Below are 144179 nucleotides of genomic sequence, written 5' to 3'. Positions count from 1 at the left end.
CTCTACATGAGTCCTCGAGTTGAGTCCCGAGTCCACGAGTTGACTGATACTCCTCGTGCCGACTCTACATGTCTCCTCGAGATGAGTTCATCCCTCGAGTCGAGTTCGAGTCCACGAGTCGACTGATACTCCTCGTGTCCGCTCTTCACGTAACTCCTCGTGCAGGCTCTACATGAGTCCTCGAGTTGAGTCCCGAGTCCACGAGTTGACTGATACTCCTCTTGCCGAATCTACATGTCTCCTCGAGATGAGTTCATCCCTCGAGTCGAGTTCGAGTCCACGAGTCGACTGATACTCCTCGTGCCGGCTCTTCACAAACTACTCGTGTAGGCTCTGCTCTACATGAGTCCTCGAGTTGAGTCCCGAGTCCACGAGTTGACTGATACTCCTCGTGCCGACTCTACATGTCCCCTCGAGATGAGTTCATTCCTCGAGTCGAGTTCGAGTCCACGAGTCGACAGATACTCCTCGTGCCGACTCTTCACGTAACTCCTCGTGCAGGCTCTACATGAGTCCTCAAGTTGAGTCCCGAGTCCACGAGTTGACTGATACTCCTCTTGCCGACTCTACATGTCTTCTCGAGATGAGTTCATCCCTCGAGTCGAGTTCGAGTCCACGAGTCCACTGATACTCCTCGTGTCGGCTCTTCACGTAACCCCTCGTGTAGGATCTACATGAGTCCTCGAGTTGAGTCCCGAGTCCACGAGTCGACTGATACTCCTCGTGCCGACTCTACATGTCTCCTTAAGATGAGTTCATTCCTCGACTCGAGTTCGACTCCACGAGTCGACTGATACTCCTCTTGCCGACTTTTCACGTAACTCCTCGTGCAGGCTCTACATGAGTCCTCGAGTCGAGTTCGAGTTCACGAGTCGACTGATACTCCTCGTGCCGACTCTACATGTCTCCTCGAGATGAGTTCATTCCTCGAGTCAAGTTCGAGTCCACAAGTCGACAAATACTCCTCGTGCCGACTCTTCATGTAACTCCTCGTGCAGGCTCTACATGAGTCCTCGAGTTGAGTCCCGAGTCCACGAGTTGACTGATACTCCTCGTGCCGACTCTACAGGTCTCCTCGAGATGAGTTCATCCCTCGAGTCGAGTTCGAGTCCACGAGACGACTGATACTCCTCGTGTCGGCTCTTCATGTAACTCCTCGTGCAGGCTCTCCATGAGTCCTCGAGTTGAGTCCCGAGTCCAGGAGTTGACTGATACTCCTCTTGCCGAATCTACATGTCTCCTAGAGATGAGTTCATCCCTCGAGTCGAGTTCGAGTCCACGAGTCGATTGATACTCCTCGTGCCAGCTCTTCACAAACTCCTAGTGTAGGCTCTGCTCTACATGCGTCCTCGAGTTGAGTCCCGAGTCCACGAGTTGACTGATACTCCTCGTGCCGACTCTACATGTCTCCTCGAGATGAGTTCATTCCTCGAGTCGAGTTCGAGTCCACGAGTCGACTGATACTCCTCGTGCCGACTCTTCACGTAACTCCTCGTGTAGGCTCTGCTCTACATGAGTCCTCGAGTTGAGTCCCGAATCCACGAGTTGACTGATACTCCTCGTGCCGACTCTACATGTCCCCTCGAGATGAGTTCATTCCTCGAGTCGAGTTCGAGTCCACGAGTCGACTGATACTCCTCGTGCCGACTCTTCACGTAACTCCTCGTGCAGGCTCTACATGAGTCCTCAAGTTGAGTCCCGAGTCCACGAGTTGACTGATACTCCTCTTGCCGACTCTACATGTCTTCTCGAGATGAGTTCATCCCTCGAGTCGAGTTCGAGTCCACGAGTCCACTGATACTCCTCGTGTCGGCTCTTCACGTAACCCCTCGTGTAAGCTCTACATGAGTCCTCGAGTTGAGTCCCGAGTCCACGAGTTGACTAATACTCCTCGTGCCGACTCTACATGTCTCCTCGAGACGAGTTCATTCCTCGAGTCGAGTTCGAGTCCACGAGTCGACTGATACTCCTCATGCCGACTCTTCACGTAACTCCTCGTGCAGGCTCTACATGAGTCCTCGAGTCGAGTTCGAGTCCACGAGTCGACTGATACTCCTCGTGCCGACTCTACATGTCTCCTCGAGATTAGTTCATCCCTCGAGTCGAGTTCGAGTCCACGAGTCGACTGATACTCCTCGTGCCGACTCTTCACATAACTCCTCGTGCAGGCTCTACATGAGTCCTCGAGTTGAGTCCCGAGTCCACGAGTTGACTGATACTCCTCTTGCCGACTCTACATGTCTTCTCGAGATGAGTTCATCCCTCGAGTCGAGTTCGAGTCCACGAGTCCACTGATACTCCTCGTGTCGGCTCTTCACGTAACTCCTCGTGTAGGCTCTACATGAGTCCTCGAGTTGAGTCCCGAGTCCACGGGTCGACTGATACTCCCGTGCCGACTCTACATGTCTCCTTAAGATGAGTTAATTCCTCGAGTCGAGTTCGACTCCACGTGTCGACTGATACTCCTCTTGCCGACTTTTCACGTAACTCCTCGTGCAAGCTCTACATGAGTCCTCGAGTCGAGTTCGAGTCCACGAGTCGACTGATACTCCTCGTGCCGACTCTACATGTCTCCTTGAGATGAGTTCATTCCTCGAGTCGAGTTCGAGTCCACAAGTCGACAAATACTCCTCGTGCCGACTCTACATGTCACCTCGAGACGAGTTCATTCCTCGAGTCGAGTTCGAGTCCACGAGTCGACTGATACTCCTCGTGCCGACTCTTCACGTAACTCCTCGTGCAGGCTCTACATGAGTCCTCGAGTTGAGTCCCGAGTCCACGAGTTGACTGATACTCCTCGTGCCGACTCTACATGTCTCCTCGAGATGAGTTCATCCCTCGAGTCGAGTTCGAGTCCACGAGTCGACTGATACTCCTCGTGTCCGCTCTTCACGTAACTCCTCGTGCAGGCTCTACATGAGTCCTCGAGTTGAGTCCCGAGTCCACGAGTTGACTGATACTCCTCTTGCCGAATCTACATGTCTCCTCGAGATGAGTTCATCCCTCGAGTCGAGTTCGAGTCCACGAGTCGACTGATACTCCTCGTGCCGGCTCTTCACAAACTACTCGTGTAGGCTCTGCTCTACATGAGTCCTCGAGTTGAGTCCCGAGTCCACGAGTTGACTGATACTCCTCGTGCCGACTCTACATGTCCCCTCGAGATGAGTTCATTCCTCGAGTCGAGTTCGAGTCCACGAGTCGACAGATACTCCTCGTGCCGACTCTTCACGTAACTCCTCGTGCAGGCTCTACATGAGTCATCAAGTTGAGTCCCGAGTCCACGAGTTGACTGATACTCCTCTTGCCGACTCTACATGTCTTCTCGAGATGAGTTCATCCCTCGAGTCGAGTTCGAGTCCACGAGTCCACTGATACTCCTCGTGTCGGCTCTTCACGTAACCCCTCGTGTAGGATCTACATGAGTCCTCGAGTTGAGTCCCGAGTCCACGAGTCGACTGATACTCTTCGTGCCGACTCTACATGTCTCCTTAAGATGAGTTCATTCCTCGAGTCGAGTTCGACTCCACGAGTCGACTGATACTCCTCTTGCCGACTTTTCACGTAACTCCTCGTGCAGGCTCTACATGAGTCCTCGAGTCGAGTTCGAGTCCACGAGTCGACTGATACTCCTCGTGCCGACTCTACATGTCTCCTCGAGATGAGTTCATTCCTCGAGTCGAGTTCGAGTCCACAAGTCGACAAATACTCCTCGTGCCGACTCTTCATGTAACTCCTCGTGCAGGCTCTACATGAGTCCTCGAGTTGAGTCCCGAGTCCCCGAGTTGACTGATACTCCTCGTGCCGACTCTATATGTCTCCTCGAGATGAGTTCATCCCTCGAGTCGAGTTCGAGTCCACGAGTCGACTGATACTCCTCGTGCCGGCTCTTCACAAACTACTCGTGTAGGCTCTGCTCTACATGAGTCCTCGAGTTGAGTCCCGAATCCACGAGTTGACTGATACTCCTCGTGCCGACTCTACATGTCCCCTCGAGATGAGTTCATTCCTCGAGTCGAGTTCGAGTCCACGAGTCGACTGATACTCCTCGTGCCGACTCTTCACGTAACTCCTCGTGCAGGCTCTACATGAGTCCTCAAGTTGAGTCCCGAGTCCACGAGTTGACTGATACTCCTCTTGCCGACTCTACATGTCTTCTCGAGATGAGTTCATCCCTCGAGTCGAGTTCGAGTCCACGAGTCCACTGATACTCCTCGTGTCGGCTCTTCACGTAACCCCTCGTGTAGGATCTACATGAGTCCTCGAGTTGAGTCCACGAGTCGACTGATACTCCTCGTGCCGACTCTACATGTCTCCTTAAGATGAGTTCATTCCTCGAGTCGAGTTCGACTCCACGAGTCGACTGATACTCCTCTTGCCGACTTTTCACGTAACTCCTCGTGCAAGCTCTACATGAGTCCTCGAGTCGAGTTCGAGTCCACGAGTCGACTGATACTCCTCGTGCCGACTCTACATGTCTCCTCGAGATGAGTTCATTCCTCGACTCGAGTTCGAGTCCACAAGTCGACAAATACTCCTCGTGCCGACTCTTCATGTAACTCCTCGTGCAGGCTCTACATGAGTCCTCGAGTTGAGTCCCGAGTCCACGAGTTGACTGATACTCCTCGTGCCGACTCTACATGTCTCCTCGAGATGAGTTCATCCCTCGAGTCGAGTTTGAGTCCACGAGTCGACTGATACTCCTCGTGCCGACTCTTCACGTAACTCCTCGTGTAGGCTCTACATGAGTCCTCGAGTTGAGTCCCGAGTCCACCAGTCGACTGATACTCCTCGTGTCGACTCTACATGTCTCCTTAAGATGAGTTCATTCCTTGAGTCGAGTTCGAGTCCACGAGTCGACTGATACTACTCGTGCCGACTTTTCACGTAACTCCTCGTGTAAGCTCTACATGAGTCCTCGAGTTGAGTCCCGAGTCCACGAGTTGACTAATACTCCTCGTGCCGACTCTACATGTCTCCTCGAGACGAGTTCATTCCTCGAGTCGAGTTCGAGTCCACGAGTCGACTGATACTCCTCATGCCGACTCTTCACGTAACTCCTCGTGCAGGCTCTACATGAGTCCTCGAGTCGAGTTCGAGTCCACGAGTCGACTGATACTCCTCGTGCCGAGTCTACATGTCTCCTCGAGATGAGTTCATCCCTCGAGTCGAGTTCGAGTCCACGAGTCGACTGATACTCCTCGTGCCGACTCTTCACGTAACTCCTCGTGCAGGCTCTACATGAGTCCTCGAGTTGAGTCCCGAGTCCACGAGTCGACTGATACTCCTCGTGCCGACTCTACATGTCTCCTTAAGATGAGTTCATTCCTCGAGTCGAGTTCGACTCCACGAGTCGACTGATACTCCTCTTGCCGAATTTTCACGTAACTCCTCGTGCAGGCTCTACATGAGTCCTCGAGTCGAGTTCGAGTCCACGAGTGGACTGATACTCCTCGTGCCGACTCTACATGTCTCCTCGAGATGAGTTCATTCCTCGAGTCGAGTTCGAGTCCACAAGTCGACAAATACTCCTCGTGCCGACTCTTCATGTAACTCCTTGTGCAGGCTCTACATGAGTCCTCGAGTTGAGTCCCGAGTCCACGAGTTGACTGATACTCCTCGTGCCGACTCTACATGTCTCCTCGAGATGAGTTCATCCCTCGAGTCGAGTTCGAGTCCACGAGTCGACTGATACTCCTCGTGCCGGCTCTTCACAAACTACTCGTGTAGGCTCTGCTCTACATGAGTCCTCGAGTTGAGTCCCGAGTCCACGAGTTGACTGATACTCCTCGTGCCGACTCTACATGTCCCCTCGAGATGAGTTCATTCCTCGAGTCGAGTTCGAGTCCACGAGTCGACTGATACTCCTCGTGCCGACTCTTCACGTAACTCCTCGTGCAGGCTCTACATGAGTCCTCAAGTTGAGTCCCGAGTCCACGAGTTGACTGATACTCCTCTTGCCGACTCTACATGTCTTCTCGAGATGAGTTCATCCCTCGAGTCGAGTTCGAGTCCACAAGTCGACAAATACTCCTCGTGCCGACTCTTCACGTAACCCCTCGTGACGGATCTACATGAGTCCTCGAGTTGAGTCCCGAGTCCACGAGTCGACTGATACTCCTTGTGCCGACTCTACATGTCTCCTTAAGATGAGTTCATTCCTCGAGTCGAGTTCGACTCCACGAGTCGACTGATACTCCTCTTGCCGACTTTTCACGTAACTCCTCGTGCAGGCTCTACATGAGTCCTCGAGTCGAGTTCGAGTCCACGAGTCGACTGATACTCCTCGTGCCGACTCTACATGTCTCCTCGAGATGAGTTCATTCCTCGAGTCGAGTTCGAGTCCACAAGTCGACAAATACTCCTCGTGCGGACTCTTCATGTAACTCCTCGTGCAGGCTCTACATGAGTCCTCGAGTTGAGTCCCGAGTCCACGAGTTGACTGATACTCCTCGTGCCGACTCTACATGTCTCCTCGAGATGAGTTCATCCCTCGAGTCGAGTTCGAGTCCACGAGTCGACTGATTCTCCTCATGCCAACTCTTCACGTAACTCCTCGTGTAGGCTCTACATGAGTCCTCGAGTTGAGTCCCGAGTCCACCAGTCGAGTGATACTCCTCGTGTCGACTCTACATGTCTCCTTAAGATGAGTTCATTCCTCGAGTCGAGTTCGAGTCCACGAGTCGACTGATACTACTCGTGCCGACTTTTCACGTAACTCCTCGTGTAAGCTCTACATGAGTCCTCGAGTTGAGTCCCGAGTCCACGAGTTGACTAATACTCCTCGTGCCGACTCTACATGTCTCCTCGAGACGAGTTCATTCCTCGAGTCGAGTTCGAGTCCACGAGTCGACTGATACTCCTCATGCCGACTCTTCACGTAACTCCTCGTGCAGGCTCTACATGAGTCCTCGAGTCGAGTTCGAGTCCACGAGTCGACTGATACTCCTCGTGCCGAGTCTACATGTCTCCTCGAGATGAGTTCATCCCTCGAGTCGAGTTCGAGTCCACGAGTCGACTGATACTCCTCGTGCCGACTCTTCACGTAACTCCTCGTGCAGGCTCTACATGAGTCCTCGAGTTGAGTCCCGAGGCCACGAGTCGACTGATACTCCTCGTGCCGACTCTACATGTCTCCTTAAGATGAGTTCATTCCTCGAGTCGAGTTCGACTCCACGAGTCGACTGATACTCCTCTTGCCGACTTTTCACGTAACTCCTCGTGCAGGCTCTACATGAGTCCTCGAGTCGAGTTCGAGTCCACGAGTCGACTGATACTCCTCGTGCCGACTCTACATGTCTCCTCGAGATGAGTTCATTCCTCGAGTCGAGTTCGAGTCCACAAGTCGCCAAATACTCGAGTTGCCGACTCTTCATGTAACTCCTCGTGCAGGCTCTACATGAGTCCTCGAGTTGAGTCCCGAGTCCACGAGTTGACTGATACTCCTCGTGCCGACTCTACATGTCTCCTCGAGATGAGTTCATCCCTCGAGTCGAGTTCGAGTCCACGAGTCGACTGATACTCCTCGTGCCGGCTCTTCACAAACTACTCGTGTAGGCTCTGCTCTACATGAGTCCTCGAGTTGAGTCCCGAGTCCACGAGTTGACTGATACTCCTCGTGCCGACTCTACATGTCCCCTCGAGATGAGTTCATTCCTCGAGTCGAGTTCGAGTCCACGAGTCGACTGATACTCGTGCCGACTCTTCACGTAACTCCTCGTGCAGGCTCTACATGAGTCCTCAAGTTGAGTCCCGAGTCAACGAGTTGACTGATACTCCTCTTGCCGACTCTACATGTCTTCTTGAGATGAGTTCATCCCTCGAGTCGAGTTCGAGTCCACGAGTCCACTGATACTCCTCGTGTCGGCTCTTCACGTAACCCCTCGTGTAGGATCTACATGAGTCCTCGAGTTGAGTCCCGAGTCCACGAGTCGACTGATACTCCTCGTGCCGACTCTACATGTCTCCTTAAGATGAGTTCATTCCTCGAGTCGAGTTCGACTCCACGAGTCGACTGATACTCCTCTTGCCGACTTTTCACGTAACTCCTCGTGCAGGCTCTACATGAGTCCTCGAGTCGAGTTCGAGTCCACGAGTCGACTGATACTCCTCGTGCCGACTCTACATGTCTCCTCGAGATGAGTTCATTCCTCGAGTCGAGTTCGAGTCCACAAGTCGACAAATACTCCTCGTGCCGACTCTTCATGTAACTCCTCGTGCAGGCTCTACATGAGTCCTCGAGTTGAGTCCCGAGTCCACGAGTTGACTGATACTCCTCGTGCCGACTCTACATGTCTCCTCGAGATGAGTTCATCCCTCGAGTCGAGTTCGAGTCCACGAGTCGACTGATACTCCTCGTGCCAACTCTTCACGTAACTCCTCGTGTAGGCTCTACATGAGTCCTCGAGTTGAGTCCCGAGTCCACCAGTCGAGTGATACTCCTCGTGTCGACTCTACATGTCTCCTTAAGATGAGTTCATTCCTCGAGTCGAGTTCGAGTCCACGAGTCGACTGATACTACTCGTGCCGACTTTTCACGTAACTCCTCGTGTAAGCTCTACATGAGTCCTCGAGTTGAGTCCCGAGTCCACGAGTTGACTAATACTCCTCGTGCCGACTCTACATGTCTCCTCGAGACGAGTTCATTCCTCGAGTCGAGTTCGAGTCCACGAGTCGACTGATACTCCTCATGCCGACTCTTCACGTAACTCCTCGTGCAGGCTCTACATGAGTCCTCGAGTCGAGTTCGAGTCCACGAGTCGACTGATACTCCTCGTGCCGAGTCTACATGTCTCCTCGAGATGAGTTCATCCCTCGAGTCGAGTTCGAGTCCACGAGTCGACTGATACTCCTCGTGCCGACTCTTCACGTAACTCCTCGTGCAGGCTCTACATGAGTCCTCGAGTTGAGTCCCGAGGCCACGAGTCGACTGATACTCCTCGTGCCGACTCTACATGTCTCCTTAAGATGAGTTCATTCCTCGAGTCGAGTTCGACTCCACGAGTCGACTGATACTCCTCTTGCCGACTTTTCACGTAACTCCTCGTGCAGGCTCTACATGAGTCCTCGAGTCGAGTTCGAGTCCACGAGTCGACTGATACTCCTCGTGCCGACTCTACATGTCTCCTCGAGATGAGTACATTCCTCGAGTCGAGTTCGAGTCCACAAGTCGCCAAATACTCGAGTTGCCGACTCTTCATGTAACTCCTCGTGCAGGCTCTACATGAGTCCTCGAGTTGAGTCCCGAGTCCACGAGTTGACTGATACTCCTCGTGCCGACTCTACATGTCTCCTCGAGATGAGTTCATCCCTCGAGTCGAGTTCGAGTCCACGAGTCGACTGATACTCCTCGTGCCGGCTCTTCACAAACTACTCGTGTAGGCTCTGCTCTACATGAGTCCTCGAGTTGAGTCCCGAGTCCACGAGTTGACTGATACTCCTCGTGCCGACTCTACATGTCCCCTCGAGATGAGTTCATTCCTCGAGTCGAGTTCGAGTCCACGAGTCGACTGATACTCGTGCCGACTCTTCACGTAACTCCTCGTGCAGGCTCTACATGAGTCCTCAAGTTGAGTCCCGAGTCAACGAGTTGACTGATACTCCTCTTGCCGACTCTACATGTCTTCTTGAGATGAGTTCATCCCTCGAGTCGAGTTCGAGTCCACGAGTCCACTGATACTCCTCGTGTCGGCTCTTCACGTAACCCCTCGTGTAGGATCTACATGAGTCCTCGAGTTGAGTCCCGAGTCCACGAGTCGACTGATACTCCTCGTGCCGACTCTACATGTCTCCTTAAGATGAGTTCATTCCTCGAGTCGAGTTCGACTCCACGAGTCGACTGATACTCCTCTTGCCGACTTTTCACGTAACTCCTCGTGCAGGCTCTACATGAGTCCTCGAGTCGAGTTCGAGTCCACGAGTCGACTGATACTCCTCGTGCCGACTCTACATGTCTCCTCGAGATGAGTTCATTCCTCGAGTCGAGTTCGAGTCCACAAGTCGACAAATACTCCTCGTGCCGACTCTTCATGTAACTCCTCGTGCAGGCTCTACATGAGTCCTCGAGTTGAGTCCCGAGTCCACGAGTTGACTGATACTCCTCGTGCCGACTCTACATGTCTCCTCGAGATGAGTTCATCCCTCGAGTCGAGTTCGAGTCCACGAGTCGACTGATACTCCTCGTGCCAACTCTTCACGTAACTCCTCGTGTAGGCTCTACATGAGTCCTCGAGTTGAGTCCCGAGTCCACCAGTCGAGTGATACTCCTCGTGTCGACTCTACATGTCTCCTTAAGATGAGTTCATTCCTCGAGTCGAGTTCGAGTCCACGAGTCGACTGATACTACTCGTGCCGACTTTTCACGTAACTCCTCGTGTAAGCTCTACATGAGTCCTCGAGTTGAGTCCCGAGTCCACGAGTTGACTAATACTCCTCGTGCCGACTCTACATGTCTCCTCGAGACGAGTTCATTCCTCGAGTCGAGTTCGAGTCCACGAGTCGACTGATACTCCTCATGCCGACTCTTCACGTAACTCCTCGTGCAGGCTCTACATGAGTCCTCGAGTCGAGTTCGAGTCCACGAGTCGACTGATACTCCTCGTGCCGAGTCTACATGTCTCCTCGAGATGAGTTCATCCCTCGAGTCGAGTTCGAGTCCACGAGTCGACTGATACTCCTCGTGCCGACTCTTCACGTAACTCCTCGTGCAGGCTCTACATGAGTCCTCGAGTTGAGTCCCGAGGCCACGAGTCGACTGATACTCCTCGTGCCGACTCTACATGTCTCCTTAAGATGAGTTCATTCCTCGAGTCGAGTTCGACTCCACGAGTCGACTGATACTCCTCTTGCCGACTTTTCACGTAACTCCTCGTGCAGGCTCTACATGAGTCCTCGAGTCGAGTTCGAGTCCACGAGTCGACTGATACTCCTCGTGCCGACTCTACATGTCTCCTCGAGATGAGTTCATTCCTCGAGTCGAGTTCGAGTCCACAAGTCGCCAAATACTCGAGTTGCCGACTCTTCATGTAACTCCTCGTGCAGGCTCTACATGAGTCCTCGAGTTGAGTCCCGAGTCCACGAGTTGACTGATACTCCTCGTGCCGACTCTACATGTCTCCTCGAGATGAGTTCATCCCTCGAGTCGAGTTCGAGTCCACGAGTCGACTGATACTCCTCGTGCCGGCTCTTCACAAACTACTCGTGTAGGCTCTGCTCTACATGAGTCCTCGAGTTGAGTCCCGAGTCCACGAGTTGACTGATACTCCTCGTGCCGACTCTACATGTCCCCTCGAGATGAGTTCATTCCTCGAGTCGAGTTCGAGTCCACGAGTCGACTGATACTCGTGCCGACTCTTCACGTAACTCCTCGTGCAGGCTCTACATGAGTCCTCAAGTTGAGTCCCGAGTCAACGAGTTGACTGATACTCCTCTTGCCGACTCTACATGTCTTCTTGAGATGAGTTCATCCCTCGAGTCGAGTTCGAGTCCACGAGTCCACTGATACTCCTCGTGTCGGCTCTTCACGTAACCCCTCGTGTAGGATCTACATGAGTCCTCGAGTTGAGTCCCGAGTCCACGAGTCGACTGATACTCCTCGTGCCGACTCTACATGTCTCCTTAAGATGAGTTCATTCCTCGAGTCGAGTTCGACTCCACGAGTCGACTGATACTCCTCTTGCCGACTTTTCACGTAACTCCTCGTGCAGGCTCTACATGAGTCCTCGAGTCGAGTTCGAGTCCACGAGTCGACTGATACTCCTCGTGCCGACTCTACATGTCTCCTCGAGATGAGTTCATTCCTCGAGTCGAGTTCGAGTCCACAAGTCGACAAATACTCCTCGTGCCGACTCTTCATGTAACTCCTCGTGCAGGCTCTACATGAGTCCTCGAGTTGAGTCCCGAGTCCACGAGTTGACTGATACTCCTCGTGCCGACTCTACATGTCTCCTCGAGATGAGTTCATCCCTCGAGTCGAGTTCGAGTCCACGAGTCGACTGATACTCCTCGTGCCAACTCTTCACGTAACTCCTCGTGTAGGCTCTACATGAGTCCTCGAGTTGAGTCCCGAGTCCACCAGTCGAGTGATACTCCTCGTGTCGACTCTACATGTCTCCTTAAGATGAGTTCATTCCTCGAGTCGAGTTCGAGTCCACGAGTCGACTGATACTACTCGTGCCGACTTTTCACGTAACTCCTCGTGTAAGCTCTACATGAGTCCTCGAGTTGAGTCCCGAGTCCACGAGTTGACTAATACTCCTCGTGCCGACTCTACATGTCTCCTCGAGACGAGTTCATTCCTCGAGTCGAGTTCGAGTCCACGAGTCGACTGATACTCCTCATGCCGACTCTTCACGTAACTCCTCGTGCAGGCTCTACATGAGTCCTCGAGTCGAGTTCGAGTCCACGAGTCGACTGATACTCCTCGTGCCGAGTCTACATGTCTCCTCGAGATGAGTTCATCCCTCGAGTCGAGTTCGAGTCCACGAGTCGACTGATACTCCTCGTGCCGACTCTTCACGTAACTCCTCGTGCAGGCTCTACATGAGTCCTCGAGTTGAGTCCCGAGGCCACGAGTCGACTGATACTCCTCGTGCCGACTCTACATGTCTCCTTAAGATGAGTTCATTCCTCGAGTCGAGTTCGACTCCACGAGTCGACTGATACTCCTCTTGCCGACTTTTCACGTAACTCCTCGTGCAGGCTCTACATGAGTCCTCGAGTCGAGTTCGAGTCCACGAGTCGACTGATACTCCTCGTGCCGACTCTACAAGTCTCCTCGAGATGAGTTCATTCCTCGAGTCGAGTTCGAGTCCACAAGTCGGCAAATACTCCTCGTGCCGACTCTTCATGTAACTCCTCGTGCAGGCTCTACATGAGTCCTCGAGTTGAGTCCCGAGTCCACGAGTTGATTGATACTCCTCGTGCCGACTCTACATGTCTCCTCGAGATGAGTTCATCCCTCGAGTCGAGTTCGAGTCCACGAGTCGACTGATACTCCTCGTGCCGGCTCTTCACAAACTACTCGTGTAGGCTCTGCTCTACATGAGTCCTCGAGTTGAGTCCCGAGTCCACGAGTTGACTGATACTCCTCGTGCCGACTCTACATGTCCCCTCGAGATGAGTTCATTCCTCGAGTCGAGTTCGAGTCCACGAGTCGACTGATACTCCTCGTGCCGACTCTTCACGTAACTCCTCGTGCAGGCTCTACATGAGTCCTCAAGTTGAGTCCCGAGTCCACGAGTTGACTGATACTCCTCTTGCCGACTCTACATGTCTTCTCGAGATGAGTTCATCCCTCGAGTCGAGTTCGAGTCCACGAGTCCACTGATACTCCTCGTGTCGGCTCTTCACGTAACCCCTCGTGTAGGATCTACATGAGTCCTCGAGTTGAGTCCCGAGTCCACGAGTCGACTGATACTCCTCGTGCCGACTCTACATGTCTCCTTAAGATGAGTTCATTCCTCGAGTCGACTGATACTCCTCTTGCCGACTTTTCACGTAACTCCTCGTGCAGGCTCTACATGAGTCCTCGAGTCGAGTTCGAGTCCACGAGTCGACTGATACTCCTCGTGCCGACTCTACATGTCTCCTCGAGATGAGTTCATTCCTCGAGTCGAGTTCGAGTCCACAAGTCGACAAATACTCCTCGTGCCGACTCTTCATGTAACTCCTCGTGCAGGCTCTACATGAGTCCTCGAGTTGAGTCCTGAGTCCACGAGTTGACTGATACTCCTCGTGCCGACTCTACATGTCTCCTCAAGATGAGTTCATCCCTCGAGTCGAGTTCGAGTCCACGAGTCGACTGATACTCCTCGTGCCAACTCTTCACGTAACTCCTCGTGTAGGCTCTACATGAGTCCTCGAGTTGAGTCCCGAGTCCACCAGTCGAGTGATACTCCTCGTGTCGACTCTACATGTCTCCTTAAGATGAGTTCATTCCTCGAGTCGAGTTCGAGTCCACGAGTCGACTGATACTACTCGTGCCGACTTTTCACGTAACTCCTCGTGTAAGCTCTACATGAGTCCTCGAGTTGAGTCCCGAGTCCACGAGTTGACTAATACTCCTCGTGCCGACTCTACATGTCTCCTCGAGACGAGTTCATTCCTCGAGTCGAGTTCGAGTCCACGAGTCGACTGATACTCCTCATGCCGACTCTTCACGTAACTCCTCGTGCAGGCTCTACATGAGTCCTCGAGTCGAGTTCGAGTCCACGAGTCGACTGATACTCCTCGTGCCGAGTCTACATGTCTCCTCGAGATGAGTTCATCCCTCGAGTCGAGTTCGAGTCCACGAGTCGACTGATACTCCTCGTGCCGACTCTTCACGTAACTCCTCGTGCAGGCTCTACATGAGTCCTCGAGTTGAGTCCCGAGTCCACGAGTCGACTGATACTCCTCGTGCCGACTCTACATGTCTCCTTAAGATGAGTTCATTCCTCGAGTCGAGTTCGACTCCACGAGTCGACTGATACTCCTCTTGCCGACTTTTCACGTAACTCCTCGTGCAGGCTCTACATGAGTCCTCGAGTCGAGTTCGAGTCCACGAGTGGACTGATACTCCTCGTGCCGACTCTACATGTCTCCTCGAGATGAGTTCATTCCTCGAGTCGAGTTCGAGTCCACAAGTCGACAAATACTCCTCGTGCCGACTCTTCATGTAACTCCTCGTGCAGGCTCTACATGAGTCCTCGAGTTGAGTCCCGAGTCCACGAGTTGACTGATACTCCTCGTGCCGACTCTACATGTCTCCTCGAGATGAGTTCATCCCTCGAGTCGAGTTCGAGTCCACGAGTCGACTGATACTCCTCGTGCCGGCTCTTCACAAACTACTCGTGTAGGCTCTGCTCTACATGAGTCCTCGAGTTGAGTCCCGAGTCCAAGAGTTGACTGATACTCCTCGTGCCGACTCTACATGTCCCCTCGAGATGAGTTCATTCCTCGAGTCGAGTTCGAGTCCACGAGTCGACTGATACTCCTCGTGCCGACTCTTCACGTAACTCCTCGTGCAGGCTCTACATGAGTCCTCAAGTTGAGTCCCGAGTCCACGAGTTGACTGATACTCCTCTTGCCGACTCTACATGTCTTCTCGAGATGAGTTCATCCCTCGAGTCGAGTTCGAGTCCACGAGTCCACTGATACTCCTCGTGTCGGCTCTTCACGTAACCCCTCGTGTAGGATCTACATGAGTCCTCGAGTTGAGTCCCGAGTCCACGAGTCGACTGATACTCCTCGTGCCGACTCTACATGTCTCCTTAAGATGAGTTCATTCCTCGAGTCGAGTTCGACTCCACGAGTCGACTGATACTCCTCTTGCCGACTTTTCACGTAACTCCTCGTGCAGGCTCTACATGAGTCCTCGAGTCGAGTTCGAGTCCACGAGTCGACTGATACTCCTCGTGCCGACTCTACATGTCTCCTCGAGATGAGTTCATTCCTCGAGTCGAGTTCGAGTCCACAAGTCGACAAATACTCCTCGTGCCGACTCTTCATGTAACTCCTCGTGCAGGCTCTACATGAGTCCTCGAGTTGAGTCCTGAGTCCACGAGTTGACTGATACTCCTCGTGCCGACTCTACATGTCTCCTCAAGATGAGTTCATCCCTCGAGTCGAGTTCGAGTCCACGAGTCGACTGATACTCCTCGTGCCAACTCTTCACGTAACTCCTCGTGTAGGCTCTACATGAGTCCTCGAGTTGAGTCCCGAGTCCACCAGTCGAGTGATACTCCTCGTGTCGACTCTACATGTCTCCTTAAGATGAGTTCATTCCTCGAGTCGAGTTCGAGTCCACGAGTCGACTGATACTACTCGTGCCGACTTTTCACGTAACTCCTCGTGTAAGCTCTACATGAGTCCTCGAGTTGAGTCCCGAGTCCACGAGTTGACTAATACTCCTCGTGCCGACTCTACATGTCTCCTCGAGACGAGTTCATTCCTCGAGTCGAGTTCGAGTCCACGAGTCGACTGATACTCCTCATGCCGACTCTTCACGTAACTCCTCGTGCAGGCTCTACATGAGTCCTCGAGTCGAGTTCGAGTCCACGAGTCGACTGATACTCCTCGTGCCGAGTCTACATGTCTCCTCGAGATGAGTTCATCCCTCGAGTCGAGTTCGAGTCCACGAGTCGACTGATACTCCTCGTGCCGACTCTTCACGTAACTCCTCGTGCAGGCTCTACATGAGTCCTCGAGTTGAGTCCCGAGTCCACGAGTCGAGTGATACTCCTCGTGCCGACTCTACATGTCTCCTTAAGATGAGTTCATTCCTCGAGTCGAGTTCGACTCCACGAGTCGACTGATACTCCTCTTGCCGACTTTTCACGTAACTCCTCGTGCAGGCTCTACATGAGTCCTCGAGTCGAGTTCGAGTCCACGAGTGGACTGATACTCCTCGTGCCGACTCTACATGTCTCCTCGAGATGAGTTCATTCCTCGAGTCGAGTTCGAGTCCACAAGTCGACAAATACTCCTCGTGCCGACTCTTCATGTAACTCCTCGTGCAGGCTCTACATGAGTCCTCGAGTTGAGTCCCGAGTCCACGAGTTGACTGATACTCCTCGTGCCGACTCTACATGTCTCCTCGAGATGAGTTCATCCCTCGAGTCGAGTTCGAGTCCACGAGTCGACTGATACTCCTCGTGCCGGCTCTTCACAAACTACTCGTGTAGGCTCTGCTCTACATGAGTCCTCGAGTTGAGTCCCGAGTCCACGAGTTGACTGATACTCCTCGTGCCGACTCTACATGTCCCCTCGAGATGAGTTCATTCCTCGAGTCGAGTTCGAGTCCACGAGTCGACTGATACTCCTCGTGCCGACTCTTCACGTAACTCCTCGTGCAGGCTCTACATGAGTCCTCAAGTTGAGTCCCGAGTCCACGAGTTGACTGATACTCCTCTTGCCGACTCTACATGTCTTCTCGAGATGAGTTCATCCCTCGAGTCGAGTTCGAGTCCACGAGTCCACTGATACTCCTCGTGTCGGCTCTTCACGTAACCCCTCGTGTAGGATCTACATGAGTCCTCGAGTTGAGTCCCGAGTCCACGAGTCGACTGATACTCCTCGTGCCGACTCTACATGTCTCCTTAAGATGAGTTCATTCCTCGAGTCGAGTTCGACTCCACGAGTCGACTGATACTCCTCTTGCCGACTTTTCACGTAACTCCTCGTGCAGGCTCTACATGAGTCCTCGAGTCGAGTTCGAGTCCACGAGTCGACTGATACTCCTCGTGCCGACTCTACATGTCTCCTCGAGATGAGTTCATTCCTCGAGTCGAGTTCGAGTCCACAAGTCGACAAATACTCCTCGTGCCGACTCTTCATGTAACTCCTCGTGCAGGCTCTACATGAGTCCTCGAGTTGAGTCCTGAGTCCACGAGTTGACTGATACTCCTCGTGCCGACTCTACATGTCTCCTCGAGATGAGTTCATCCCTCGAGTCGAGTTCGAGTCCACGAGTCGACTGATACTCCTCGTGCCAACTCTTCACGTAACTCCTCGTGTAGGCTCTACATGAGTCCTCGAGTTGAGTCCCGAGTCCACCAGTCGAGTGATACTCCTCGTGTCGACTCTACATGTCTCCTTAAGATGAGTTCATTCCTCGAGTCGAGTTCGAGTCCACGAGTCGACTGATACTACTCGTGCTGACTTTTCACGTAACTCCTCGTGTAAGCTCTACATGAGTCCTCGAGTTGAGTCCCGAGTCCACGAGTTGACTAATACTCCTCGTGCCGACTCTACATGTCTCCTCGAGACGAGTTCATTCCTCGAGTCGAGTTCGAGTCCACGAGTCGACTGATACTCCTCATGCCGACTCTTCACGTAACTCCTCGTGCAGGCTCTACATGAGTCCTCTAGTCGAGTTCGAGTCCACGAGTCGACTGATACTCCTCGTGCCGACTCTACATGTCTCCTCGAGATGAGTTCATTCCTCGAGTCGAGTTCGAGTCCACAAGTCGGCAAATACTCCTCGTGCCGACTCTTCATGTAACTCCTCGTGCAGGCTCTACATGAGTCCTCGAGTTGAGTCCCGAGTCCACGAGTTGACTGATACTCCTCGTGCCGACTCTACATGTCTCCTCGAGATGAGTTCATCCCTCGAGTCGAGTTCGAGTCCACGAGTCGACTGATACTCCTCGTGCCGGATCTTCACAAACTACTCGTGTAGGCTCTGCTCTACATGAGTCCTCGAGTTGAGTCCCGAGTCCACGAGTTGACTGATACTCCTCGTGCCGACTCTACATGTCCCCTCGAGATGAGTTCATTCCTCGAGTCGAGTTCGAGTCCACGAGTCGACTGATACTCCTCGTGCCGACTCTTCACGTAACTCCTCGTGCAGGCTCTACATGAGTCCTCAAGTTGAGTCCCGAGTCCACGAGTTGACTGATACTCCTCTTGCCGACTCTACATGTCTTCTCGAGATGAGTTCATCCCTCGAGTCGAGTTCGAGTCCACGAGTCCACTGATACTCCTCGTGTCGGCTCTTCACGTAACCCCTCGTGTAGGATCTACATGAGTCCTCGAGTTGAGTCCCGAGTCCACGAGTCGACTGATACTCCTCGTGCCGACTCTACATGTCTCCTTAAGATGAGTTCATTCCTCGAGTCGAGTTCGACTCCACGAGTCGACTGATACTCCTCTTGCCGACTTTTCACGTAACTCCTCGTGCAGGCTCTACATGAGTCCTCGAGTCGAGTTCGAGTCCACGAGTCGACTGATACTCCTCGTGCCGACTCTACATGTCTCCTCGAGATGAGTTCATTCCTCGAGTCGAGTTCGAGTCCACAAGTCGACAAATACTCCTCGTGCCGACTCTTCATGTAACTCCTCGTGCAGGCTCTACATGAGTCCTCGAGTTGAGTCCTGAGTCCACGAGTTGACTGATACTCCTCGTGCCGACTCTACATGTCTCCTCAAGATGAGTTCATCCCTCGAGTCGAGTTCGAGTCCACGAGTCGACTGATACTCCTCGTGCCAACTCTTCACGTAACTCCTCGTGTAGGCTCTACATGAGTCCTCGAGTTGAGTCACGAGTCCACCAGTCGAGTGATACTCCTCGTGTCGACTCTACATGTCTCCTTAAGATGAGTTCATTCCTCGAGTCGAGTTCGAGTCCACGAGTCGACTGATACTACTCGTGCCGACTTTTCACGTAACTCCTCGTGTAAGCTCTACATGAGTCCTCGAGTTGAGTCCCGAGTCCACGAGTTGACTAATACTCCTCGTGCCGACTCTACATGTCTCCTCGAGACGAGTTCATTCCTCGAGTCGAGTTCGAGTCCACGAGTCGACTGATACTCCTCATGCCGACTCTTCACGTAACTCCTCGTGCAGGCTCTACATGAGTCCTCGAGTCGAGTTCGAGTCCACGAGTCGACTGATACTCCTCGTGCCGACTCTACATGTCTCCTCGAGATGAGTTCATTCCTCGAGTCGAGTTCGAGTCCACAAGTCGGCAAATACTCCTCGTGCCGACTCTTCATGTAACTCCTCGTGCAGGCTCTACATGAGTCCTCGAGTTGAGTCCCGAGTCCACGAGTTGACTGATACTCCTCGTGCCGACTCTACATGTCTCCTCGAGATGAGTTCATCCCTCGAGTCGAGTTCGAGTCCACGAGTCGACTGATACTCCTCGTGCCGGATCTTCACAAACTACTCGTGTAGGCTCTGCTCTACATGAGTCCTCGAGTTGAGTCCCGAGTCCACGAGTTGACTGATACTCCTCGTGCCGACTCTACATGTCCCCTCGAGATGAGTTCATTCCTCGAGTCGAGTTCGAGTCCACGAGTCGACTGATACTCCTCGTGCCGACTCTTCACGTAACTCCTCGTGCAGGCTCTACATGAGTCCTCAAGTTGAGTCCCGAGTCCACGAGTTGACTGATACTCCTCTTGCCGACTCTACATGTCTTCTCGAGATGAGTTCATCCCTCGAGTCGAGTTCGAGTCCACGAGTCCACTGATACTCCTCGTGTCGGCTCTTCACGTAACCCCTCGTGTAGGATCTACATGAGTCCTCGAGTTGAGTCCCGAGTCCACGAGTCGACTGATACTCCTCGTGCCGACTCTACATGTCTCCTTAAGATGAGTTCATTCCTCGAGTCGAGTTCGACTCCACGAGTCGACTGATACTCCTCTTGCCGACTTTTCACGTAACTCCTCGTGCAGGCTCTACATGAGTCCTCGAGTCGAGTTCGAGTCCACGAGTCGACTGATACTCCTCGTGCCGACTCTACATGTCTCCTCGAGATGAGTTCATTCCTCGAGTCGAGTTCGAGTCCACAAGTCGACAAATACTCCTCGTGCCGACTCTTCATGTAACTCCTCGTGCAGGCTCTACATGAGTCCTCGAGTTGAGTCCTGAGTCCACGAGTTGACTGATACTCCTCGTGCCGACTCTACATGTCTCCTCAAGATGAGTTCATCCCTCGAGTCGAGTTCGAGTCCACGAGTCGACTGATACTCCTCGTGCCAACTCTTCACGTAACTCCTCGTGTAGGCTCTACATGAGTCCTCGAGTTGAGTCACGAGTCCACCAGTCGAGTGATACTCCTCGTGTCGACTCTACATGTCTCCTTAAGATGAGTTCATTCCTCGAGTCGAGTTCGAGTCCACGAGTCGACTGATACTACTCGTGCCGACTTTTCACGTAACTCCTCGTGTAAGCTCTACATGAGTCCTCGAGTTGAGTCCCGAGTCCACGAGTTGACTAATACTCCTCGTGCCGACTCTACATGTCTCCTCGAGACGAGTTCATTCCTCGAGTCGAGTTCGAGTCCACGAGTCGACTGATACTCCTCATGCCGACTCTTCACGTAACTCCTCGTGCAGGCTCTACATGAGTCCTCGAGTCGAGTTCGAGTCCACGAGTCGACTGATACTCCTCGTGCCGACTCTACATGTCTCCTCGAGATGAGTTCATCCCTCGAGTCGAGTTCGAGTCCACGAGTCGACTGATACTCCTCATGCCGACTCTTCACGTAACTCCTCGTGCAGGCTCTACATGAGTCCTCGAGTTGAGTCCCGAGTCCACGAGTTGACTGATACTCCTCTTGCCGACTCTACATGTCGTCTCGAGATGAGTTCATCCCTCGAGTCGAGTTCGAGTCCACGAGTCCACTGATACTCCTCGTGTCGGCTCTTCACGTAACTCCTCATGTAGGCTCTACATGAGTCCTCGAGTTGAGTCCCGAGTCCACGGGTCGACTGATACTCCCGTGCCGACTCTACATGTCTCCTTAAGATGAGTTCATTCCTCGAGTCGAGTTCGACTCCACGTGTCGACTGATACTCCTCTTGCCGACTTTTCACGTAACTCCTCGTGCAGGCTCTACACGAGTCCTCGAGTCGAGTTCGAGTCCACGAGTCGACTGATACTCCTCGTGCCGACTCTACATGTCTCCTTGAGATGAGTTCATTCCTCGAGTCGAGTTCGAGTCCACAAGCCGACAAATACTCCTCGTGCCGACTCTACATGTCACCTCGAGACGAGTTCATTCCTCGAGTCGAGTTCGAGTCCACGAGTCGACTGATACTCCTCGTGCCGACTCTACATGTCTCCTCGAGATGAGTTCATCCCTCGATTCGAGTTCGAGTCCACGAGTCGACTGATACTCCTCGTGTCCGCTCTTCACGTAACTCCTCGTGCAGGCTCTACATGAGTCCTCGAGTTGAGTCCCGAGTCCACGAGTTGACTGATACTCCTCTTGCCGAATCTACATGTCTCCTCGAGATGAGTTCATCCCTCGAGTCGAGTTCGAGTCCACGAGTCGACTGATACTCCTCGTGCCGGCTCTTCACAAACTACTCGTGTAGGCTCTGCTCTACATGAGTCCTCGAGTTGAGTCCGGAGTCCACGAGTTGACTGATACTCCTTGTGCCGACTCTACATGTCCCCTCGAGATGAGTTCATTCCTCGAGTCGAGTTCGAGTCCACGAGTCGACTGATACTCCTCGTGCCGACTCTTCACGTAACTCCTCGTGCAGGCTCTACATGAGTCCTCAAGTTGAGTCCCGAGTCCACGAGTTGACTGATACTCCTCTTGCCGACTCTACATGTCTTCTCGAGATGAGTTCATCCCTCGAGTCGAGTTCGAGTCCACGAGTCCACTGATACTCCTCGTGTCGGCTCTTCACGTAACCCCTCGTGTAGGCTCTACATGAGTCCTCGAGTTGAGTCCCGAGTCCACGAGTCGACTGATACTCCTCGTGCCGACTCTACATGTCTCCTTAAGATGAGTTCATTCCTCGAGTCGAGTTCGACTCCACGAGTCGACTGATACTCCTCTTGCCGACTTTTCACGTAACTCCTCGTGCAGGCTCTACATGAGTCCTCGAGTCGAGTTCGAGTCCACGAGTCGACTGATACTCCTCGTGCCGACTCTACATGTCTCCTCGAGATGAGTTCATTCCTCGAGTCGAGTTCGAGTCCACAAGTCGACAAATACTCCTCGTGCCGACTCTTCATGTAACTCCTCGTGCAGGCTCTACATGAGTCCTCGAGTTGAGTCCCGAGTCCACGAGTTGACTGATACTCCTCGTGCCGACTCTACATGTCTCCTCGAGATGAGTTCATCCCTCGAGTCTAGTTCGAGTCCACGAGTCGACTGATACTCCTCGTGTCGGCTCTTCATGTAACTCCTCGTGCAGGCTCTCCATGAGTCCTCGAGTTGAGTCCCGAGTCCAGGAGTTGACTGATACTCCTCTTGCCGAATCTACATGTCTCCTCGAGATGAGTTCATCCCTCGAGTCGAGTTCGAGTCCACGAGTCGATTGATACTCGTCGTGCCAGCTCTTCACAAACTCCTAGTGTAGGCTCTGCTCTACATGAGTCCTCGAGTTGAGTCCCGAGTCCACGAGTTGACTGATACTCCTCGTGCCGACTCTACATGTCTCCTCGAGATGAGTTCATTCCTCGAGTCGAGTTCGAGTCCACGAGTCGACTGATACTCCTCGTGCCGACTCTTCACGTAACTCCTCGTGCAGGCTCTACATGAGTCCTCGAGTTGAGTCCCGAGTCCACGAGTTGACTGATACTCCTCTTGCCGACTCTACATGTCTCCTCAAGATGAGATCATCCCTCGAGTCGAGTTCGAGTCCACGAGGCCACTGATACTCCTCGTGCCGACTCTTCACGTAACTCCTCGTGTAGGCTCTACATGAGTCCTCGAGTTGAGTCCCGAGTCCACCAGTCGACTGATACTCCTCGTGTCGACTCTACATGTCTCCTTAAGATGAGTTCATTCCTCGAGTCGAGTTCGAGTCCACGAGTCGATTGATACTACTCGTGCCGACTTTTCACGTAACTCCTCGTGTAAGCTCTACATGAGTCCTCGAGTTGAGTCCCGAGTCCACGAGTTGACTAATACTCCTCGTGCCGACTCTACATGTCTCCTCGAGATGAGTTCATTCCTCGAGTCGAGTTCGAGTCCACGAGTCGACTGATACTCCTCATGCCGACTCATCACGTAACTCCTCGTGCAGGCTCTACATGAGTCCTCGAGTCGAGTTCGAGTCCACGAGTCGACTGATACTCCTCGTGCCGACTCTACATGTCTCCTCGAGATGAGTTCATCCCTCGAGTCGAGTTCGAGTCCACGAGTCGACTGATACTCCTCGTGCCGACTCTTCCCGTAACTCCACGTGCAGGCTCTACATGAGTCCTCGAGTTGAGTCCCGAGTCCACGAGTTGACTGATACTCCTCTTGCCGACTCTACATGACTTCTCGAGATGAGTTCATCCCTCGAGTCGAGTTCGAGTCCACGAGTCCACTGATACTCCTCGTGTCGGCTCTTCACGTAACTCCTCGTGTAGGCTCTACATGAGTCCTCGAGTTGAGTCCCGAGTCCACGAGTCGACTGATACTCCCGTGCCGACTCTACATGTCTCCTTAAGATGAGTTCATTCCTCGAGTCGAGTTCGACTCCACGTGTCGACTGATACTCCTCTTGCCGACTTTTCACGTAACTCCTCGTGCAGGCTCTACATGAGTCCTCGAGTCGAGTTCGAGTCCACGAGTCGACTGATACTCCTCGTGCCGACTCTACATGTCTCCTTGAGAAGAGTTCATTCCTCGAGTCGAGTTCGAGTCCACAAGTCGACAAATACTCCTCGTGCCGACTCTACATGTCACCTCGAGACGAGTTCATTCCTCGAGTTGAGTTCGAGTCCACGAGTCGACTGATACTCCACGTGCCGACTCTTCACGTAACTCCTCGTGCAGGCTCTACATGAGTCCTCGAGTTGAGTCCCGAGTCCACGAGTTGACTGATACTCCTCGTGCCGACTCTACATGTCTCCTTGAGATGAGTTCATCCCTCGAGTCGAGTTCGAGTCCACGAGTCGACTGATACTCCTCGTGTCCGCTCTTCACGTAACTCCTCGTGCAGGCTCTACATGAGTCCTCGAGTTGAGTCCCGAGTCCATGAGTTGACTGATACTCCTCTTGCCGACTCTACATGTCTCCTCGAGATGAGTTCATCCCTCGAGTCGAGTTCGAGTCCACAAGTCGACAAATACTTCTCGTGCCGACTCTACATGTCACCTCGAGATGAGTTCATTCCTCGAGTCGAGTTCGAGTCCACGAGTCGACTGATACTCGTCGTGCCGACTCTTCACGTAACTCCTCGTGCAGGCTCTACATGAGTCCTCGAGTTGAGTCCCGAGTCCACGAGTTGACTGATACTCCTCATGCCGACTCTACATGTCTCCTCGAGATGAGTTCATCCCTCGAGTCGAGTTCGAGTCCACGAGTCGACTGATACTCCTCGTGTCCGCTCTTCACGTAACTCCTCGTGCAGGCTCTACATGAGTCCTCGAGTTGAGTCCCGAGTCCACGAGTTGACTGATACTCCTCTTGCCGAATCTACATGTCTCCTCGAGATGAGTTCATCCCTCGAGTCGAGTTCGAGTCCACGAGTCGACTGATACTCCTCGTGCCGGCTCTTCACAAACTACTCGTGTAGGCTCAGCTCTACATGAGTCCTCGAGTTGAGTCCCGAGTCCACGAGTTGACTGATACTCCTCGTGCCGACTCTACATGTCCCCTCGAGATGAGTTCATTCCTCGAGTCGAGTTCGAGTCCACGAGTCGACTGATACTCCTCGTGCCGACTCTTCACGTAACTCCTCGTGCAGGCTCTACATGAGTCCTCAAGTTGAGTCCCGAGTCCACGAGTTGACTGATACTCCTCTTGCCGACTCTACATGTCTTCTCGAGATGTGTTCATCCCTCGAGTCGAGTTCGAGTCCAGGAGTCCACTGATACTCCTCGTGTCGGCTCTTCACGTAACCCCTCGTGTAGGCTCTACATGAGTCCTCGAGTTGAGTCCCGAGTCCACGAGTCGACTGATACTCCTCGTGCCGACTCTACATGTCTCCTTAAGATGAGTTCATTCCTCGAGTCGAGTTCGACTCCACGAGACGACTGATACTCCTCTTGCCGACTTTTCACGTAACTCCTCGTGCAGGCTCTACATGAGTCCTCGAGTCGAGTTCGAGTCCACGAGTCGACTGATACTCCTCGTGCCGACTCTACATGTCTCCTCGAGATGAGTTCATTCCTCGAGTCGAGTTCGAGTCCACAAGTCGACAAATACTCCTCGTGCCGAATCTTCATGTAACTCCTCGTGCAGGCTCTACATGAGTCCTCGAGTTGAGTCCCGAGTCCACGAGTTGACTGATACTCCTCGTGCCGACTCTACATGTCTCCTCAAGATGAGTTCATCCCTCGAGTCGAGTTTGAGTCCACGAGTCGACTGATACTCCTCGTGTCGGCTCTTCATGTAACTCCTCGTGCAGGCTCTACATGAGTCCTCGAGTTGAGTCCCGAGTCCAGGAGTTAACTGATACTCCTCTTGTCGAATCTACATGTCTCCTAGAGATGAGTTCATCCCTCGAGTCGAGTTCGAGTCCACGAGAAGATTGATACTCCTCGTGCCGGCTCTTCACAAACTCCTAGTGTAGGCTCTGCTCTACATGAGTCCTCGAGTTGAGTCCCGAGTCCACGAGTTGACTGATACTCCTCGTGCCGACTCTACATGTCTCGTCGAGATGAGTTCATTCCTCGAGTCGAGTTCGAGTCCACGAGTCGACTGATACTCGTCGTGCCTACTCTTCACGTAACTCCTCGTGCAGGCTCTACATGAGTCCTCGAGTTGAGTTCCGAGTCCACGAGTTGACTGATACTCCTCTTGCCGACTCTACATGTCACCTCGAGATGAGTTCATCCCTCGAGTCGAGTTCGAGTCCACGAGTCGACTGATACTCCTCGTGCCGACTCTTCACGTAACTCCTCGTGCAGGCTCTACATGAGTCCTCGTGTCGAGTTCGAGTCCACGAGTCGACTGATACTCCTCGTGCCGACTCTTCACGTAACTCCTCGTGCAGGCTCTACATGAGTCCTCAAGTTGAGTCCCGAGTCCACGAGTTGACTGATACTCCTCTTGCCGACTCTACATGTCTTCTCGAGATGAGTTCATCCCTCGAGCCGAGTTCGAGTCCACGAGTCCACTGATACTCCTCGTGTCGGCTCTTCACGTAACTCCCGTGTAGGCTCTACATGAGTCCTCGAGTTGAGTCCCGAGTCCACGAGTCGACTGATACTCCTCGTGCCGACTCTACATGTCTCCTTAAGATGAGTTCATTCCTCGAGTCGAGTTCGACTCCACGAGTCGACCGATACTCCTCTTGCCGACTTTTCACGTAACTCCTCGTGCAGGCTCTACATGAGTCCTCGAGTCGAGTTCGAGTCCACGAGTCGACTGATACTCCTCGTGCCGACTCTACATGTCTCCTCGAGATGAGTTCATCCCTCGAGTCGAGTTCGAGTCCACAAGTCGACAAATACTCCTCGTGCCGACTCTACATGTCACCTCGAGACGAGTTCATTCCTCGAGTCGAGTTCGAGTCCACGAGTCGACTGATACTCCTCGTGCCGACTCTTCACGTAACTCCTCGTGCAGGCTCTACATGAGTCCTCGAGTTGAGTCCCGAGTCCACGAGTTGACTGATACTCCTCATGCCGACTCTACATGTCATCTCGAGATGAGTTCATCCCTCGAGTCGAGTTCGAGTCCACGAGTCGACTGATACTCCTCGTGTCCGCTCTTCACGTAACTCCTCGTGCAGGCTCTACATGAGTCCTCGAGTTGAGTCCCGAGTCCACGAGTTGACTGATACTCCTCTTGCCGAATCTACATGTCTCCTCGAGATGAGTTCATCCCTCGAGTCGAGTTCGAGTCCACGAGTCGACTGATACTCCTCATGCCGGCTCTTCACAAACTACTCGTGTAGGCTCTGCTCTACATGAGTCCTCGAGTTGAGTCCCGAGTCCACGAGTTGACTGATACTCCTCGTGCCGACTCTACATGTCCCCTCGAGATGAGTTCATTCCTCGAGTCGAGTTCGAGTCCACGAGTCGACTGATACTCCTCGTGCCGACTCTTCACGTAACTCCTCGTGCAGGCTCTACATGAGTCCTCAAGTTGAGTCCCGAGTCCACTAGTTGACTGATACTCCTCTTGCCGACTCTACATGTCTTCTCGAGATGAGTTCATCCCTCGAGTCGAGTTCGAGTCCACGAGTCCACTGATACTCCTCGTGTCGGCTCTTCACGTAACCCCCGCGTGTAGGCTCTACATGAGTCCTCGAGTTGAGTCCCGAGTCCACGAGTTGACTGATACTCCTCTTGCCGAATCTACATGTCTCCTCGAGATGAGTTCATCCCTCGAGTCGAGTTCGAGTCCACGAGTCGACTGATACTCCTCATGCCGGCTCTTCACAAACTACTCGTGTAGGCTCTGCTCTACATGAGTCCTCGAGTTGAGTCCCGAGTCCACGAGTTGACTGATACTCCTCGTGCCGACTCTACATGTCCCCTCGAGATGAGTTCATTCCTCGAGTCGAGTTCGAGTCCACGAGTCGACTGATACTCCTCGTGCCGACTCTTCACGTAACTCCTCGTGCAGGCTCTACATGAGTCCTCAAGTTGAGTCCCGAGTCCACTAGTTGACTGATACTCCTCTTGCCGACTCTACATGTCTTCTCGAGATGAGTTCATCCCTCGAGTCGAGTTCGAGTCCACGAGTCCAATGATACTCCTCGTGTCGGCTCTTCACGTAACCCCTCGTGTAGGCTCTACATGAGTCCTCGAGTTGAATCCCGAGTCCACGAGTCGACTGATACTCCTCGTGCCGACTCTACATGTCTCCTTAAGATGAGTTCATTCCTCGAGTCGAGTTCGACTCCACGAGTCGACCGATACTCCTCTTGCCGACTTTTCACGTAACTCCTCGTGCAGGCTCTACATGAGTCCTCGAGTCGAGTTCGAGTCCACGAGTCGACTGATACTCCTCGTGCCGACTCTACATGTCTCCTCGAGATGAGTTCATTCCTCGAGTCGAGTTCGAGTCCACAAGTCGACAAATACTACTCGTGCCGACTCTTCATGTAACTCCTCGTGCAGGCTCTACATGAGTCCTCGAGTTGAGTCCCGAGTCCACGAGTTGACTGATACTCCTCGTGCCGACTCTACATGTCTCCTCGAGATGAGTTCATCCCTCGAGTCGAGTTCGAGTCCACGAGTCGACTGATACTCCTCGTGTCGGCTCTTCATGTAACTCCTCGTGCAGGCTCTACATGAGTCCTCGAGTTGAGTCCCGAGTCCAGGAGTTGACTGATACTCCTCTTGCCGAATCTACATGTCTCCTAGAGATGAGTTCATCCCTCGAGTCGAGTTCGAGTCCACGATTCGATTGATACTCCTCGTGCCAGCTCTTCACAAACTCCTAGTGTAGGCTCTGCTCTACATGAGTCCTCGAGTTAAGTCTCGAGTCCACGAGTTGACTGATACTCCTCGTGCCGACTCTACATGTCTCCTCGAGATGAGTTCATTCCTCGAGTCGAGTTCGAGTCCATGAGTCGACTGATACTCCTCGTGCCGACTCTTCACGTAACTCCTCATGCAGGCTCTACATGAGTCCTCGAGTTGAGTCCCGAGTCCACGAGTTGACTGATACTCCTCTTGCCGACTCTACATGTCTCCTCGAGATGAGTTCATCCCTCGAGTCGAGTTCGAGTCCACGAGTCGACTGATACTCCTCGTGCCGACTCTTCACGTAACTCCTCGTGTAGGCTCTACATGAGTCCTCGAGTTGAGTCCCGAGTCCACCAGTCGACTGATACTCCTCGTGTCGACTCTACATGTCTCCTTAAGATGAGTTCATTCCTCGAGTCGAGTTCGAGTCCACGAGTCGACTGATACTCCTCGTGCCGACTCTTCACGTAACTCCTCGTGCAGGCTCTACATGAGTCCTCGAGTTGAGTCCCGAGTCCACGAGTTGACTGATACTCCTCATGCCGACTCTACATGTCTCCTCGAGACGAGTTCATTCCTCGAGTCGAGTTCGAGTCCACGAGTCGACTGATACTCCTCATGCCGACTCTTCACGTAACTCCTCGTGCAGGCTCTACATGAGTCCTCGAGTCGAGTTCGAGTCCACGAGTCGACTGATACTCCTCGTGCCAACTCTACATGTCTCCTCGAGATGAGTTCATTCCTCGAGTCGAGTTCGACTCCACGAGTCGACTGATACTCCTCGTGCCGACTCTTCACGTAACTCCTCGTGCAGGCTCTACATGAGTCCTCGAGTTGAGTCCCGAGTCCACGAGTTGACTAATACTCCTCGTGCCGACTCTACATGTCTCCTCGAGACGAGTTCATTCCTCGAGTCGAGTTCGAGTCCACGAGTCGACTGATACTCCTCATGCCGACTCTTCACGTAACTCCTCGTGCAGGCTCTACATGAGTCCTCGAGTCGAGTTCGAGTCCACGAGTCGACTGATACTCCTCGTGCCAACTCTACATGTCTCCTCGAGATGAGTTCATCCCTCGAGTCGAGTTCGAGTCCACAAGTCGACTGATACTCCTCGTGCCGACTCTTCACGTAACTCCTCGTGCAGGCTCTACATGAGTCCTCGAGTTGAGTCCCGAGTCCACGAGTTGACTGATACTCCTCTTGCCGACTCTACATGGCTTCTCGAGATGAGTTCATCCCTCGAGTCGAGTTCGAGTCCACAAGTCGACAAATACTCCTCGTGCCGACTCTACATGTCACCTCGAGACGAGTTCATTCCTCGAGTCGAGTTCGAGTCCACGAGTCGACTGATACTCCTCGTGCCGACTCTTCACGTAACTCCTCGTGCAGGCTCTACATGAGTCCTCGAGTTGAGTCCCGAGTCCATGAGTTGACTGATACTCCTCTTGCCGACTCTACATGTCTCCTCGAGATGAGTTCATCCCTCGAGTCGAGTTCGAGTCCACAAGTCGACAAATACTCCTCGTGCCGACTCTACATGTCACCTCGAGACGAGTTCATTCCTCGAGTCGAGTTCGAGTCCACGAGTCGACTGATACTCCTCGTGCCGACTCTTCACGTAACTCCTCGTGCAGGCTCTACATGAGTCCTCGAGTTGAGTCCCGAGTCCACGAGTTGACTGATACTCCTCATGCCGACTCTACATGTCTCCTCGAGATGAGTTCATCCCTCGAGTCGAGTTCGAGTCCACGAATCGACTGATACTCCTCGTGTCCGCTCTTCACGTAACTCCTCGTGCAGGCTCTACATGAGTCCTCGAGTTGAGTCCCGAGTCCACGAGTCGACTGATACTCCTCGTGCCGACTCTTCACGTAACTCCTCGTGCATGCTCTACATGAGTCCTCGAGTCGAGTTCGAGTCCACGAGTCGACTGATACTCCTCGTGCCGACTCTTCACGTAACTCCTCGTGCAGGCTCTACATGAGTCCTCAAGTTGAGTCCCGAGTCCACGAGTTGACTGATACTCCTCTTGCCGACTCTACATGTCTTCTCGAGATGAGTTCATCCCTCGAGTCGAGTTCGAGTCCACGAGTCCACTGATACTCCTCGTGTCGGCTCGTCACGTAACTCCCGTGTAGGCTCTACATGAGTCCTCGAGTTGAGTCCCGAGTCCACGAGTCGACTGATACTCCTCGTGCCGACTCTACATGTCTCCTTAAGATGAGTTCATTCCTCGAGTCGAGTTCGACTCCACGAGTCGACCGATACTCCTCTTGCCGACTTTTCACGTAACTCCTCGTGCAGGCTCTACATGAGTCCTCGAGTCGAGTTCGAGTCCACGAGTCGACTGATACTCCTCGTGCCAACTCTACATGTCTCCTCGAGATGAGTTCATTCCTCGAGTCGAGTTCGACTCCACGAGTCGACTGATACTCCTCGTGCCGACTCTTCACATAACTCCTCGTGCAGGCTCTACATGAGTCCTCGAGTTGAGTCCCGAGTCCACGAGTTGACTAATACTCCTCGTGCCGACTCTACATGTCTCCTCGAGACGAGTTCATTCCTCGAGTCGAGTTCGAGTCCACGAGTCGACTGATACTCCTCATGCCGACTCTTCACGTAACTCCTCGTGCAGGCTCTACATGAGTCCTCGAGTCGAGTTCGAGTCCACGAGTCGACTGATACTCCTCGTGCCAACTCTACATGTCTCCTCGAGATGAGTTCATCCCTCGAGTCGAGTTCGAGTCCACGAGTCGACTGATACTACTCGTGCCGACTCTTCACGTAACTCCTCGTGCAGGCTCTACATGAGTCCTCGAGTTGAGTCCCGAGTCCACGAGTTGACTGATACTCCTCTTGCCGACTCTACATGGCTTCTCGAGATGAGTTCATCCCTCGAGTCGAGTTCGAGTCCACAAGTCGACAAATACTCCTCGTGCCGACTCTACATGTCACCTCGAGACGAGTTCATTCCTCGAGTCGAGTTCGAGTCCACGAGTCGACTGATACTCCTCGTGCCGACTCTTCACGTAACTCCTCGTGCAGGCTCTACATGAGTCCTCGAGTTGAGTCCCGAGTCCATGAGTTGACTGATACTCCTCTTGCCGACTCTACATGTCTCCTCGAGATGAGTTCATCCCTCGAGTCGAGTTCGAGTCCACAAGTCGACAAATACTCCTCGTGCCGACTCTACATGTCACCTCGAGACGAGTTCATTCCTCGAGTCGAGTTCGAGTCCACGAGTCGACTGATACTCCTCGTGCCGACTCTTCACGTAACTCCTCGTGCAGGCTCTACATGAGTCCTCGAGTTGAGTCCCGAGTCCACGAGTTGACTGATACTCCTCATGCCGACTCTACATGTCTCCTCGAGATGAGTTCATCCCTCGAGTCGAGTTCGAGTCCACGAGTCGACTGATACTCCTCGTGTCCGCTCTTCACGTAACTCCTCGTGCAGGCTCTACATGAGTCCTCGAGTTGAGTCCCGAGTCCACGAGTCGACTGATACTCCTCGTGCCGACTCTTCACGTAACTCCTCGTGCATGCTCTACATGAGTCCTCGAGTCGAGTTCGAGTCCACGAGTCGACTGATACTCCTCGTGCCGACTCTTCACGTAACTCCTCGTGCAGGCTCTACATGAGTCCTCAAGTTGAGTCCCGAGTCCACGAGTTGACTGATACTCCTCTTGCCGACTCTACATGTCTTCTCGAGATGAGTTCATCCCTCGAGTCGAGTTCGAGTCCACGAGTCCACTGATACTCCTCGTGTCGGCTCGTCACGTAACTCCCGTGTAGGCTCTACATGAGTCCTCGAGTTGAGTCCCGAGTCCACGAGTCGACTGATACTCCTCGTGCCGACTCTACATGTCTCCTTAAGATGAGTTCATTACTCGAGTCGAGTTCGACTCCACGAGTCGACCGATACTCCTCTTGCCGACTTTTCACGTAACTCCTCGTGCAGGCTCTACATGAGTCCTCGAGTCGAGTTCGAGTCCACGAGTCGACTGATACTCCTCGTGTCGGCTCTTCATGTAACTCCTCGTGCAGGCTCTACATGAGTCCTCGAGTTGAGTCCCGAGTCCACGAGTCGACTGATACTCCTCGTGCCGACTCTACATGTCTCCTTAAGATGAGTTCATTCCTCGAGTCGAGTTCGACTCCACGAGTCGACCGATACTCCTCTTGCCGACTTTTCACGTAACTCCTCGTGCAGGCTCTACATGAGTCCTCGAGTCGAGTTCGAGTCCACGAGTCGACTGATACTCCTCGTGTCGGCTCTTCATGTAACTCCTCGTGCAGGCTCTACATGAGTCCTCGAGTTGAGTCCCGAGTCCAGGAGTTGACTGATACTCCTCTTGCCGAATCTACATGTCTCCTAGAGATGAGTTCATCCCTCGAGTCGAGTTCGAGTCCACGATTCGATTGATACTCCTCGTGCCAGCTCTTCACAAACTCCTAGTGTAGGCTCTGCTCTACATGAGTCCTCGAGTTAAGTCTCGAGTCCACGAGTTGACTGATACTCCTCGTGCCGACTCTACATGTCTCCTCGAGATGAGTTCATTCCTCGAGTCGAGTTCGAGTCCATGAGTCGACTGATACTCCTCGTGCCGACTCTTCACGTAACTCCTCATGCAGGCTCTACATGAGTCCTCGAGTTGAGTCCCGAGTCCACGAGTTGACTGATACTCCTCTTGCCGACTCTACATGTCTCCTCGAGATGAGTTCATCCCTCGAGTCGAGTTCGAGTCCACGAGTCGACTGATACTCCTCGTGCCGACTCTTCACGTAACTCCTCGTGTAGGCTCTACATGAGTCCTCGAGTTGAGTCCCGAGTCCACCAGTCGACTGATACTCCTCGTGTCGACTCTACATGTCTCCTTAAGATGAGTTCATTCCTCGAGTCGAGTTCGAGTCCACGAGTCGACTGATACTCCTCGTGCCGACTCTTCACGTAACTCCTCGTGCAGGCTCTACATGAGTCCTCGAGTTGAGTCCCGAGTCCACGAGTTGACTGATACTCCTCGTGCCGACTCTACATGTCTCCTCGAGACGAGTTCATTCCTCGAGTCGAGTTCGAGTCCACGAGTCGACTGATACTCCTCATGCCGACTCTTCACGTAACTCCTCGTGCAGGCTCTACATGAGTCCTCGAGTCGAATTCGAGTCCACGAGTCGACTGATACTCCTCGTGCCAACTCTACATGTCTCCTCGAGATGAGTTCATTCCTCGAGTCGAGTTCGACTCCACGAGTCGACTGATACTCCTCGTGCCGACTCTTCACGTAACTCCTCGTGCAGGCTCTACATGAGTCCTCGAGTTGAGTCCCGAGTCCACGAGTTGACTGATACTCCTCTTGCCGACTCTACATGTCTCCTCGAGATGAGTTCATTCCTCGAGTCGAGTTCGAGTCCACAAGTCGACAAATACTCCTCGTGCCGACTCTACATGTCACCTCGAGACGAGTTCATTCCTCGAGTCGAGTTCGAGTCCACGAGTCGACTGATACTCCTCGTGCCGACTCTTCACGTAACTCCTCGTGCAGGCTCTACATGAGTCCTCGAGTCGAGTTCGAGTCCATGAGTCGACTGATACTCCTCTTGCCGACTCTACATGTCTCCTCGAGATGAGTTCATCCCTCGAGTCGAGTTCGAGTCCACAAGTCGACAAATACTCCTCGTGCCGACTCTACATGTCACCTCGAGACGAGTTCATTCCTCGAGTCGAGTTCGAGTCCACGAGTCGACTGATACTCAACGTGCCGACTCTTCACGTAACTCCTCGTGCAGGCTCTACATGAGACCTCGAGTTGAGTCCCGAGTCCACGAGTTGACTGATACTCCTCATGCCGACTCTACATGTCTCCTCGAGATGAGTTCATCCCTCGAGTCGAGTTCGAGTCCACGAGTCGACTGATACTCCTCGTGTCCGCTCTTCACGTAACTCCTCGTACAGGCTCTACATGAGTCCTCGAGTTGAGTCCCGAGTCCACGAGTTGACTGATACTCCTCTTGCCGAATCTACATGTCTCCTCGAGATGAGTTCATCCCTCGAGTCGAGTTCGAGTCCACGAGTCGACTGATACTCCTCGTGCCGGCTCTTCACAAACTACTCGTGTAGGCTCTGCTCTACATGAGTCCTCGAGTTGAGTCCCGAGTCCATGAGTTGACTGATACTCCTCGTGCCGACTCTACATGTCCCCTCGAGATGAGTTCATTCCTCGAGTCGAGTTCGAGTCCACGAGTCGACTGATACTCCTCGTGCCGACTCTTCACGTAACTCCTCGTGCAGGCTCTACATGAGTCCTCGAGTCGAGTTCGAGTCCATGAGTCGACTGATACTCCTCTTGCCGACTCTACATGTCTCCTCGAGATGAGTTCATCCCTCGAGTCGAGTTCGAGTCCACAAGTCGACAAAAACTCCTCGTGCCGACTCTACATGTCACCTCGAGACGAGTTCATTCCTCGAGTCGAGTTCGAGTCCACGAGTCGACTGATACTCCTCGTGCCGACTCTTCACGTAACTCCTCGTGCAGGCTCTACATGAGACCTCGAGTTGAGTCCCGAGTCCACGAGTTGACTGATACTCCTCATGCCGACTCTACATGTCTCCTCGAGATGAGTTCATCCCTCGAGTCGAGTTCGAGTCCACGAGTCGACTGATACTCCTCGTGTCCGCTCTTCACGTAACTCCTCGTGCAGGCTCTACATGAGTCCTCGAGTTGAGTCCCGAGTCCACGAGTTGACTGATACTCCTCTTGCCGAATCTACATGTCTCCTCGAGATGAGTTCATCCCTCGAGTCGAGTTCGAGTCCACGAGTCGACTGATACTCCTCGTGCCGGCTCTTCACAAACTACTCGTGTAGGCTCTGCTCTACATGAGTCCTCGAGTTGAGTCCCGAGTCCACGAGTTGACTGATACTCCTCGTGCCGGCTCTACATGTCCCCTCGAGATGAGTTCATTCCTCGAGTCGAGTTCGAGTCCACGAGTCGACTGATACTCCTCGTGCCGACTCTTCACGTAACTCCTCGTGCAGGCTCTACATGAGTCCTCAAGTTGAGTCCCGAGTCCACGAGTTGACTGATACTCCTCTTGCCCACTCTACATGTCTTCTCGAGATGAGTTCATCCCTCGAGTCGAGTTCGAGTCCAGGAGTCCACTGATACTCCTCGTGTCGGCTCTTCACGTAACCCCTCGTGTAGGCTCTACATGAGTCCTCGAGTTGAGTCCCGAGTCCACGAGTCGACTGATACTCCTCGTGCCGACTCTACATGTCTCCTTAAGATGAGTTCATTCCTCGAGTCGAGTTCGACTCCACGAGTCGACAGATACTCCTCTTGCCGACTTTTCACGTAACTCCTCGTGCAGGCTCTACATGAGTCCTCGAGTCGAGTTCGAGTCCACGAGTCGACTGATACTCCTCGTGCCGACTCTACATGTCTCCTCGAGATGAGTTCATTCCTCGAGTCGAGTTCGAGTCCACAAGTCGACAAATACTCCTCGTGCCGAATCTTCATGTAACTCCTCGTGCAGGCTCTACATGAGTCCTCGAGTTGAGTCCCGAGTCCACGAGTTGACTGATACTCCTCGTGCCGACTCTACATGTCTCCTCAAGATGAGTTCATCCCTCGAGTCGAGTTCGAGTCCACGAGTCGACTGATACTCCTCGTGTCGGCTCTTCATGTAACTCCTCGTGCAGGCTCTACATGAGTCCTCGAGTTGACTCCCGAGTCCAGGAGTTAACTGATACTCCTCTTGTCGAATCTACATGTCTCCTAGAGATGAGTTCATCCCTCGAGTCGAGTTCGAGTCCACGAGAAGATTGATACTCCTCGTGCCGGCTCTTCACAAACTCCTAGTGTAGGCTCTGCTCTACATGAGTCCTCGAGTTGAGTCCCGCGTCCACGAGTTGACTGATACTCCTCGTGCCGACTCTACATGTCTCGTCGAGATGAGTTCATTCCTCGAGTCGAGTTCGAGTCCACGAGTCGACTGATACTCCTCGTGCCTACTCTTCACGTAACTCCTCGTGCAGGCTCTACATGAGTCCTCGAGTTGAGTTCCGAGTCCACGAGTTGACTGATACTCCTCTTGCCGACTCTACATGTCACCTCGAGATGAGTTCATCCCTCGAGTCGAGTTCGAGTCCACGAGTCGACTGATACTCCTCGTGCCGACTCTTCACGTAACTCCTCGTGCAGGCTCTACATGAGTCCTCGAGTCGAGTTCGAGTCCACGAGTCGACTGATACTCCTCGTGCCGACTCTTCACGTAACTCCTCGTGCAGGCTCTACATGATTCCTCAAGTTGAGTCCCGAGTCCACGAGTTGACTGATACTCCTCTTGCCGACTCTACATGTCTTCTCGAGATGAGTTCATCCCTCGAGTCGAGTTCGAGTCCACGAGTCCACTGATACTCCTCGTGTCGGCTCTTCACGTAACCGCTCGTGTAGGCTCTACATGAGTCCTCGAGTTGAGTCCCGAGTCCACGAGTCGACTGATACTCCTCGTGCCGACTCTACATGTCTCCTTAAGATGAGTTCATTCCTCGAGTCGAGTTCGACTCCACGAGTCGACCGATACTCCTCTTGCCGACTTTTCACGTAACTCCTCGTGCAGGCTCTACATGAGTCCTCGAGTCGAGTTCGAGTCCACGAGTCGACTGATACTCCTCGTGCCGACTCTACATGTCTCCTCGAGATGAGTTCATCCCTCGAGTCGAGTTCGAGTCCACAAGTCGACAAATACTCCTCGTGCCGACTCTACATGTCACCTCGAGACGAGTTCATTCGTCGAGTCGAGTTCGAGTCCACGAGTCGACTGATACTCCTCGTGCCGACTCTTCACGTAACTCCTCGTGCAGGCTCTACATGAGTCCTCGAGTTGAGTCCCGAGTCCATGAGTTGACTGATACTCCTCTTGCCGACTCTACATGTCTCCTCGAGATGAGTTCATCCCTCGAGTCGAGTTCGAGTCCACAAGTCGACAAATACTCCTCGTGCCGACTCTACATGTCACCTCGAGACGAGTTCATTCCTCGAGTCGAGTTCGAGTCCACGAGTTGACTGATACTCCTCGTGCCGACTCTTCACGTAACTCCTCGTGCAGGCTCTACATGAGTCCCGAGTCCACGAGTTGACTGATACTCCTCATGCCGACTCTACATGTCACCTCGAGATGAGTTCATCCCTCGAGTCGAGTTCGAGTCCACGAGTCGACTGATACTCCTCGTGTCCGCTCTTCACGTAACTCCTCGTGCAGGCTCTACATCAGTCCTCGAGTTGAGTCCCGAGTCCACGAGTTGACTGATACTCCTCTTGCCGAATCTACATGTCTCCTCGAGATGAGTTCATCCCTCGAGTCGAGTTCGAGTCCACGAGTCGACTGATACTCCTCATGCCGGCTCTTCACAAACTACTCGTGTAGGCTCTGCTCTACATGAGTCCTCGAGTTGAGTCCCGAGTCCACGAGTTGACTGATACTCCTCGTGCCGACTCTACATGTCCCCTCGAGATGAGTTCATTCCTCGAGTCGAGTTCGAGTCCACGAGTCGACTGATACTCCTCGTGCCGACTCTTCACGTAACTCCTCGTGCAGGCTCTACATGAGTCCTCAAGTTGAGTCCCGAGTCCACGAGTTGACTGATACTCCTCTTGCCGACTCTACATGTCTTCTCGAGATGAGTTCATCCCTCGAGTCGAGTTCGAGTCCACGAGTCCACTGATACTCCTCGTGTCGGCTCTTCACGTAACCCCTCGTGTAGGCTCTACATGAGTCCTCGAGTTGAGTCCCGAGTCCACGAGTCGACTGATACTCCTCGTGCCGACTCTACATGTCTCCTTAAGATGAGTTCATTCCTCGAGTCGAGTTCGACTCCACGAGTCGACCGATACTCCTCTTGCCGACTTTTCACGTAACTCCTCGTGCAGGCTCTACGTGAGTCCTCGAGTCGAGTTCGAGTCCACGAGTCGACTGATACTCCTCGTGCCGACTCTACATGTCTCCTCGAGATGAGTTCATCCCTCGAGTCGAGTTCGAGTCCACAAGTCGACAAATACTCCTCGTGCCGACTCTACATGTCACCTCGAGACGAGTTCATTCCTCGAGTCGAGTTCGAGTCCACGAGTCGACTGATACTCCTCGTGCCGACTCTTCACGTAACTCCTCGTGCAGGCTCTACATGAGTCCTCGAGTTGAGTCCCGAGTCCATTAGTTGACTGATACTCCTCTTGCCGACTCTACATGTCTCCTCGAGATGAGTTCATCCCTCGAGTGGAGTTCGAGTCCACAAGTCGACAAATACTCCTCGTGCCGACTCTACATGTCACCTCGAGACGAGTTCATTCCTCGAGTCGAGTTCGAGTCCACGAGTTGACTGATACTCCTCGTGCCGACTCTTCACGTAACTCCTCGTGCAGGCTCTACATGAGTCCTCGAGTTGAGTCCCGAGTCCACGAGTTGACTGATACTCCTCATGCCGACTCTACATGTCACCTCGAGATGAGTTCATCCCTCGAGTCGAGTTCGAGTCCACGAGTCGACTGATACTCCTCGTGTCCGCTCTTCACGTAACTCCTCGTGCAGGCTCTACATCAGTCCTCGAGTTGAGTCCCGAGTCCACGAGTTGACTGATACTCCTCTTGCCGAATCTACATGTCTCCTCGAGATGAGTTCATCCCTCGAGTCGAGTTCGAGTCCACGAGTCGACTGATACTCCTCATGCCGGCTCTTCACAAACTACTCGTGTAGGCTCTGCTCTACATGAGTCCTCGAGTTGAGTCCCGAGTCCACGAGTTGACTGATACTCCTCGTGCCGACTCTACATGTCCCCTCGAGATGAGTTCATTCCTCGAGTCGAGTTCGAGTCCACGAGTCGACTGATACTCCTCGTGCCGACTCTTCACGTAACTCCTCGTGCAGGTTCTACATGAGTCCTCAAGTTGAGTCCCGAGTCCACGAGTTGACTGATACTCCTCTTGCCGACTCTACATGTCTTCTCGAGATGAGTTCATCCCTCGAGTCGAGTTCGAGTCCACGAGTCCACGGATACTCCTCGTGTCGGCTCTTCACGTAACCCCTCGTGTAGGCTCTACATGAGTCCTCGAGTTGAGTCCCGAGTCCACGAGTCGACTGATACTCCTCGTGCCGACTCTACATGTCTCCTTAAGATGAGTTCATTCCTCGAGTCGAGTTCGACTCCACGAGTCGACCGATACTCCTCTTGCCGACTTTTCACGTAACTCCTCGTGCAGGCTCTACATGAGTCCTCGAGTCGAGTTCGAGTCCACGAGTCGACTGATACTCCTCGTGCCGACTCTACATGTCTCCTCGAGATGAGTTCATTCCTCGAGTCGAGTTCGAGTCCACAAGTCGACAAATACTACTCGTGCCGACTCTTCATGTAACTCCTCGTGCAGGCTCTACATGAGTCCTCGAGTTGAGTCCCGAGTCCACGAGTTGACTGATACTCCTCGTGCCGACTCTACATGTCTCCTCGAGATGAGTTCATCCCTCGAGTCGAGTTCGAGTCCACGAGTCGACTGATACTCCTCGTGTCGGCTCTTCATGTAACTCCTCGAGCAGGCTCTACATGAGTCCTCGAGTTGAGTCCCGAGTCCAGGAGTTGACTGATACTCCTCTTGCCGAATCTACATGTCTCCTAGAGATGAGTTCATCCCTCGAGTCGAGTTCGAGTCCACGATTCGATTGATAGTCCTCGTGCCAGCTCTTCACAAACTCCTAGTGTAGGCTCTGCTCTACATGAGTCCTCGAGTTAAGTCTCGAGTCCACGAGTTGACTGATACTCCTCGTGCCGACTCTACATGTCTCCTCGAGATGAGTTCATTCCTCGAGTCGAGTTCGAGTCCATAAGTCGACTGATACTCCTCGTCCCGACTCTTCACGTAACTCCTCATGCAGGCTCTACATGAGTCCTCGAGTTGAGTCCCGAGTCCACGAGTTGACTGATACTCCTCTTGCCGACTCTACATGTCTCCTCGAGATGAGTTCATCCCTCGAGTCAAGTTCGAGTCCACGAGTCGACTGATACTCCTCGTGCCGACTCTTCACGTAACTCCTCGTGTAGGCTCTACATGAGTCCTCGAGTTGAGTCCCGAGTCCACCAGTCGACTGATACTCCTCGTGTCGACTCTACATGTCTCCTTAAGATGAGTTCATTCCTCGAGTCGAGTTCGAGTCCACGAGTCGACTGATACTACTCGTGCCAACTTTTCACGTAACTCCTCGTGTTAGCTGTACATGAGTCCTCGAGTTGAGTCCCGAGTCCACGAGTTGACTGATACTCCTCATGCCGACTCTACATGTCACCTCGAGATGAGTTCATCCCTCGAGTCGAGTTCGAGTCCACAAGTCGACTGATACTCCTCGTGTCCGCTCTTCACGTAACTCCTCGTGCAGGCTCTACATCAGTCCTCGAGTTGAGTCCCGAGTCCACGAGTTGATTGATACTCCTCTTGCCGAATCTACATGTCTCCTCGAGATGAGTTCATCCCTCGAGTCGAGTTCGAGTCCACGAGTCGACTGATACTCCTCATGCCGGCTCTTCACAAACTACTCGTGTAGGCTCTGCTCTACATGAGTCCTCGAGTTGAGTCCCGAGTCCACGAGTTGACTGATACTCCTCGTGCCGACTCTACATGTCCCCTCGAGATGAGTTCATTCCTCGAGTCGAGTTCGAGTCCACGAGTCGACTGATACTCCTCGTGCCGACTCTTCACGTAACTCCTCGTGCAGGCTCTACATGAGTCCTCAAGTTGAGTCCCGAGTCCAGGAGTTGACTGATACTCCTCTTGCCGACTCTACATGTCTTCTCGAGATGAGTTCATCCCTCGAGTCGAGTTCGAGTCCACGAGTCCACTGATACTCCTCGTGTCGGCTCTTCACGTAACCCCTCGTGTAGGCTCTACATGAGTCCTCGAGTTGAGTCCCGAGTCCACGAGTCGACTGATACTCCTCGTGCCGACTCTACATGTCTCCTTAAGATGAGTTCATTCCTCGAGTCGAGTTCGACTCCACGAGTCGACCGATACTCCTCTTGCCGACTTTTCACGTAACTCCTCGTGCAGGCTCTACATGAGTCCTCGAGTCGAGTTCGAGTCCACGAGTCGACTGATACTCCTCGTGCCGACTCTACATGTCTCCTCGAGATGAGTTCATCCCTCGAGTCGAGTTCGAGTCCACAAGTCGACAAATACTCCTCGTGCCGACTCTACATGTCACCTCGAGACGAGTTCATTCCTCGAGTCGAGTTCGAGTCCACGAGTCGACTGATACTCCTCGTGCCGACTCTTCACGTAACTCCTCGTGCAGGCTCTACATGAGTCCTCGAGTTGAGTCCCGAGTCCATGAGTTGACTGATACTCCTCTTGCCGACTCTACATGTCTCCTCGAGATGAGTTCATCCCTCGAGTCGAGTTCGAGTCCACAAGTCGACAAATACTCCTCGTGCCGACTCTACATGTCACCTCGAGACGAGTTCATTCCTCGAGTCGAGTTCGAGTCCACGAGTTGACTGATACTCCTCGTGCCGACTCTTCACGTAACTCCTCGTGCAGGCTCTACATGAGTCCTCGAGTTGAGTCCCGAGTCCAGGAGTTGACTGATACTCCTCTTGCCGACTCTACATGTCTTCTCGAGATGAGTTCATCCCTCGAGTCGAGTTCGAGTCCACGAGTCCACTGATACTCCTCGTGTCGGCTCTTCACGTAACCCCTCGTGTAGGCTCTACATGAGTCCTCGAGTTGAGTCCCGAGTCCACGAGTCGACTGATACTCCTCGTGCCGACTCTACATGTCTCCTCGAGATGAGTTCATCCCTCGAGTCGAGTTCGAGTCCACAAGTCGACTGATACTCCTCGTGTCCGCTCTTCACGTAACTCCTCGTGCAGGCTCTACATCAGTCCTCGAGTTGAGTCCCGAGTCCACGAGTTGACTGATACTCCTCTTGCCGAATCTACATGTCTCCTCGAGATGAGTTCATCCCTCGAGTCGAGTTCGAGTCCACGAGTCGACTGATACTCCTCATGCCGGCTCTTCACAAACTACTCGTGTAGGCTCTGCTCTACATGAGTCCTCGAGTTGAGTCCCGAGTCCACGAGTTGACTGATACTCCTCGTGCCGACTCTACATGTCCCCTCGAGATGAGTTCATTCCTCGAGTCGAGTTCGAGTCCACGAGTCGACTGATACTCCTCGTGCCGACTCTTCACGTAACTCCTCGTGCAGGCTCTACATGAGTCCTCAAGTTGAGTCCCGAGTCCATGAGTTGACTGATACTCCTCTTGCCGACTCTACATGTCTCCTCGAGATGAGTTCATCCCTCGAGTCGAGTTCGAGTCCACGAGTCCACTGATACTCCTCGTGTCGGCTCTTCACGTAACCCCTCGTGTAGGCTCTACATGAGTCCTCGAGTTGAGTCCCGAGTCCACGAGTCGACTGATACTCCTCGTGCCGACTCTACATGTCTCCTTAAGATGAGTTCATTCCTCGAGTCGAGTTCGACTCCACGAGTCGACCGATACTCCTCTTGCCGACTTTTCACGTAACTCCTCGTGCAGGCTCTACATGAGTCCTCGAGTCGAGTTCGAGTCCACGAGTCGACTGATACTCCTCGTGCCGACTCTACATGTCTCCTCGAGATGAGTTCATCCCTCGAGTCGAGTTCGAGTCCACAAGTCGACAAATACTCCTCGTGCCGACTCTACATGTCACCTCGAGACGAGTTCATTCCTCGAGTCGAGTTCGAGTCCACGAGTCGACTGATACTCCTCGTGCCGACTCTTCACGTAACTCCTCGTGCAGGCTCTACATGAGTCCTCGAGTTGAGTCCCGAGTCCATGAGTTGACTGATACTCCTCTTGCCGACTCTACATGTCTCCTCGAGATGAGTTCATCCCTCGAGTCGAGTTCGAGTCCACAAGTCGACAAATACTCCTCGTGCCGACTCTACATGTCACCTCGAGACGAGTTCATTCCTCGAGTCGAGTTCGAGTCCACGAGTTGACTGATACTCCTCGTGCCGACTCTTCACGTAACTCCTCGTGCGGGCTCTATATGAGTCCTCGAGTTGAGTCCCGAGTCCACGAGTTGACTGATACTCCTCATGCCGACTCTACATGTCACCTCGAGATGAGTTCATCCCTCGAGTCGAGTTCGAGTCCACGAGTCGACTGATACTCCTCGTGTCCGCTCTTCACGTAACTCCTCGTGCAGGCTCTACATCAGTCCTCGAGTAGAGTCCCGAGTCCACGAGTTGACTGATACTCCTCTTGCCGAATCTACATGTCTCCTCGAGATGAGTTCATCCCTCGAGTCGAGTTCAAGTCCACGAGTCGACTGATACTCCTCATGCCGGCTCTTCACAAACTACTCGTGTAGGCTCTGCTCTACATGAGTCCTCGAGTTGAGTCCCGAGTCCACGAGTTGACTGATACTCCTCGTGCCGACTCTACATGTCCCCTCGAGATGAGTTCATTCCTCGAGTCGAGTTCGAGTCCACGAGTCGACTGATACTCCTCGTGCCGACTCTTCACGTAACTCCTCGTGCAGGCTCTACATGAGTCCTCAAGTTGAGTCCCGAGTCCACTAGTTGACTGATACTCCTCTTGCCGACTCTACATGTCTTCTCGAGATGAGTTCATCCCTCGAGTCGAGTTCGAGTCCACGAGTCCACTGATACTCCTCGTGTCGGCTCTTCACGTAACCCCTCGTGTAGGCTCTACATGAGTCCTCGAGTTGAGTCCCGAGTCCACGAGTCGACTGATACTCCTCGTGCCGACTCTACATGTCTCCTTAAGATGAGTTCATTCCTCGAGTCGAGTTCGACTCCACGAGTCGACCGATACTCCTCTTGCCGACTTTTCACGTAACTCCTCGTGCAGGCTCTACATGAGTCCTCGAGTCGAGTTCGAGTCCACGAGTCGACTGATACTCCTCGTGCCGACTCTACATGTCTCCTCGAGATGAGTTCATTCCTCGAGTCGAGTTCGAGTCCACAAGTCGACAAATACTACTCGTGCCGACTCTTCATGTAACTCCTCGTGCAGGCTCTACATGAGTCCTCGAGTTGAGTCCCGAGTCCACGAGTTGACTGATACTCCTCGTACCGACTCTACATGTCTCCTCGAGATGAGTTCATCCCTCGAGTCGAGTTCGAGTCCACGAGTCGACTGATACTCCTCGTGTCGGCTCTTCATGTAACTCCTCGAGCAGGCTCTACATGAGTCCTCGAGTTGAGTCCCGAGTCCAGGAGTTGACTGATACTCCTCTTGCCGAATCTACATGTCTCCTAGAGATGAGTTCATCCCTCGAGTCGAGTTCGAGTCCACGATTCGATTGATAGTCCTCGTGCCAGCTCTTCACAAACTCCTAGTGTAGGCTCTGCTCTACATGAGTCCTCGAGTTAAGTCTCGAGTCCACGAGTTGACTGATACTCCTCGTGCCGACTCTACATGTCTCCTCGAGATGAGTTCATTCCTCGAGTCGAGTTCGAGTCCATGAGTCGACTGATACTCCTCGTCCCGACTCTTCACGTAACTCCTCATGCAGGCTCTACATGAGTCCTCGAGTTGAGTCCCGAGTCCACGAGTTGACTGATACTCCTCTTGCCGACTCTACATGTCTCCTCGAGATGAGTTCATCCCTCGAGTCGAGTTCGAGTCCACGAGTCGACTGATACTCCTCGTGCCGACTCTTCACGTAACTCCTCGTGTAGGCTCTACATGAGTCCTCGAGTTGAGTCCCGAGTCCACCAGTCGACTGATACTCCTCGTGTCGACTCTACATGTCTCCTTAAGATGAGTTCATTCCTCGAGTCGAGTTCGAGTCCACGAGTCGACTGATACTACTCGTGCCAACTTTTCACGTAACTCCTCGTGTTAGCTGTACATGAGTCCTCGAGTTGAGTCCCGAGTCCACGAGTTGACTGATACTCCTCATGCCGACTCTACATGTCACCTCGAGATGAGTTCATCCCTCGAGTCGAGTTCGAGTCCACAAGTCGACTGATACTCCTCGTGTCCGCTCTTCACGTAACTCCTCGTGCAGGCTCTACATCAGTCCTCGAGTTGAGTCCCGAGTCCACGAGTTGACTGATACTCCTCTTGCCGAATCTACATGTCTCCTCGAGATGAGTTCATCCCTCGAGTCGAGTTCGAGTCCACGAGTCGACTGATACTCCTCATGCCGGCTCTTCACAAACTACTCGTGTAGGCTCTGCTCTACATGAGTCCTCGAGTTGAGTCCCGAGTCCACGAGTTGACTGATACTCCTCGTGCCGACTCTACATGTCCCCTCGAGATGAGTTCATTCCTCGAGTCGAGTTCGAGTCCACGAGTCGACTGATACTCCTCGTGCCGACTCTTCACGTAACTCCTCGTGCAGGCTCTACATGAGTCCTCAAGTTGAGTCCCGAGTCCACGAGTTGACTGATACTCCTCTTGCCGACTCTACATGTCTTCTCGAGATGAGTTCATCCCTCGAGTCGAGTTTGAGTCCACGAGTCCACTGATACTCCTCGTGTCGGCTCTTCACGTAACCCCTCGTGTAGGCTCTACATGAGTCCTCGAGTTGAGTCCCGAGTCCACGAGTCGACTGATACTCCTCGTGCCGACTCTACATGTCTCCTTAAGATGAGTTCATTCCTCGAGTCGAGTTCGACTCCACGAGTCGACCGATACTCCTCTTGCCGACTTTTCACGTAACTCCTCGTGCAGGCTCTACATGAGTCCTCGAGTCGAGTTCGAGTCCACGAGTCGACTGATACTCCTCGTGCCGACTCTACATGTCTCCTCGAGATGAGTTCATCCCTCGAGTCGAGTTCGAGTCCACAAGTCGACAAATACTCCTCGTGCCGACTCTACATGTCACCTCGAGACGAGTTCATTCCTCGAGTCGAGTTCGAGTCCACGAGTCGACTGATACTCCTCCTGCCGACTCTTCACGTAACTCCTCGTGCAGGCTCTACATGAGTCCTCGAGTTGAGTCCCGAGTCCATGAGTTGACTGATACTCCTCTTGCCGACTCTACATGTCTCCTCGAGATGAGTTCATCCCTCGAGTCGAGTTCGAGTCCACAAGTCGACAAATACTCCTCGTGCCGACTCTACATGTCACCTCGAGACGAGTTCATTCCTCGAGTCGAGTTCGAGTCCACGAGTTGACTGATACTCCTCGTGCCGACTCTTCACGTAACTCCTCGTGTAGGCTCTACATGAGTCCTCGAGTTGAGTCCCAAGTCCACGAGTTGACTGATACTCCTCATGCCAACTCTACATGTCACCTCGAGATGAGTTCATCCCTCGAGTCGAGTTCGAGTCCACGAGTCGACTGATACTCCTCGTGTCCGCTCTTCACGTAACTCCTCGTGCAGGCTCTACATCAGTCCTCGAGTTGAGTCCCGAGTCCACGAGTTGACTGATACTCCTCTTGCCGAATCTACATGTCTCCTCGAGATGAGTTCATCCCTCGAGTCGAGTTCGAGTCCACGAGTCGACTGATACTCCTCATGCCGGCTCTTCACAAACTACTCGTGTAGGCTCTGCTCTACATGAGTCCTCGAGTTGAGTCCCGAGTCCACGAGTTGACTGATACTCCTCGTGCCGACTCTACATGTCCCCTCGAGATGAGTTCATTCCTCGAGTCGAGTTCGAGTCCACGAGTCGACTGATACTCCTCGTGCCGACTCTTCATGTAACTCCTCGTGCAGGCTCTACATGAGTCCTCAAGTTGAGTCCCGAGTCCACGAGTTGACTGATACTCCTCTTGCCGACTCTACATGTCTTCTCGAGATGAGTTCATCCCTCGAGTCGAGTTCGAGTCCACGAGTCCACTGATACTCCTCGTGTCGGCTCTTCACGTAACCCCTCGTGTAGGCTCTACATGAGTCCTCGAGTTGAGTCCCGAGTCCACGAGTCGACTGATACTCCTCGTGCCGACTCTACATGTCTCCTTAAGATGAGTTCATTCCTCGAGTCGAGTTCGACTCCACGAGTCGACCGATACTCCTCTTGCCGACTTTTCACGTAACTCCTCGTGCAGGCTCTACATGAGTCCTCGAGTCGAGTTCGAGTCCACGAGTCGACTGATACTCCTCGTGCCGACTCTACATGTCTCCTCGAGATGAGTTCATTCCTCGAGTCGAGTTCGAGTCCACAAGTCGACAAATACTACTCGTGCCGACTCTTCATGTAACTCCTCGTGCAGGCTCTACATGAGTCCTCGAGTTGAGTCCCGAGTCCACGAGTTGACTGATACTCCTCGTACCGACTCTACATGTCTCCTCGAGATGAGTTCATCCCTCGAGTCGAGTTCGAGTCCACGAGTCGACTGATACTCCTCGTGTCGGCTCTTCATGTAACTCCTCGAGCAGGCTCTACATGAGTCCTCGAGTTGAGTCCCGAGTCCACGAGTTGACTGATACTCCTCGTGCCGACTCTACATGTCTCCTCGAGATGAGTTCATCCCTCGAGTCGAGTTCGAATCCTCGAGTCGACTTATACTCCTCGTGTCCGCTCTTCACGTAACTCCTCGTGCAGGCTCTACATGAGTCCTCGAGTTGAGTCCCGAGTCCACGAGTTGACTGATAGTCCTCTTGCCGACTCTACATGTCTTCTCGAGATGAGTTCATCCCTCGAGTCGAGTTCGAGTCCACGAGTCGACTGATGCTCCTCATGCCGGCTCTTCACAAACTCCTCGTGTAGGCTCTGCTCTACATGAGTCCTCGAGTTGAGTCCCAAATCCACGAGTTGATTGATACTCCTCGTACCGACTCTACATGTCCCCTGGAGATGAGTTCATTCCTCGAGTCGAGTTCGAGTCCACAAGTCGACAAATACTCCTCGTGCCGACTCTTCCTGTAACTCCTCGTGCAGGCTCTACATGAGTCCTCGAGTTGAGTCCCGAGTCCACGAGTTGACTGATACTCCTCGTGCCGACTCTACATGTCACCTCGAGACGAGTTCATTCCTCGAGAAGAGTTCGAGTCCACGAGTCGACTGATACTACTCGTGCCGACTCTTCACGTAACACCTCGTGCAGGCTCTACATGAGTCCTCGAGTTGAGTCCCGAGTCCACGAGTTGACTGATACTCCTCTTGCCGAATCTACATGTCTTCTCGAGATGAGTTCATCCCTCGAGTCGAGTTCGAGTCCACGAGTCCACTGATACTCCTCGTGTCGGCTCTTCACGTAACTCCTCGTGTAGGCTCTACATGAGTCCTCGAGTTGAGTCCCGAGTCCACGAGTCGACTGATACTCCTCGTGCCGACTCTACATGTCTCCTTAAGATGAGTTCATTCCTCGAGTCGAGTTCGACTCCACGAGTCGAATGATACTCCTCTTGCCGACTTTTCACGTAACTCCTCGTGCAGGCTCTACATGAGTCCTCGAGTCGAGTTCGAGTCCACGAGTCGACTGATACTCCTCGTGCCCACTCTACATGTCTCCTTGAGATGAGTTCATTCCTCGAGTCGAGTTCGAGTCCACAAGTCGACAAATACTCCTCGTGCCGACTCTACATGTCACCTCGAGACGAGTTCATTCCTCGAGTCGAGTTCGAGTCCACGAGTCGAGTGATACTCCTCGTGCCGACTCTTCACGTAACTCCTCGTGCAGGCTCTACATGAGTCCTCGAGTTGAGTCCCGAGTCCACGAGTTGACTGATACTCCTCGTGCCAACTCTACATGTCTCCTCGAGATGAGTTCATCCTTCGAGTCGAGTTCGAGTCCACGAGTCGACTGATACTCCTCGTGTCCGCTCTTCACGTAACTCCTCGTGCAGGCTCTACATGAGTCCTCCAGTTGAGTCCCGAGTCCACGAGTTGACTGATACTCCTCTTGCCGACTCTACATGTCTCGTCGAGATGAGTTCATCCCTCGAGTCGAGTTCGAGTCCACAAGTCAACAAATACTCCTCGTGCCGACTCTACATGTCACCTCGAGACGAGTTCATTCCTCGAGTCGAGTTCGAGTCCACGAGTCGACTGATACTCCTCGTGCCGACTCTTCATGTAACTCCTCGTGCAGGCTCTACATGAGTCCTCGAGTTGAGTCCCGAGTCCACGAGTTGACTGATACACCTCGTGCCGACTCTACATGTCTCCTCGAGATGAGTTCATCCCTCGAGTCGACTGATACTCCTCGTGTCCGCTCTTCACGTAACTCCTCGTGCAGGCTCTACATGAGTCCTCGAGTTGAGTCCCGAGTCCACGAGTTGACTGATACTCCTCTTGCCGAATCTACATGTCTCCTCGAGATGAGTTCATCCCTCGAGTCGAGTTCGAGTCCACGAGTCGACTGATACTCCTCGTGCCGGCTCTTCACAAACTCCTCGTGTAGGCTCTGCTCTACATGAGTCCTCGAGTTGAGTCCCGAGTCCACGAGTTGACTGATACTCCTTGTGCCGACTCTACATGTCCCCTCGAGATGAGTTCATTCCTCGAGTCGAGTTCGAGTCCACGAGTCGACTGATACTCCTCGTGCCGACTCTTCACGTAACTCCTCGTCCAGGCTCTACATGAGTCCTCAAGTTGAGTCCCGAGTCCACGAGTTTACTGATACTCCTCGTGCCGACTCTACATGTCTTCTCGAGATGAGTTCATCCCTCGAGTCGAGTTCGAGTCCACGAGTCCACTGATACTCCTCATGTCGGCTCTTCACGTAACTCCTCGTGTAGGCTCTACATGAGTCCTCGAGTTGAGTCCCGAGTCCACGAGTCGACTGATACTCCTCGTGCCGACTCTACATGTCTCCTTAAGATGAGTTCATTCCTCGAGTCGAGTTCGACTCCACGAGTCGACTGATACTCCTCTTGCCGACTTTTCACGTAACTCCTCGTGCAGGATCTACATTAGTCCTCAAGTCGAGTTCGAGTCCACGAGTCGACTGATACTCCTCGTGCCGACTCTACATGTCTCGTCGAGATGAGTTCATCCCTCGAGTCGAGTTCGAGTCCACAAGTCGACAAATACTCCTCGTGCCGACTCTACATGTCACCTCGAGACGAGTTCATTCCTCGAGTCGAGTTCGAGTCCACGAGTCGACTGATACTCCTCGTGCCGACTCTTCATGTAACTCCTCGTGCAGGCTCTACATGAGTCCTCGAGTTGAGTCCCGAGTCCACGAGTTGACTGATACACCTCGTGCCGACTCTACATGTCTCCTCGAGATGAGTTCATCCCTCGAGTCGACTGATACTCCTCGTGTCCGCTCTTCACGTAACTCCTCGTGCAGGCTCTACATGAGTCCTCGAGTTGAGTCCCGAGTCCACGAGTTGACTGATACTCCTCTTGCCGAATCTACATGTCTCCTCGAGATGAGTTCATCCCTCGAGTCGAGTTCGAGTCCACGAGTCGACTGATACTCCTCGTGTCGGCTCTTCATGTAACTCCTCGTGCAGCTCTACATGAGTCCTCGAGTTGAGTCCCGAGTCCAGGAGTTGACTGATACTCCTCTTGCCGAATCTACATGTCTCCTCGAGATGAGTTCATCCCTCGAGTCGAGTTCGAGTCCACGAGTCGATTGATACTCCTCGTGCCGGCTCTTCACAAACTCCTAGTGTAGGCTCTGCTCTACATGAGTCCTCGAGTTGAGTCCCGAGTCCACGAGTTGACTGATACTCCTCGTGCCGACTCTACATGTCTCCTCGAGATGAGTTCATTCCTCGAGTCGAGTTCGAGTCCACGAGTCGACTGATACTCCTCGTGCCGACTCTTCACGTAACTCCTCGTGCAGGCTCTACATGAGTCCTCGAGTTGAGTCCCGAGTCCACGAGTTGACTGATACTCCTCTTGCCGACTCTACATGTCTCCTCGAGATGAGTTCATCCCTCGAGTCGAGTTCGAGTCCACGAGTCGACTGATACTCCTCGTGTCGGCTCTTCACGTAACTCCTCGTGTAGGCTCTACACGAGTCCTCGAGTTGAGTCCCAAGTCCACGAGTCGACTGATACTCCTCGTGCCGACTCTACATGTCTCCTTAAGATGAGTTCATTCCTCGAGTCGAGTTCGACTCCACGAGTCGACTGATACTCCTCTTGCCGACTTTTCACGTAACTCCTCTTGCCGACTCTACATGTCTCCTCGAGATGAGTTCATCCCTCGAGTCGAGTTCGAGTCCACTAGTCGACAAATACTCCTCGTGCCGACTCTACATGTCACCTCGAGACGAGTTCATTCCTCGAGTCGAGTTCGAGTCCACGAGTCGACTGATACTCCTCGTGCCGACTCTTCATGTAACTCCTCGTGCAGGCTCTACATGAGTCCTCGAGTTGAGTCCCGAGTCCACGAGTTGACTGATACTCCTCGTGCCGACTCTACATGTCTCCTCGAGATGAGTTCATCCCTCGAGTCGACTGATACTCCTCGTGTCCGCTCATCACGTAACTCCTCGTGCAGGCTCTACATGAGTCCTCGAGTTGAGTCCCGAGTCCACGAGTTGACTGATACTCCTCTTGCCGAATCTACATGTTTCCTCGAGATGAGTTCATCCCTCGAGTCGAGTTCGAGTCCACGAGTCGACTGATACTCCTCGTGCCGGCTCTTCACAAACTCTTCGTGTAGGCTCTGCTCTACATGAGTCCTCGAGTTGAGTCCCGAGTCCATGAGTTGACTGATACTCCTCGTGCCGACTCTACATGTCTCCTCGAGATGAGTTCATTCCTCGAGTCGAGTTCGAGTCCACGAGTCGACTGATACTCCTCGTGCCGACTCTTCACGTAACTCCTCGTGCAGGATCTACATGAGTCCTCGAGTTGACTCCCGAGTCCACGAGTTGACTGATACTCCTCTTGCCGACTCTACATGTCTCCTCGAGATGAGTTCATCCCTCGAGTCGAGTTCGAGTCCACGAGTCGACTGATACTCCTCGTGTCGGCTCTTCACGTAACTCCTCGTGTATTCTCTACATGAGTCCTCGAGTTGAGTCCCGAGTCCACGAGTTGACTGATACTCCTCGTGCCGACTCTACATGTCTCCTTAAGATGAGTTCATTCCTCGAGTCGAGTTCGACTGATACTCCTCTTTCCGACTTTTCACGTAACTCCTCTTGCCGACTCTACATGTCTCCTCGAGATGAGTTCATCCCTCGAGTTGAGTTCGAGTCCACAAGTCGACAAATACTCCTCGTGCCGACTCTACATGTCACCTCGAGACGAGTTCATTCCTCGAGTCGAGTTCGAGTCCACGAGTCGACTGATACTCCTAGTGCCGACTCTTCATGTAACTCCTCGTGCAGGCTCTACATGAGTCCTCGAGTTGAGTCCCGAGTCCACGAGTTGACTGATACTCCTCTTGCCGAATCTACATGTCTCCTCGAGATGAGTTCATCCATCGAGTCGAGTTCGAGTCCACGAGTCGAATGATACTCCTCGTGCCGGCTCTTCACAAACTCCTCGTGTAGGCTCTGCTCTACAGGAGTCCTCGACTTGAGTCCCGAGTCCACGAGTTGACTGATACTCCTCGTGCCGACTCTACATGTCCCCTCGAGATGAGTTCATTCCTCGAGTCGAGTTCGAGTCCACGAGTCGACTGATACTCCTCGTGCCGACTCTTCACGTAACTCCTCGTCCAGGCTCTACATGAGTCCTCAAGTTGAGTCCCGAGTCCACGAGTTGACTGATACTCCTCGTGCCGACTCTACATGTCTTCTCGAGATGAGTTCATCCCTCGAGTCGAGTTCGAGTCCACGAGTCCACTGATACTCTTCATGTCGGCTCTTCACGTAACTCCTCGTGTAGGCTCTACACGAGTCCTCGAGTTGAGTCCCGAGTCCACGAGTCGACTGATACTCCTCGTGCCGACTCTACATGTCTCCTTAAGATGAGTTCATTCCTCGAGTCGAGTTCGACTCCACGAGTCGACTGATACTCCTCTTTCCGACTTTTCACGTAACTCCTCTTGCCGACTCTACATGTCTCCTCGAGATGAGTTCATCCCTCGAGTCGAGTTCGAGTCCACAAGTCGACAAATACTCCTCGTGCCGACTCTACATGTCACCTCAAGACGAGTTCATTCCTCGAGTCGAGTTCGAGTCCACGAGTCGACTGATACTCCTCGTGCCGACTCTTCATGTAACTCCTCGTGCAGGCTCTACATGAGTCCTCGAGTTGAGTCCCGAGTCCACGAGTTGACTGATACTCCTCGTGCCGACTCTACATGTCTCCTCGAGATGAGTTCATCCCTCGAGTCGACTGATACTCCTCGTGTCCGCTCTTCACGTAACTCCTCGTGCAGGCTCTACATGAGTCCTCGAGTTGAGTCCCGAGTCCACGAGTTGACTGATACTCCTCTTGCCGAATCTACATGTCTCCTCGAGATGAGTTCATCCCTCGAGTCGAGTTCGAGTCCACGATTCGACTGATACTCCTCGTGCCGGCTCTTCACAAACTGCTCGTGTAGGCTCTGCTCTACATGAGTCCTCGAGTTGAGTCCCGAGTCCACGAGTTGACTGATACTCCTCGTGCCGACTCTTCATGTCCCCTCGAGATGAGTTCATTCCTCGAGTCGAGTTCGAGTCCACGAGTCGACTGATACTCCTCGTGCCGACTCTTCACGTAACTCCTCGTCCAGGCTCTACATGAGTCTACAAGTTGAGTCCCGAGTCCACGAGTTGACTGATACTCCTCGTGCCGACTCTACATGTCTTCTCGAGATGAGTTCATCCCTCGAGTCGAGTTCGAGTCCACGAGTCCACTGATACTCCTCATGTCGGCTCTTCACGTAACTCCTCGTGTAGGCTCTACATGAGTCCTCGAGTTGAGTCCCGAGTCCACGAGTCGACTGATACTCCTCGTGCCGACTCTACATGTCTCCTTAAGATGAGTTCATTCCTCGAGTCGAGTTCGACTCCACGAGTCGACTGATACTCCTCTTGCCGACTTTTCACGTAACTCCTCGAGTCGAGTTCGAGTCCACGAGTCGACTGCTACTCCTCGTGCCGACTCTACATGTCTCCTCGAGATGAGTTCATTCCTCGAGTCGAGTTCGAGTCCACAAGTCGACAAATACTCCTCGTGCCGACTCATCATATAACTCCTCGTGCAGGCTCTACATGAGTCCTCGAGTTGAGTCCCGAGTCCACGAGTTGACTGATACTCCTCGTGCCGACTCTACATGTCTCCTCAAGATGAGTTCATCCCTCGAGTCGAGTTCGAGTCCACGAGTCGACTGATACTCCTCGTGTCGGCTCTTCATGTAACTCCTCGTGCAGCTCTACATGAGTCCTCGAGTTGAGTCCCGAGTCCAGAAGTTGACTGATACTCCTCTTGCCGAATCTACATGTCTCCTCGAGATGAGTTCATCCCTCGAGTCGAGTTCGAGTCCACGAGTCGATTGATACTCCTCGTGCCGGCTCTTCACAAACTCCTAGTGTAGGCTCTGCTCTACATGAGTCCTCGAGTTGAGTCCCGAGTCCACGAGTTGACTGATACTCCTCGTGCCGACTCTACATGTCTCCTCGAGATGAGTTCATTCCTCGAGTCGAGTTCGAGTCCACGAGTCGATTGATACTCCTCGTGCCGGCTCTTCACAAACTCCTAGTGTAGGCTCTGCTCTACATGAGTCCTCGAGTTGAGTCCCGAGTCCACGAGTCGACTGATACTCCTCGTGCCGACTCTACATGTCTCCTTAAGATGAGTTCATTCCTCGAGTCGAGTTCGACTCCACGAGTCGACTGATACTCCTCTTGCCGACTTTTCACGTAACTCCTCGAGTCGAGTTCGAGTCCACGAGTCGACTGCTACTCCTCGTGCCGACTCTACATGTCTCCTCGAGATGAGTTCATTCCTCGAGTCGAGTTCGAGTCCACAAGTCGACAAATACTCCTCGTGCCGACTCATCATATAACTCCTCGTGCAGGCTCTACATGAGTCCTCGAGTTGAGTCCCGAGTCCACGAGTTGACTGATACTCCTCCTGCCGACTCTACATGTCTCCTCGAGATGAGTTCATCCCTCGAGTCGAGTTCGAGTCCACGAGTCGACTGATACTCCTCGTGTCGGCTCTTCATATAACTCCTCGTGCAGCTCTACATGAGTCCTCGAGTTGAGTCCCGAGTCCAAGAGTTGACTGATACTCCTCTTGCCGAATCTACATGTCTCCTCGAGATGAGTTCATCCCTCGAGTCGAGTTCGAGTCCACGAGTCGATTGATACTCCTCGTGCCGGCTCTTCACAAACTCCTAGTGTAGGCTCTGCTCTACATGAGTCCTCGAGTTGAGTCCCGAGTCCACGGGTTTCCTGATACTCCTCGTGCCGACTCTACATGTCTCCTCGAGATGAGTTCATTCCTCGAGTCGAGTTCGAGTCCACGAGTCGACTGATACTCCTCGTGCCGACTCTTCACGTAACTCCTCGTGCAGGCTCTACATGAGTCCTCGAGTTGAGTCCCGAGTCCACGAGTTGACTGATACTCCTCTTGCCGACTCTACATGTCTCCTCGAGATGAGTTCATCCCTCGAGTCGAGTTCGAGTCCACGAGTCGACTGATACTCCTCGTGTCGGCTCTTCACGTAACTCCTCGTGTAGGCTCTACATGAGTCCTCGAGTTGAGTCCCAAGTCCACGAGTCGACTGATACTCCTCATGCCGACTCTACATGTCTCCTTAAGATGAGTTCATTCCTCGAGTCGAGTTCGACTCCACGAGTCGACTGATACTCCTCTTGCCGACTTTTCACGTAACTCCTCTTGCCGACTCTACATGTCTCCTCGAGATGAGTTCATCCCTCGAGTCGAGTTCGAGTCCACTAGTCGACAAATACTCCTCGTGCCGACTCTACATGTCACCTCGAGACGAGTTCATTCCTCGAGTCGAGTTCGAGTCCACGAGTCGACTGATACTCCTCGTGCCGACTCTTCACGTAACTCTTCGTGCAGGCTCTACATGAGTCCTCGAGTTGAGTCCCGAGTCAACGAGTTAACTGATACTCCTCTTGCCGACTCTACATGTCTCCTCGAGATGAGTTCATCCCTCGAGTCGAGTTCGAGTCCACGAGTCGACTGATACTCCTCGTGTCGGCTCTTCACGTAACTCCTCGTGTAGGCTCTACATGAGTCCTCGAGTTGAGTCCCGAGTCCACGAGTCGACTGATACTCCTCGTGCCGACTCTACATGTCTCCTTAAGATGAGTTCATTCCTCGAGTCGAGTTCGACTCCACGAGTCGACTGATACTCCTCTTGCCGACTTTTCACGTAACTCCTCGTGCAGGCTCTACATGAGTCCTCGAGTTGAGTCCCGAGTCCACGAGTTGACTGATACTCCTCGTGCCGACTCTACATGTCTCCTCGAGATGGGTTCATTCCTCGAGTCCAGTTCGAGTCCACAAGTCGACTGATACTCCTCGTGCCGACTCTTCACGTAACTCCTCGTGCAGGCTCTACATGAGTCCTCGAGTCGAGTTCGAGTCCACGAGTCGACTGATACTCCTTGTGCCGACTCAACATGTCTCCTCGAGATTAGTTCATTCCTCGAGTCGAGTTCGAGTCCACGAGTCGACTGATACTCCTCTTGCCGACTTTTCACGTAACTCCTCGTGCAGGCTCTACATGAGTCCTCGAGTTGAGTCCCGAGTCCACGAGTTGATTGATACTCCTCGTGCCGACTCTACATGTCACCTCTAGACGAGTTCATTCCTCGAGTCGAGTTCGAGTCCACGAGTCGACTGATACTCCTCGTGCCGACTCTTCACGTAACTCCTCGTGCAGGCTCTACATGAGTCCTCGAGTCGAGTTCGAGTCCACGACTCGACTGATACTCCTCGTGCCGACTCTACATGTCTCCTTGAGATGAGTTAATTCCTCGAGTCAAGTTCGAGTCCACAAGTCGACAAATACTCCTCGTGCCGACTCTACATGTCACCTCGAGACGAGTTCATTCCTCGAGTCGAGTTCGAGTCCACGAGTCGAGTGATACTCCTCGTGCCGACTCTTCACGTAACTCCTCGTGCAGGCTCTACATGAGTCCTCGAGTTGAGTCCCGAGTCCACGAGTTAACTGATACTCCTCGTGCCGACTCTACATGTCTCCTCGAGATGAGTTCATCCCTCGAGTCGAGTTCGAGTCCACGAGTCGACTGATACTCCTCGTGTCCGCTCTTCACGTAACTCCTCGTGCAGGCTCTACATGAGTCCTCGAGTTGAGTCCCGAGTCCACGAGTTGACTGATACTCCTCTTGCCGAATCTACATGTCTCCTCGAGATGAGTTCATCCCTCGAGTCGAGTTCGAGTCCACGATTCGACTGATACTCCTCGTGCCGGCTCTTCACAAACTGCTCGTGTAGGCTCTGCTCTACATGAGTCCTCGAGTTGAGTCCCGAGTCCACGAGTTGACTGATACTCCTCGTGCCGACTCTTCATGTCCCCTCGAGATGAGTTCATTCCTCGAGTCGAGTTCGAGTCCACGAGTCGACTGATACTCCTCGTGCCGACTCTTCACGTAACTCCTCGTCCAGGCTCTACATGAGTCCACAAGTTGAGTCCCGAGTCCACGAGTTGACTGATACTCCTCGTGCCGACTCTACATGTCTTCTCGAGATGAGTTCATCCCTCGAGTCGAGTTCGAGTCCACGAGTCCACTGATACTCCTCATGTCGGCTCTTCACGTAACTCCTCGTGTAGGCTCTACATGAGTCCTCGAGTTGAGTCCCGAGTCCACGAGTCGACTGATACTCCTCGTGCCGACTCTACATGTCTCCTTAAGATGAGTTCATTCCTCGAGTCGAGTTCGACTCCACGAGTCGACTGATACTCCTCTTGCCGACTTTTCACGTAACTCCTCGAGTCGAGTTCGAGTCCACGAGTCGACTGCTACTCCTCGTGCCGACTCTACATGTCTCCTCGAGATGAGTTCATTCCTCGAGTCGAGTTCGAGTCCACAAGTCGACAAATACTCCTCGTGCCGACTCATCATATAACTCCTCGTGCAGGCTCTACATGAGTCCTCGAGTTGAGTCCCGAGTCCACGAGTTGACTGATACTCCTCGTGCCGACTCTACATGTCTCCTCAAGATGAGTTCATCCCTCGAGTCGAGTTCGAGTCCACGAGTCGACTGATACTCCTCGTGTCGGCTCTTCATGTAACTCCTCGTGCAGCTCTACATGAGTCCTCGAGTTGAGTCCCGAGTCCAGAAGTTGACTGATACTCCTCTTGCCGAATCTACATGTCTCCTCGAGATGAGTTCATCCCTCGAGTCGAGTTCGAGTCCACGAGTCGATTGATACTCCTCGTGCCGGCTCTTCACAAACTCCTAGTGTAGGCTCTGCTCTACATGAGTCCTCGAGTTGAGTCCCGAGTCCACGAGTTGACTGATACTCCTCGTGCCGACTCTACATGTCTCCTCGAGATGAGTTCATTCCTCGAGTCGAGTTAGAGTCCACGAGTCGACTGATACTCCTCGTGCCGACTCTTCACGTAACTCCTCGTGCAGGCTCTACATGAGTCCTCGAGTTGAGTCCCGAGTCCACGAGTTGACTGATACTCCTCTTGCCGACTCTACATGTCTCCTCGAGATGAGTTCATCCCTCGAGTCGAGTTCGAGTCCACGAGTCGACTGATACTCCTCGTGTCGGCTCTTCACGTAACTCCTCGTGTAGGCTCTACATGAGTCCTCGAGTTGAGTCCCAAGTCCACGAGTCGACTGATACTCCTCATGCCGACTCTACATGTCTCCTTAAGATGAGTTCATTCCTCGAGTCGAGTTCGACTCCACGAGTCGACTGATACTCCTCTTGCCGACTTTTCACGTAACTCCTCTTGCCGACTCTACATGTCTCCTCGAGATGAGTTCATCCCTCGAGTCGAGTTCGAGTCCACTAGTCGACAAATACTCCTCGTGCCGACTCTACATGTCACCTCGAGACGAGTTCATTCCTCGAGTCGAGTTCGAGTCCACGAGTCGACTGATACTCCTCGTGCCGACTCTTCACGTAACTCTTCGTGCAGGCTCTACATGAGTCCTCGAGTTGAGTCCCGAGTCAACGAGTTAACTGATACTCCTCTTGCCGACTCTACATGTCTCCTCGAGATGAGTTCATCCCTCGAGTCGAGTTCGAGTCCACGAGTCGACTGATACTCCTCGTGTCGGCTCTTCACGTAACTCCTCGTGTAGGCTCTACATGAGTCCTCGAGTTGAGTCCCGAGTCCACGAGTCGACTGATACTCCTCGTGCCGACTCTACATGTCTCCTTAAGATGAGTTCATTCCTCGAGTCGAGTTCGACTCCACGAGTCGACTGATACTCCTCTTGCCGACTTTTCACGTAACTCCTCGTGCAGGCTCTACATGAGTCCTCGAGTTGAGTCCCGAGTCCACGAGTTGACTGATACTCCTCGTGCCGACTCTACATGTCTCCTCGAGATGGGTTCATTCCTCGAGTCCAGTTCGAGTCCACAAGTCGACTGATACTCCTCGTGCCGACTCTTCACGTAACTCCTCGTGCAGGCTCTACATGAGTCCTCGAGTCGAGTTCGAGTCCACGAGTCGACTGATACTCCTTGTGCCGACTCAACATGTCTCCTCGAGATTAGTTCATTCCTCGAGTCGAGTTCGAGTCCACGAGTCGACTGATACTCCTCTTGCCGACTTTTCACGTAACTCCTCGTGCAGGCTCTACATGAGTCCTCGAGTTGAGTCCCGAGTCCACGAGTTGATTGATACTCCTCGTGCCGACTCTACATGTCACCTCTAGACGAGTTCATTCCTCGAGTCGAGTTCGAGTCCACGAGTCGACTGATACTCCTCGTGCCGACTCTTCACGTAACTCCTCGTGCAGGCTCTACATGAGTCCTCGAGTCGAGTTCGAGTCCACGACTCGACTGATACTCCTCGTGCCGACTCTACATGTCTCCTTGAGATGAGTTAATTCCTCGAGTCAAGTTCGAGTCCACAAGTCGACAAATACTCCTCGTGCCGACTCTACATGTCACCTCGAGACGAGTTCATTCCTCGAGTCGAGTTCGAGTCCACGAGTCGAGTGATACTCCTCTTGCCGACTTTTCACGTAACTCCTCGTGCAGGCTCTACATGAGTCCTCGAGTTGAGTCCCGAGTCCACGAGTTGATTGATACTCCTCGTGCCGAACATGTCACCTCTAGACGAGTTCATTCCTCGAGTCGAGTTCGAGTCCACGAGTCGACTGATACTCCTCGTGCCGACTCTTCACGTAACTCCTCGTGCAGGCTCTACATGAGTCCTCGAGTCGAGTTCGAGTCCACGACTCGACTGATACTCCTCGTGCCGACTCTACATGTCTCCTTGAGATGAGTTAATTCCTCGAGTCAAGTTCGAGTCCACAAGTCGACAAATACTCCTCGTGCCGACTCTACATGTCACCTCGAGACGAGTTCATTCCTCGAGTCGAGTTCGAGTCCACGAGTCGAGTGATACTCCTCGTGCCGACTCTTCACGTAACTCCTCGTGCAGGCTCTACATGAGTCCTCGAGTTGAGTCCCGAGTCCACGAGTTAACTGATACTCCTCGTGCCGACTCTACATGTCTCCTCGAGATGAGTTCATCCCTCGAGTCGAGTTCGAGTCCACGAGTCGAGTGATACTCCTCGTGTCCGCTCTTCACGTAACTCCTCGTGCAGGCTCTACATGAGTCCTCGAGTTGAGTCCCGAGTCCACGAGTTGACTGATACTCCTCTTGCCGACTCTACATGTCTCCTCAAAATGAGTTCATCCCTCGAGTCGAGTTCGAGTCCACAAGTCGACAAATACTCCTCGTGCTGACTCTACATGTCACCTCGAGACGAGTTCATTCATCGAGTCGAGTTCGAGTCCACGAGTCGACTGATACTCCTCGTGCCGACTCTTCATGTAACTCCTCGTGCAGGCTCTACATGAGTCCTCGAGTTGAGTCCCGAGTCCGCGAGTTGACTGATACTCCTCGTGCCGACTCTACATGTCTCCTCGAGATGAGTTCATCCCTCGAGTCGACTGATACTCCTCGTGTCCGCTCTTCACGTAACTCCTCGTGCAGGCTCTACATGAGTCCTCGAGTTGAGTCCCGAGTCCACGAGTTGACTGATACTCCTCTTGCCGAATCTACATGTCTCCTCGAGATGAGTTCATTCCTCGAGTCGAGTTCGAGTCCACGAGTCGACTGATACTCCTCGTGCCGGCTCTTCACAAACTCCTCGTGTAGGCTCTGCTCTACATGAGTCCTCGAGTTGAGTCCCGAGTCCACGAGTTGACTGATACTCCTCGTGCCGACTCTACATGTCCCCTCGAGATGAGTTCATTCCTCGAGTCGAGTTCGAGTCCACGAGTCGACTGATACTCCTCGTGCCGACTCTTCACGTAACTCGTCGTCCAGGCTCTACATGAGTCCTCAAGTTGAGTCCCGAGTCCACGAGTCGACTGATACTCCTCGTGCCGACTCTTCACGTAACTCGTCGTCCAGGCTCTACATGAGTCCTCAAGTTGAGTCCCGAGTCCACGAGTTGACTGATACTCCTCGTGCCGACTCTACATGTCTTCTCGAGATGAGTTCATCCCTCGAGTCGAGTTCGAGTCCACGAGTCCACTGATACTCCTCATGTCGGCTCTTCACGTAACTCCTCGTGTAGGCTCTACATGAGTCCTCGAGTTGAGTCCCAAGTCCACGAGTTGATTGATACTCCTCGTGCCGACTCTACATGTCTCCTCGAGATGAGTTCATCCCTCGAGTCGACTGATACTCCTCGTGTCCGCTCTTCACGTAACTCCTCGTGCCGACTCTACATGTCTCCTTGAGATGAGTTAATTCCTCGAGTCAAGTTCGAGCCCACAAGTCGACAAATACTCCTCGTGCCGACTCTACATGTCACCTCGAGACGAGTTCATTCCTCGAGTCGAGTTCGAGTCCACGAGTCGAGTGATACTCCTCGTGCCGACTCTTCACGTAACTCCTCGTGCAGGCTTTACATGAGTCCTCGAGTTGAGTCCCGAGTCCACGAGTTGACTGATACTCCTCGTGCCGACTCTACATGTCTCCTCGAGATGAGTTCATCCCTCGAGTCGAGTTCAAGTCCACGAGTCGACTGATACTCCTCGTGTCCGCTCTTCACGTAACTCCTCGTGCAGGCTCTACATGAGTCCTCGAGTTGAGTCCCGAGTCCACGAGTTGACTGATACTCCTCTTGCCGACTCTACATGTCTCCTCAAAATGAGTTCATCCCTCGAGTCGGGTTCGAGTCCACAAGTCGACAAATACTCCTCGTGCCGACTCTACATGTCACCTCGAGACGAGTTCATTCATCGAGTCGAGTTCGAGTCCACGAGTCGACTGATACTCCTCGTGCCGACTCTTCATGTAACTCCTCGTGCAGGCTCTACATGAGTCCTCGAGTTGAGTCCCGAGTCCGCGAGTTGACTGATACTCCTCGTGCCGACTCTACATGTCTCCTCGAGATGAGTTCATCCCTCGAGTCGACTGATACTCCTCGTGTCCGCTCTTCACGTAACTCCTCGTGCAGGCTCTACATGAGTCCTCGAGTTGAGTCCCGAGTCCACGAGTTGACTGATACTCCTCTTGCCGAATCTACATGTCTCCTCGAGATGAGTTCATTCCTCGAGTCGAGTTCGAGTCCACGAGTCGACTGATACTCCTCGTGCCGGCTCTTCACAAACTCCTCGTGTAGGCTCTGCTCTACATGAGTCCTCGAGTTGAGTCCTGAGTCCACGAGTTGACTGATACTCCTCGTGCCGACTCTACTTGTCCCCTCGAGATGAGTTCATTCCTCGAGTCGAGTTCGAGTCCACGAGTCGACTGATACTCCTCGTGCCGACTCTTCACGTAACTCGTCGTCCAGGCTCTACATGAGTCCTCAAGTTGAGTCCCGAGTCCACGAGTTGACTGATACTCCTCGTGCCGACTCTACATGTCTTCTCGAGATGAGTTCATCCCTCGAGTCGAGTTCGAGTCCACGAGTCCACTGATACTCCTCATGTCGGCTCTTAACGTAACTCCTCGTGTAGGCTCTACATGAGTCCTCGAGTTGAGTCCCGAGTCCGCGAGTTGACTGATACTCCTCGTGCCGACTCTACATGTCTCCTCGAGATGAGTTCATCCCTCGAGTCGACTGATACTCCTCGTGTCCGCTCTTCACGTAACTCCTCGTGCCGACTCTACATGTCTCCTTGAGATGAGTTAATTCCTCGAGTCAAGTTCGAGTCCACAAGTCGACAAATACTCCTCGTGCCGACTCTACATGTCACCTCGAGACGAGTTCATTCCTCGAGTCGAGTTCGAGTCCACGAGTCGAGTGATACTCCTCGTGCCGACTCTTCACGTAACTCCTCGTGCAGGCTCTACATGAGTCCTCGAGTTGAGTCCCGAGTCCACGAGTTGACTGATACTCCTCGTGCCGACTCTACATGTCTCCTCGAGATGAGTTCATCCCTCGAGTCGAGTTCGAGTCCACGAGTCGACTGATACTCCTCGTGTCCGCTCTTCACGTAACTCCTCGTGCAGGCTCTACATGAGTCCTCGAGTTGAGTCCCGAGTCCACGAGTTGACTGATACTCCTCTTGCCGACTCTACATGTCTCCTCAAAATGAGTTCATCCCTCGAGTCGAGTTCGAGTCCACAAGTCGACAAATACTCCTCGTGCTGACTCTACATGTCACCTCGAGACGAGTTCATTCATCGAGTCGAGTTCGAGTCCACGAGTCGACTGATACTCCTCGTGCCGACTCTTCATGTAACTCCTCGTGCAGGCTCTACATGAGTCCTCGAGTTGAGTCCCGAGTCCGCGAGTTGACTGATACTCCTCGTGCCGACTCTACATGTCTCCTCGAGATGAGTTCATCCCTCGAGTCGACTGATACTCCTCGTGTCCGCTCTTCACGTAACTCCTCGTGCAGGCTCTACATGAGTCCTCGAGTTGAGTCCCGAGTCCACGAGTTGACTGATACTCCTCTTGCCGAATCTACATGTCTCCTCGAGATGAGTTCATTCCTCGAGTCGAGTTCGAGTCCACGAGTCGACTGATACTCCTCGTGCCGGCTCTTCACAAACTCCTCGTGTAGGCTCTGCTCTACATGAGTCCTCGAGTTGAGTCCTGAGTCCACGAGTTGACTGATACTCCTCGTGCCGACTCTACTTGTCCCCTCGAGATGAGTTCATTCCTCGAGTCGAGTTCGAGTCCACGAGTCGACTGATACTCCTCGTGCCGACTCTTCACGTAACTCGTCGTCCAGGCTCTACATGAGTCCTCAAGTTGAGTCCCGAGTCCACGAGTTGACTGATACTCCTCGTGCCGACTCTACATGTCTTCTCGAGATGAGTTCATCCCTCGAGTCGAGTTCGAGTCCACGAGTCCACTGATACTCCTCATGTCGGCTCTTCACGTAACTCCTCGTGTAGGCTCTACATGAGTCCTCGAGTTGAGTCCCGAGTCCGCGAGTTGACTGATACTCCTCGTGCCGACTCTACATGTCTCCTCGAGATGAGTTCATCCCTCGAGTCGACTGATACTCCTCGTGTCCGCTCTTCACGTAACTCCTCGTGCCGACTCTACATGTCTCCTTGAGATGAGTTAATTCCTCGAGTCAAGTTCGAGTCCACAAGTCGACAAATACTCCTCGTGCCGACTCTACATGTCACCTCGAGACGAGTTCATTCCTCGAGTCGAGTTCGAGTCCACGAGTCGAGTGATACTCCTCGTGCCGACTCTTCACGTAACTCCTCGTGCAGGCTCTACATGAGTCCTCGAGTTGAGTCCCGAGTCCACGAGTTGATTGATACTCCTCGTGCCGACTCTACATGTCACCTCTAGACGAGTTCATTCCTCGAGTCGAGTTCGAGTCCACGAGTCGACTGATACTCCTCGTGCCGACTCTTCACGTAACTCCTCGTGCAGGCTCTACATGAGTCCTCGAGTCGAGTTCGAGTCCACGACTCGACTGATACTCCTCGTGCCGACTCTACATGTCTCCTTGAGATGAGTTAATTCCTCGAGTCAAGTTCGAGTCCACAAGTCGACAAATACTCCTCGTGCCGACTCTACATGTAACCTCGAGACGAGTTCATTCCTCGAGTCGAGTTCGAGTCCACGAGTCGAGTGATACTCCTCGTGCCGACTCTTCACGTAACTCCTCGTGCAGGCTCTACATGAGTCCTCGAGTTGAGTCCCGAGTCCACGAGTTAACTGATACTCCTCGTGCCGACTCTACATGTCTCCTCGAGATGAGTTCATCCCTCGAGTCGAGTTCGAGTCCACGAGTCGACTGATACTCCTCGTGTCCGCTCTTCACGTAACTCCTCGTGCAGGCTCTACATGAGTCCTCGAGTTGAGTCCCGAGTCCACGAGTTGACTGATACTCCTCTTGCCGACTCTACATGTCTCCTCAAAATGAGTTCATCCCTCGAGTCGAGTTCGAGTCCACAAGTCGACAAATACTCCTCGTGCTGACTCTACATGTCACCTCGAGACGAGTTCATTCATCGAGTCGAGTTCGAGTCCACGAGTCGACTGATACTCCTCGTGCCGACTCTTCATGTAACTCCTCGTGCAGGCTCTACATGAGTCCTCGAGTTGAGTCCCGAGTCCGCGAGTTGACTGATACTCCTCGTGCCGACTCTACATGTCTCCTCGAGATGAGTTCATCCCTCGAGTCGACTGATACTCCTCGTGTCCGCTCTTCACGTAACTCCTCGTGCAGGCTCTACATGAGTCCTCGAGTTGAGTCCCGAGTCCACGAGTTGACTGATACTCCTCTTGCCGAATCTACATGTCTCCTCGAGATGAGTTCATTCCTCGAGTCGAGTTCGAGTCCACGAGTCGACTGATACTCCTCGTGCCGGCTCTTCACAAACTCCTCGTGTAGGCTCTGCTCTACATGAGTCCTCGAGTTGAGTCCCGAGTCCACGAGTTGACTGATACTCCTCGTGCCGACTCTACATGTCCCCTCGAGATGAGTTCATTCCTCGAGTCGAGTTCGAGTCCACGAGTCGACTGATACTCCTCGTGCCGACTCTTCACGTAACTCGTCGTCCAGGCTCTACATGAGTCCTCAAGTTGAGTCCCGAGTCCACGAGTTGACTGATACTCCTCGTGCCGACTCTACATGTCTTCTCGAGATGAGTTCATCCCTCGAGTCGAGTTCGAGTCCACGAGTCCACTGATACTCCTCATGTCGGCTCTTCACGTAACTCCTCGTGTAGGCTCTACATGAGTCCTCGAGTTGAGTCCCAAGTCCGCGAGTTGATTGATACTCCTCGTGCCGACTCTACATGTCTCCTCGAGATGAGTTCATCCCTCGAGTCGACTGATACTCCTCGTGTCCGCTCTTCACGTAACTCCTCGTGCCGACTCTACATGTCTCCTTGAGATGAGTTAATTCCTCGAGTCAAGTTCGAGTCCACAAGTCGACAAATACTCCTCGTGCCGACTCTACATGTCACCTCGAGACGAGTTCATTCCTCGAGTCGAGTTCGAGTCCACGAGTCGAGTGATACTCCTCGTGCCGACTCTTCACGTAACTCCTCGTGCAGGCTTTACATGAGTCCTCGAGTTGAGTCCCGAGTCCACGAGTTGACTGATACTCCTCGTGCCGACTCTACATGTCTCCTCGAGATGAGTTCATCCCTCGAGTCGAGTTCAAGTCCACGAGTCGACTGATACTCCTCGTGTCCGCTCTTCACGTAACTCCTCGTGCAGGCTCTACATGAGTCCTCGAGTTGAGTCCCGAGTCCACGAGTTGACTGATACTCCTCTTGCCGACTCTACATGTCTCCTCAAAATGAGTTCATCCCTCGAGTCGGGTTCGAGTCCACAAGTCGACAAATACTCCTCGTGCCGACTCTACATGTCACCTCGAGACGAGTTCATTCATCGAGTCGAGTTCGAGTCCACGAGTCGACTGATACTCCTCGTGCCGACTCTTCATGTAACTCCTCGTGCAGGCTCTACATGAGTCCTCGAGTTGAGTCCCGAGTCCGCGAGTTGACTGATACTCCTCGTGCCGACTCTACATGTCTCCTCGAGATGAGTTCATCCCTCGAGTCGACTGATACTCCTCGTGTCCGCTCTTCACGTAACTCCTCGTGCAGGCTCTACATGAGTCCTCGAGTTGAGTCCCGAGTCCACGAGTTGACTGATACTCCTCTTGCCGAATCTACATGTCTCCTCGAGATGAGTTCATTCCTCGAGTCGAGTTCGAGTCCACGAGTCGACTGATACTCCTCGTGCCGGCTCTTCACAAACTCCTCGTGTAGGCTCTGCTCTACATGAGTCCTCGAGTTGAGTCCTGAGTCCACGAGTTGACTGATACTCCTCGTGCCGACTCTACTTGTCCCCTCGAGATGAGTTCATTCCTCGAGTCGAGTTCGAGTCCACGAGTCGACTGATACTCCTCGTGCCGACTCTTCACGTAACTCGTCGTCCAGGCTCTACATGAGTCCTCAAGTTGAGTCCCGAGTCCACGAGTTGACTGATACTCCTCGTGCCGACTCTACATGTCTTCTCGAGATGAGTTCATCCCTCGAGTCGAGTTCGAGTCCACGAGTCCACTGATACTCCTCATGTCGGCTCTTCACGTAACTCCTCGTGTAGGCTCTACATGAGTCCTCGAGTTGAGTCCCGAGTCCGCGAGTTGACTGATACTCCTCGTGCCGACTCTACATGTCTCCTCGAGATGAGTTCATCCCTCGAGTCGACTGATACTCCTCGTGTCCGCTCTTCACGTAACTCCTCGTGCCGACTCTACATGTCTCCTTGAGATGAGTTAATTCCTCGAGTCAAGTTCGAGTCCACAAGTCGACAAATACTCCTCGTGCCGACTCTACATGTCACCTCGAGACGAGTTCATTCCTCGAGTCGAGTTCGAGTCCACGAGTCGAGTGATACTCCTCGTGCCGACTCTTCACGTAACTCCTCGTGCAGGCTCTACATGAGTCCTCGAGTTGAGTCCCGAGTCCACGAGTTGACTGATACTCCTCGTGCCGACTCTACATGTCTCCTCGAGATGAGTTCATCCCTCGAGTCGAGTTCGAGTCCACGAGTCGACTGATACTCCTCGTGTCCGCTCTTCACGTAACTCCTCGTGCAGGCTCTACATGAGTCCTCGAGTTGAGTCCCGAGTCCACGAGTTGACTGATACTCCTCTTGCCGACTCTACATGTCTCCTCAAAATGAGTTCATCCCTCGAGTCGAGTTCGAGTCCACAAGTCGACAAATACTCCTCGTGCCGACTCTACATGTCACCTCTAGACGAGTTCATTCATCGAGTCGAGTTCGAGTCCACGAGTCGACTGATACTCCTCGTGCCGACTCTTCATGTAACTCCTCGTGCAGGCTCTACATGAGTCCTCGAGTTGAGTCCCGAGTCCGCGAGTTGACTGATACTCCTCGTGCCGACTCTACATGTCCCCTCGAGATGAGTTCATTCCTCGAGTCGAGTTCGAGTCCACGAGTCGACTGATACTCCTCGTGCCGACTCTTCACGTAACTCGTCGTCCAGGCTCTACATGAGTCCTCAAGTTGAGTCCCAAGTCCACGAGTTGACTGATACTCCTCGTGCCGACTCTACATGTCTTCTCGAGATGAGTTCATCCCTCGAGTCGAGTTCGAGTCCACGAGTCCACTGATACTCCTCATGTCGGCTCTTCACGTAACTCCTCGTGTAGGCTCTACATGAGTCCTCGAGTTGAGTCCCGAGTCCGCGAGTTGACTGATACTCCTCGTGCCGACTCTACATGTCTCCTCGAGATGAGTTCATCCCTCGAGTCGACAAATACTCCTCGTGCCGACTCTACATGTCACCTCGAGACGAGTTCATTCATCGAGTCGAGTTCGAGTCCACGAGTCGACTGATACTCCTCGTGCCGACTCTTCATGTAACTCCTCGTGCAGGCTCTACATGAGTCCTCGAGTTGAGTCCCGAGTCCGCGAGTTGACTGATACTCCTCGTGCCGACTCTACATGTCTCCTCGAGATGAGTTCATCCCTCGAGTCGACTGATACTCCTCGTGTCCGCTCTTCACGTAACTCCTCGTGCAAGCTCTACATGAGTCCTCGAGTTGAGTCCCGAGTCCACGAGTCGACTGATACTCCTCGTGCCGACTCTTCACGTAACTCGTCGTCCAGGCTCTACAAGAGTCCTCAAGTTGAGTCCCAAGTCCACGAGTTGACTGATACTCCTCGTGCCGACTCTACATGTCTTCTCGAGATGAGTTTATCCCTCGAGTCGAGTTCGAGTCCACGAGTCCACTGATACTCCTCATGTCGGCTCTTCACGTAACTCCTTGTGTAGGCTCTACATGAGTCCTCGAGTTGAGTCCCGAGTCCGCGAGTTGACTGATACTCCTCGTGCCGACTCTACATGTCTCCTCGAGATGAGTTCATCCCTCGAGTCGACAAATACTCCTCGTGCCGACTCTACATGTCACCTCGAGACGAGTTCATTCATCGAGTCGAGTTCGAGTCCACGAGTCGACTGATACTCCTCGTGCCGACTCTTCATGTAACTCCTCGTGCAGGCTCTACATGAGTCCTCGAGTTGAGTCCCGAGTCCGCGAGTTGACTGATACTCCTCGTGCCGACTCTACATGTCTCCTCGAGATGAGTTCATCCCTCGAGTCGACTGATACTCCTCGTGTCTGCTCTTCACGTAACTCCTCGTGCAAGCTCTACATGAGTCCTCGAGTTGAGTCCCGAGTCCACGAGTCGACTGATACTCCTCGTGCCGACTCTTCACGTAACTCGTCGTCCAGGCTCTACATGAGTCCTCAAGTTGAGTCCCAAGTCCACGAGTTGACTGATACTCCTCGTGCCGACTCTACATGTCTTCTCGAGATGAGTTCATCCCTCGAGTCGAGTTCGAGTCCACGAGTCCACTGATACTCCTCATGTCGGCTCTTCACGTAACTCCTCGTGTAGGCTCTACATGAGTCCTCGAGTTGAGTCCCGAGTCCACGAGTTGACTGATACTCCTCGTGCCGACTCTACATGTCTCCTCGAGATGAGTTCATCCCTCAAGTCGACTGATACTCCTCGTGTCCGCTCTTCACGTAACTCCTCGTGCCGACTCTACATGTCTCCTTGAGATGAGTTAATTCCTCGAGTCAAGTTCGAGTCCACAAGTCGACAAATACTCCTCGTGCCGACTCTACATGTCACCTCGAGACGAGTTCATTCCTCGAGTCGAGTTCGAGTCCACGAGTCGAGTGATACTCCTCGTGCCGACTCTTCACGTAACTCCTCGTGCAGGCTCTACATGAGTCCTCGAGTTGAGTCCCGAGTCCACGAGTTGACTGATACTCCTCGTGCCGACTCTACATGTCTCCTCGAGATGAGTTCATCCCTCGAGTCGAGTTCGAGTCCACGAGTCGACTGATACTCCTCGTGTCCGCTCTTCACGTAACTCCTCGTGCAGACTCTACATGAGTCCTCGAGTTGAGTCCCGAGTTCACGAGTTGACTGATACTCCTCTTGCCGACTCTACATGTCTCCTCAAAATGAGTTCATCCCTCGAGTCGAGTTCGAGTCCACAAGTCGACAAATACTCCTCGTGCCGACTCTACATGTCACCTCGAGACGAGTTCATTCATCGAGTCGAGTTCGAGTCCACGAGTCGACTGATACTCCTCGTGCCGACTCTTCATGTAACTCCTCGTGCAGGCTCTACATGAGTCCTCGAGTTGAGTCCCGAGTCCGCGAGTTGACTGATACTCCTCGTGCCGACTCTACATGTCCCCTCGAGATGAGTTCATTCCTCGAGTCGAGTTCGAGTCCACGAGTCGACTGATACTCCTCGTGCCGACTCTTCACGTAACTCGTCGTCCAGGCTCTGCATGAGTCCTCAAGTTGAGTCCCAAGTCCACGAGTTGACTGATACTCCTCGTGCCGACTCTACATGTCTTCTCGAGATGAGTTCATCCCTCGAGTCGAGTTCGAGTCCACGAGTCCACTGATACTCCTCATGTCGGCTCTTCACGTAACTCCTCGTGTAGGCTCTACATGAGTCCTCGAGTTGAGTCCCGAGTCCGCGAGTTGACTGATACTCCTCGTGCCGACTCTACATGTCTCCTCGAGATGAGTTCATCCCTCGAGTCGACAAATACTCCTCGTGCCGACTCTACATGTCACCTCGAGACGAGTTCATTCATCGAGTCGAGTTTGAGTCCACGAGTCGACTGATACTCCTCGTGCCGACTCTTCATGTAACTCCTCGTGCAGGCTCTACATGAGTCCTCGAGTTGAGTCCCGAGTCCGCGAGTTGACTGATACTCCTCGTGCCGACTCTACATGTCTCCTCGAGATGAGTTCATCCCTCGAGTCGACTGATACTCCTCGTGTCCGCTCTTCACGTAACTCCTCGTGCAAGCTCTACATGAGTCCTCGAGTTGAGTCCCGAGTCCACGAGTTGACTGATACTCCTCTTGCCGAATCTACATGTCTCCTCGAGATGAGTTCATTCCTCGAGTCGAGTTCGAGTCCACGAGTCGACTGATACTCCTCGTGCCGGCTCTTCACAAACTCCTCGTGTAGGATCTGCTCTACATGAGTCCTCGAGTTGAGTCCTGAGTCCACGAGTTGACTGATACTCCTCGTGCCGACTCTACTTGTCCCCTCGAGATGAGTTCATTCCTCGAGTCGAGTTCGAGTCCACGAGTCGACTGATACTCCTCGTGCCGACTCTTCACGTAACTCGTCGTCCAGGCTCTACATGAGTAATCAAGTTGAGTCCTGAGTCCACGAGTTGACTGATACTCCTCGTGCCGACTCTACATGTCTTCTCGAGATGAGTTCATCCCTCGAGTCGAGTTCGAGTCCACGAGTCCACTGATACTCCTCATGTCGGCTCTTCACGTAACTCCTCGTGTAGGCTCTACATGAGTCCTCGAGTTGAGTCCCGAGTCCACGAGTCGACTGATACTCCTCGTGCCGACTCTACATGTCTCCTTAAGATGAGTTCATTCCTCGAGTCGAGTTCGACTCCACGAGTCGACTGATACTCCTCTTGCCGACTTTTCACGTAACTCCTCGTGCAGGCTCTACACGAGTCCTCGAGTCGAGTTCGAGTCCACGAGTCGACTGATACTCCTCGTGCCGACTCTACATGTCTCCTCGAGATGAGTTCATTCCTCGAGTCTAGTTCGAGTCCACAAGTCGACAAATACTCCTCGTGCCGACTCTTCATGTAACTCCTCGTGCAGGCTCTGCATGAGTCCTCGAGTTGAGTCCCGAGTCCACGAGTTGACTGATACTCCTCCTGCCGACTCTACATGTCTCCTCGAGATGAGTTCATCCCTCGAGTCGAGTTCGAGTCCACGAGTTGACTGATACTCCTCCTGCCGACTCTACATGTCTCCTCGAGATGAGTTCATCCCTCGAGTCGAGTTCGAGTCCACGAGTCGACTGATACTCCTCGTGTCGGCTCTTCATGTAACTCCTCGTGCAGCTCTACATGAGTCCTCGAGTTGAGTCCCGAGTCCAGGATTGACTGATACTCCTCTTGCCGAATCTACATGTCTCCTCGAGATGAGTTCACCCCTCGAGTCGAGTTCGAGTCCACGAGTCGATTGATACTCCTCGTGCCGGCTCTTCACAAACTCCTAGTGTAGGCTCTGCTCTACATGAGTCCTCGAGTTGAGTCCCGAGTCCACGAGTTTCCTGATACTCCTCGTGCCGACTCTACATGTCTCCTCGAGATGAGTTCATTCCTCGAGTCGAGTTCGAGTCCACGAGTCGACTGATACTCCTCGTGCCGGCTCTTCACAAACTCCTCGTGTAGGCTCTGCTCTACATGAGTCCTCGAGTTGAGTCCCGAGTCCACGAGTTGACTGATACTCCTCGTGCCGACTCTACATGTCCCCTCGAGATGAGTTCATTCCTCGAGTCGAGTTCGAGTCCACGAGTCGACTGATACTCCTCGTGCCGACTCTTCACGTAACTCGTCGTCCAGGCTCTACATGAGTCCTCAAGTTGAGTCCCAAGTCCACGAGTTGACTGATACTCCTCGTGCCGACTCTACATGTCTTCTCGAGATGAGTTCATCCCTCGAGTCGAGTTCGAGTCCACGAGTCCACTGATACTCCTCATGTCGGCTCTTCACGTAACTCCTCGTGTAACATGAGTCCTCGAGTTGAGTCCCGAGTCCACGAGTCGACTGATACTCCTCGTGCCGACTCTACATGTCTCCTTAAGATGAGTTCATTCCTCGAGTCGAGTTCGACTCCACGAGTCGACTGATACTCCTCTTGCCGACTTTTCACGTAACTCCTCGTGCAGGCTCTACATGAGTCCTCGAGTCGAGTTCGAGTCCACGAGTCGACTGATACTCCTCGTGCCGACTCTACATGTCTCCTCGAGATGAGTTCATTCCTCGAGTCTAGTTCGAGTCCACAAGTCGACAAATACTCCTCGTGCCGACTCTTCATGTAACTCCTCGTGCAGGCTCTGCATGAGTCCTCGAGTTGAGTCCCGAGTCCACGAGTTGACTGATACTCCTCCTGCCGACTCTACATGTCTCCTCGAGATGAGTTCATCCCTCGAGTCGAGTTCGAGTCCACGAGTCGACTGATACTCCTCGTGTCGGCTCTTCATGTAACTCCTCGTGCAGCTCTACATGAGTCCTCGAGTTGAGTCCCGAGTCCAAGAGTTGACTGATACTCCTCTTGCCGAATCTACATGTCTCCTCGAGATGAGTTCATCCCTCGAGTCGAGTTCGAGTCCACGAGTCGATTGATACTCCTCGTGCCGGCTCTTCACAAACTCCTAGTGTAGGCTCTGCTCTACATGAGTCCTCGAGTTGAGTCCCGAGTCCACGGGTTTCCTGATACTCCTCGTGCCGACTCTACATGTCTCCTCGAGATGAGTTCATTCCTCGAGTCGAGTTCGAGTCCACGAGTCGACTGATACTCCTCGTGCCGACTCTTCAGTAACTCCTCGTGCAGGCTCTACATGAGTCCTCGAGTTGAGTCCCGAGTCCACGGTTGACTGATACTCCTCTTGCCGACTCTACATGTCTCCTCGAGATGAGTTCATCCCTCGAGTCGAGTTCGAGTCCACGAGTCGACTGATACTCCTCGTGTCTGCTCTTCACGTAACTCCTCGTGTAGGCTCTACATGAGTCCTCGAGTTGAGTTCCGAGTCCACGAGTCGACTGATACTCCTCGTGCCGACTCTACATGTCTCCTCGAGATGAGTTCATTCCTCGAGTCGAGTTCGACTCCACGAGTCGACTGATACTCCTCTTGCCGACTTTTCACGTAACTCCTCGTGCAGGCTCTACATGAGTCCTCGAGTTGAGTCCCGAGTCCACGAGTTGACTGATACTCCTCGTGCCGACTCTAAATGTCTCCTCGAGATGAGTTCATTCCTCGAGTCGAGTTCGAGTCCACAAGTCGACTGATACTCCTCGTGCCGACTCTTCACATAACTCCTCGTGCAGGCTCAACATGAGTCCTCGAGTCGAGTTCGAGTCCACGAGTCGACTGATACTCCTCGTGCCGACTCTACATGTCTCCTCGAGATGAGTTCATTCCTCGAGTCGAGTTCGAGTCCACAAGTCGACAAATACTCCTCGTGCCGAGTCTTCATGTAACTCCTCGTGCATGCTCTACATGAGTCCTCGAGTTGAGTCCCGAGTCCAGGAGTTGACTGATACTCCTCTTGCCGAATCTACATGTCTCCTCGAGATGAGTTCATCCCTCGAGTCGAGTTCGAGTCCACGAGTCGACTGATACTCCTCGTGTCGGCTCTTCATGTAACTCCTCGTGCAGCTCTACATGAGTCCTCGAGTTGAGTCCCGAGTCCAGGAGTTGACTGATACTCCTCTTGCCGAATCTACATGTCTCCTCGAGATGAGTTCATCCCTCGAGTCGAGTTCGAGTCCACGAGTCGATTGATACTCCTCGTGCCGGCTCTTCACAAACTCCTAGTGTAGGCTCTGCTCTACATGAGTCCTCGAGTTGAGTCCCGAGTCCACGAGTTGATTAATACTCCTCGTGCCGACTCTACATGTCACCTCTAGACGAGTTCATTCCTCGAGTCGAGTTCGAGTCCACGAGTCGACTGATACTCCTCGTGCCGACTATTCACGTAACTCCTCGTGCAGGCTCTACATGAGTCATCGAGTTGAGTCCCGAGTCCATGAGTTGACTGATACTCCTCGTGCCGACTCTACATGTCTCCTCGAGACGAGTTCATCCCTCGAGTCGAGTTCGAGTCCACGAGTCGACTGATACTCCTCGTGTCCGCTCTTCACGTAACTCCTCGTGCAGGCTCTACATGAGTCCTCGAGTTGAGTCCCGAGTCCACGAGTTGACTGATACTCCTCTTGCCGAATCTACATGTCTCCTCGAGTTGAGTTCATCCCTCGAGTCGAGTTCGAGTCCACGAGTCGACTGATACTCCTCGTGCCAGCTCTTCACAAACTCCTCGTGTAGGCTCTGCTCTACATGAGTCCTCGAGTTGAGTCCCGAGTCCACGAGTTGACTGATACTCCTCGTGCCGACTCTACATGTCCCCTCGAGATGAGTTCATTCCTCGAGTCGAGTTCGAGTCCACGAGTCGAATGATACTCCTCGTGCCGACTATTCACGTAACTCCTCGTGCAGGCTCTACATGTGTCCTCAAGTTGAGTTCCGAGTCCAAGAGTTGACTGATACTCCTCTCGCCGACTCAACATGTCTTCTCGAGATGAGTTCATCCCTCGAGTCGAGTTCGAGTCCACGAGTCGACTGATACTCCTCGTGTCCGCTCTTCACGTAACTCCTCGTGCAGGCTCTACATGAGTCCTCGAGTTGAGTCCCGAGTCCACGATTTGACTGATACTCCTCGTGCCGACTCTACATATCTCCTCGAGATGAGTTCATTCCTCGAGTCGAGTTCGAGTCCACGAGTCGACTGATACTCCTCGTGCCGACTCTTCACGTAACTCCTCGTGCAGGCTCTACATGAGTCCTCGAGTCGAGTTCGAGTCCACGAGTCGACTGATACTCCTCGTGCCGACTCTACATGTCTCCTTGAGATGAGTTAATTCCTCGAGTCAAGTTCGAGTCCACAAGTCGACAAATACTCCTCGTGCCGACTCTACATGTCACCTCGAGACGAGTTCATTCCTCGAGTCGAGTTCGAGTCCACGAGTCGAGTGATACTCCTCGTGCCGACTCTTCACGTAACTCCTCGTGCAGGCTCTACATGTGTCCTCGAGTTGAGTCCCGAGTCCACGAGTTGACTGATACTCCTCGTGCCGACTCTACATGTCTCCTCGAGATGAGTTCATCCCTCGAGTCGAGTTCGAGTCCACGAGTCGACAGATACTCCTCGTGTCCGCTCTTCACGTAACTCCTCGTGTAGGCTCTACATGAGTCCTCGAGTTGAGTTCCGAGTCCACGAGTCGACTGATACTCCTCGTGCCGACTCTACATGTCTCCTCGAGATGAGTTCATTCCTCGAGTCGAGTTCGACTCCACGAGTCGACTGATACTCCTCTTGCCGACTTTTCACGTAACTCCTCGTGCAGGCTCTACATGAGTCCTCGAGTTGAGTCCCGAGTCCACGAGTTGACTGATACTCCTCGTGCCGACTCTAAATGTCTCCTCGAGATGAGTTCATTCCTCGAGTCGAGTTCGAGTCCACAAGTCGACTGATACTCCTCGTGCCGACTCTTCACATAACTCCTCGTGCAGGCTCTACATGAGTCCTCGAGTCGAGTTCGAGTCCACGAGTCGACTGATACTCCTCGTGCCGACTCTACATGTCTCCTCGAGATGAGTTCATTCCTCGAGTCGAGTTCGAGTCCACAAGTCGACAAATACTCCTCGTGCCGAGTCTTCATGTAACTCCTCGTGCATGCTCTACATGAGTCCTCGAGTTGAGTCCCGAGTCCAGGAGTTGACTGATACTCCTCTTGCCGAATCTACATGTCTCCTCGAGATGAGTTCATCCCTCGAGTCGAGTTCGAGTCCACGAGTCGACTGATACTCCTCGTGTCGGCTCTTCATGTAACTCCTCGTGCAGCTCTACATGAGTCCTCGAGTTGAGTCCCGAGTCCAGGAGTTGACTGATACTCCTCTTGCCGAATCTACATGTCTCCTCGAGATGAGTTCATCCCTCGAGTCGAGTTCGAGTCCACGAGTCGATTGATACTCCTCGTGCCGGCTCTTCACAAACTCCTAGTGTAGGCTCTGCTCTACATGAGTCCTCGAGTTGAGTCCCGAGTCCACGAGTTGATTAATACTCCTCGTGCCGACTCTACATGTCACCTCTAGACGAGTTCATTCCTCGAGTCGAGTTCGAGTCCACGAGTCGACTGATACTCCTCGTGCCGACTATTCACGTAACTCCTCGTGCAGGCTCTACATGAGTCATCGAGTTGAGTCCCGAGTCCATGAGTTGACTGATACTCCTCGTGCCGACTCTACATGTCTCCTCGAGACGAGTTCATCCCTCGAGTCGAGTTCGAGTCCACGAGTCGACTGATACTCCTCGTGTCCGCTCTTCACGTAACTCCTCGTGCAGGCTCTACATGAGTCCTCGAGTTGAGTCCCGAGTCCACGAGTTGACTGATACTCCTCTTGCCGAATCTACATGTCTCCTCGAGTTGAGTTCATCCCTCGAGTCGAGTTCGAGTCCACGAGTCGACTGATACTCCTCGTGCCAGCTCTTCACAAACTCCTCGTGTAGGCTCTGCTCTACATGAGTCCTCGAGTTGAGTCCCGAGTCCACGAGTTGACTGATACTCCTCGTGCCGACTCTACATGTCCCCTCGAGATGAGTTCATTCCTCGAGTCGAGTTCGAGTCCACGAGTCGAATGATACTCCTCGTGCCGACTATTCACGTAACTCCTCGTGCAGGCTCTACATGTGTCCTCAAGTTGAGTTCCGAGTCCAAGAGTTGACTGATACTCCTCTCGCCGACTCAACATGTCTTCTCGAGATGAGTTCATCCCTCGAGTCGAGTTCGAGTCCACGAGTCGACTGATACTCCTCGTGTCCGCTCTTCACGTAACTCCTCGTGCAGGCTCTACATGAGTCCTCGAGTTGAGTCCCGAGTCCACGATTTGACTGATACTCCTCGTGCCGACTCTACATATCTCCTCGAGATGAGTTCATTCCTCGAGTCGAGTTCGAGTCCACGAGTCGACTGATACTCCTTGTGCCGACTCTTCACGTAACTCCTCGTGCAGGCTCTACATGAGTCCTCGAGTCGAGTTCGAGTCCACGAGTCGACTGATACTCCTCGTGCCGACTCTACATGTCTCCTTGAGATGAGTTAATTCCTCGAGTCAAGTTCGAGTCCACAAGTCGACAAATACTCCTCGTGCCGACTCTACATGTCACCTCGAGACGAGTTCATTCCTCGAGTCGAGTTCGAGTCCACGAGTCGAGTGATACTCCTCGTGCCGACTCTTCACGTAACTCCTCGTGCAGGCTCTACATGTGTCCTCGAGTTGAGTCCCGAGTCCACGAGTTGACTGATACTCCTCGTGCCGACTCTACATGTCTCCTCGAGATGAGTTCATCCCTCGAGTCGCGTTCGAGTCCACGAGTCGACAGATACTCCTCGTGTCCGCTCTTCACGTAACTCCTCGTGTAGGCTCTACATGAGTCCTCGAGTTGAGTCCCGAGTCCACGATTCGACTGATACTCCTCGTGCCGACCCTACATGTCTCCTTAAGATGACTTCATTGCTCGAGTCGAGTTCGACTCCACGAGTCGACTGATACTCCTCTTGCCGACTTTTCACGTAACTCCTCGTGCAGGCTCTACATGAGTCCTCGAGTTGAGTCCCGAGTCCACGAGTTGACTGATACTCCTCGTGCCGACTCCACATGTCTCCTCGAGATGAGTTCATTCCTCGAGTCGAGTTCGAGTCCACAAGTCGACTGATACTCCTCGTGCCGACTCTTCACGTAACTCCTCGTGCAGGCTCTACATGAGTCCTCGAGTCGAGTTCGAGTCCACGATTCGACTGATACTCCTCGTGCCGACTCTACATGTCTCCTCGAGATGAGTTCATTCCTCGAGTCGAGTTCGAGTCCACAAGTCGACAAATACTCCTCGTGCCGAGTCTTCATGTAACTCCTCGTGCATGCTCTACATGAGTCCTCGAGTTGAGTCTCGAGTCCACGAGTTGACTGATACTCCTTGTGCCGACTCTACATGTCTCCTCGTGAGGAGTTCATTCCTCGAGTCGAGTTCGAGTCCACGAGTCGACTGATACTCCTCGTGTCGACTCTTCACGTAACTCCTCGTGCAGGCTCTACATGAGTCCTCGAGTTGAGTCCCGAGTCCACGAGTTGATTAATACTCCTCGTGCCGACTCTACATGTCACCTCTAGACGAGTTCATTCCTCGAGTCGAGTTCGAGTCCACTAGTCGACTGATACTACTCGTGCCGACTATTCACGTAACTCCTCGTGCAGGCTCTACATGAGTCCTCGAGTTGAGTCCCGAGTCCATGAGTTGACTGATACTCCTCGTGCCGACTCTACATGTCTCCTCGAGACGAGTTCATCCCTCGAGTCGAGTTCGAGTCCACGAGTCGACTGATACTCCTCGTGTCCGCTCTTCACGTAACTCCTCGTGCAGGCTCTACATGAGTCCTCGAGTTGAGTCCCGAGTCCACGAGTTGACTGATACTCCTCTTGCCAAATCTACATGTCTCCTCGAGATGAGTTCATCCCTCGAGTCGAGTTCGAGTCCACGAGTCGACTGATACTCCTCGTGCCAGCTCTTCACAAACTCCTCGTGTAGGCTCTGCTCTACATGAGTCCTCGAGTTGAGTCCCGAGTCCACGAGTTGACTGATACTCCTCGTGCCGACTCTACATGTCCCCTCGAGATGAGTTCATTCCTGGAGTCGAGTTCGAGTCCACGAGTCGACTGATACTCCTCGTGCCGACTCTTCACGTAACTCCTCGTGCAGGCTCTACATGAGTCCTCAAGTTGAGTTCCGAGTCCACGAGTTGACTGATACTCCTCTCGCCGACTCAACATGTCTTCTCGAGATGAGTTCATCCCTCGAGTCGAGTTCGAGTCCATGAGTCGACTGATACTCCTCGTGTCCGCTCTTCACGTAACTCCTCGTGCAGGCTCTACATGAGTCCTCGAGTTGAGTCCCGAGTCCACGATTTGACTGATACTCCTCGTGCCGACTCTACATATCTCCTCGAGATGAGTTCATTCCTCGAGTCGAGTTCGAGTCCACGAGTCGACTGATACTCCTCGTGCCGACTCTTCACGTAACTCCTCGTGCAGGCTCTACATGAGTCCTCGAGTCGAGTTCGAGTACACGAGTCGACTGATACTCCTCGTGCCGACTCTACATGTCTCCTTGAGATGAGTTAATTCCTCGAGTCAAGTTCGAGTCCACAAGTCGACAAATACTCCTCGTGCCGACTCTACATGTCACCTCGAGACGAGTTCATTCCTCGAGTCGAGTTCGAGTCCACGAGTCGAGTGATACTCCTCGTGCCGACTCTTCACGTAACTCCTCGTGCAGGCTCTACATGAGTCCTCGAGTTGAGTCCCGAGTCCACGAGTTGACTGATACTCCTCGTGCCGACTCTACATGTCTCCTCGAGATGAGTTCATCCCTCGAGTCGAGTTCGAGTCCACGAGTCGACAGATACTCCTCGTGTCCGCTCTTCACGTAACTCCTCGTGCAGGCTCTACATGAGTCCTCGAGTTGAGTCCCGAGTCCACGAGTTGACTGATACTCCTCTTGCCGACTCTACATGTCTCCTCAAAATGAGTTCATCCCTCGAGTCGAGTTCGAGTCCACAAGTCGACAAATACTCCTCGTGCCGACTCTACATGTCACCTCGAGACGAGTTCATTCCTCGAGTCGAGTTCGAGTCCACGAGTCGACTGATACTCCTCGTGCCGACTCTTCATGTAACTCCTCGTGCAGGCTCTACATGAGTCCTCGAGTTGAGTCCCGAGTCCGCGAGTTGACTGATACTCCTCGTGCCGACTCTACATGTCCCCTCGAGATGAGTTCATCCCTCGAGTCGACTGATACTCCTCGTGTCCGCTCTTCACGTAACTCCTCGTGCAGGCTCTACATGAGTCCTCGAGTTGAGTCCCGAGTCCACGAGTTGACTGATACTCCTCTTGCCGAATCTACATGTCTCCTCGAGATGAGTTCATTCCTCGAGTCGAGTTCGAGTCCACCAGTCGACTGATACTCCTCGTGCCGGCTCTTCACAAACTCCTTGTGTAGGCTCTGCTCTACATGAGTCCTCGAGTTGAGTCCCGAGTCCACGAGTTGACTGATACTCCTCGTCCCGACTCTACATGTCCCCTCGAGATGAGTTCATTCCTCGAGTCGAGTTCGAGTCCACGAGTCGAATGATACTCCTCGTGCCGACTCTTCACGTAACTCCTCGTCCAGGCTCTACATGAGTCCTCAAGTTGAGTCCCGAGTCCACGAGTTGACTGATACTCCTCGTGCCGACTCTACATGTCTTCTCGAGATGAGTTCATCCCTCGAGTCGAGTTCGAGTCCACGAGTCCACTGATACTCCTCATGTCGGCTCTTCACGTAACTCCTCGTGTAGGCTCTACATGAGTCCTCGAGTTGAGTCCCGAGTCCACGAGTCGACTGATACTCCTCGTGCCGACTCTACATGTCTCCTTAAGATGAGTTCATTCCTCGAGTCGAGTTCGACTCCACGAGTCGACTGATACTCCTCTTGCCGACTTTTCACGTAACTCCTCGTGCAGGCTCTACATGAGTCCTCGAGTCGAGTTCGAGTCCACGAGTCGACTGATACTCCTCGTGCCGACTCTACATGTCTCCTCGAGATGAGTTCATTCCTCGAGTCGAGTTCGAGTCCACAAGTCGACAAATACTCCTCGTGCCGACTCTTCATGTAACTCCTCGTGCAGGCTCTACATGAGTCCTCGAGTTGAGTCCCGAGTCCACGAGTTGACTGATACTCCTCCTGCCGACTCTACATGTCTCCTCGAGATGAGTTCATCCCTCGAGTCGAGTTCGAGTCCACGAGTCGACTGATACTCCTCGTGTCGGCTCTTCATGTAACTCCTCGTGCAGCTATACATGAGTCCTCGAGTTGAGTCCCGAGTCCAGGAGTTGACTGATACTCCTCTTGCCGAATCTACATGTCTCCTCGAGATGAGTTCATCCCTCGAGTCGAGTTCGAGTCCACGAGTCGATTGATACTCCTCGTGCCGGCTCTTCACAAACTCCTAGTGTAGGCTATGCTCTACATGAGTCCTCGAGTTGAGTCCCGAGTCCACGAGTTTCCTGATACTCCTCGTGCCGACTCTACATGTCTCCTCGAGATGAGTTCATTCCTCGAGTCGAGTTCGAGTCCACGAGTCGACTGATACTCCTCGTGCCGACTCTTCACGTAACTCCTCGTGCAGGCTCTACATGAGTCCTCGAGTTGAGTCCCGAGTCCACGAGTTGACTGATACTCCTCTTGCCGACTCTACATGTCTCCTCGAGATGAGTTCATCCCTCGAGTCGAGTTCGAGTCCACGAGTCGACTGATACTCCTCTTGCCGACTTTTCACGTAACTCCTCGTGTAGGCTCTACATGAGTCCCCGAGTTGAGTCCCGAGTCCACGAGTCGACTGATACTCCTCGTGCCGACTCTACATGTCTCCTTAAGATGAGTTCATTCCTCGAGTCGAGTTCGACTCCACGAGTCGACTGATACTCCTCTTGCCGACTTTTCACGTAACTCCTCGTGCAGGCTCTACATGAGTCCTCGAGTTGAGTCCCGAGTCCACGAGTTGACTGATACTCCTAGTGCCGACTCTACATGTCTCCTCGAGATGAGTTCATTCCTCGAGTCGAGTTCGAGTCCACAAGTCGACTGATACTCCTCGTGCCGACTCTTCACGTAACTCCTCGTGCAGGCTCTACATGAGTCCTCGAGTCGAGTTCGAGTCCACGAGTCGACTGATACTCCTCGTGCCGACTCTACATGTCTCCTCGAGATGAGTTCATTCCTCGAGTCGAGTTCGAGTCCACAAGTCGACAAATACTCCTCGTGCCGACTCTTCATGTAACTCCTCGTGCATGCTCTACATGAGTCCTCGAGTTGAGTCTCGAGTCCACGAGTTGACTGATACTCCTTGTGCCGACTCTACATGTCTCCTCGTGAGGAGTTCATTCCTCGAGTCGAGTTCGAGTCCACGAGTCGACTGATACTCCTCGTGTCGACTCTTCACGTAACTCCTCGTGCAGGCTCTACATGAGTCCTCGAGTTGAGTCCCGAGTCCACGAGTTGATTAATACTCCTCGTGCCGACTCTACATGTCACGTCTAGACGAGTTCATTCCTCGAGTCGAGTTCGAGTCCACGAGTCGACTGATACTCCTCGTGCCGACTATTCACGTAACTCCTCGTGCAGGCTCTACATGAGTCCTCGAGTTGAGTCCCGAGTCCATGAGTTGACTGATACTCCTCGTGCCGACTCTACATGTCTCCTCGAGACGAGTTCATCCCTCGAGTCGAGTTCGAGTCCACGAGTCGACTGATACTCCTCGTGTCCGCTCTTCACGTAACTCCTCGTGCAGGCTCTACATGAGTCCTCGAGTTGAGTCCCGAGTCCACGAGTTGACTGATACTCCTCTTGCCGAATCTACATGTCTCCTCGAGATGAGTTCATCCCTCGAGTCGAGTTCGAGTCCACGAGTCGACTGATACTCCTCGTGCCAGCTCTTCACAAACTCCTTGTGTAGGCTCTGCTCTACATGAGTCCTCGAGTTGAGTCCCGAGTCCACGAGTTGACTGATACTCCTCGTGCCGACTCTACATGTCCCCTCGAGATGAGTTCATTCCTGGAGTCGAGTTCGAGTCCACGAGTCGACTGATACTCCTCGTGCCGACTCTTCACGTAACTCCTCGTGCAGGCTCTACATGAGTCCTCAAGTTGAGTTCCGAGTCCACGAGTTGACTGATACTCCTCTCGCCGACTCAACATGTCTTCTCGAGATGAGTTCATCCCTCGAGTCGAGTTCGAGTCCACGAGTCGACTGATACTCCTCGTGTCCGCTCTTCACGTAACTCCTCGTGCAGCCTCTACATGAGTCCTCGAGTTGAGTCCCGAGTCCACGATTTGACTGATACTCCTCGTGCCGACTCTACATATCTCCTCGAGATGAGTTCATTCCTCGAGTCGAGTTCGAGTCCACGAGTCGACTGATACTCCTCGTGCCGACTCTTCACGTAACTCCTCGTGCAGGCTCTACGTGAGTCCTCGAGTTGAGTCCCGAGTCCACGAGTTGACTGATACTCCTCTTGCCGACTCTACATGTCTTCTCGAGATGAGTTCATTCCTCAAGTCGAGTTCGAGTCCATGAGTCGACTGATACTCCTCGTGCCGACTTTTCACGTAACTCCTCGTGTAAGCTCTACATCAGTCCTCGAGTTGAGTCCCGAGTCCACGAGTTGACTAATACTCCTCGTGCCGACTCTACATGTCTCCTCGAGACGAGTTCATTCCTCGAGTCGAGTTCGAGTCCACGACTCGACTGATACTCCTCGTGTCGGCTCTTCACGTAACTCCTCGTGTAGGCTCTACATGAGTCCTCGAGTTGAGTCCCGAGACCGAGAGTCGAGTGATACTCCTCGTGCCGATTCTACATGTCTCCTTAAGATGAGTTCATTCCTCGAGTCGAGTTCGACTCCACGAGTCGACTGATACTCCTATTGCCGACTTTTCACGTAACTCCTCGTGCAGGCTCTACATGAGTCCTCGAGTTGAGTCCCGAGTCCACGATTTGACTGATACTCCTCGTGCCGACTCTACATATCTCCTCGAGATGAGTTCATTCCTCGAGTCGAGTTCGAGTCCACGAGTCGACTGATACTCCTCGTGCCGACTCTTCACGTAACTCCTCGTGCAGGCTCTACGTGAGTCCTCGAGTTGAGTCCTGAGTCCACGAGTTGACTAATACTCCTCTTGCCGACTCTACATGTCTCCTCAAGATGATTTCATCCCTCGAGTCGAGTTCGAGTCCACGAGTTGACTGATACTCCTCGTGCCGGCTCTTCACGTAACTCCTCGTGTTGGCTCTACATGAGTCCTCGAGTTGAGTCCCGTGTCCACGAGCTGAGTGATACTCCTCGTGCCGACTCTACATGTCTTCTCGAGATGAGTTCATTCCTCGAGTCGAGTTCGAGTCCACGAGTCGACTGATACTCCTTGTGCCGACTCTTCATGTAACTCCTCGTGCAGGCTCTACATGAGTGCTCGAGTTGAGTCCCGAGTCCACGAGTCGACTGATACTCCTCGTGTCGACTCTACGTGTCTCCTTAAGATGAGTTCATTCCTCGAGTCGAGTTCGAGTCCACGAGTCGACTGATACTCATCGTGCCGACTTTTCACGTAACTCCTCGTGTAAGCTCTACATCAGTCCTCGAGTTGAGTCCCGAGTCCAGGAGTTGACTAATACTCCTCATGCCAACTCTACATGTCTCCTCGAGACGAGTTCATTCCTCGAGTCGAGTTCGAGTCCACGAGTCGACTGATACTCCTCGTGTCGGCTCTTCACGTAACTCCTCGTGTAGGCTCTACATGAGTCCTCGAGTTGAGTCCCGAGTCCACGAGTCGAGTGATACTCCTCGTGCCGATTCTACATGTGTCCTTAAGATGAGTTCATTCCTCGAGTCGAGTTCGACTCCACGAGTCGACTGATACTCCTATTGCCGACTTTTCACGTAACTCCTCGTGCAGGCTCTACATGAGTCCTCGAGTTGAGTCCCGAGTCCACGATTTGACCGATACTCCTCGTGCCGACTCTACATATCTCCTCGAGATGAGTTCATTCCTCGAGTCGAGTTCGAGTCCACGAGTCGACTGATACTCCTCGTGTCCGCTCTTCACGTAACTCCTCGTGCAGGCTCTACATGAGTCCTCGAGTTGAGTCCCGAGTCCACGAGTTGACTGATACTCCTCTTGCCGAATCTACATGTCTCCTCGAGATGAGTTCATCCCTCGAGTCGAGTTCGAGTCCACGAGTCGACTGATACTCCTCGTGCCAGCTCTTCACAAACTCCTCGTGTAGGCTCTGCTCTACATGAGTCCTCGAGTTGAGTCCCGAGTCCACGAGTTGACTGATACTCCTCGTGCCGACTCTACATGTCTCCTCGAGATGAGTTCATTCCTCGAGTCGAGTTCGAGTCCACGAGTCGACTGATACTCCTCGTGCCGACTCTACATGTCTCCTCGAGATGAGTTCATTCCTCGAGTCGAGTTCGAGTCCACAAGTCGACAAATACTCCTCATGCCGACTCTTCATGTAACTCCTCGTGCATGCTCTACATGAGTCCTCGAGTTGAGTCTCGAGTCCACGAGTTGACTGATACTCCTTGTGCCGACTCTACATGTCTCCACGTGAGGAGTTCATTCCTCGAGTCGAGTTCGAGTCCACGAGTCAACTGATACTCCTCGTGTCGACTCTTCACGTAACTCCTCGTGCAGGCTCTACATCAATCCTCGAGTTGAGTCCCGAGTCCACGAGTTGATTTATACTCCTCGTGCCGACTCTACATGTCACCTCTAGACGAGTTCATTCCTCGAGTCGAGTTCGAGTCCACGAGTCGACTGATACTCCTCGTGCCGACTATTCACGTAACTCCTCGTGCAGGCTCTACATGAGTCCTCGAGTTGAGTCCCGAGTCCATGAGTTGACTGATACTCCTCGTGCCGACTCTACATGTCTCCTCGAGACGAGTTCATCCCTCGAGTCGAGTTCGAGTCCACGAGTCGACTGATACTCCTCGTGTCCGCTCTTCACGTAACTCCTCGTGCAGGCTCTACATGAGTCCTCGAGTTGAGTCCCGAGTCCACGAGTTGACTGATACTCCTCTTGCCGAATCTACATGTCTCCTCGAGATGAGTTCATCCCTCGAGTCGAGTTCGAGTCCACGAGTCGACTGATACTCCTCGTGCCAGCTCTTCACAAACTCCTCGTGTAGGCTCTGCTCTACATGAGTCCTCGAGTTGAGTCCCGAGTCCACGAGTTGACTGATACTCCTCGTGCCGACTCTACATGTCTTCTCGAGATGAGTTCATTCCTCAAGTCGAGTTCGAGTCCATGAGTCGACTGATACTCCTCGTGTCGACTTTTCACGTAACTCCTCGTGTAAGCCCTACATCAGTCCTCGAGTTGAGTCCCGAGTCCACGAGTTGACTAATACTCCTCGTGCCCACTCTACATGTCTCCTCGAGACGAGTTCATTCCTCGAGTCGAGTTCGAGTCCACGACTCGACTGATACTCCTCGTGTCGGCTCTTCACGTAAGTCCTCGTGTAGGCTCTACATGAGTCCTCGAGTTGAGTCCCGAGACCGAGAGTCGAGTGATACTCCTCGTGCCGATTCTACATGTCTCCTTAAGATGAGTTCATTCCTCGAGTCGAGTTCGACTCCACGAGTCGACTGATACTCCTATTGCCGACTTTTCACGTAACTCCTCGTGCAGGCTCTACATGAGTCCTCGAGTTGAGTCCCGAGTCCACGATTTGACTGATACTCATCGTGCCGACTCTACATATCTCCTCGAGATGAGTTCATTCCTCGAGTCGAGTTCGAGTCCACGAGTCGACTGATACTCCTCGTGCCGACTCTTCACGTAACTCCTCGTGCAGGCTCTACGTGAGTCCTCGAGTTGAGTCCTGAGTCCACGAGTTGACTAATACTCCTCTTGCCCACTCTACATGTCTCCTCAAGATGATTTCATCCCTCGAGTCGAGTTCGAGTCCACGAGTTGACTGATACTCCTCGTGCCGGCTCTTCACGTAACTCCTCGTGTTGGCTCTACATGAGTCCTCGAGTTGAGTCCCGAGTCCACGAGTCGAGTGATACTCCTCGTGCCGATTCTACATGTGTCCTTAAGATGAGTTCATTCCTCGAGTCGAGTTCGACTCCACGAGTCGACTGATACTCCTATTGCCGACTTTTCACGTAACTCCTCGTGCAGGCTCTACATGAGTCCTCGAGTTGAGTCCCGAGTCCACGATTTGACCGATACTCCTCGTGCCGACTCTACATATCTCCTCGAGATGAGTTCATTCCTCGAGTCGAGTTCGAGTCCACGAGTCGACTGATACTCCTCGTGTCCGCTCTTCACGTAACTCCTCGTGCAGGCTCTACATGAGTCCTCGAGTTGAGTCCCGAGTCCACGAGTTGACTGATACTCCTCTTGCCGAATCTACATGTCTCCTCGAGATGAGTTCATCCCTCGAGTCGAGTTCGAGTCCACGAGTCGACTGATACTCCTCGTGCCAGCTCTTCACAAACTCCTCGTGTAGGCTCTGCTCTACATGAGTCCTCGAGTTGAGTCCCGAGTCCACGAGTTGACTGATACTCCTCGTGCCGACTCTACATGTCTCCTCGAGATGAGTTCATTCCTCGAGTCGAGTTCGAGTCCACGAGTCGACTGATACTCCTCGTGCCGACTCTACATGTCTCCTCGAGATGAGTTCATTCCTCGAGTCGAGTTCGAGTCCACAAGTCGACAAATACTCCTCATGCCGACTCTTCATGTAACTCCTCGTGCATGCTCTACATGAGTCCTCGAGTTGAGTCTCGAGTCCACGAGTTGACTGATACTCCTTGTGCCGACTCTACATGTCTCCTCGTGAGGAGTTCATTCCTCGAGTCGAGTTCGAGTCCACGAGTCAACTGATACTCCTCGTGTCGACTCTTCACGTAACTCCTCGTGCAGGCTCTACATCAATCCTCGAGTTGAGTCCCGAGTCCACGAGTTGATTTATACTCCTCGTGCCGACTCTACATGTCACCTCTAGACGAGTTCATTCCTCGAGTCGAGTTCGAGTCCACGAGTCGACTGATACTCCTCGTGCCGACTATTAACGTAACTCCTCGTGCAGGCTCTACATGAGTCCTCGAGTTGAGTCCCGAGTCCATGAGTTGACTGATACTCCTCGTGCCGACTCTACATGTCTCCTCGAGACGAGTTCATCCCTCGAGTCGAGTTCGAGTCCACGAGTCGACTGATACTCCTCGTGTCCGCTCTTCACGTAACTCCTCGTGCAGGCTCTACATGAGTCCTCGAGTTGAGTCCCGAGTCCACGAGTTGACTGATACTCCTCTTGCCGAATCTACATGTCTCCTCGAGATGAGTTCATCCCTCGAGTCGAGTTCGAGTCCACGAGTCGACTGATACTCCTCGTGCCAGCTCTTCACAAACTCCTCGTGTAGGCTCTGCTCTACATGAGTCCTCGAGTTGAGTCCCGAGTCCACGAGTTGACTGATACTCCTCGTGCCGACTCTACATGTCTTCTCGAGATGAGTTCATTCCTCAAGTCGAGTTCGAGTCCATGAGTCGACTGATACTCCTCGTGTCGACTTTTCACGTAACTCCTCGTGTAAGCCCTACATCAGTCCTCGAGTTGAGTCCCGAGTCCACGAGTTGACTAATACTCCTCGTGCCCACTCTACATGTCTCCTCGAGACGAGTTCATTCCTCGAGTCGAGTTCGAGTCCACGACTCGACTGATACTCCTCGTGTCGGCTCTTCACGTAAGTCCTCGTGTAGGCTCTACATGAGTCCTCGAGTTGAGTCCCGAGACCGAGAGTCGAGTGATACTCCTCGTGCCGATTCTACATGTCTCCTTAAGATGAGTTCATTCCTCGAGTCGAGTTCGACTCCACGAGTCGACTGATACTCCTATTGCCGACTTTTCACGTAACTCCTCGTGCAGGCTCTACATGAGTCCTCGAGTTGAGTCCCGAGTCCACGATTTGACTGATACTCCTCGTGCCGACTCTACATATCTCCTCGAGATGAGTTCATTCCTCGAGTCGAGTTCGAGTCCACGAGTCGACTGATACTCCTCGTGCCGACTCTTCACGTAACTCCTCGTGCAGGCTCTACGTGAGTCCTCGAGTTGAGTCCTGAGTCCACGAGTTGACTAATACTCCTCTTGCCCACTCTACATGTCTCCTCAAGATGATTTCATCCCTCGAGTCGAGTTCGAGTCCACGAGTTGACTGATACTCCTCGTGCCGGCTCTTCACGTAACTCCTCGTGTTGGCTCTACATGAGTCCTCGAGTTGAGTCCCGTGTCCACGAGCTGAGTGATACTCCTCGTGCCGACTCTACATGTCTTCTCGAGATGAGTTCATTCCTCGAGTCGAGTTCGAGTCCACGAGTCGACTGATACTCCTTGTGCCGACTCTTCATGTAACTCCTCGTGCAGGCTCTACATGAGTGCTCGAGTTGAGTCCCGAGTCCACGAGTCGACTGATACTCCTCGTGTCGACTCTACGTGTCTCCTTAAGATGAGTTCATTCCTCGAGTCGAGTTCGAGTCCACGAGTCGACTGATACTCATCGTGCCGACTTTTCACGTAACTCCTCGTGTAAGCTCTACATCAGTCCTCGAGTTGAGTCCCGAGTCCAGGAGTTGACTAATACTCCTCGTGCCAACTCTACATGTCTCCTCGAGACGAGTTCATTCCTCGAGTCGAGTTCGAGTCCACGAGTCGACTGATACTCCTCGTGTCGGCTCTTCACGTAACTCCTCGTGTAGGCTCTACATGAGTCCTCGAGTTGAGTCCCGAGTCCACGAGTCGAGTGATACTCCTCGTGCCGATTCTACATGTGTCCTTAAGATGAGTTCATTCCTCGAGTCGAGTTCGACTCCACGAGTCGACTGATACTCCTATTGCCGACTTTTCACGTAACTCCTCGTGCAGGCTCTACATGAGTCCTCGAGTTGAGTCCCGAGTCCACGATTTGACCGATACTCCTCGTGCCGACTCTACATATCTCCTCGAGATGAGTTCATTCCTCGAGTCGAGTTCGAGTCCACGAGTCGACTGATACTCCTCGTGTCCGCTCTTCACGTAACTCCTCGTGCAGGCTCTACATGAGTCCTCGAGTTGAGTCCCGAGTCCACGAGTTGACTGATACTCCTCTTGCCGAATCTACATGTCTCCTCGAGATGAGTTCATCCCTCGAGTCGAGTTCGAGTCCACGAGTCGACTGATACTCCTCGTGCCAGCTCTTCACAAACTCCTCGTGTAGGCTCTGCTCTACATGAGTCCTCGAGTTGAGTCCCGAGTCCACGAGTTGACTGATACTCCTCGTGCCGACTCTACATGTCTCCTCGAGATGAGTTCATTCCTCGAGTCGAGTTCGAGTCCACGAGTCGAATGATACTCCTCGTGCCGACTCTACATGTCTCCTCGAGATGAGTTCATTCCTCGAGTCGAGTTCGAGTCCACAAGTCGACAAATACTCCTCATGCCGACTCTTCATGTAACTCCTCGTGCATGCTCTACATGAGTCCTCGAGTTGAGTCTCGAGTCCACGAGTTGACTGATACTCCTTGTGCCAACTCTACATGTCTCCTCGTGAGGAGTTCATTCCTCGAGTCGAGTTCGAGTCCATGAGTCAACTGATACTCCTCGTGTCGACTCTTCACGTAACTCCTCGTGCAGGCTCTACATGAATCCTCGAGTTGAGTCCCGAGTCTACGAGTTGATTTATACTCCTCGTGCCGACTCTACATGTCACCTCTAGACGAGTTCATTCCTCGAGTCGAGTTCGAGTCCACGAGTCGACTGATACTCCTCGTGCCGACTATTCACGTAACTCCTCGTGCAGGCTCTACATGAGTCCTCGAGTTGAGTCCCGAGTCCATGAGTTGACTGATACTCCTCGTCCCGACTCTACATGTCTCCTCGAGACGAGTTCATCCCTCGAGTCGAGTTCGAGTCCACGAGTCGACTGATACTCCTCGTGTCCGCTCTTCACGTAACTCCTCGTGCAGGCTCTACATGAGTCCTCGAGTTGAGTCCCGAGTCCACGAGTTGACTGATACTCCTCTTGCCGAATCTACATGTCTCCTCGAGATGAGTTCATCCCTCGAGTCGAGTTCGAGTCCACGAGTCGACTGATACTCCTCGTGCCAGCTCTTCACAAACTCCTCGTGTAGGCTCTGCTCTACATGAGTCCTCGAGTTGAGTCCCGAGTCCACGACTTGACTGATACTCCTCGTGCCGACTCTACATGTCTTCTCGAGATGAGTTCATTCCTCAAGTCGAGTTCGAGTCCATGAGTCGACTGATACTCCTCGTGTCGACTTTTCACGTAACTCCTCGTGTAAGCCCTACATCAGTCCTCGAGTTGAGTCCCGAGTCCACGAGTTGACTAATACTCCTCGTGCCGACTCTACATGTCTCCTCGAGATGAGTTCATTCCTCGAGTCGAGTTCGACTCCACGAGTCGACTGATACTCCTATTGCCGACTTTTCACGTAACTCCTCGTGCAGGCTCTACATGAGTCCTCGAGTTGAGTCCCGAGTCCACGATTTGACCGATACTCCTCGTGCCGACTCTACATATCTCCTCGAGATGAGTTCATTCCTCGAGTCGAGTTCGAGTCCACGAGTCGACTGATACTCCTCGTGCCGACTCTTCACGTAACTCCTCGTGCAGGCTCTACGTGAGTCCTCGAGTTGAGTCCTGAGTCCACGAGTTGACTGATACTCCTCTTGCCGACTCTACATGTCTCCTCGAGATGAGTTCATCCCTCGAGTCGAGTTCGAGTCCACGAGTTGACTAATACTCCTCGTGCCGGCTCTTCACGTAACTCCTCGTGTTGGCTCTACATGAGTCCTCGAGTTGAGTCCCGAGTCCACGAGCTGAGTGATACTCCTCGTGCCGACTCTACATGTCTTCTCGAGATGAGTTCATTCCTCGAGTCGAGTTCGAGTCAACAAGTCGCCTGATACTCCTTATGCCGACTCTTCATGTAACTCCTCGTGCAGGCTCTACATGAGTGCTCGAGTTGAGTCCCGAGTCCACGAGTCGACTGATACTCCTCGTGTCGAATCTACATGTCTCCTTAAGATGAGTTCATTCCTCGAGTCTAGTTCGAGTCCACGAGTCGACTGATACTCATCGTGCCGACTTTTCACGTAACTCCTCGTGTAAGCTCTACATCAGTCCTCGAGTTGAGTCCCGAGTCCACGAGTTGACTAATACTCCTCGTGCCAACTCTACATGTCTCCTCGAGACGAGTTCATTCCTCGAGTCGAGTTCGAGTCCACGAGTCGACTGATACTCCTCGTGTCGGCTCTTCACGTAACTCTTCGTGTAGGCTCTACATGAGTCCTCGAGTTGAGTCCCGAGTCCACGAGTCGAGTGATACTCCTCGTGCCGACTCTACATATCTCCTCGAGATGAGTTCATTCCTCGAGTCGAGTTCGAGTCCACGAGTCGACTGATACTCCTCGTGCCGACTCTTCACGTAACTCCTCGTGCAGGCTCTACGTGAGTCCTCGAGTTGAGTCCCGAGTCCACGAGTTGACTGATACTCCTCTTGCCGACTCTGCATGTCTTCTCGAGATGAGTTCATTCCTCAAGTCGAGTTCGAGTCCATGAGTCGACTGATACTCCTCGTGCCGACTTTTCACGTAACTCCTCGTGTAAGCTCTACATAAGTCCTCGAGTTGAGTCCCGAGTCCACGAGTTGACTAATACTCCTCGTGCCGACTCTACATGTCTCCTCGAGACGAGTTCATTCCTCGAGTCGAGTTCGAGTCCACGAGTCGACTGATACTCATCGTGCCGACTTTTCACGTAACTCCTCGTGAGGGCTCTACATGAGTCCTCGAGTTGAGTCCCGAGTCCATGAGTTGAATGATACTCCTCGTGCCGACTCTACATGTCTCCTCGAGACGAGTTCATCCCTCGAGTCGAGTTCGAGTCCACGAGTCGACTGATACTCCTCGTGTCCGCTCTTCACGTAACTCCTCGTGCAGGCTCTACATGAGTCCTCGAGTTGACTCCCGAGTCCACGAGTTGACTGATACTCCTCTTGCCAAATCTACATGTCTCCTCGAGATGAGTTCATCCCTCGAGTCGAGTTCGAGTCCACGAGTCGACTGATACTCCTCGTGCCAGCTCTTCACAAACTCCTCGTGTAGGCTCTGCTCTACATGAGTCCTCGAGTTGAGTCCCGAGTCCACGAGTTGACTGATACTCCTCGTGCCGACTCTACATGTCCCCTCGAGATGAGTTCATTCCTCGAGTCGAGTTCGAGTCCACGAGTCGAATGATACTCCTCGTGCCGACTCTTCACGTAACTCCTCGTGCAGGCTCTACATGAGTCCTCAAGTTGAGTTCCGAGTCCACGAGTTGACTGATACTCCTCTCGCCGACTCAACATGTCTTCTCGAGATGAGTTCATCCCTCAAGTCGAGTTCGAGTCCACGAGTCGACTGATACTCCTCGTGTCCGCTCTTCACGTAACTCCTCGTGCAGGCTCTACATGAGTCCTCGAGTTGAGTCCCGAGTCCACGATTTGACTGATACTCCTCGTGCCGACTCTACATATCTCCTCGAGATGAGTTCATTCCTCGAGTCGACTGATACTCCTCGTGCCGACTCTTCACGTAACTCCTCGTGCAGGCTCTACGTGAGTCCTCGAGTTGAGTCCCGAGTCCACGAGTTAACTGATACTCCTCGTGCCGACTCTACATTTCTTCTCGAGATGAGTTCATTCCTCGAGTCGAGTTTGAGTCCACGAGTCGACTGATACTCCTCTTGCCGACTTTTCACGTAACTCCTCGTGCAGGCTCTACATGAGTCCTCGAGTTGAGTCCCGAGTCCACGAGTTGACTGATACTCCTCGTGCCGACTCTACATGTCTCCTCGAGATGAGTTCATTCCTCGAGTCGAGTTCGAGTCCACGAGTCGACTGATACTCCTCGTGCCGACTCTACATGTCTCCTCGAGATGAGTTCATTCCTCGAGTCGAGTTCGAGTCCACAAGTCGACAAATACTCCTCGTGCCGACTCTTCATGTAACTCCTCGTGCATGCTCTACATGAGTCCTCGAGTTGAGTCTCGAGTCCACGAGTTGACTGATACTCCTTGTGCCGACTCTACATGTCTCCTCGTGAGGAGTTCATTCCTCGAGTCGAGTTCGAGTCCACGAGTCGACTGATACTCCTTGTGCCGACTCTTCATGTAACTCCTCGTGCAGGCTCTACATGAGTCCTCGAGTTGAGTCCCGAGTCCACGAGTCGACTGATACTCCTCGTGCCGACTCTACATGTCTCCTTAAGATGAGTTCATTCCTCGAGTCGAGTTCGACTCCACGAGTCGACTGATACTCCTCTTGCCGACTTTTCACGTAACTCCTCGTGCAGGCTCTACATGAGTCCTCGAGTTGAGTCCCGAGTCCACGAGTTGACTGATACTCCTCGTGCCGACTCTACATGTCTCCTCGAGATGAGTTCATTCCTCGAGTCGAGTTCGAGTCCACGAGTCGACTGATACTCCTCGTGCCGACTCTACATGTCTCCTCGAGATGAGTTCATTCCTCGAGTCGAGTTCGAGTCCACAAGTCGACAAATACTCCTCGTGCCGACTCTTCATGTAACTCCTCGTGCATGCTCTACATGAGTCCTCGAGTTGAGTCTCGAGTCCACGAGTTGACTGATACTCCTTGTGCCGACTCTACATGTCTCCTCGTGAGGAGTTCATTCCTCGAGTCGAGTTCGAGTCCACGAGTCAACTGATACTCCTCATGTCGACTCTTCACGTAACTCCTCGTGCAGGCTCTACATGAGTCCTCGAGTTGAGTCCCGAGTCCACGAGTTGATTTATACTCCTCGTGCCGACTCTACATGTCACCTCTAGACGAGTTCATTCCTCGAGTCGAGTTCGAGTCCACGAGTCGACTGATACTCCTCGTGTCCGCTCTTCACGTAACTCCTCGTGCAGGCTCTACATGAGTCCTCGAGTTGACTCCCGAGTCCACGAGTTGACTGATACTCCTCTTGCCGAATCTACATGTCTCCTCGAGATGAGTTCATCCCTCGAGTCGAGTTCGAGTCCACGAGTCGACTGATACTCCTCGTGCCAGCTCTTCACAAACTCCTCGTGTAGGCTCTGCTCTACATGAGTCCTCGAGTTGAGTCCCGAGTCCACGAGTTGACTGATACTCCTCGTGCCGACTCTACATGTCCCCTCGAGATGAGTTCATTCCTCGAGTCGAGTTCGAGTCCACGAGTCGACTGATACTCCTCGTGCCGACTCTTCACGTAACTCCTCGTGCAGGCTCTACATGAGTCCTCAAGTTGAGTTCCGAGTCCACGAGTTGACTGATACTCCTCTCGCCGACTCAACATGTCTTCTCGAGATGAGTTCATCCCTCAAGTCGAGTTCGAGTCCACGAGTCGACTGATACTCCTCGTGTCCGCTCTTCACGTAACTCCTCGTGCAGGCTCTACATGAGTCCTCGAGTTGAGTCCCGAGTCCACGATTTGACTGATACTCCTCGTGCCGACTCTACATATCTCCTCGAGATGTGTTCATTCCTCGAGTCGACTGATACTCCTCGTGCCGACTCTTCACGTAACTCCTCGTGCAGGCTCTACGTGAGTCCTCGAGTTGAGTCCCGAGTCCACGAGTTGATTAATACTCCTCGTGCCGACTCTACATGTCACCTCTAGACGAGTTCATTCCTCGAGTCGAGTTCGAGTCCACGAGTCGACTGATACTCCTCGTGCCGACTCTTCACGTAACTCCTCGTGCAGGCTCTACATGAGTCCTCGAGTTGAGTCCCGAGTCCATGAGTTGACTGATACTCCTCGTGCCGAATCTACATGTCTCCTCGAGACGAGTTCATCCCTCGAGTCGAGTTCGAGTCCACGAGTCGACTGATACTCCTCGTGTCCGCTCTTCACGTAACTCCTCGTGCAGGCTCTACATGAGTCCTCGAGTTGAGTCCCGAGTCCACGATATGACTGATACTCCTCTTGCCGAATCTACATGTCTCCTCGAGATGAGTTCATCCCTCGAGTCGAGTTCGAGTCCACGAGTCGACTGATACTCCTCGTGCCAGCTCTTCACAAACTCCTCGTGTAGGCTCTGCTCTACATGAGTCCTCGAGTTGAGTCCCGAGTCCACGAGTTGACTGATACTCCTCGTGCCGACTCTACATGTCCCCTCGAGATGAGTTCATTCCTCGAGTCGAGTTCGAGTCCACGAGTCGACTGATACTCCTCGTGCCGACTCTTCACGTAACTCCTCGTGCAGGCTCTACATGAGTCCTCAAGTTGAGTTCCGAGTCCACGAGTTGACTGATACTCCTCTCGCCGACTCAACATGTCTTCTCGAGATGAGTTCATCCCTCGAGTCGAGTTCGAGTCCACGAGTCGACTGATACTCCTCGTGTCCGCTCTTCACGTAACTCCTCGTGCAGGCTCTACATGAGTCCTCGAGTTGAGTCCCGAGTCCACGATTTGACTGATACTCCTCGTGCCGACTCTACATATCTCCTCGAGATGATTTCATTCCTCGAGTCGAGTTCGAGTCCACGAGTCGACTGATACTCCTCGTGCCGACTCTTCACGTAACTCCTCGTGCAGGCTCTACGTGAGTCCTCGAGTTGAGTCCCGAGTCCACGAGTTGACTGATACTCCTCTTGCCGACTCTACATGTCTTCTCGAGATGAGTTCATTCCTCAAGTCGAGTTCGAGTCCTTGAGTCGAATGATACTCCTCGTGCCGACTTTTCACGTAACTCCTCGTGTAAGCTCTACATCAGTCCTCGAGTTGAGTCCCGAGTCCACGAGTTGACTAATACTCCTCGTGCCGACTCTACATGTCTCCTCGAGACGAGTTCATTCCTCGAGTCGAGTTCGAGTCCACGACTCGACTGATACTCCTCGTGTCGGCTCTTCACGTAACTCCTCGTGTAGGCTCTACATGAGTCCTCGAGTTGAGTCCCGAGACCGAGAGTCGAGTGATACTCCTCGTGCCGATTCTACATGTCTCCTTAAGATGAGTTCATTCCTCGAGTCGAGTTCGAGTCCACGAGTCGACTGATACTCATCGTGCCGACTTTTCACGTAACTCCTCGTGAGGGCTCTACATGAGTCCTCGAGTTGAGTCCCGAGTCCATGAGTTGAATGATACTCCTCGTGCCGACTCTACATGTCTCCTCGAGACGAGTTCATCCCTCGAGTCGAGTTCGAGTCCACGAGTCGACTGATACTCCTCGTGTCCGCTCTTCACGTAACTCCTCGTGCAGGCTCTACATGAGTCCTCGAGTTGACTCCCGAGTCCACGAGTTGACTGATACTCCTCTTGCCAAATCTACATGTCTCCTCGAGATGAGTTCATCCCTCGAGTCGAGTTCGAGTCCACGAGTCGACTGATACTCCTCGTGCCAGCTCTTCACAAACTCCTCGTGTAGGCTCTGCTCTACATGAGTCCTCGAGTTGAGTCCCGAGTCCACGAGTTGACTGATACTCCTCGTGCCGACTCTACATGTCCCCTCGAGATGAGTTCATTCCTCGAGTCGAGTTCGAGTCCACGAGTCGACTGATACTCCTCGTGCCGACTCTTCACGTAACTCCTCGTGCAGGCTCTACATGAGTCCTCAAGTTGAGTTCCGAGTCCACGAGTTGACTGATACTCCTCTCGCCGACTCAACATGTCTTCTTGAGATGAGTTCATCCCTCAAGTCGAGTTCGAGTCCACGAGTCGACTGATACTCCTCGTGTCCGCTCTTCACGTAACTCCTCGTGCAGGCTCTACATGAGTCCTCGAGTTGAGTCCCGAGTCCACGATTTGACTGATACTCCTCGTGCCGACTCTACATATCTCCTCGAGATGAGTTCATTCCTCGAGTCGACTGATACTCCTCGTGCCGACTCTTCACGTAACTCCTCGTGCAGGCTCTACGTGAGTCCTCGAGTTGAGTCCCGAGTCCACGAGTTGACTGATACTCCTCGTGCCGACTCTACATGTCTTCTCGAGATGAGTTCATTCCTTGAGTCGAGTTCGAGTCCACGAGTCGACTGATACTCCTTGTGCCGACTCTTCATGTAACTCCTCGTGCAGGCTCTACATGAGTCCTCGAGTTGAGTCCCGAGTCCACGAGTCGACTGATACTCCTCGTGCCGACTCTACATGTCTCCTTAAGATGAGTTCATTCCTCGAGTCGAGTTCGACTCCACGAGTCGACTGATACTCCTCTTGCCGACTTTTCACGTAACTCCTCGTGCAGGCTCTACATGAGTCCTCGAGTTGAGTCCCGAGTCCACGAGTTGACTGATACTCCTCGTGCCGACTCTACATGTCTCCTCGAGATGAGTTCATTCCTCGAGTCGAGTTCGAGTCCACGAGTCGACTGATACTCCTCGTGCCGACTCTACATGTCTCCTCGAGATGAGTTCATTCCTCGAGTCGAGTTCGAGTCCACAAGTCGACAAATACTCCTCGTGCCGACTCTTCATGTAACTCCTCGTGCATGCTCTACATGAGTCCTCGAGTTGAGTCTCGAGTCCACGAGTTGACTGATACTCCTTGTGCCGACTCTACGTGTCTCCTCGTGAGGAGTTCATTCCTCGAGTCGAGTTCGAGTCCACGAGTCAACTGATACTCCTCATGTCGACTCTTCACGTAACTCCTCGTGCAGGCTCTACATGAGTCCTCGAGTTGAGTCCCGAGTCCACGAGTTGATTTATACTCCTCGTGCCGACTCTACATGTCACCTCTAGACGAGTTCATTCCTCGAGTCGAGTTCGAGTCCACGAGTCGACTGATACTCCTCGTGTCCGCTCTTCACGTAACTCCTCGTGCAGGCTCTACATGAGTCCTCGAGTTGACTCCCGAGTCCACGAGTTGACTGATACTCCTCTTGCCGAATCTACATGTCTCCTCGAGATGAGTTCATCCCTCGAGTCGAGTTCGAGTCCACGAGTCGACTGATACTCCTCGTGCCAGCTCTTCACAAACTCCTCGTGTAGGCTCTGCTCTACATGAGTCCTCGAGTTGAGTCCCGAGTCCACGAGTTGACTGATACTCCTCGTGCCGACTCTACATGTCCCCTCGAGATGAGTTCATTCCTCGAGTCGAGTTCGAGTCCACGAGTCGACTGATACTCCTCGTGCCGACTCTTCACGTAACTCCTCGTGCAGGCTCTACATGAGTCCTCAAGTTGAGTTCCGAGTCCACGAGTTGACTGATACTCCTCTCGCTGACTCAACATGTCTTCTCGAGATGAGTTCATCCCTCAAGTCGAGTTCGAGTCCACGAGTCGATTGATACTCCTCGTGTCCGCTCTTCACGTAACTCCTCGTGCAGGCTCTACATGAGTCCTCGAGTTGAGTCCCGAGTCCACGATTTGACTGATACTCCTCGTGCCGACTCTACATATCTCCTCGAGATGTGTTCATTCCTCGAGTCGACTGATACTCCTCGTGCCGACTCTTCACGTAACTCCTCGTGCAGGCTCTACGTGAGTCCTCGAGTTGAGTCCCGAGTCCACGAGTTGACTGATACTCCTCGTGCCGACTCTACATGTCTTCTCGAGATGAGTTCATTCCTCGAGTCGAGTTCGAGTCCACGAGTCGACTGATACTCCTTGTGCCGACTCTTCATGTAACTCCTCGTGCAGGCTCTACATGAGTCCTCGAGTTGAGTCCCGTGTCCACGAGTCGACTGATACTCCTCGTGCCGACTCTACATGTCTCCTTAAGATGAGTTCATTCCTCGAGTCGAGATCGACTCCACGAGTCGACTGATACTCCTCTTGCCGACTTTTCACGTAACTCCTCGTGCAGGCTCTACATGAGTCCTCGAGTTGAGTCCCGAGTCCACGAGTTGACTGATACTCCTCGTGCCGACTCTACATGTCTCCTCGAGATGAGTTCATTCCTCGAGTCGAGTTCGAGTCCACGAGTCGACTGATACTCCTCGTGCCGACTCTACATGTCTCCTCGAGATGAGTTCATTCCTCGAGTTGAGTTCGAGTCCACAAGTCGACAAATACTCCTCGTGCCGACTCTTCATGTAACTCCTCGTGCATGCTCTACATGAGTCCTCGAGTTGAGTCTCGAGTCCACGAGTTGACTGATACTCCTTGTGCCGACTCTACATGTCTCCTCGTGAGGAGTTCATTCCTCGAGTCGAGTTCGAGTCCACGAGTCAACTGATACTCCTCATGTCGACTCTTCACGTAACTCCTCGTGCAGGCTCTACATGAGTCCTCGAGTTGAGTCCCGAGTCCACGAGTTGATTTATACTCCTCGTGCCGACTCTACATGTCACCTCTAGACGAGTTCATTCCTCGAGTCGAGTTCGAGTCCACGAGTCGACTGATACTCCTCGTGTCCGCTCTTCACGTAACTCCTCGTGCAGGCTCTACATGAGTCCTCGAGTTGACTCCCGAGTCCACGAGTTGACTGATACTCCTCTTGCCGAATCTACATGTCTCCTCGAGATGAGTTCATCCCTCGAGTCGAGTTCGAGTCCACGAGTCGACTGATACTCCTCGTGCCAGCTCTTCACAAACTCCTCGTGTAGGCTCTGCTCTACATGAGTCCTCGAGTTGAGTCCCGAGTCCACGAGTTGACTGATACTCCTCGTGCCGACTCTACATGTCCCCTCGAGATGAGTTCATTCCTCGAGTCGAGTTCGAGTCCACGAGTCGACTGATACTCCTCGTGCCGACTCTTCACGTAACTCCTCGTGCAGGCTCTACATGAGTCCTCAAGTTGAGTTCCGAGTCCACGAGTTGACTGATACTCCTCTCGCCGACTCAACATGTCTTCTCGAGATGAGTTCATCCCTCAAGTCGAGTTCGAGTCCACGAGTCGACTGATACTCCTCGTGTCCGCTCTTCACGTAACTCCTCGTGCAGGCTCTACATGAGTCCTCGAGTTGAGTCCCGAGTCCACGATTTGAATGATACTCCTCGTGCCGACTCTACATGTCTCCTCGAGACGAGTTCATCCCTCGAGTCGAGTTCGAGTCCACGAGTCGACTGATACTCCTCGTGTCCGCTCTTCACGTAACTCCTCGTGCAGGCTCTGCATGAGTCCTCGAGTTGACTCCCGAGTCCACGAGTTGACTGATACTCCTCTTGCCAAATCTACATGTCTCCTCGAGATGAGTTCATCCCTCGAGTCGAGTTCGAGTCCACGAGTCGACTGATACTCCTCGTGCCAGCTCTTCACAAACTCCTCGTGTAGGCTCTGCTCTACATGAGTCCTCGAGTTGAGTCCCGAGTCCACGAGTTGACTGATACTCCTCGTGCCGACTCTACATGTCCCCTCGAGATGAGTTCATTTCTCGAGTCGAGTTCGAGTCCACGAGTCGACTGATACTCCTCGTGCCGACTCTTCACGTAACTCCTCGTGCAGGCTCTACATGAGTCCTCAAGTTGAGTTCCGAGTCCACGAGTTGACTGATACTCCTCTCGCCGACTCAACATGTCTTCTCGAGATGAGTTCATCCCTCAAGTCGAGTTCGAGTCCACGAGTCGACTGATACTCCTCGTGTCCGCTCTTCACGTAACTCCTCGTGCAGGCTCTACATGAGTCCTCGAGTTGAGTCCCGAGTCCACGATTTGACTGATACTCCTCGTGCCGACTCTACATATCTCCTCGAGATGAGTTCATTCCTCGAGTCGACTGATACTCCTCGTGCCGACTCTTCACGTAACTCCTCGTGCAGGCTCTACGTGAGTCCTCGAGTTGAGTCCCGAGTCCACGAGTTGACTGATACTCCTCGTGCCGACTCTACATGTCTTCTCGAGATGAGTTCATTCCTCGAGTCGAGTTCGAGTCCACGAGTCGACTGATACTCCTTGTGCCGACTCTTCATGTAACTCCTCGTGCAGGCTCTACATGAGTCCTCGAGTTGAGTCCCGAGTCCACGAGTCGACTGATACTCCTCGTGCCGACTCTACATGTCTCCTTAAGATGAGTTCATTCCTCGAGTCGAGATCGACTCCACGAGTCGACTGATACTCCTCTTGCCGACTTTTCACGTAACTCCTCGTGCAGGCTCTACATGAGTCCTCGAGTTGAGTCCCGAGTCCACGAGTTGACTGATACTCCTCGTGCCGACTCTACATGTCTCCTCGAGATGAGTTCATTCCTCGAGTCGAGTTCGAGTCCACGAGTCGACTGATACTCCTCGTGCCGACTCTACATGTCTCCTCGAGATGAGTTCATTCCTCGAGTCGAGTTCGAGTCCACAAGTCGACAAATACTCCTCGTGCCGACTCTTCATGTAACTCCTCGTGCATGCTCTACATGAGTCCTCGAGTTGAGTCTCGAGTCCACGAGTTGACTGATACTCCTTGTGCCGACTCTACATGTCTCCTCGTGAGGAGTTCATTCCTCGAGTCGAGTTCGAGTCCACGAGTCAACTGATACTCCTCATGTCGACTCTTCACGTAACTCCTCGTGCAGGCTCTACATGAGTCCTCGAGTTGAGTCCCGAGTCCACGAGTTGATTTATACTCCTCGTGCCGACTCTACATGTCACCTCTAGACGAGTTCATTCCTCGAGTCGAGTTCGAGTCCACGAGTCGACTGATACTCCTCGTGTCCGCTCTTCACGTAACTCCTCGTGCAGGCTCTACATGAGTCCTCGAGTTGACTCCCGAGTCCACGAGTTGACTGATACTCCTCTTGCCGAATCTACATGTCTCCTCGAGATGAGTTCATCCCTCGAGTCGAGTTCGAGTCCACGAGTCGACTGATACTCCTCGTGCCAGCTCTTCACAAACTCCTCGTGTAGGCTCTGCTCTACATGAGTCCTCGAGTTGAGTCCCGAGTCCACGAGTTGACTGATACTCCTCGTGCCGACTCTACATGTCCCCTCGAGATGAGTTCATTCCTCGAGTCGAGTTCGAGTCCACGAGTCGACTGATACTCCTCGTGCCGACTCTTCACGTAACTCCTCGTGCAGGCTCTACATGAGTCCTCAAGTTGAGTTCCGAGTCCACGAGTTGACTGATACTCCTCTCGCCGACTCAACATGTCTTCTCGAGATGAGTTCATCCCTCAAGTCGAGTTCGAGTCCACGAGTCGACTGATACTCCTCGTGTCCGCTCTTCACGTAACTCCTCGTGCAGGCTCTACATGAGTCCTCGAGTTGAGTCCCGAGTCCACGATTTGAATGATACTCCTCGTGCCGACTCTACATGTCTCCTCGAGACGAGTTCATCCCTCGAGTCGAGTTCGAGTCCACGAGTCGACTGATACTCCTCGTGTCCGCTCTTCACGTAACTCCTCGTGCAGGCTCTACATGAGTCCTCGAGTTGACTCCCGAGTCCACGAGTTGACTGATACTCCTCTTGCCAAATCTACATGTCTCCTCGAGATGAGTTCATCCCTCGAGTCGAGTTCGAGTCCACGAGTCGACTGATACTCCTCGTGCCAGCTCTTCACAAACTCCTCGTGTAGGCTCTGCTCTACATGAGTCCTCGAGTTGAGTCCCGAGTCCACGAGTTGACTGATACTCCTCGTGCCGACTCTACATGTCCCCTCGAGATGAGTTCATTCCTCGAGTCGAGTTCGAGTCCACGAGTCGACTGATACTCCTCGTGCCGACTCTTCACGTAACTCCTCGTGCAGGCTCTACATGAGTCCTCAAGTTGAGTTCCGAGTCCACGAGTTGACTGATACTCCTCTCGCCGACTCAACATGTCTTCTCGAGATGAGTTCATCCCTCAAGTCGAGTTCGAGTCCACGAGTCGACTGATACTCCTCGTGTCCGCTCTTCACGTAACTCCTCGTGCAGGCTCTACATGAGTCCTCGAGTTGAGTCCCGAGTCCACGATTTGACTGATACTCCTCGTGCCGACTCTACATATCTCCTCGAGATGAGTTCATTCCTCGAGTCGACTGATACTCCTCGTGCCGACTCTTCACGTAACTCCTCGTGCAGGCTCTACGTGAGTCCTCGAGTTGAGTCCCGAGTCCACGAGTTGACTGATACTCCTCGTGCCGACTCTACATGTCTTCTCGAGATGAGTTCATTCCTCGAGTCGAGTTCGAGTCCACGAGTCGACTGATACTCCTTGTGCCGACTCTTCATGTAACTCCTCGTGCAGGCTCTACATGAGTCCTCGAGTTGAGTCCCGAGTCCACGAGTCGACTGATACTCCTCGTGCCGACTCTACATGTCTCCTTAAGATGAGTTCATTCCTCGAGTCGAGATCGACTCCACGAGTCGACTGATACTCCTCTTGCCGACTTTTCACGTAACTCCTCGTGCAGGCTCTACATGAGTCCTCGAGTTGAGTCCCGAGTCCACGAGTTGACTGATACTCCTCGTGCCGACTCTACATGTCTCCTCGAGATGAGTTCATTCCTCGAGTCGAGTTCGAGTCCACGAGTCGACTGATACTCCTCGTGCCGACTCTACATGTCTCCTCGAGATGAGTTCATTCCTCGAGTCGAGTTCGAGTCCACAAGTCGACAAATACTCCTCGTGCCGACTCTTCATGTAACTCCTCGTGCATGCTCTACATGAGTCCTCGAGTTGAGTCTCGAGTCCACGAGTTGACTGATAATCCTTGTGCCGACTCTACATGTCTCCTCGTGAGGAGTTCATTCCTCGAGTCGAGTTCGAGTCCACGAGTCAACTGATACTCCTCATGTCGACTCCTCACGTAACTCCTCGTGCAGGCTCTACATGAGTCCTCGAGTTGAGTCCCGAGTCCACGAGTTGATTTATACTCCTCGTGCCGACTCTACATGTCACCTCTAGACGAGTTCATTCCTCGAGTCGAGTTCGAGTCCACGAGTCGACTGATACTCCTCGTGTCCGCTCTTCACGTAACTCCTCGTGCAGGCTCTACATGAGTCCTCGAGTTGACTCCCGAGTCCACGAGTTGACTGATACTCCTCTTGCCGAATCTACATGTCTCCTCGGGATGAGTTCATCCCTCGAGTCGAGTTCGAGTCCACGAGTCGACTGATACTCCTCGTGCCAGCTCTTCACAAACTCCTCGTGTAGGCTCTGCTCTACATGAGTCCTCGAGTTGAGTCCCGAGTCCACGAGTTGACTGATACTCCTCGTGCCGACTCTACATGTCCCCTCGAGATGAGTTCATTCCTCGAGTCGAGTTCGAGTCCACGAGTCGACTGATACTCCTCGTGCCGACTCTTCACGTAACTCCTCGTGCAGGCTCTACATGAGTCCTCAAGTTGAGTTCCGAGTCCACGAGTTGACTGATACTCCTCTCGCCGACTCAACATGTCTTCTCGAGATGAGTTCATCCCTCAAGTCGAGTTCGAGTCCACGAGTCGACTGATACTCCTCGTGTCCGCTCTTCACGTAACTCCTCGTGCAGGCTCTACATGAGTCCTCGAGTTGAGTCCCGAGTCCACGATTTGAATGATACTCCTCGTGCCGACTCTACATGTCTCCTCGAGACGAGTTCATCCCTCGAGTCGAGTTCGAGTCCACGAGTCGACTGATACTCCTCGTGTCCGCTCTTCACGTAACTCCTCGTGCAGGCTCTACATGAGTCCTCGAGTTGACTCCCGAGTCCACGAGTTGACTGATACTCCTCTTGCCAAATCTACATGTCTCCTCGAGATGAGTTCATCCCTCGAGTCGAGTTCGAGTCCACGAGTCGACTGATACTCCTCGTGCCAGCTCTTCACAAACTCCTCGTGTAGGCTCTGCTCTACATGAGTCCTCGAGTTGAGTCCCGAGTCCACGAGTTGACTGATACTCCTCGTGCCGACTCTACATGTCCCCTCGAGATGAGTTCATTCCTCGAGTCGAGTTCGAGTCCACGAGTCGACTGATACTCCTCGTGCCGACTCTTCACGTAACTCCTCGTGCAGGCTCTACATGAGTCCTCAAGTTGAGTTCCGAGTCCACGAGTTGACTGATACTCCTCTCGCCGACTCAACATGTCTTCTCGAGATGAGTTCATCCCTCAAGTCGAGTTCGAGTCCACGAGTCGACTGATACTCCTCGTGTCCGCTCTTCACGTAACTCCTCGTGCAGGCTCTACATGAGTCCTCGAGTTGAGTCCCGAGTCCACGATTTGACTGATACTCCTCGTGCCGACTCTACATATCTCCTCGAGATGAGTTCATTCCTCGAGTCGACTGATACTCCTCGTGCCGACTCTTCACGTAACTCCTCGTGCAGGCTCTACGTGAGTCCTCGAGTTGAGTCCCGAGTCCACGAGTTGACTGATACTCCTCGTGCCGACTCTACATGTCTTCTCGAGATGAGTTCATTCCTCGAGTCGAGTTCGAGTCCACGAGTCGACTGATACTCCTTGTGCCGACTCTTCATGTAACTCCTCGTGCAGGCTCTACATGAGTCCTCGAGTTGAGTCCCGAGTCCACGAGTCGACTGATACTCCTCGTGCCGACTCTACATGTCTCCTTAAGATGAGTTCATTCCTCGAGTCGAGATCGACTCCACGAGTCGACTGATACTCCTCTTGCCGACTTTTCACGTAACTCCTCGTGCAGGCTCTACATGAGTCCTCGAGTTGAGTCCCGAGTCCACGAGTTGACTGATACTCCTCGTGCCGACTCTACATGTCTCCTCGAGATGAGTTCATTCCTCGAGTCGAGTTCGAGTCCACGAGTCGACTGATACTCCTCGTGCCGACTCTACATGTCTCCTCGAGATGAGTTCATTCCTCGAGTCGAGTTCGAGTCCACAAGTCGACAAATACTCCTCGTGCCGACTCTTCATGTAACTCCTCGTGCATGCTCTACATGAGTCCTCGAGTTGAGTCTCGAGTCCACGAGTTGACTGATACTCCTTGTGCCGACTCTACATGTCTCCTCGTGAGGAGTTCATTCCTCGAGTCGAGTTCGAGTCCACGAGTCAACTGATACTCCTCATGTCGACTCCTCACGTAACTCCTCGTGCAGGCTCTACATGAGTCCTCGAGTTGAGTCCCGAGTCCACGAGTTGATTTATACTCCTCGTGCCGACTCTACATGTCACCTCTAGACGAGTTCATTCCTCGAGTCGAGTTCGAGTCCACGAGTCGACTGATACTCCTCGTGTCCGCTCTTCACGTAACTCCTCGTGCAGGCTCTACATGAGTCCTCGAGTTGACTCCCGAGTCCACGAGTTGACTGATACTCCTCTTGCCGAATCTACATGTCTCCTCGAGATGAGTTCATCCCTCGAGTCGAGTTCGAGTCCACGAGTCGACTGATACTCCTCGTGCCAGCTCTTCACAAACTCCTCGTGTAGGCTCTGCTCTACATGAGTCCTCGAGTTGAGTCCCGAGTCCACGAGTTGACTGATACTCCTCGTGCCGACTCTACATGTCCCCTCGAGATGAGTTCATCCCTCAAGTCGAGTTCGAGTCCACGAGTCGACTGATACTCCTCGTGTCCGCTCTTCACGTAACTCCTCGTGCAGGCTCTACATGAGTCCTCGAGTTGAGTCCCGAGTCCACGATTTGACTGATACTCCTCGTGCCGACTCTACATATCTCCTCGAGATGAGTTCATTCCTCGAGTCGACTGATACTCCTCGTGCCGACTCTTCACGTAACTCCTCGTGCAGGCTCTACGTGAGTCCTCGAGTTGAGTCCCGAGTCCACGAGTTGACTGATACTCCTCGTGCCGACTCTACATGTCTTCTCGAGATGAGTTCATTCCTCGAGTCGAGTTCGAGTCCACGAGTCGACTGATACTCCTTGTGCCGACTCTTCATGTAACTCCTCGTGCAGGCTCTACATGAGTCCTCGAGTTGAGTCCCGAGTCCACGAGTCGACTGATACTCCTCGTGCCGACTCTACATGTCTCCTTAAGATGAGTTCATTCCTCGAGTCGAGATCGACTCCACGAGTCGACTGATACTCCTCTTGCCGACTTTTCACGTAACTCCTCGTGCAGGCTCTACATGAGTCCTCGAGTTGAGTCCCGAGTCCACGAGTTGACTGATACTCCTCGTGCCGACTCTACATGTCTCCTCGAGATGAGTTCATTCCTCGAGTCGAGTTCGAGTCCACGAGTCGACTGATACTCCTCGTGCCGACTCTACATGTCTCCTCGAGATGAGTTCATTCCTCGAGTCGAGTTCGAGTCCACAAGTCGACAAATACTCCTCGTGCCGACTCTTCATGTAACTCCTCGTGCATGCTCTACATGAGTCCTCGAGTTGAGTCTCGAGTCCACGAGTTGACTGATACTCCTTGTGCCGACTCTACATGTCTCCTCGTGAGGAGTTCATTCCTCGAGTCGAGTTCGAGTCCACGAGTCAACTGATACTCCTCATGTCGACTCCTCACGTAACTCCTCGTGCAGGCTCTACATGAGTCCTCGAGTTGAGTCCCGAGTCCACGAGTTGATTTATACTCCTCGTGCCGACTCTACATGTCACCTCTAGACGAGTTCATTCCTCGAGTCGAGTTCGAGTCCACGAGTCGACTGATACTCCTCGTGTCCGCTCTTCACGTAACTCCTCGTGCAGGCTCTACATGAGTCCTCGAGTTGACTCCCGAGTCCACGAGTTGACTGATACTCCTCTTGCCGAATCTACATGTCTCCTCGAGATGAGTTCATCCCTCGAGTCGAGTTCGAGTCCACGAGTCGACTGATACTCCTCGTGCCAGCTCTTCACAAACTCCTCGTGTAGGCTCTGCTCTACATGAGTCCTCGAGTTGAGTCCCGAGTCCACGAGTTGACTGATACTCCTCGTGCCGACTCTACATGTCCCCTCGAGATGAGTTCATTCCTCGAGTCGAGTTCGAGTCCACGAGTCGACTGATACTCCTCGTGCCGACTCTTCACGTAACTCCTCGTGCAGGCTCTACATGAGTCCTCAAGTTGAGTTCCGAGTCCACGAGTTGACTGATACTCCTCTCGCCGACTCAACATGTCTTCTCGAGATGAGTTCATCCCTCAAGTCGAGTTCGAGTCCACGAGTCGACTGATACTCCTCGTGTCCGCTCTTCACGTAACTCCTCGTGCAGGCTCTACATGAGTCCTCGAGTTGAGTCCCGAGTCCACGATTTGAATGATACTCCTCGTGCCGACTCTACATGTCTCCTCGAGACGAGTTCATCCCTCGAGTCGAGTTCGAGTCCACGAGTCGACTGATACTCCTCGTGTCCGCTCTTCACGTAACTCCTCGTGCAGGCTCTACATGAGTCCTCGAGTTGAGTCCCGAGTCCACGATTTGACTGATACTCCTCGTGCCGACTCTACATATCTCCTCGAGATGAGTTCATTCCTCGAGTCGACTGATACTCCTCGTGCCGACTCTTCACGTAACTCCTCGTGCAGGCTCTACGTGAGTCCTCGAGTTGAGTCCCGAGTCCACGAGTTGACTGATACTCCTCGTGCCGACTCTACATGTCTTCTCGAGATGAGTTCATTCCTCGAGTCGAGTTCGAGTCCACGAGTCGACTGATACTCCTTGTGCCGACTCTTCATGTAACTCCTCGTGCAGGCTCTACATGAGTCCTCGAGTTGAGTCCCGAGTCCACGAGTCGACTGATACTCCTCGTGCCGACTCTACATGTCTCCTTAAGATGAGTTCATTCCTCGAGTCGAGATCGACTCCACGAGTCGACTGATACTCCTCTTGCCGACTTTTCACGTAACTCCTCGTGCAGGCTCTACATGAGTCCTCGAGTTGAGTCCCGAGTCCACGAGTTGACTGATACTCCTCGTGCCGACTCTACATGTCTCCTCGAGATGAGTTCATTCCTCGAGTCGAGTTCGAGTCCACGAGTCGACTGATACTCCTCGTGCCGACTCTACATGTCTCCTCGAGATGAGTTCATTCCTCGAGTCGAGTTCGAGTCCACAAGTCGACAAATACTCCTCGTGCCGACTCTTCATGTAACTCCTCGTGCATGCTCTACATGAGTCCTCGAGTTGAGTCTCGAGTCCACGAGTTGACTGATACTCCTTGTGCCGACTCTACATGTCTCCTCGTGAGGAGTTCATTCCTCGAGTCGAGTTCGAGTCCACGAGTCAACTGATACTCCTCATGTCGACTCCTCACGTAACTCCTCGTGCAGGCTCTACATGAGTCCTCGAGTTGAGTCCCGAGTCCACGAGTTGATTTATACTCCTCGTGCCGACTCTACATGTCACCTCTAGACGAGTTCATTCCTCGAGTCGAGTTCGAGTCCACGAGTCGACTGATACTCCTCGTGTCCGCTCTTCACGTAACTCCTCGTGCAGGCTCTACATGAGTCCTCGAGTTGACTCCCGAGTCCACGAGTTGACTGATACTCCTCTTGCCGAATCTACATGTCTCCTCGAGATGAGTTCATCCCTCGAGTCGAGTTCGAGTCCACGAGTCGACTGATACTCCTCGTGCCAGCTCTTCACAAACTCCTCGTGTAGGCTCTGCTCTACATGAGTCCTCGAGTTGAGTCCCGAGTCCACGAGTTGACTGATACTCCTCGTGCCGACTCTACATGTCCCCTCGAGATGAGTTCATTCCTCGAGTCGAGTTCGAGTCCACGAGTCGACTGATACTCCTCGTGCCGACTCTTCACGTAACTCCTCGTGCAGGCTCTACATGAGTCCTCAAGTTGAGTTCCGAGTCCACGAGTTGACTGATACTCCTCTCGCCGACTCAACATGTCTTCTCGAGATGAGTTCATCCCTCAAGTCGAGTTCGAGTCCACGAGTCGACTGATACTCCTCGTGTCCGCTCTTCACGTAACTCCTCGTGCAGGCTCTACATGAGTCCTCGAGTTGAGTCCCGAGTCCACGATTTGAATGATACTCCTCGTGCCGACTCTACATGTCTCCTCGAGACGAGTTCATCCCTCGAGTCGAGTTCGAGTCCACGAGTCGACTGATATTCCTCGTGTCCGCTCTTCACGTAACTCCTCGTGCAGGCTCTACATGAGTCCTCGAGTTGACTCCCGAGTCCACGAGTTGACTGATACTCCTCTTGCCAAATCTACATGTCTCCTCGAGATGAGTTCATCCCTCGAGTCGAGTTCGAGTCCACGAGTCGACTGATACTCCTCGTGCCAGCTCTTCACAAACTCCTCGTGTAGGCTCTGCTCTACATGAGTCCTCGAGTTGAGTCCCGAGTCCACGAGTTGACTGATACTCCTCGTGCCGACTCTACATGTCCCCTCGAGATGAGTTCATTCCTCGAGTCGAGTTCGAGTCCACGAGTCGACTGATACTCCTCGTGCCGACTCTTCACGTAACTCCTCGTGCAGGCTCTACATGAGTCCTCAAGTTGAGTTCCGAGTCCACGAGTTGACTGATACTCCTCTCGCCGACTCAACATGTCTTCTCGAGATGAGTTCATCCCTCAAGTCGAGTTCGAGTCCACGAGTCGACTGATACTCCTCGTGTCCGCTCTTCACGTAACTCCTCGTGCAGGCTCTACATGAGTCCTCGAGTTGAGTCCCGAGTCCACGATTTGACTGATACTCCTCGTGCCGACTCTACATATCTCCTCGAGATGAGTTCATTCCTCGAGTCGACTGATACTCCTCGTGCCGACTCTTCACGTAACTCCTCGTGCAGGCTCTACGTGAGTCCTCGAGTTGAGTCCCGAGTCCACGAGTTGACTGATACTCCTCGTGCCGACTCTACATGTCTTCTCGAGATGAGTTCATTCCTCGAGTCGAGTTCGAGTCCACGAGTCGACTGATACTCCTTGTGCCGACTCTTCATGTAACTCCTCGTGCAGGCTCTACATGAGTCCTCGAGTTGAGTCCCGAGTCCACGAGTCGACTGATACTCCTTGTGCCGACTCTACATGTCTCCTTAAGATGAGTTCATTCCTCGAGTCGAGTTCGACTCCACGAGTCGACTGATACTCCTCTTGCCGACTTTTCACGTAACTCCTCGTGCAGGCTCTACATGAGTCCTCGAGTTGAGTCCCGAGTCCACGAGTTGACTGATACTCCTCGTGCCGACTCTACATGTCTCCTCGAGATGAGTTCATTCCTCGAGTCGAGTTCGAGTCCACGAGTCGACTGATACTCCTCGTGCCGACTCTACATGTCTCCTCGAGATGAGTTCATTCCTCGAGTCGAGTTCGAGTCCACAAGTCGACAAATACTCCTCGTGCCGACTCTTCATGTAACTCCTCGTGCATGCTCTACATGAGTCCTCGAGTTGAGTCTCGAGTCCACGAGTTGACTGATACTCCTTGTGCCGACTCTACATGTCTCCTCGTGAGGAGTTCATTCCTCGAGTCGAGTTCGAGTCCACGAGTCAACTGATACTCCTCATGTCGACTCTTCACGTAACTCCTCGTGCAGGCTCTACATGAGTCCTCGAGTTGAGTCCCGAGTCCACGAGTTGATTTATACTCCTCGTGCCGACTCTACATGTCACCTCTAGACGAGTTCATTCCTCTAGTCGAGTTCGAGTCCACGAGTCGACTGATACTCCTCGTGTCCGCTCTTCACGTAACTCCTCGTGCAGGCTCTACATGAGTCCTCGAGTTGACTCCCGAGTCCACGAGTTGACTGATACTCCTCTTGCCGAATCTACATGTCTCCTCGAGATGAGTTCATCCCTCGAGTCGAGTTCGAGTCCACGAGTCGACTGATACTCCTCGTGCCAGCTCTTCACAAACTCCTCGTGTAGGCTCTGCTCTACATGAGTCCTCGAGTTGAGTCCCGAGTCCACGAGTTGACTGATACTCCTCGTGCCGACTCTACATGTCCCCTCGAGATGAGTTCATTCCTCGAGTCGAGTTCGAGTCCACGAGTCGACTGATACTCCTCGTGCCGACTCTTCACGTAACTCCTCGTGCAGGCTCTACATGAGTCCTCAAGTTGAGTTCCGAGTCCACGAGTTGACTGATACTCCTCTCGCCGACTCAACATGTCTTCTCGAGATGAGTTCATCCCTCAAGTCGAGTTCGAGTCCACGAGTCGACTGATACTCCTCGTGTCCGCTCTTCACGTAACTCCTCGTGCAGGCTCTACATGAGTCCTCGAGTTGAGTCCCGAGTCCACGATTTGACTGATACTCCTCGTGCCGACTCTACATATCTCCTCGAGATGTGTTCATTCCTCGAGTCGACTGATACTCCTCGTGCCGACTCTTCACGTAACTCCTCGTGCAGGCTCTACGTGAGTCCTCGAGTTGAGTCCCGAGTCCACGAGTTGACTGATACTCCTCGTGCCGACTCTACATGTCTTCTCGAGATGAGTTCATTCCTCGAGTCGAGTTCGAGTCCACGAGTCGACTGATACTCCTTGTGCCGACTCTTCATGTAACTCCTCGTGTAGGCTCTACATGAGTCCTCGAGTTGAGTCCCGAGTCCACGAGTCGACTGATACTCCTCGTGCCGACTCTACATGTCTCCTTAAGATGAGTTCATTCCTCGAGTCGAGATCGACTCCACGAGTCGACTGATACTCCTCTTGCCGACTTTTCACGTAACTCCTCGTGCAGGCTCTACATGAGTCCTCGAGTTGAGTCCCGAGTCCACGAGTTGACTGATACTCCTCGTGCCGACTCTACATGTCTCCTCGAGATGAGTTCATTCCTCGAGTCGAGTTCGAGTCCACGAGTCGACTGATACTCCTCGTGCCGACTCTACATGTCTCCTCGAGATGAGTTCATTCCTCGAGTCGAGTTCGAGTCCACAAGTCGACAAATACTCCTCGTGCCGACTCTTCATGTAACTCCTCGTGCATGCTCTACATGAGTCCTCGAGTTGAGTCTCGAGTCCACGAGTTGACTGATACTCCTTGTGCCGACTCTACATGTCTCCTCGTGAGGAGTTCATTCCTCGAGTCGAGTTCGAGTCCACGAGTCAACTGATACTCCTCATGTCGACTCTTCACGTAACTCCTCGTGCAGGCTCTACATCAGTCCTCGAGTTGAGTCCCGAGTCCACGAGTTGATTTATACTCCTCGTTCCGACTCTACATGTCACCTCTAGACGAGTTCATTCCTCTAGTCGAGTTCGAGTCCACGAGTCGACTGATACTCCTCGTGTCCGCTCTTCACGTAACTCCTCGTGCAGGCTCTACATGAGTCCTCGAGTTGACTCCCGAGTCCACGAGTTGACTGATACTCCTCTTGCCGAATCTACATGTCTCCTCGAGATGAGTTCATCCCTCGAGTCGAGTTCGAGTCCACGAGTCGACTGATACTCCTCGTGCCAGCTCTTCACAAACTCCTCGTGTAGGCTCTGCTCTACATGAGTCCTCGAGTTGAGTCCCGAGTCCACGAGTTGACTGATACTCCTCGTGCCGACTCTACATGTCCCCTCGAGATGAGTTCATTCCTCGAGTCGAGTTCGAGTCCACGAGTCGACTGATACTCCTCGTGCCGACTCTTCACGTAACTCCTCGTGCAGGCTCTACATGAGTCCTCAAGTTGAGTTCCGAGTCCACGAGTTGACTGATACTCCTCTCGCCGACTCAACATGTCTTCTCGAGATGAGTTCATCCCTCAAGTCGAGTTCGAGTCCACGAGTCGACTGATACTCCTCGTGTCCGCTCTTCACGTAACTCCTCGTGCAGGCTCTACATGAGTCCTCGAGTTGAGTCCCGAGTCCACGATTTGACTGATACTCCTCGTGCCGACTCTACATATCTCCTCGAGATGAGTTCATTCCTCGAGTCGACTGATACTCCTCGTGCCGACTCTTCACGTAACTCCTCGTGCAGGCTCTACGTGAGTCCTCGAGTTGAGTCCCGAGTCCACGAGTTGACTGATACTCCTCGTGCCGACTCTACATGTCTTCTCGAGATGAGTTCATTCCTCGAGTCGAGTTCGAGTCCACGAGTCGACTGATACTCCTTGTGCCGACTCTTCATGTAACTCCTCGTGCAGGCTCTACATGAGTCCTCGAGTTGAGTCCCGAGTCCACGAGTCGACTGATACTCCTTGTGCCGACTCTACATGTCTCCTTAAGATGAGTTCATTCCTCGAGTCGAGTTCGACTCCACGAGTCGACTGATACTCCTCTTGCCGACTTTTCACGTAACTCCTCGTGCAGGCTCTACATGAGTCCTCGAGTTGAGTCCCGAGTCCACGAGTTGACTGATACTCCTCGTGCCGACTCTACATGTCTCCTCGAGATGAGTTCATTCCTCGAGTCGAGTTCGAGTCCACGAGTCGACTGATACTCCTCGTGCCGACTCTACATGTCTCCTCGAGATGAGTTCATTCCTCGAGTCGAGTTCGAGTCCACAAGTCGACAAATACTCCTCGTGCCGACTCTTCATGTAACTCCTCGTGCATGCTCTACATGAGTCCTCGAGTTGAGTCTCGAGTCCACGAGTTGACTGATACTCCTTGTGCCGACTCTACATGTCTCCTCGTGAGGAGTTCATTCCTCGAGTCGAGTTCGAGTCCACGAGTCAACTGATACTCCTCATGTCGACTCTTCACGTAACTCCTCGTGCAGGCTCTACATGAGTCCTCGAGTTGAGTCCCGAGTCCACGAGTTGATTTATACTCCTCGTGCCGACTCTACATGTCACCTCTAGACGAGTTCATTCCTCTAGTCGAGTTCGAGTCCACGAGTCGACTGATACTCCTCGTGTCCGCTCTTCACGTAACTCCTCGTGCAGGCTCTACATGAGTCCTCGAGTTGACTCCCGAGTCCACGAGTTGACTGATACTCCTCTTGCCGAATCTACATGTCTCCTCGAGATGAGTTCATCCCTCGAGTCGAGTTCGAGTCCACGAGTCGACTGATACTCCTCGTGCCAGCTCTTCACAAACTCCTCGTGTAGGCTCTGCTCTACATGAGTCCTCGAGTTGAGTCCCGAGTCCACGAGTTGACTGATACTCCTCGTGCCGACTCTACATGTCCCCTCGAGATGAGTTCATTCCTCGAGTCGAGTTCGAGTCCACGAGTCGACTGATACTCCTCGTGCCGACTCTTCACGTAACTCCTCGTGCAGGCTCTACATGAGTCCTCAAGTTGAGTTCCGAGTCCACGAGTTGACTGATACTCCTCTCGCCGACTCAACATGTCTTCTCGAGATGAGTTCATCCCTCAAGTCGAGTTCGAGTCCACGAGTCGACTGATACTCCTCGTGTCCGCTCTTCACGTAACTCCTCGTGCAGGCTCTACATGAGTCCTCGAGTTGAGTCCCGAGTCCACGATTTGACTGATACTCCTCGTGCCGACTCTACATATCTCCTCGAGATGAGTTCATTCCTCGAGTCGACTGATACTCCTCGTGCCGACTCTTCACGTAACTCCTCGTGCAGGCTCTACGTGAGTCCTCGAGTTGAGTCCCGAGTCCACGAGTTGACTGATACTCCTCGTGCCGACTCTACATGTCTTCTCGAGATGAGTTCATTCCTCGAGTCGAGTTCGAGTCCACGAGTCGACTGATACTCCTTGTGCCGACTCTTCATGTAAATCCTCGTGCAGGCTCTACATGAGTCCTCGAGTTGAGTCCCGAGTCCACGAGTCGACTGATACTCCTCGTGCCGACTCTACATGTCTCCTTAAGATGAGTTCATTCCTCGAGTCGAGTTCGACTCCACGAGTCGACTGATACTCCTCTTGCCGACTTTTCACGTAACTCCTCGTGCAGGCTCTACATGAGTCCTCGAGTTGAGTCCCGAGTCCACGAGTTGACTGATACTCCTCGTGCCGACTCTACATATCTCCTCGAGATGAGTTCATTCCTCGAGTCGAGTTCGAGTCCACGAGTCGACTGATACTCCTCGTGCCGACTCTACATGTCTCCTCGAGATGAGTTCATTCCTCGAGTCGAGTTCGAGTCCACAAGTCGACAAATACTCCTCGTGCCGACTCTTCATGTAACTCCTCGTGCATGCTCTACATGAGTCCTCGAGTTGAGTCTCGAGTCCACGAGTTGACTGATACTCCTTGTGCCGACTCTACATGTCTCCTCGTGAGGAGTTCATTCCTCGAGTCGAGTTCGAGTCCACGAGTCAACTGATACTCCTCATGTCGACTCTTCACGTAACTCCTCGTGCAGGCTCTACATGAGTCCTCGAGTTGAGTCCCGAGTCCACGAGTTGATTTATACTCCTCGTGCCGACTCTACATGTCACCTCTAGACGAGTTCATTCCTCGAGTCGAGTTCGAGTCCACGAGTCGACTGATACTCCTCGTGTCCGCTCTTCACGTAACTCCTCGTGCAGGCTCTACATGAGTCCTCGAGTTGACTCCCGAGTCCACGAGTTGACTGATACTCCTCTTGCCGAATCTACATGTCTCCTCGAGATGAGTTCATCCCTCGAGTCGAGTTTGAGTCCACGAGTCGACTGATACTCCTCGTGCCAGCTCTTCACAAACTCCTCGTGTAGGCTCTGCTCTACATGAGTCCTCGAGTTGAGTCCCGAGTCCACGAGTTGACTGATACTCCTCGTGCCGACTCTACATGTCCCCTCGAGATGAGATCATTCCTCGAGTCGAGTTCGAGTCCACGAGTCGACTGATACTCCTCGTGCCGACTCTTCACGTAACTCCTCGTGCAGGCTCTACATGAGTCCTCAAGTTGAGTTCCGAGTCCACGAGTTGACTGATACTCCTCTCGCCGACTCAACATGTCTTCTCGAGATGAGTTCATCCCTCAAGTCGAGTTCGAGTCCACGAGTCGACTGATACTCCTCGTGTCCGCTCTTCACGTAACTCCTCGTGCAGGCTCTACATGAGTCCTCGAGTTGAGTCCCGAGTCCACGATTTGAATGATACTCCTCGTGCCGACTCTACATGTCTCCTCGAGACGAGTTCATCCCTCGAGTCGAGTTCGAGTCCACGAGTCGACTGATACTCCTCGTGTCCGCTCTTCACGTAACTCCTCGTGCAGGCTCTACATGAGTCCTCGAGTTGACTCCCGAGTCCACGAGTTGACTGATACTCCTCTTGCCAAATCTACATGTCTCCTGGAGATGAGTTCATCCCTCGAGTCGAGTTCGAGTCCACGAGTCGACTGATACTCCTCGTGCCAGCTCTTCACAAACTCCTCGTGTAGGCTCTGCTCTACATGAGTCCTCGAGTTGAGTCCCGAGTCCACGAGTTGACTGATACTCCTCGTGCCGACTCTACATGTCCCCTCGAGATGAGTTCATTCCTCGAGTCGAGTTCGAGTCCACGAGTCGACTGATACTCCTCGTGCCGACTCTTCACGTAACTCCTCGTGCAGGCTCTACATGAGTCCTCAAGTTGAGTTCCGAGTCCACGAGTTGACTGATACTCCTCTCGCCGACTCAACATGTCTTCTCGAGATGAGTTCATCCCTCAAGTCGAGTTCGAGTCCACGAGTCGACTGATACTCCTCGTGTCCGCTCTTCACGTAACTCCTCGTGCAGGCTCTACATGAGTCCTCGAGTTGAGTCCCGAGTCCACGATTTGACTGATACTCCTCGTGCCGACTCTACATATCTCCTCGAGATGAGTTCATTCCTCGAGTCGACTGATACTCCTCGTGCCGACTCTTCACGTAACTCCTCGTGCAGGCTCTACGTGAGTCCTCGAGTTGAGTCCCGAGTCCACGAGTTGACTGATACTCCTCGTGCCGACTCTACATGTCTTCTCGAGATGAGTTCATTCCTCGAGTCGAGTTCGAGTCCACGAGTCGACTGATACTCCTTGTGCCGACTCTTCATGTAACTCCTCGTGCAGGCTCTACATGAGTCCTCGAGTTGAGTCCCGAGTCCACGAGTCGACTGATACTCCTTGTGCCGACTCTACATGTCTCCTTAAGATGAGTTCATTCCTCGAGTCGAGTTCGACTCCACGAGTCGACTGATACTCCTCTTGCCGACTTTTCACGTAACTCCTCGTGCAGGCTCTACATGAGTCCTCGAGTTGAGTCCCGAGTCCACGAGTTGACTGATACTCCTCGTGCCGACTCTACATGTCTCCTCGAGATGAGTTCATTCCTCGAGTCGAGTTCGAGTCCACGAGTCGACTGATACTCCTCGTGCCGACTCTACATGTCTCCTCGAGATGAGTTCATTCCTCGAGTCGAGTTCGAGTCCACAAGTCGACAAATACTCCTCGTGCCGACTCTTCATGTAACTCCTCGTGCATGCTCTACATGAGTCCTCGAGTTGAGTCTCGAGTCCACGAGTTGACTGATACTCCTTGTGCCGACTCTACATGTCTCCTCGTGAGGAGTTCATTCCTCGAGTCGAGTTCGAGTCCACGAGTCAACTGATACTCCTCATGTCGACTCTTCACGTAACTCCTCGTGCAGGCTCTACATGAGTCCTCGAGTTGAGTCCCGAGTCCACGAGTTGATTTATACTCCTCGTGCCGACTCTACATGTCACCTCTAGACGAGTTCATTCCTCGAGTCGAGTTCGAGTCCACGAGTCGACTGATACTCCTCGTGTCCGCTCTTCACGTAACTCCTCGTGCAGGCTCTACATGAGTCCTCGAGTTGACTCCCGAGTCCACGAGTTGACTGATACTCCTCTTGCCGAATCTACATGTCTCCTCGAGATGAGTTCATCCCTCGAGTCGAGTTTGAGTCCACGAGTCGACTGATACTCCTCGTGCCAGCTCTTCACAAACTCCTCGTGTAGGCTCTGCTCTACATGAGTCCTCGAGTTGAGTCCCGAGTCCACGAGTTGACTGATACTCCTCGTGCCGACTCTACATGTCCCCTCGAGATGAGATCATTCCTCGAGTCGAGTTCGAGTCCACGAGTCGACTGATACTCCTCGTGCCGACTCTTCACGTAACTCCTCGTGCAGGCTCTACATGAGTCCTCAAGTTGAGTTCCGAGTCCACGAGTTGACTGATACTCCTCTCGCCGACTCAACATGTCTTCTCGAGATGAGTTCATCCCTCAAGTCGAGTTCGAGTCCACGAGTCGACTGATACTCCTCGTGTCCGCTCTTCACGTAACTCCTCGTGCAGGCTCTACATGAGTCCTCGAGTTGAGTCCCGAGTCCACGATTTGAATGATACTCCTCGTGCCGACTCTACATGTCTCCTCGAGACGAGTTCATCCCTCGAGTCGAGTTCGAGTCCACGAGTCGACTGATACTCCTCGTGTCCGCTCTTCACGTAACTCCTCGTGCAGGCTCTACATGAGTCCTCGAGTTGACTCCCGAGTCCACGAGTTGACTGATACTCCTCTTGCCAAATCTACATGTCTCCTGGAGATGAGTTCATCCCTCGAGTCGAGTTCGAGTCCACGAGTCGACTGATACTCCTCGTGCCAGCTCTTCACAAACTCCTCGTGTAGGCTCTGCTCTACATGAGTCCTCGAGTTGAGTCCCGAGTCCACGAGTTGACTGATACTCCTCGTGCCGACTCTACATGTCCCCTCGAGATGAGTTCATTCCTCGAGTCGAGTTCGAGTCCACGAGTCGACTGATACTCCTCGTGCCGACTCTTCACGTAACTCCTCGTGCAGGCTCTACATGAGTCCTCAAGTTGAGTTCCGAGTCCACGAGTTGACTGATACTCCTCTCGCCGACTCAACATGTCTTCTCGAGATGAGTTCATCCCTCAAGTCGAGTTCGAGTCCACGAGTCGACTGATACTCCTCGTGTCCGCTCTTCACGTAACTCCTCGTGCAGGCTCTACATGAGTCCTCGAGTTGAGTCCCGAGTCCACGATTTGACTGATACTCCTCGTGCCGACTCTACATATCTCCTCGAGATGAGTTCATTCCTCGAGTCGACTGATACTCCTCGTGCCGACTCTTCACGTAACTCCTCGTGCAGGCTCTACGTGAGTCCTCGAGTTGAGTCCCGAGTCCACGAGTTGACTGATACTCCTCGTGCCGACTCTACATGTCTTCTCGAGATGAGTTCATTCCTCGAGTCGAGTTCGAGTCCACGAGTCGACTGATACTCCTTGTGCCGACTCTTCATGTAACTCCTCGTGCAGGCTCTACATGAGTCCTCGAGTTGAGTCCCGAGTCCACGAGTCGACTGATACTCCTTGTGCCGACTCTACATGTCTCCTTAAGATGAGTTCATTCCTCGAGTCGAGTTCGACTCCACGAGTCGACTGATACTCCTCTTGCCGACTTTTCACGTAACTCCTCGTGCAGGCTCTACATGAGTCCTCGAGTTGAGTCCCGAGTCCACGAGTTGACTGATACTCCTCGTGCCGACTCTACATGTCTCCTCGAGATGAGTTCATTCCTCGAGTCGAGTTCGAGTCCACGAGTCGACTGATACTCCTCGTGCCGACTCTACATGTCTCCTCGAGATGAGTTCATTCCTCGAGTCGAGTTCGAGTCCACAAGTCGACAAATACTCCTCGTGCCGACTCTTCATGTAACTCCTCGTGCATGCTCTACATGAGTCCTCGAGTTGAGTCTCGAGTCCACGAGTTGACTGATACTCCTTGTGCCGACTCTACATGTCTCCTCGTGAGGAGTTCATTCCTCGAGTCGAGTTCGAGTCCACGAGTCAACTGATACTCCTCATGTCGACTCTTCACGTAACTCCTCGTGCAGGCTCTACATGAGTCCTCGAGTTGAGTCCCGAGTCCACGAGTTGATTTATACTCCTCGTGCCGACTCTACATGTCACCTCTAGACGAGTTCATTCCTCGAGTCGAGTTCGAGTCCACGAGTCGACTGATACTCCTCGTGTCCGCTCTTCACGTAACTCCTCGTGCAGGCTCTACATGAGTCCTCGAGTTGACTCCCGAGTCCACGAGTTGACTGATACTCCTCTTGCCGAATCTACATGTCTCCTCGAGATGAGTTCATCCCTCGAGTCGAGTTTGAGTCCACGAGTCGACTGATACTCCTCGTGCCAGCTCTTCACAAACTCCTCGTGTAGGCTCTGCTCTACATGAGTCCTCGAGTTGAGTCCCGAGTCCACGAGTTGACTGATACTCCTCGTGCCGACTCTACATGTCCCCTCGAGATGAGATCATTCCTCGAGTCGAGTTCGAGTCCACGAGTCGACTGATACTCCTCGTGCCGACTCTTCACGTAACTCCTCGTGCAGGCTCTACATGAGTCCTCAAGTTGAGTTCCGAGTCCACGAGTTGACTGATACTCCTCTCGCCGACTCAACATGTCTTCTCGAGATGAGTTCATCCCTCAAGTCGAGTTCGAGTCCACGAGTCGACTGATACTCCTCGTGTCCGCTCTTCACGTAACTCCTCGTGCAGGCTCTACATGAGTCCTCGAGTTGAGTCCCGAGTCCACGATTTGACTGATACTCCTCGTGCCGACTCTACATATCTCCTCGAGATGTGTTCATTCCTCGAGTCGACTGATACTCCTCGTGCCGACTCTTCACGTAACTCCTCGTGCAGGCTCTACGTGAGTCCTCGAGTTGAGTCCCGAGTCCACGAGTTGACTGATACTCCTCGTGCCGACTCTACATGTCTTCTCGAGATGAGTTCATTCCTCGAGTCGAGTTCGAGTCCACGAGTCGACTGATACTCCTTGTGCCGACTCTTCATGTAACTCCTCGTGCAGGCTCTACATGAGTCCTCGAGTTGAGTCCCGAGTCCACGAGTCGACTGATACTCCTTGTGCCGACTCTACATGTCTCCTTAAGATGAGTTCATTCCTCGAGTCGAGTTCGACTCCACGAGTCGACTGATACTCCTCTTGCCGACTTTTCACGTAACTCCTCGTGCAGGCTCTACATGAGTCCTCGAGTTGAGTCCCGAGTCCACGAGTTGACTGATACTCCTCGTGCCGACTCTACATGTCTCCTCGAGATGAGTTCATTCCTCGAGTCGAGTTCGAGTCCACGAGTCGACTGATACTCCTCGTGCCGACTCTACATGTCTCCTCGAGATGAGTTCATTCCTCGAGTCGAGTTCGAGTCCACAAGTCGACAAATACTCCTCGTGCCGACTCTTCATGTAACTCCTCGTGCATGCTCTACATGAGTCCTCGAGTTGAGTCTCGAGTCCACGAGTTGACTGATACTCCTTGTGCCGACTCTACATGTCTCCTCGTGAGGAGTTCATTCCTCGAGTCGAGTTCGAGTCCACGAGTCAACTGATACTCCTCATGTCGACTCTTCACGTAACTCCTCGTGCAGGCTCTACATGAGTCCTCGAGTTGAGTCCCGAGTCCACGAGTTGATTTATACTCCTCGTGCCGACTCTACATGTCACCTCTAGACGAGTTCATTCCTCTAGTCGAGTTCGAGTCCACGAGTCGACTGATACTCCTCGTGTCCGCTCTTCACGTAACTCCTCGTGCAGGCTCTACATGAGTCCTCGAGTTGACTCCCGAGTCCACGAGTTGACTGATACTCCTCTTGCCGAATCTACATGTCTCCTCGAGATGAGTTCATCCCTCGAGTCGAGTTCGAGTCCACGAGTCGACTGATACTCCTCGTGCCAGCTCTTCACAAACTCCTCGTGTAGGCTCTGCTCTACATGAGTCCTCGAGTTGAGTCCCGAGTCCACGAGTTGACTGATACTCCTCGTGCCGACTCTACATGTCCCCTCGAGATGAGTTCATTCCTCGAGTCGAGTTCGAGTCCACGAGTCGACTGATACTCCTCGTGCCGACTCTTCACGTAACTCCTCGTGCAGGCTCTACATGAGTCCTCAAGTTGAGTTCCGAGTCCACGAGTTGACTGATACTCCTCTCGCCGACTCAACATGTCTTCTCGAGATGAGTTCATCCCTCAAGTCGAGTTCGAGTCCACGAGTCGACTGATACTCCTCGTGTCCGCTCTTCACGTAACTCCTCGTGCAGGCTCTACATGAGTCCTCGAGTTGAGTCCCGAGTCCACGATTTGACTGATACTCCTCGTGCCGACTCTACATATCTCCTCGAGATGTGTTCATTCCTCGAGTCGACTGATACTCCTCGTGCCGACTCTTCACGTAACTCCTCGTGCAGGCTCTACGTGAGTCCTCGAGTTGAGTCCCGAGTCCACGAGTTGACTGATACTCCTCGTGCCGACTCTACATGTCTTCTCGAGATGAGTTCATTCCTCGAGTCGAGTTCGAGTCCACGAGTCGACTGATACTCCTTGTGCCGACTCTTCATGTAACTCCTCGTGTAGGCTCTACATGAGTCCTCGAGTTGAGTCCCGAGTCCACGAGTCGACTGATACTCCTCGTGCCGACTCTACATGTCTCCTTAAGATGAGTTCATTCCTCGAGTCGAGATCGACTCCACGAGTCGACTGATACTCCTCTTGCCGACTTTTCACGTAACTCCTCGTGCAGGCTCTACATGACTCCTCGAGTTGAGTCCCGAGTCCACGAGTTGACTGATACTCCTCGTGCCGACTCTACATGTCTCCTCGAGATGAGTTCATTCCTCGAGTCGAGTTCGAGTCCACGAGTCGACTGATACTCCTCGTGCCGACTCTACATGTCTCCTCGAGATGAGTTCATTCCTCGAGTCGAGTTCGAGTCCACAAGTCGACAAATACTCCTCGTGCCGACTCTTCATGTAACTCCTCGTGCATGCTCTACATGAGTCCTCGAGTTGAGTCTCGAGTCCACGAGTTGACTGATACTCCTTGTGCCGACTCTACATGTCTCCTCGTGAGGAGTTCATTCCTCGAGTCGAGTTCGAGTCCACGAGTCAACTGATACTCCTCATGTCGACTCTTCACGTAACTCCTCGTGCAGGTTCTACATGAGTCCTCGAGTTGAGTCCCGAGTCCACGAGTTGATTTATACTCCTCGTGCCGACTCTACATGTCACCTCTAGACGAGTTCATTCCTCTAGTCGAGTTCGAGTCCACGAGTCGACTGATACTCCTCGTGTCCGCTCTTCACGTAACTCCTCGTGCAGGCTCTACATGAGTCCTCGAGTTGACTCCCGAGTCCACGAGTTGACTGATACTCCTCTTGCCGAATCTACATGTCTCCTCGAGATGAGTTCATCCCTCGAGTCGAGTTCGAGTCCACGAGTCGACTGATACTCCTCGTGCCAGCTCTTCACAAACTCCTCGTGTAGGCTCTGCTCTACATGAGTCCTCGAGTTGAGTCCCGAGTCCACGAGTTGACTGATACTCCTCGTGCCGACTCTACATGTCCCCTCGAGATGAGTTCATTCCTCGAGTCGAGTTCGAGTCCACGAGTCGACTGATACTCCTCGTGCCGACTCTTCACGTAACTCCTCGTGCAGGCTCTACATGAGTCCTCAAGTTGAGTTCCGAGTCCACGAGTTGACTGATACTCCTCTCGCCGACTCAACATGTCTTCTCGAGATGAGTTCATCCCTCAAGTCGAGTTCGAGTCCACGAGTCGACTGATACTCCTCGTGTCCGCTCTTCACGTAACTCCTCGTGCAGGCTTTACATGAGTCCTCGAGTTGAGTCCCGAGTCCACGATTTGACTGATACTCCTCGTGCCGACTCTACATATCTCCTCGAGATGAGTTCATTCCTCGAGTCGACTGATACTCCTCGTGCCGACTCTTCACGTAACTCCTCGTGCAGGCTCTACGTGAGTCCTCGAGTTGAGTCCCGAGTCCACGAGTTGACTGATACTCCTCGTGCCGACTCTACATGTCTTCTCGAGATGAGTTCATTCCTCGAGTCGAGTTCGAGTCCACGAGTCGACTGATACTCCTTGTGCCGACTCTTCATGTAACTCCTCGTGCAGGCTCTACATGAGTCCTCGAGTTGAGTCCCGAGTCCACGAGTCGACTGATACTCCTCGTGCCGACTCTACATGTCTCCTTAAGATGAGTTCATTCCTCGAGTCGAGTTCGACTCCACGAGTCGACTGATACTCCTCTTGCCGACTTTTCACGTAACTCCTCGTGCAGGCTCTACATGAGTCCTCGAGTTGAGTCCCGAGTCCACGAGTTGACTGATACTCCTCGTGCCGACTCTACATGTCTCCTCGAGATGAGTTCATTCCTCGAGTCGAGTTCGAGTCCAAGAGTCGATTGATACTCCTCGTGCCGACTCTACATGTCTCCTCGAGATGAGTTCATTCCTCGAGTCGAGTTCGAGTCCAAAAGTCGACAAATACTCCTCGTGCCGACTCTTCATGTAACTCCTCGTGCATGCTCTACATGAGTCCTCGAGTTGAGTCTCGAGTCCACGAGTTGACTGATACTCCTTGTGCCGACTCTACATGTCTCCTCGTGAGGAGTTCATTCCTCGAGTCGAGTTCGAGTCCACGAGTCAACTGATACTCCTCATGTCGACTCTTCACGTAACTCCTCGTGCAGGCTCTACATGAGTCCTCGAGTTGAGTCCCGAGTCCACGAGTTGATTTATACTCCTCGTGCCGACTCTACATGTCACCTCTAGACGAGTTCATTCCTCGAGTCGAGTTCGAGTCCACGAGTCGACTGATACTCCTCGTGTCCGCTCTTCACGTAACTCCTCGTGCAGGCTCTACATGAGTCCTCGAGTTGACTCCCGAGTCCACGAGTTGACTGATACTCCTCTTGCCGAATCTACATGTCTCCTCGAGATGAGTTCATCCCTCGAGTCGAGTTTGAGTCCACGAGTCGACTGATACTCCTCGTGCCAGCTCTTCACAAACTCCTCGTGTAGGCTCTGCTCTACATGAGTCCTCGAGTTGAGTCCCGAGTCCACGAGTTGACTGATACTCCTCGTGCCGACTCTACATGTCCCCTCGAGATGAGATCATTCCTCGAGTCGAGTTCGAGTCCACGAGTCGACTGATACTCCTCGTGCCGACTCTTCACGTAACTCCTCGTGCAGGCTCTACATGAGTCCTCAAGTTGAGTTCCGAGTCCACGAGTTGACTGATACTCCTCTCGCCGACTCAACATGTCTTCTCGAGATGAGTTCATCCCTCAAGTCGAGTTCGAGTCCACGAGTCGACTGATACTCCTCGTGTCCGCTCTTCACGTAACTCCTCGTGCAGGCTCTACATGAGTCCTCGAGTTGAGTCCCGAGTCCACGATTTGACTGATACTCCTCGTGCCGACTCTACATATCTCCTCGAGATGTGTTCATTCCTCGAGTCGACTGATACTCCTCGTGCCGACTCTTCACGTAACTCCTCGTGCAGGCTCTACGTGAGTCCTCGAGTTGAGTCCCGAGTCCACGAGTTGACTGATACTCCTCGTGCCGACTCTACATGTCTTCTCGAGATGAGTTCATTCCTCGAGTCGAGTTCGAGTCCACGAGTCGACTGATACTCCTTGTGCCGACTCTTCATGTAACTCCTCGTGCAGGCTCTACATGAGTCCTCGAGTTGAGTCCCGAGTCCACGAGTCGACTGATACTCCTCGTGCCGACTCTACATGTCTCCTTAAGATGAGTTCATTCCTCGAGTCGAGATCGACTCCACGAGTCTACTGATACTCCTCTTGCCGACTTTTCACGTAACTCCTCGTGCAGGCTCTACATGAGTCCTCGAGTTGAGTCCCGAGTCCACGAGTTGACTGATACTCCTCGTGCCGACTCTACATGTCTCCTCGAGATGAGTTCATTCCTCGAGTCGAGTTCGAGTCCACGAGTCGACTGATACTCCTCGTGCCGACTCTACATGTCTCCTCGAGATGAGTTCATTCCTCGAGTCGAGTTCGAGTCCACAAGTCGACAAATACTCCTCGTGCCGACTCTTCATGTAACTCCTCGTGCATGCTCTACATGAGTCCTCGAGTTGAGTCTCGAGTCCACGAGTTGACTGATACTCCTTGTGCCGACTCTACATGTCTCCTCGTGAGGAGTTCATTCCTCGAGTCGAGTTCGAGTCCACGAGTCAACTGATACTCCTCATGTCGACTCTTCACGTAACTCCTCGTGCAGGCTCTACATGAGTCCTCGAGTTGAGTCCCGAGTCCACGAGTTGATTTATACTCCTCGTGCCGACTCTACATGTCACCTCTAGACGAGTTCATTCCTCGAGTCGAGTTCGAGTCCACGAGTCGACTGATACTCCTCGTGTCCGCTCTTCACGTAACTCCTCGTGCAGGCTCTACATGAGTCCTCGAGTTGACTCCCGAGTCCACGAGTTGACTGATACTCCTCTTGCCGAATCTACATGTCTCCTCGAGATAAGTTCATCCCTCTAGTCGAGTTCGAGTCCACGAGTCGACTGATACTCCTCGTGCCAGCTCTTCACAAACTCCTCGTGTAGGCTCTGCTCTACATGAGTCCTCGAGTTGAGTCCCGAGTCCACGAGTTGACTGATACTCCTCGTGCCGACTCAACATGTCCCCTCGAGATGAGTTCATTCCTCGAGTCGAGTTCGAGTCCACGAGTCGACTGATACTCCTCGTGCCGACTCTTCACGTAACTCCTCGTGCAGGCTCTACATGAGTCCTCAAGTTGAGTTCCGAGTCCACGAGTTGACTGATACTCCTCTCGCCGACTCAACATGTCTTCTCGAGATGAGTTCATCCCTCAAGTCGAGTTCGAGTCCACGAGTCGACTGATACTCCTCGTGTCCGCTCTTCACGTAACTCCTCGTGCAGGCTTTACATGAGTCCTCGAGTTGAGTCCCGAGTCCACGATTTGACTGATACTCCTCGTGCCGACTCTACATATCTCCTCGAGATGAGTCCATTCCTCGAGTCGACTGATACTCCTCGTGCCGACTCTTCACGTAACTCCTCGTGCAGGCTCTACGTGAGTCCTCGAGTTGAGTCCCGAGTCCACGAGTTGACTGATACTCCTCGTACCGACTCTACATGTCTTCTCGAGATGAGTTCATTCCTCGAGTCGAGTTCGAGTCCACGAGTCGACTGATACTCCTTGTGCCGACTCTTCATGTAACTCCTCGTGCAGGCTCTACATGAGTCCTCGAGTTGAGTCCCGAGTCCACGAGTCGACTGATACTCCTCGTGCCGACTCTACATGTCTCCTTAAGATGAGTTCATTCCTCGAGTCGAGATCGACTCCACGAGTCGACTGATACTCCTCTTGCCGACTTTTCACGTAACTCCTCGTGCAGGCTCTACATGAGTCCTCGAGTTGAGTCCCGAGTCCACGAGTTGACTGATACTCCTCGTGCCGACTCTACATGTCTCCTCGAGATGAGTTCATTCCTCGAGTCGAGTTCGAGTCCACGAGTCGACTGATACTCCTCCTGCCGACTCTACATGTCTCCTCGAGATGAGTTCATTCCTCGAGTCGAGTTCGAGTCCACAAGTCGACAAATACTCCTCGTGCCGACTCTTCATGTAACTCCTCGTGCATGCTCTACATGAGTCCTCGAGTTGAGTCTCGAGTCCACGAGTTGACTGATACTCCTTGTGCCGACTCTACATGTCTCCTCGTGAGGAGTTCATTCCTCGAGTCGAGTTCGAGTCCACGAGTCAACTGATACTCCTCATGTCGACTCTTCACGTAACTCCTCGTGCAGGCTCTACATGAGTCCTCGAGTTGAGTCCCGAGTCCACGAGTTGATTTATACTCCTCGTGCCGACTCTACATGTCACCTCTAGACGAGTTCATTCCTCGAGACGAGTTCGAGTCCACGAGTCGACTGATACTCCTCGTGCAGACTATTCACGTAACTCCTCGTGCAGGCTCTACATGAGTCCTCGAGTTGAGTCCCGAGTCCATGAGTTGACTGATACTCCTAGTGCCGACTCTACATGTCTCCTCGAGACGAGTTCATCCCTCTAGTCGAGTTCGAGTCCACGAGTCGACTGATACTCCTCGTGTCCGCTCTTCACGTAACTCCTCGTGCAGGCTCTACATGAGTCCTCGAGTTGAGTCCCGAGTCCACGAGTTGACTGATACATCTCTTGCCGAATCTACATGTCTCCTCGAGATGAGTTCATCCCTCGAGTCGAGTTCGAGTCCACGAGTCGACTGATACTCCTCGTGCCAGCTCTTCACAAACTCCTCGTGTAGGCTCTGCTCTACATGAGTCCTCGAGTTGAGTCCCGAGTCCACGAGTTGACTGATACTCCTCGTGCCGACTCTACATGTCCCCTCGAGATGAGTTCATTCCTCGAGTCGAGTTCGAGTCCACGAGTCGACTGATACTCCTCGTGCCGACTCTTCACGTAACTCCTCGTGTAGGCTCTACATGAGTCCTCAAGTTGAGTTCCGAGTCCACGAGTTGACTGATACTCCTCTCGCCGACTCAACATGTTCTCTCGAGATGAGTTCATCCCTCGAGTCGAGTTCGAGTCCACGAGTCGACTGATACTCCTCGTGTCCGCTCTTCACGTAACTCCTCGTGCACGCTCTACATGAGTCCTCGAGTTGAGTCCCGAGTCCACAATTTGACTGATACTCCTCGTGCCCACTCTATATATCTCCTCGAGATGAGTTCATTCCTCGAGTCGAGTTCGATTCCACGAGTCGACTGATACTCCTCGTGCCGACTCTTCACGTAACTCCTCGTGCAGGCTCTACGTGAGTCCTCGAGTTGAGTCCCGAGTCCACGAGTTGACTGATACTCCTCTTGCCGACTCTACATGTCTTCTCGAGATGAGTTCATTCCTCAAGTCGAGTTCGAGTCCATGAGTCGACTGATACTCCTCGTGCCGACTTTTCACGTAACTCCTCGTGTAAGCTCTACATCAGTCCTCGAGTTGAGTCCCGAGTCCACGAGTTGACTAATACTCCTCGTGCCGACTCTACATGTCTCCTCGAGACGAGTTCATTCCTCGAGTCGAGTTCGAGTCCACGAGTCGACTGATACTCCTCGTGTCGGCTCTTCACGTAACTCCTCGTGTAGGCTCTACATGAGTCCTCGAGTTGAGTCCCGAGACCGAGAGTCGAGTGATACTCCTCGTGCCGATTCTACATGTCTCCTTAAGATGAGTTCATTCCTCGAGTCGAGTTCGACTCCACGAGTCGACTGATACTCCTATTGCCGACTTTTCACGTAACTCCTCGTGCAGGCTCTACATGAGTCCTCGAGTTGAGTCCCGAGTCCACGATTTGACCGATACTCCTCGTGCCGACTCTACATATCTCCTCGAGATGAGTTCATTCCTCGAGTCGAGTTCGAGTCCACGAGTCGACTGATACTCCTCGTGCTGACTCTTCACGTAACTCCTCGTGCAGGCTCTACGTGAGTCCTTGAGTTGAGTCCTGAGTCCACGAGTTGACTGATACTCCTCTTGCCGACTCTACATGTCTCCTCGAGATGAGTTCATCCCTCGAGTCGAGTTCGAGTCCACGAGTTGACTGATACTCCTCGTGCCGGCTCTTCACGTAACTCCCCGTGTTGGCTCTACATGAGTCCTCGAGTTGAGTCCCGAGTCCACGAGCTGAGTGATACTCCTCGTGCCGACTCTACATGTCTTCTCGAGATGAGTTCATTCCTCGAGTCGAGTTCGAGTCCACGAGTCGACTGATACTCCTTGTGCCGACTCTTCATGTAACTCCTCGTGCAGGCTCTACATGAGTGCTCGAGTTGAGTCCCGAGTCCACGAGTCGACTGATACTCCTCGTGTCGACTCTACATGTCTCCTTAGGATGAGTTCATTCCTCGAGTCGAGTTCGAGTCCACGAGTCGACTGATACTCATCGTGCCGACTTTTCAGGTAACTCCTCGTGTAAGCTCTACATCAGTCCTCGAGTTGAGTCCCGAGTCCACGAGTTGACTAATACTCCTCGTGCCAACTCTACATGTCTCCTCGAGACGAGTTCATTCCTCGAGTCGAGTTCGAGTCCACCAGTCGACTGATACTCCTCGTGTCGGCTCTTCACGTAACTCCTCGTGTAGGCTCTACATGAGTCCTCGAGTTGAGTCCCGAGTCCACGAGTCGAGTGATACTCCTCGTGCCGACTCTACATATCTCCTCGAGATGAGTTCATTCCTCGAGTCGAGTTCGAGTCCACGAGTCGACTGATACTCCTCGTGCCGACTCTTCACGTAACTCCTCGTGCAGGCTCTACGTGAGTCCTCGAGTTGAGTCCCGAGTCCACGAGTTGACTGATACTCCTCTTGCCGACTCTACATGTCTTCTCGAGATGAGTTCATTCCTCAAGTCGAGTTCGAGTCCATGAGTCGACTGATACTCCTCGTGCCGACTTTTCACGTAACTCCTCGTGTAAGCTCTACATCAGTCCTCGAGTTGAGTCCCGAGTCCACGAGTTGACTAATACTCCTCGTGCCGACTCTACATGTCTCCTCGAGACGAGTTCATTCCTCGAGTCGAGTTCGAGTCCACGAGTCGACTGATACTCCTCGTGTCGGCTCTTCACGTAACTCCTCGTGTAGGCTCTGCATGAGTCCTCGAGTTGAGTCCCGAGACCGAGAGTCGAGTGATACTCCTCGTGCCGATTCTACATGTCTCCTTAAGATGAGTTCATTCCTCGAGTCGAGTTCGACTCCACGAGTCGACTGATACTCCTATTGCCGACTTTTCACGTAACTCCTCGTGCAGGCTCTACATGAGTCCTCGAGTTGAGTCCCGAGTCCACGATTTGACCGATACTCCTCGTGCCGACTCTACATATCTCCTCGAGATGAGTTCATTCCTCGAGTCGAGTTCGAGTCCACGAGTCGACTGATACTCCTCATGCCGACTCTTCACGTAACTCCTCGTGCAGGCTCTACGTGAGTCCTCGAGTTGAGTCCCGAGTCCACGAGTTGACTGATACTCCTCTTGCCGACTCTACATGTCTTCTCGAGATGAGTTCATTCCTCAAGTCGAGTTCGAGTCCATGAGTCGACTGATACTCCTCGTGCCGACTTTTCACGTAACTCCTCGTGTAAGCTCTACATCAGTCCTCGAGTTGAGTCCCGAGTCCACGAGTTGACTAATACTCCTCATGCCGACTCTACATGTCTCCTCGAGACGAGTTCATTCCTCGAGTCGAGTTCGAGTCCACGAGTCGACTGATACTCCTCGTGTCGGCTCTTCACGTAACTCCTCGTGTAGGCTCTACATGAGTCCTCGAGTTGAGTCCCGAGACCGAGAGTCGAGTGATACTCCTCGTGCCGATTCTACATGTCTCCTTAAGATGAGTTCATTCCTCGAGTCGAGTTCGACTCCACGAGTCGACTGATACTCCTATTGCCGACTTTTCACGTAACTCCTCGTGCAGGCTCTACATGAGTCCTCGAGTTGAGTCCCGAGTCCACGATTTGACCGATACTCCTCATGCCGACTCTACATATCTCCTCGAGATGAGTTCATTCCTCGAGTCGAGTTCGAGTCCACGAGTCGACTGATACTCCTCGTGCCGACTCTTCACGTAACTCCTCGTGCAGGCTCTACGTGAGTCCTCGAGTTGAGTCCTGAGTCCACGAGTTGACTGATACTCCTCTTGCCGACTCTACATGTCTCCTCGAGATGAGTTCATCCCTCGAGTCGAGTTCGAGTCCACGAGTTGACTGATACTCCTCGTGCCGGCTCTTCACGTAACTCCTCGTGTTGGCTCTGCATGAGTCCTCGAGTTGAGTCCCGAGTCCATGAGCTGAGTGATACTCCTCGTGCCGACTCTTCACGTAACTCCTCGTGCAGGCTCTACGTGAGTCCTCGAGTTGAGTCCTGAGTCCACGAGTTGACTGATACTCCTCTTGCCGACTCTACATGTCTCCTCGAGATGAGTTCATTCCTCGAGTCGAGTTCGAGTCCACGAGTCGACTGATACTCCTCGTGCCGACTCTTCATGTAACTCCTCGTGCAGGCTCTACATGAGTGCTCGAGTTGAGTCCCGAGTCCACGAGTCGACTGATACTCCTCGTGTCGACTCTACATGTCTCCTTAGGATGAGTTCATTCCTCGAGTCGAGTTCGAGTCCACGAGTCGACTGATACTCATCGTGCCGACTTTTCACGTAACTCCTCGTGTAAGCTCTACATCAGTCCTCGAGTTGAGTCCCGAGTCCACGAGTTGACTAATACTCCTCCTGCCAACTCTACATGTCTCCTCGAGACGAGTTCATTCCTCGAGTCGAGTTCGAGTCCACCAGTCGACTGATACTCCTCGTGTCGGCTCTTCACGTAACTCCTCGTGTAGGCTCTACATGAGTCCTCGAGTTGAGTCCCGAGTCCACGAGTCGAGTGATACTCCTCGTGCCGACTCTACATATCTCCTCGAGATGAGTTCATTCCTCGAGTCGAGTTCGAGTCCACGAGTCGACTGATACTCCTCGTGCAGACTCTTCACGTAACTCCTCGTGCAGGCTCTACGTGAGTCCTCGAGTTGAGTCCCGAGTCCACGAGTCGACTGATACTCCTCGTGTCGACTCTACATGTCTCCTTAAGATGAGTTCATTCCTCGAGTCGAGTTCGAGTCCACGAGTCGACTGATACTCATCGTGCCGACTTTTCACGTAACTCCTCGTGTAAGCTCTACATCAGTCCTCGAGTTGAGTCCCGAGTCCACGAGTTGACTAATACTCCTCGTGCCAACTCTACATGTCTCCTCGAGACGAGTTCATTCCTCGAGTCGAGTTCGAGTCCACCAGTCGACTGATACTCCTCGTGCCGACTCTTCACGTAACTCCTCGTGCAGGCTCTACGTGAGTCCTCGAGTTGAGTCCCGAGTCCACGAGTTGACTGATACTCCTCTTGCCGACTCTACATGTCTTCTCGAGATGAGTTCATTCCTCAAGTCGAGTTCGAGTCCATGAGTCGACTGATACTCCTCGTGCCGACTTTTCACGTAACTCCTCGTGTAAGCTCTACATCAGTCCTCGAGTTGAGTCCCGAGTCCACGAGTTGACTAATACTCCTCATGCCGACTCTACATGTCTCCTCGAGACGAGTTCATTCCTCGAGTCGAGTTCGAGTCCACGAGTCGACTGATACTCCTCGTGTCGGCTCTTCACGTAACTCCTCGTGTAGGCTCTACATGAGTCATCGAGTTGAGTCCCGAGACCGAGAGTCGAGTGATACTCCTCGTGCCGATTCTACATGTCTCCTTAAGATGAGTTCATTCCTCGAGTCGAGTTCGACTCCACGAGTCGACTGATACTCCTATTGCCGACTTTTCACGTAACTCCTCGTGCAGGCTCTACATGAGTCCTCGAGTTGAGTCCCGAGTCCACGATTTGACCGATACTCCTCGTGCCGACTCTACATATCTCCTCGAGATGAGTTCATTCGTCGAGTCGAGTTCGAGTCCACGAGTCGACTGATACTCCTCGTGCCGACTCTTCACGTAACTCCTCGTGCAGGCTCTACGTGAGTCCACGAGTTGACTGATACTCCTCTTGCCGACTCTACATGTCTCCTCGAGATGAGTTCATCCCTCGAGTCGAGTTCGAGTCCACGAGTTGACTGATACTCCTCGTGCCGGCTCTTCACGTACCTCCTCGTGTTGGCTCTACATGAGTCCTCGAGTTGAGTCTCGAGTCCACGAGTTGACTGATACTCCTCGTGCCGACTCTACATGTCTTCTCGAGATGAGTTCATTCCTCGAGTCGAGTTCGAGTCCACGAGTCGACTGATACTCCTTGTGCGGACTCTTCATGTAACTCCTCGTGCAGGCTCTACATGAGTGCTCGAGTTGAGTCCCGAGTCCACGAGTTGACTGATACTCCTCGTGTCGACTCTACATGTCTCCTTAAGATGAGTTCATTCCTCGAGTCGAGTTCGAGTCCACGAGTCGACTTATACTCATCGTGCCGACTTTTCACGTAACTCCTCGTGTAAGCTCTACATCAGTCCTCGAGTTGAGTCCCGAGTCCACGAGTTGACTAATACTCCTCGTGCCAACTCTACATGTCTCCTCGAGACGAGTTCATTCCTCGAGTCGAGTTCGAGTCCACGAGTCGACTGATACTCCTCGTGTTGGCTCTTCACGTAACTCCTCGTGTAGGCTCTACATGAGTCCTCGAGTTGAGTCCCGAGTCCACGAGTCGAGTGATACTCCTCGTGCCGATTCTACATGTCTCCTTCAGATGAGTTCATTCCTCGAGTGGAGTTCGACTCCACGAGTCGACTGATACTCCTCTTGCCGACTTTTCACGTAACTCCACGTGCAGGCTCTACATGAGTCCTCGAGTTGAGTCCCGAGTCCACGATTTGACTGATACTCCTCGTGCCGACTCTACATATGTCCTCGAGATGAGTTCATTCCTCGAGTCGAGTTCGAGTCCACAAGTCGACTGATACTCCTCGTGCCGACTCTTTACGTAACTCCTCGTGCAGGCTCTACGTGAGTCCTCGAGTTGAGTCCCGAGTCCACGAGTTGACTGATACTCCTCTTGCCGACTCTACATGTATCCTCGAGATGAGTTCATCCCTCGATTCGAGTTCGAGTCCATGAGTTGACTGATACTCCTCGTGCCGGCTCTTCACGTAACTCCTCGTGTTGGCTCTACATGAGTCCTCGAGTTGAGTCTCGAGTCCACGAGCTGACTGATACTCCTCGTGCCGACTCTACATGTTTTCTCGAGATGAGTTCATTCCTCGAGTCGAGTTCGAGTCCACGAGTCGACTGATACTCCTTGTGCCGACTCTTCACGTAACTCCTCGTGCAGGCTCTACATGAGTCCTCGAGTTGAGTCCCGAGTCCACGAGTCGACTGATACTCCTCGTGTCGACTCTACATGTCTCCTCGAGACGAGTTCATTCCTCGAGTCGAGTTTGAGTCCACGAGTTGACTGATACTCCTCGTGCCGAGTCTTCACGTAACTCCTCGTGCAGGCTCTACATGAGTCCTCGAGTCGAGTTCGAGTCCACGAGTCGACTTATACTCCTCGTGCCGACTCTACATGTCTCCTCGAGATGATTTCATTCCTCGAGTCGAGTTCGAGTCCACAAGTCGACTAATACTCCTCGTGCCGACTCTTCACGTAACTCCTCGTGCAGGCTCTACATGAGTCCTCGAGTTGTGTCTCGAGTCCACGAGATGACTGATACTCCTCATGCCGACTCTACATGGCTCCTCGAGATGAGTTCATTCCTCGAGTCGAGTTCGAGTCCACGAGTCGACTGATACTCCTCGTGTCGACTCTTCACGTAACTCCTCGTGCAGGCTCTACATGAGTCCTCGAGTTGAGTCTCGAGTCCACGAGTTGACTAATACTCCTCGTGCCGACTCTACATGTCTCCTCGAGCCGAGTTCATTCCTCGAGTTGAGTTCGAGTCCATGAGTTGACTGATACTCCTCGTGCCGACTCTACATGTCTCCTCGAGATGAGTTCATTCCTCGAGTCGAGTTCGAGTCCTCGAGTCGACTGATACTCCTCGTGCCGACTCTACATGTCTCCTCGAGATGAGTTCTATCCTCGAGTCGAGTTCGAGTCCACAAGTCGACAAATACTCCTCGTGCCGACTCTTCATGTAACTCCTCGCGCAGGCTCTACATGAGTCCTCGAGTTGAGTCTCGAGTCCACGAGTTGACTGATACTCCTCGTGCCGACTCTACATGTGTCCTCGAGAGGAGTTCATTCCTCGAGTCGAGTTCGAGTCCACGAGTCGACTGATACTCCTCGTGTCGACTCTTCACGTAACTCCTCGTGCAGGCTCTACATGAGTCCTCGAGTTGAGTCTCGAGTCCACGAGTTGACTAATACTCCTCGTGCCGACTCTACATGTCTCCTCGAGCCGAGTTCATTCCTCGAGTTGAGTTCGAGTCCACGAGTCGACTGATACTCGTCGTGCCGACACTTCACGTAACTCCTCGTGCAGGCTCTACATGAGTCCTCGAGTTGAGTCCCGAGTCCACGAGTTGACTGATACTCCTCGTGCCGACTCTACATGTCTCCTCAAGATGAGTTCATTCCCCGATTCAAGTTCGAGTCCACGAGTCGACTGATACTCCTCGTGCCGACTCTTCACGTAACTTCTCGTGCAGGCTCTACATGAGTCCTCGAGTTGAGTCCCGAGTCCATGAGTTGACTGATACTCCTCTTGCCGACTCTACATGTCTCCTCGAGATCAGTTCATCCCTCGAGTTGAGTTCGAGTCCATGAGTCGACGGATACTCCTCGTGCCAGCTCTTCACGTAACTCCTCATGCAGGCTCTACATGAGTCCTCGAGTTGAGTCCCGAGTCCATGAGTTGACTGATACTCATCGTGCCGACTTTACATGTCTCCTCGAGATGCGTTCATTCCTCGAGTGGAGTTCGAGTCCACGAGTCGACTGATACTCCTCGTGCAGACTCTACATGTGTCCTCGAGTTCGAGTCCACGAGTTGACTGATACTCCTCGTGGCGGCTCTTCACGTAACTCCTCGTGTTGGCTCTACATGAGTCCTCGAGTTGAGTCTCGAGTCCACGAGCTGACTGATACTCCTCGTGCCGACTCTACATGTCTTCTCGAGATGAGTTCATTTCTCGAGTCGAGTTCGAGTCCACGAGTCGACTGATACTCCTCGTGCCGACTCTTCACGTAACTCCTCGTGCAGGCTCTACATGAGTCCTCGAGTCGAGTTCCAGTCCACGAGTCGACTGATACTCCTCGTGCCGACTCTACATGTTTCCTCGAGATGAGTTCATTCCTCGAGTCGAGTTCGAGTCCACAAGTCGACTGATACTCCTCGTGCCGACTCTTCACGTAACTCCTCGTGCAGGCTCTACATGAGTCCTCGAGTCGAGTTCGAGTCCACGAGTCGACTGATACTCCTCGTGCCGACTCTGCATGTCTCCTCGAGATGAGTTCATTCCTCGAGTCGAGTTCGAGTCCACAAGTCGACAAATACTCCTCGTGCCGACTCTTCATGTAACTCCTCGTGCAGGCTCTACATGAGTCCTCGAGTTGAGTCTCGAGTCCACGAGTTGACTGATACTCCTCGTGCCGACTCTACATGTCTCCTCGAGATGAGTTCATTCCTCGAGTCGAGTTCGAGTCCTCGAGTCGACTGATACTCCTCGTGCCGACTCTACATGTCTCCTCGAGATGAGTTCTATCCTCGAGTCGAGTTCGAGTCCACAAGTCGACAAATACTCCTCGTGCCGACTCTTCATGTAACTCCTCGCGCAGGCTCTACATGAGTCCTCGAGTTGAGTCTCGAGTCCACGAGTTGACTGATACTCCTCGTGCCGACTCTACATGTGTCCTCGAGAGGAGTTCATTCCTCGAGTCGAGTTCGAGTCCACGAGTCGACTGATACTCCTCGTGTCGACTCTTCACGTAACTCCTCGTGCAGGCTCTACATGAGTCCTCGAGTTGAGTCTCGAGTCCACGAGTTGACTGATACTCCTCGTGCCGACTATACATGTGTCCTCGAGCCGAGTTCATTCCTCGAGTTGAGTTCGAGTCCACGAGTCGACTGATACTCGTCGTGCCGACACTTCACGTAACTCCTCGTGCAGGCTCTACATGAGTCCTCGAGTTGAGTCCCGAGTCCACGACTTGACTGATACTCCTCGTGCCGACTCTACATGTCTCCTCAAGATGAGTTCATTCCCCGATTCAAGTTCGAGTCCACGAGTCGACTGATACTCCTCGTGTTGACTCTTCACGTAACTTCTCGTGCAGGCTCTACATGAGTCCTCGAGTTGAGTCCCGAGTCCATGAGTTGACTGATACTCCTCTTGCCGACTCTACATGTCTCCTCGAGATCAGTTCATCCCTCAAGTCGAGTTCGAGTCCATGAGTCGACTGATACTCCTCGTGCCAGCTCTTCACGTAACTCCTCATGTAGGCTCTACACGAGTCCTCGAGTTGAGTCCCGAGTCCATGAGTTGACTGATACTCATCGTGCCGACTCTACATGTCTCCTCGAGATGCGTTCATTCCTCGAGTGGAGTTCGAGTCCACGAGTCGACTGATACTCCTCGTGGAGGCTCTACATGTGTCCTCGAGTTCGAGTCCACGAGTTGACTGATACTCCTCGTGGCGGCTCTTCACGTAACTCCTCGTGTTGGCTCTACATGAGTCCTCGAGTTGAGTCCCGAGTCCACGAGCTGACTGATACTCCTCGTGCCGACTCTACATGTCTTCTCGAGATGAGTTCATTCCTCGAGTCGAGTTCGAGTCCACGAGTCGACTGATACTCCTTGTGCCGACTCTTCACATAACTCCTCGTGCAGGCTCTACATGAGTCCTCGAGTTGAGTCCCGAGTCCACGAGTCGGCTGATACTCCTCGTGTCGATTCTACATGTCTCCTTAAGATGAGTTCATTCCTCGAGTCGAGTTCGAGTCCACGAGTCGACTGATACTCCTCGTGCCGACTCTTCACGTAACTCCTCGTGCAGGCTCTACATGAGTCCTCGAGTCGAGTTCTAGTCCACGAGTCGACTGATACTCCTCGTGCCGACTCTACATGTCTCCTCGAGATGAGTTCATTCCTCGAGTCGAGTTCGAGTCCACAAGTCGACTGATACTCCTCGTGCCGACTCTTCACGTAACTCCTCGTGCAGGCTCTACATGAGTCCTCGAGTCGAGTTCGAGTCCACGAGTCGACTGATACTCCTCTTGCCGACTCTACATGTCTCCTCGAGATGAGTTCATTCCTCGAGTCGAGTTCGAGTCCACAAGTCGACAAATACTCCTCGTGCCGACTCTTCATGTAACTCCTCGTGCAGGCTCTACATGAGTCCTCGAGTTGAGTCTCGAGTCCACGAGTTGACTGATACTCCTCGTGCCGACTCTACATGTCTCCTCGAGATGAGTTCATTCCTCGAGTCGAGTTCGAGTCCACAAGTCGACTGATACTCCTCGTGCTGACTCTTCACGTAACTCCTCGTGCAGGCTCTACATGAGTCCTCGAGTCGAGTTCGAGTCCACGAGTCGACTGATACTCCTCGTGCCGACTCTACATGTCTCCTCGAGATGAGTTCATTCCTCGAGTCGAGTTCGAGTCCACAAGTCGACTGATACTCCTCGTGCCGACTCTTCACGTAACTCCTCGTGCAGGCTCTACATGAGTCCTCGAGTCGAGTTCGAGTCCACGAGTCGACTGATACTCCTCGTGCCGACTCTACATGTCTCCTCGAGATGAGTTCATTCCTCGAGTCGAGTTCGAGTCCACAAGTCGACAAATACTCCTCGTGCCGACTCTTCATGTAACTCCTCGTGCAGGCTCTACATGAGTCCTCGAGTTGAGTCTCGAGTCCACGAGTTGACTGATACTCCTCGTGCCGACTCTACATGTGTCCTCGAGAGGAGTTCATTCCTCGAGTCGAGTTCGAGTCCACGAGTCGACTGATGCTCCTCGTGTCGACTCTTCACGTAACTCCTCGTGCAGGCTCTACATGAGTCCGCGAGTTGAGTCCCGAGTCCACGAGTTGACTGATACTCCTCGTGCCGAGTCTACATGTTACCTCTAGACGAGTTCATTCCTCGAGTCGAGTTCGAGTCCACGAGTCGACTGATACTCCTCGTGCCGACTCTTCACGTAACTCCTCGTGCAAGCTCTACATGAGTCCTCGAGTTGAGTCCCGAGTGCATGAGTTGACTGATACTCCTCGTGCCGAATCTACATGTCTCCTCGAGATGAGTTCATCCCTCGAGTCGAGTTCGAGTCCACGAGTCGACTGATACTTGTCGTGTCCGCTCTTCACGTAACTCCTCGTGCAGGCTCTACATGAGTCCTCGAGTTGAGTCCCGAGTCCACGAGTTGACTGATACTCCTCTTGCCGAATCTACATGTCTCCTCGAGATGAGTTCATCCCTCGAGTCGAGTTCGAGTCCACGAGTCGACTGATACTCCTCGTGCCGGCTCTTCATAAACTCCTCGTGTAGGCTCTGCTCTACATGAGTCCTCGAGTTGAGTCCCGAGTCCACAAGTTGACTGATACTCCTCGTGCCGACTCTACATGTCCCCTCGAGATGAGTTCATTCCTCGAGTCGAGTTCGAGTCCACAAGTCGACAAATACTCCTCGTGCCGACTCTTCATGTAACTCCTCGTGCAGGCTCTACATGAGTCCTCGAGTTGAGTTTCGAGTCCACGAGTTGACTGATACACCTCGTGCCGACTCTACATGTCTCCTCGAGAGGACTTCATTCCTCGAGTCGAGTTCGAGTCCACGAGTCGACTGATACTCCTCGTGTCGACTCTTCACGTAACTCCTCGTGCAGGCTCTACATGAGTCCTCGAGTTGAGTCCCGAGTCCAGGAGTTGACTGATACTCCTCTTGCCGAATCTACATGTCTCCTCGAGATGAGTTCATCCCTCGAGTCGAGTTCGAGTCCACGAGTCGATTGATACTCCTCGTGCCGGCTCTTCACAAACTCCTAGTGTAGGCTCTGCTCTACATGAGTCCTCGAGTTGAGTCCCGAGTCCACGAGTCGGCTGATACTCCTCGTGTCGATTCTACATGTCTCCTTAAGATGAGTTCATTCCTCGAGTCGAGTTCGAGTCCACGAGTCGACTGATACTCCTCGTGCCGACTCTTCACGTAACTCCTCGTGCAGGCTCTACATGAGTCCTCGAGTCGAGTTCTAGTCCACGAGTCGACTGATTCTCCTCGTGCCGACTCTACATGTCTCCTCGAGATGAGTTCATTCCTCGAGTCGAGTTCGAGTCCACAAGTCGACTGATACTCCTCGTGCCGACTCTTCACGTAACTCCTCGTGCAGGCTCTACATGAGTCCTCGAGTCGAGTTCGAGTCCACGAGTCGACTGATACTCCTCGTGCCGACTCTACATGTCTCCTCGAGATGAGTTCATTCCTCGAGTCGAGTTCGAGTCCACAAGTCGACAAATACTCCTCGTGCCGACTCTTCATGTAACTCCTCGTGCAGGCTCTACATGAGTCCTCGAGTTGAGTCTCGAGTCCACGAGTTGACTGATACTCCTCGTGCCGACTCTACATGTCTCCTCGAGATGAGTTCATTCCTCGAGTCGAGTTCGAGTCCACAAGTCGACTGATACTCCTCGTGCTGACTCTTCACGTAACTCCTCGTGCAGGCTCTACATGAGTCCTCGAGTCGAGTTCGAGTCCACGAGTCGACTGATACTCCTCGTGCCGACTCTACATGTCTCCTCGAGATGAGTTCATTCCTCGAGTCGAGTTCGAGTCCACAAGTC

The sequence above is a fragment of the Urtica dioica genome, chromosome 1 (genome assembly GCF_054948205.1).
Source record: "Urtica dioica subsp. dioica isolate 48M chromosome 1, U.dioica_male_clone48M_v1_H2, whole genome shotgun sequence".
In the NCBI taxonomy this organism is placed as follows: Eukaryota; Viridiplantae; Streptophyta; class Magnoliopsida; order Rosales; family Urticaceae; genus Urtica; species Urtica dioica.
Note: the sequence above shows the minus strand (reverse complement) of the source record.